Below are 113,128 nucleotides of genomic sequence, written 5' to 3'. Positions count from 1 at the left end.
GCTCACAATGTTAAGCTACAGTGCTGCCTGAAAGCATGTGAACCTTATAAGGATGGTAATTACACACACACTGTCAGAATCGCTTGTCCCATACAGGGTCACGGGGAACCGGAGCCTACCCGGTAACACAGGGCGTAAGGCCGGAGGGGGAGGGAACACACCCAGGACGGGACGCCAGTCCGTCGCAAGGCACCCCAAGCGGGACTCGAACCCCAGACCCACCGGAAAGCAGGACCGTGGTCCAACCCACTGCGCCACCGCACCCCCTGGATGGTAATTATTCTTGTGTAAAATATTAAAATAAACGTATAAAAGGTAAACCTTAAATCTTAAACTTGTAAAATGAATGAATGACAATGATGTACACGCCTGATTCTACTTACTGGGTTTTAACCAGTGCAACTTGGGCTTTACTTGTTTTTGCACCTGCAGTGTTTCTACTACACACACAATTTCCTCTAAAGCAACACATGGAACTGGTCATTACACACTTATTATGTCACGTGAGACTCGCTTCTCATTAAGTAACTATTTTGTGGTCGAACTAAAGGACACCAGGGGTTCGTAGACTTCCAAGCAGCACCGTATACACTTACTTACTTCTTTAAGCAGCCAGGTAATTTATACTGGAACAATTACATTGCTGAAGGGTACTAAAGCTAGAGGTGGGATTCAAACCAGCAACCTTTGACACAAAGGCAGCAGCACTTAGCACTACACTATCTCATCCTCTGTTGAGGTGTTGCTGGCATCACTGAAACTACTGAAGTTGTAGGAATTTCTATGGACTCTAACCGAGTACTAGCAAGACCTCCCTCTTGTGGTGAGCACTGTTTGTGTGGGAAAGACGGTGGAGGACCCGCTGCCGAGCTGCCCTTCAACTGAAACAACCGACTGCAGCCTGAGAAAACAAGTGTTTGGCAAATGGAGTGGAAGAGGAAGTGTTGTGTGGGAAACACCAGCTTCTTTAAACAGAGCTTCAGAAATACAGGCAGGAACAAGAGCAACACAGGAAAACATACCGCATGCTTGCACAAAGGAAATAAAAATTGTGCATAATTTCTACTTTGCAGAATTCACACGAGAATGAACCAGAGGGTACAGCAGCTGGATGTTCTGGATTCTTGTGATCAGTAATGCTCTCTTTGGATATGGGGCTAACAGGGAGAAGGTCACAAAGAAAGGCTCCGATCACCTCTGCTGCATGTTAACACTTTTGCTGACAGGCCTTGAAGTGTGCGAACATCGGCCGAGTATACATTTCTTACTTGGTTCATCTTTTCTCCTTTCGATCAGAGTGTAACAGCGAATATACTTTTGCTTTGCTTGTTTGGTCATTGTGCTGCACGTTGAGTTGTCCTGCATATGTTCTCTTCTCCGTCTCCTGCAGAGATGCAAACGGGGGTCCTCCACGTTGGGGATGAGTGTGTGAGACCAGGCTAGCTGCCAGAGCCCACCATGGAGCCAGGCCTCAACTGCAGTGTGGAGTGTGGCTCCAGAGGATGCCTGCTGGATCCCTGGATCAGTAGCCGGGAGGCCTGGGGGCCCCTTCAGCATCTTTGTGCCCTTGCTACTGTAAACACATACGCTCTCCCCCATCACACACACATTTCTATATAAACACAACGTTTACTGTATGTTTGTCTATAATTCCAGGGTCCCTCTTTGACTCTCATGTCTGTGTAACCTCATCACACCTGCTAACAGGTAGAGGTTGAGACAGGTGGTAGTGTAGCAGTTACAGTTGCTGCGTTTGGACCCAAAGGTTGCAGGTTCTAATTCCGCCTTCAGCTGTGCTACCCTTGAACTAGGGACTTACGCTAAAATTGCTCTAGTAATATTACCGAGCTGTATAATTGTAATAATAAGTAGCTTAACACTGTAAATCAATCTGGATTTAATATGTCAGCTCAATGAATAGATATGGTGATAACCTTTCACCACTGTAATTTTTTAAGGGGATGTACCTGGAAAGTAAAATTTTCAGATTTTACCATCCTTGCGTGGGCCTTTTTCTCAGCCCCTCCAGGCTGTCCCCAGATGATGCACACACATAATTTCTCAGTCAGCCGCAGAGGTTATTGATTGTGTGCACATTCCCCCAGCCAAAAGACAAACATTACCAGCAGTTAGCAGTGAAACTTTTCTAAACATCAGCAGTGTTTAGACAGAGGAAAAACATGTAAACAAATTTACTTGAATCCTGAAGCATGTTTTGTTTATTTTGAAAACCTCCCTTTTCAGCATCCAGTTTCTAAAACTGTCTTCATGCTTACCCTCCTTTATTAGTCTGTGGTTACAATATAGAATTACCAGTGTTCCTTACAAATACTGAATCTTATTGGAGAGGAGGCCTCAGAGTGAAAGCAGACAACATAGTTTGCAGTAACTGGGTTGTTTTAATGTGAAATCTCTGATGTGGAGACAATATTGAAACTATAGTTAGCTCAGAGTCTCTTTGTTCTTGTAAACTACCGGGACATTAAATGTGCAATACAAGGGACAATGGGATATCCTGGTCCTCTAGGATATGTAGGGGTAGAGGCAGTAACAGAAACACTGAACAGTATATTAATATCAAGAACTCATAAGAAGTAAAGGAACCTTTACCTTCGGAAGAGCTTCAGTCTTTCTAGGAATGCCGTCATACAAGTACTGAACTTCATTCTTCAGAATGAGAAGCCTTCAGTTGCATACAGACGGTTTCCGAATGGCAACCCTTCCATAAACTCCGGCTTTGTAAAACTGACAATGCACGGTTTTTTTTTTTAGACTGGGTCACAGAATGATTCAGATTCAGTTCTGCGGTAATTTTTGAGTCTGGACTTTTGTGACATGTAGCGGCTGTTTGTGTGCTGATTGGCAGACCTCTTATATAGCCGACGCTTACTGCTAACTGTCAAGCATCCTAATATGACTCGCCTCTGCAGCTGTGTTTATAATTGTGATGCTGTGACTTCAGTGTCAAACTCCTTTTTCATGTGGTGTTTCCGTTATTTTTCCCTCCTCCCATATATTGGGGTCAGGGCCCACAGACATGGCTGTGGTCTATGTTTTGGGTGACCGTGATTCACCAGCAGCTGTGTGTTCCTCTGTCTTGTGGTGCAGGGCAATCTGGAGACCCCGCCGAGGCCCCTGTCCCCTGTGTTGCGAGCCATTACGTGGACGCTGCTCTCCTCCGGCATCCTGCTGGCCCTGCTCTTCCTGGCCTTCACACTACGCTGCAGGAACAACAGGTGTCTCAGCTAGGCCTCTCCGCACCATCCGACAGGGCCAGAAGGCCACGTGCTGCTCATGTCACATGACTGTCATAATCCGCCTTGCTGGGAATGTAGATCTCCTTACAGAAATGAGATTTGATTGTGTATTTTACCTCTCTAGAAATAATTCTTCATTATTTGGGTTTCACAATTTGTTTATCGTAACTTTCTGTTTTATTGCATCTCTCCCTCTTTCCAGTGAATTCAGTCCCGATACTGGCAACATTAATGTTCACGCTCTGCGGGTCTTCATTCCCACTCCAACCTGTCCAGTCTGTTTGCTAATCTCTTCAGGATCGTCAAGATGTCCAGTCCCAACCTGAACATACTGACCATATGTGGAAGTATACTGACCTATAGCAGTGGCTTCCTGTTCGGCATTGAGGACAAGGCACTGCTGCCTGGTAGCGGTCCTAAGATTGTACTGCAGGTATGCACACAGACACACAGAGAGACACACACACAATCACAGACATACACACACAGAAGAAATGCACACAGACACACAGAAATCCAGACGTGCATATTTTTGTAAATTTCACATTCACTCAAAGTTGAATCACATCAATGATTCCACACTGCACCTCAGTGACACTGGAAAACACACAAAAGTTGATCAGAAATAAAATGTTTTGTGTTTTTTATTTTAAAAAAAGGCTGCTACACTTTAACAGACTGACAAACACAGAGATGTGGATGCAGTTTGAATGCTCAAGGTGCCTATGTGGCACTATGAAATGTTCTTAATAGGACACAGCACACAATTCAAGGAACACAGGTTTCCTACAGTTCTGTCCACTCACTCACAGAACTGTATATAGTATAATATACTAAGTGTTGTATATTAGCTTGTTTTGCTTTCTGCAAAGCAACTTACAGTTTTAAGCTATTTGCAGTACTTCACCCATTTATGCAGCTGGGTAGTTTTAACAGAGCAATTTAAAGTAAGTACTTTGCTCAAGGTACTACAGCTGGAAGGGGGATTTGAATCTGCATCCTCTGGGTCCAAAGGCAGCAGCTACACTACCAGTTGTACACTGCTTATACCACAAAAATTCATGCACCCTTTGGCAAATCTTGACAAATGTATAGCTCCTAAAAATATTAATTATAGCCCAGTTCCTGCGGAATGCCACATGCATGTACCCTGCTGTGACTTTTGCAGTAAGTGCCGGAGAGTTTCCCTGGAAGCCTTTTAACTGAGAATTAGCTGAAAGGAGACTGAATTGTGACATTTTAAAATGTGCATTAAATGCAGAAAGTCATCAAGTACTCTAGATTTTTCGGGCAAATAACAAGCGCAGACCATGCACACACTTTCCTGTTGGACATTTAGGTTACGAGTTTATGTTTATTTCCAGTGTATTTACTAAGTGTATGCTTATTTTTCGTTTCACTATACACAGTTGAACAGCGTACTCTCTGGGCAGATTCAGGTGTAACATTGAGGACATCAGTCTAGGGCTGCACCACACAGTAAACATAGTTTACGCTTAATGTGATCATTCAATACAGACATGATGATAAGTACAAATAAGATAACATGAGCCAGTGATGCCTGAGGGTAATTCGCATTCATTTAGCTATGTTGTGTGATGTCCCTAGGATAAGTTGCAGATATAGTGATTTAGAGATAAATAAGTATGAATGCAGTATAATTTGAGTTAAAAAGTGTCAGAGCAAGTATAACAGGGTTTATAAGAGAGTTGGAGAGCACAGGAGAGAGCAGCGTGGCTTCTTCTGAGTCCCGGAGTGGCCATCAACTTTTCAGTGCTCTAATGGCTTTAGGAAAGAGCAAGGAAAGAGGAAAGATGCTTTTTTCCAAAGTGACGTGCAAGTGAAGGTGTGACATCTGAGGGACAGAGCTGCAAGGACAAAGGCCCCTTGGCTTTAGTAGTTTCACAATTTGCAGGTTAACAGTGCATTGCTGGAGGACTGTCCAGATTAGATACTTTCACACCCTAGAGGAGGTCATGCAGTATAAAATTAATTGTTGCTCCTTAGTTTTGATCTTGGAAATCCTGGAAATGATTGAAGTATAGGAGGCAAAAATGGGAGGTTTTTGTCACAATGATAGGGTGTTTTTGTATTGTTTCAGTTCTTGAGTTATTATAAATTGTAGTTTACTGTGTCTGACTAGCTGCTGTGTGCACGCTGTGGCTATTTAGAGGAATGTTAGTCGAAGCAGCACGAATTCTGAAACCTACCTCCCTGCTGCCCCCTCGCAATACCATGTAGCGGAGATCTGGTGCCATGGTGTATGAAAGTTGGTTGCAACCACAGGCCTGTTACCAGCTGTTAGGAGGTTGGCTGCAGGTTTGGCACAGAGAGACTGCAGCTAGGAATCTGCCCTGAAGTCGTCACTCTTGTGGAGGGCACGGGACAGGGAATGCTGTAGTGTCACTGCAGCGCCACCGTGTTGATGTCAGAGGAGTATGAGCTGTGAACACACACCATCTGAAGGGTGCTTTCATGCACGTTCATTTTTTGCTCATTTAAAAGAGCCTGTCATTTTCCTCAAGTAAGTGCAGAAGTTGTCTATTCTGCTGAAAGATGCTATAGCTGAGCTCATCCTGGGATGTGATATGACATCCTTCACGTTACATATCTGGGTTCTTAAGCACGACATTACCTGCTGCCCAGCTTAATTTTTTTTTTATCAGAATCCATGTTCCCTGTTTATCAGAAGAACCTGACTCACCAAGCAAAGCCCTTAAGTCCAAGAAAAGCCCCATATCAGCACAGTGCTGCGTGTCAGATGTGGTCTCTGTACAACGCTATCGATTTGCTGTTTTCAGAAAGATGGCAATAATTTCATTTGGCCACGTTCTGCGGTCTGCTCTGAAGCCAGTACATTTCTCGCCGTTAAGAATGCCAGATCTTTGTCAGTCATTCTGAAAGGAAGCTTCTTTCACCCACCTGGCCTTTTTCTGGACTGGGTTAGTTTCCAGAAAAGCCAATAAATCATGAGCTTGTCGCATGTGACGCGATTGATTTATGAGCCGTTGAGTGGCCGCGCACAGAGCTTCTTCACGTACATGGAATGCATGGTGCCATGGGAGCGTGTCTACAATGCCAAAAAGATTACAGGTGTCACCGTGCCCACGTTCCATGTGTCAGGGCTGAACCGTGTTGACTTAATGAATTGCTTGTGCGTGGCTGTCGGTGTGTCGTCTCCCCATGTGGGTTGGGTGCCGAACGCTGGCATGTCCAGTTCCTTTCAAGAAGTCTGACCTTGAGAGTCTGGGGTCACAGTGACATTGCTGCCGTGTTTTGCAGGCCCGGATATGGACCCTGTGCATTGGTATCTCCCTGGTTTTTGGACCCATCCTGGGGAAAACATGGAGACTATACAGGGTCTTCACCCAGCGTGTTCCTGACAAGAGGGTGGTAAGTAGACCCTCATTTCTGCCTCTCTCTGTCTTCTTCAAGAGCTATACATGTGGGATTGTGTCTGATTCTTCTTATTAGCCTTTAAGGCCTTGCAAGTATCTACATTTTATATCATTTCTGTATTTAGAATTAGGCAGGATTGAGGTTCAGGTGAGGACACTTTATGTACAGTACATGGGTTAAAGCACCAGGGTTTTTTAACCATACTGTACTGCCATGAACTTAAATGACTGTGGCAGAGTTGCATTTAATATATTCACTTTTATCTGGTCAAAAATAAAAACTTTCAGCCTTTTGAGACCAAAAAATGGGATAAAATAGGTTGTGTCGTGAAAGGACATGGCTCCCCCATGGCTGTGCTGAAAATCTGAGCGAAAGCAAGCAGAACATGAAAGGCACCACAGTTTTTCATTTGAATAACAGATTCCAGGGTTCTCCACATATTCAATCAGTCAGACATTATGTAACATTATGTATATTTATTCTTCCATATACAATCTTAGGAAGCCATTATATGGCCATAATATGATGCTTTGTGCCAGATTGTCATATTGTTATGGATGCAGTCACATAAAAGCAGTTCTCTGTGTTGCATGGGTATATCCATATTTCATCCCACAACAGCCAGAAAGTGTGAGGCAGTGTCCCATGTGAGGATCCTGCAGCTCCCACTGTGCTTCGGTTCTCTCCGATTGCGTAGTTCATCTTGCCTGACAGGGGCTGCACACATGAGTAAGGAAAAATGAGAAGAGAACAGGGAAAGGTGGAACTGAAATTAAACTCATTTCCTGGAGGGCATCAATGTAATGAGTATTACAAAAGGGAAGCAGACCTTCATCTACCTGTTGAAAATGGCTATGCAATGAGGGATGTGACGTTGAGAAGTGTATGAAAGAAGCTCTTTGACTTTAAGTACTTAAGAGGGCAGAATCCTATATTGCAAAGAAGTGATTCCTGGAAATCATGTTAATTCAATAATTTTATGTGTGCAATTTCGTTGTGCTACGACACTTGGATTACACAACGCAACAGGATTTTTTGAAGTTCTTAGTTATGTTGATTTTTGATTATGATTAAACTTTATTGATTACAAAAATACAACTATTTCTTCCGGAGTGTCAGTTTTAGGTTGGTTTGGTTTAATTTGGCACCTTGCAGCCATTGCAAGATTCTAGAAGACACCAGAACATTCTAGAAAGCATCAGATAATAAAAGGTACTGGAATATTCAGTGCTTGGAACCTGGTGCAAGAATTCCCCAAAGTTTGCTAATTTCAAGAATGTGGAATATTTTTCTAAAAACTGATAAATATTACAAACTAATGCCAAAAGTATGTGTAATGTAACAAACCAGAATGGAAAATGCTAATTCTGTTACTTTGTGTTATTTGCTCTTTCATTGCCAGCGATTTTTTATTTCTTTATTTTTTTTTTCCTCCCATCATCCAGGAGCTAGCAGCACCACTGTAGGACTTCAGCTGAACAGCATTAGTTCTCAGCACTGCAAATGACAAACCGTTTGTAATTGTTGCAATGAGTACTGAGCTGACTTTTACAGATGTACAGAGTCCTGCTTCTGCCAGGAGAAGTCAGCACCTGTAGCGCGTCGTGCGCTGTGTCGAGCTCCTCATGTCCGTGTGGTGCTACGCGCTGGAAGTGTACTCATGGGTAGTTTGTCTTCCGATTGTAGATCATCAGGGACATCCAGCTGATTGGTCTTGTGGCCCTGCTCATTCTCGCTGATATTGTGGTTCTGACCACCTGGAGCCTGACTGACCCAGTCCAGTGTATAAAGTCCATCAGAGCTGCGGTCCAGGTACAGCTCAGCACCACATACTTCATAGTTAGCCAGCCTCAGGCCACTATTACTGAATGCAGCTGATCAGATTATGTGTCTTATGATAAGAGTACAAAAACATATTGAAAGTCAAAACCTTCATTAATTTTTTTCGCTTACTCATATAGCAGTGATTCATATGTTCTGGCATGTTCTGTGTTGTGTCCTAGGTGGTGGAGCATGATGTGTCCTACTCCCTGTTGCAGCATGAGTCCTGCTCCTCTCTCTACACCGACATTTGGATCGCCTTCCTTTCTGCACTTAAGGCAAATCAGAAACACACCACACAGACGCCGCACTACTAAAGACCATGTTCTGGGGCCCCTCAGTCGTTGAGAGGCGCTGGCCCTAGCTCTATGCGTGGGACATCTCTCTACCCCTCAGTCATTTACACTCTCTTTCTTTCACTTGGTCCCACACAGATCTTTTGTCATGTTTGGCACTTACATACGGTATATAATGCAGTTTGATTCAAGGGCACCTCTGTCATATAACTAAATTCAGTAGACAACAAATGTCTTGTTTGCTATTTCCTTTCGGGTTACTCTGGTAGCATAGTGGTTAGTGCTACTGCTTTTGGACCCATAGGTTACAGGTTTGAGCCTCACCTCCAGCCGTAGTACCCTTGAGCAAAGTACTTACCCTAAAATTACTCCAGTAAGATTACGCAGCTGTATAAATAGGTATCTTAACATTGTAAGGCACTCTGGAGAAAAGCATCAGCTAACTGAGTAAATGTACTCTGTAGCATACCACCCAAACACACATTTTCTCTGGTCTTCCCTCTTTCTCCCAGGGCAGTGTGCTTCTGTATGGGACATACTTAGCAGGCCTGACAAGCAACGTGAGCTGGCCTCCGGTGAACCAGTCGCTCACCATCATGGCTCCCGTTTGCCTGGTCACTCTGTCCGTGGCTCTGAGTATCCCCGTGTCCAGGCTCCTGTACTCTTGGCCCAATGTAGTGTACAGTGTGATCTCTGGGTCCATCTTCATCTGCACGCTCACCACTAACTGCCTGCTCTTTGTGCCCCAGGTGAGCTAATACGATGAACTTACAGCATTAGCTTATAGCTCGTCCAGGTTTATTTTGCAAGCTGACAGAGCAGATTTGCTGAAACAGCATAAATGAGCAGCCAGAAGCACACCAGCAGCATGTACCCTTTGTGGGTCATGTTGACATATCATTGCGGTGTTAGAGGTGCTGGGCCCAGTTATGTGTGGGTCATCTGTGAACCTGCCTCACAACCATCTTCTTCAGGCTCTTGGGCGACCTTTTCTCCTACAACGCCAGGCAGCAGCTGGCCACCACCGATGAAGCAGAGGGCCTGCGAATACAGTTTTATAAGAGTTCCAGGCTCTAGGACTTCCAAAATGCCCAGGCTCCCCTGGCTTTTCCTTTTTTGAGAAACCAGTTTAATGAAAATTGCCTATTTCCCAGGAGGAAGTGAATCTGTAAAAGTTAGCAAACTGCATTCATTTTAGATACTTCCCTTCTGAGTCAATAACAGAGAGTGGTGTAGAAAGCAAATGTGAATGTAGAGAATAGCCTTTGTTAAATGTGGTCCTGGGCACTTTATTTTTCAAAGGGCAAACAGGGACACTCAGGGACCGTTTTTTTGATTGTTTCTGTCAGGCCGGAGGAGAGAGTGGCTCACAGGGGATGGGACTGGAGACAGCCCTTGTTTGAGGGTCCCGCATAGGTCCCGCGCAGGTGTCCTAGTTCAGTGATGCCTGTGCTCTTCAGCCGTCTGACCCAGTATCGCTTAATCACCATGTAAACAAACCTCACTGTTCTGTTAAATGAAAGTCTCAAAATGTGCAGTTGTTATCTGTTGTTTCATCATCCTGACTAGTAGAAATAGGAATGTCAGGAGCGGTGACCTGTATTTAAAGTAGTTCTGCTTTAATACTGAATAAACGATGTGACTCGAGCGAGGAAAACAGCAAAAGCCCTAGTGATGTCATACAAATTATTAGATGAGATGAAGTTAGAGGACAGTTGATATTAAAATACTGTGTACAGGGTATAGGGTGTGGTGTTTGTGTGTCAGAGTTTCTGGGCTGTGCATTCAGACATGGGTTCAAATCCAACTCACTCTTTGTGGAGTTTGCATGTTCTCATTGTGTTCATGTCGGTTTCTTTTTGTGGCTGGTCTAGTTTCCTCCCATAGACAAGTGTTTTAGGTGAACTGGTGACCCTAAATGACTTGTACTGTGTGCATGTGGGAGAGTGAATGCATGTGTGTGATTTCTGTGCAACAGACTGGTGCCCTGATTAGGGTATACCCTGCTTTACACTCTGTGTTTTGGGGATAGGCTACAGACCATTGCAACCCAGCAATGGACAAGCGGTTATTGATAATGGATGGATGGAGTAATGGATTGATGGATTTAATATGCAGTATATAGCATTAACTATATTTTTGTTGTTAAACTGTTTTTTTAACAAAACAGTTCAAAGAACAGAGGGTGTGGTGGCACAGTGGTTTTGGCTGGGTCCTGGTCTCTGGTGGGTCTGGGGTTTGAGTCCCTCTTGGGGTGCCTTGGGACAGACTGGTGTCCCATCCTGGGTGTATTCTCTCCCCCTCCAGCCTTGCCTCCTGTGTTGCTGGGTTAGGCTCCGGTTCACTGCAACCCTGCTCAGAACAAGCGGTTTCAGACTGTGGGTGTGTGGGTTCAAAGAACTAAAGGCAAGATTTGACACTGGTAGAAGTGCCAGGAACAGCTATTGAAATGTATATTCCCTAAGCCTGAAACTTACTGAAAAGTGGGTGCTTTTTGCTGCTTCTATCCACCATGGTCAGCTGACCCAGTGGAAGCAGTTTGAGGATGAGTCGAACCCGAGCTCCAGTCAGATGGCTAAGTTCTTCAGCAGCCCTAGCAAGAGCCTGCAGTCCATGTACAGTGAGGATGAGATCTTCTACCTCCGGGGGGAGAACGACTCCATGAAGAGACTTCTCATGGAGGTAAAGCCCATGGGACACCTGGCAGGTGTTAACTCAAGAGTGTCATAGAATGTGTCCACACAACATTACAGTAGTAATGTTCCTCTTCACTCCTTCTTCTGTAATTGCTTTGTTAAAGCACTGCATCCTTTTCTATTTAGATTTACAATCTGTGGTTTTATTGAATGATGAAACAAACTTGTTGGCCTTCTATAGGCTAACACAACACACCGGAATAAAAGCCCCGAGTCAGCACACAGTAGATTATTTCAGACCAGGTTTTTAGGTAATAGGGGTGACCCTGCATGATGATTTCATTTCTAATCAATGCAGTGGATCATAAAATAATGTGGAAATACCACAGTGATGTGAAATAAGATTAAACAGCATGTAGATGTGTGTGTGTGTGTGTGTGTGTGTGTAGAGATTACCTAGTAAATCACAGGAAAACATTGATAGAGTTCAAACAAAGAAAGCTAAGCATTTACACTTGTCATTGTCTGATTACTACATTAATTTTTAGTCAAGAATTTCTTAGATCTTAGGTCTATAAAAATTGAGTGACTGCCAGACAAATAAGAAGTGGGTGGCAAGACAGACCAAATTACTATTTTTGAAAATTCTATTTTTCTTTTACCCATTTTTGTCCACATAAGTAATGAAGCACTGAAATTCATTCCAACACATAGGTCAGCTGGAAACACTGTGCATATCTCAGTGTAGATATCTTACAGGCCTCAGGCTGAGGAATTTGTGCACAAGGGAAAAGTTTGTTCAGCAAATGGCAATCAGCTGTAATTCCTTTGGTTGACTTAAAACAGTCCCTTTCCCCAAAAAAAAGAGAAAAAAACTGCATTATGTTATTTCTGTATGGGACTAATAATCACAACTGATGTGGCCATGAAGTTGAGTCCAGTATTACTACATTCAGCATTGTCTATGGAGAGATTATCCAGCACTACATCAACTGTGTGAAACAGAGATCTGTATTTAAAAATGTATAAATAGGATATTCTTCTAACTTTAGTAGAAACTACTGACTTACCTCATTAACACTCTAGTACACACATTGGTTAGAATTGCGAGGATATGTCTAAAGCGCTCTTTTTCTTCTGCTTTGAAGAAGAATGCTGTGATTGACAGCTTACAGGAGCAAGTCAACAGTGCTAAAGACAAACTGCTAAAGCTCATGTCAGCTAGCAGCTCCTTGGAACACCAAGAAGTAGGCACCTCTTCTACAAACCTCAATTCCTCCTTCATGCAGAAGGTGGGACAACAACCAGATCCCTCTGCTCATTTGCTGGAAACAGTCAGCACATGTTCGCCATTCCCTCCTTCATCTCCTTCTCTCACGGCAGAGAGAGACAGACAGAGTGCGCACAGTCATGTTTCACAGGACTCTGAATATATAGACAGGAAATCAGGCTTTCGTCTTGACGACGAGAACTACAAGAGTGACACTGAGGAGATGGAATGTAACGTCCAAACTGCGCCTGACTCCACACAGCTTTCGGTGTCTGGAGAGGCCTTAATGGATGTTACGCTGCGGGGGGCTGGTGGCTGTCCCCCTGACAATCCCACAGACTTATTGCCCCAAGTAACAACCGGTATCAGTCCCTCTGTACAGGTGACTGCAACACTGGGAGGCAAATGCAACTTTGTCAGCAGTGAGAAGCTGCAAGAGATCATCCTGGATCTCAGTGTGGATGCGGTCTCCCTCAGGTCCCCCAAGTGGGAGGAAGAGCATAGCAGTGCCAGCCTGGAGGAGCCTTCACCCAAGTTGTCCTACCGCTTCTACTATCCTAGCATCTCCCCATATGTTATGAGAAGACGGAGGCCCCCCTTTCGTGCCACCAGAGCTGGGCTTCCTGCATATTGCTATTCACTATCCCTGCCCCACACGGGATGCAAAGGTGCTGGTGACAGTAAAGCAGAGCCTGATGCCATTGTGTCTCAGCCTCAGCAACATAACTGTTGCAGAGAACAAGTGGCAGCAGCTACACCTGCGAAACTAGACCACCGTGGAGCACCTCGTCGTTGCACCGTCACGCCTTTCTCAGGCTGCGACTCCAGGAGCTCACCCATCAGGAGAAAGTGCCTTCTAGAAGGCTGGAAACCAGAAGGTGATATGTACTACTACTCAGACTCAGAGTCCAGCAGCTCTGATGATGACTATTGCTTTTACCACAGGCCTTACTGCAATGCCTGCTCCCACGGACAGTACGAGTCCATGGAAAGTACCTCCTCAGAAACCTCTGACAGTGAGCTTGGTCCTTTAAAAAACTACCGTCACGTCACTCATCCAGTGGTGAATTTCAAAGAGGACCTCAAGCCTACATTTGTCTGAGCTTGCCCCAGCAGTATTCTATGCGTCAGTTATCAAATACAAAAATGAAGTACATTTCAGATGTATTGTAAGTGGCGGAGGCATTTCTTAACCACACCTGACATTAGTGCAGTCACTTCATAGCTTTTGGGAGGGATCAGAAACACTCCTTTAGTTTGGACCTAATTATTGGTGGTAAGACAGTGCGCATTTTACTGCACTTACTCATCAATTGCCTTTTAATGTTCCTTGGCGGATTGCAAATCTACGCTTTACTGAAGCAGGGCCACTTCTCTCCTTGAGAGAGATGTCTGAAAGGAGTAACTAGATTCCTTGTATGTGGTGCCATATACATCCTGAATCCAGCCCAAGCCATCCGAAGGGCTTCGTCAGCTATCCGTTGTGATGGTGTCTTATTAATGAAGTGGCTGCACATTGTTAATGCTGTTTTGCATAGCCAGGTATTCTCTTTTTTTATTGAAACTCCTTCACAAAGCACTAAGAAATGTTTTGGTGCTAGTTAATTATTTTTAATTAAATATAGTTCACACTTTGTATTATGGAATTTACATGAATATTTACAAACTGACTGCACTGTACTGTTTTTAATACTGTTGATTGCACTGCTACTGTTTTTGTGAGTATTTGTTTATTTCCAAGAAGGCACCTAATAGACAGCCTCGCTATGTTTAAGGTTCTGTCTGTTCCCGTTTTCATAATTTAAAATTTAGCATTGGCAATCCTGTTGCATAGATTTTTTTCCTTTATTTTGAAGACCCTCCCTGTATATAAATTTTACTTTAATTTATTTTAACTCCTTATCTTAATTTATTACATCCACAATATGTGAATTTCAGCCATTTATATCACTAAGTTATGACTTTTGAGAGCAAATGCTACAATACACATGGTCATTGTCCTGGATGGCTGCAATCCAGCTTGCCAGAAAACTAATTTTATTCAGCAGCTTATGTGTACCTGAAACCCTCAGAGAGGTGATTTACAACCAAAACAGTTACATTGATAAAGCAATTATGAGATGCTGTAAAGCATAATCCAGCATACAGAGCAGCTCTTCAGGACCAGGGTTTCATAGCTCTGTCCTACATTTAAAAAAAAATAAGATTGGTTTGAATTTTATTGGGAAACGTTTGATCATGTGCTGTAAATACCGTGAATAAATTACATATGTACATTGTTATTTATTTTCACCACTGTGATATTTTTGGCTGGTTATGCGTATTTTTGTACATTTCTCCTCTGGTCAGGAATGATTCTAATTCCTACAATCAGGTCTTTTGTAGTGGACAGAAAAAGACATAGATAATGTAATTTCATCATTTCATGTCATAACAGTATATGTAAAATATTTCAGAAAATGTTAGATTTTAAAATCACTTTGCTTAAGCTCCATTTACTTAAGAAGTATATATTTATTGTCTTTCAAACATGAAAAACTATTCTGAAAATCAGTTTAAGCCTATACAATACATCGTATGCAATATCCCGAAAAGCATAAAACATAATGTGATTATTCCTGCTGAATTTCAGTTCTTCTTCCTCACCATTTAAAATATTTTCATAATTACATATATATTATGATGTGTGGAATGTATTAAAAATTCTGCCTCTCTCTGAAGCAGCCGTTTCACAGAATCAGAATGACCTCTTTTAGACACCGATCTGCACATCTCCTCCTGTGCATCCATTAAACTTTCAAAGGTGGCCTACATCTGCCATCCATATTCCTTGGCACTTCTCCGTGGACTTAATGTGAGCTCAGCTGCTCACACGGAGGACCAAGACGGCCACGTCCCTCCCTCCTCCTCCTCCTCCTCAGCGCAGCACCACGGCACAAACAGGACACTTTGCCTGCGCCCCTGACACTCACAGCCCAGATGAAAATGAAGCCAAGCACCTAATGCCTACATTAAAAAAAAGATTCCTCGTGAAGGCATTAAAGAGCTTTCAAGTGCGCTTAAATTTTAAAAGAGCAAAAACTAACAACTGGCGTCATTTCACTAAGGAACAAGGCGGCTACAGTCGGGCGCACTATGTCATCGGCAAAATGACAGGAAACGACTAGCAACAGCGTTACTCAGCCACCGGGACTCGAGTTCTGCACCGGACAACTTCTATTGGCGCGCTACCGGCTACTTGTCTACCGCGATTGGTCGGCTTTCTACATGTCCCCGCCTCCTTGAAGGCGTCACTGTATGTTGCGCCAAAACGAGTGGCAGCCTTTGGCAATTTCGCCGAAGCATGACGCAGAAGTCGGAAGCTCATTGGCCCTGCACCTCTGCGGTGTCTCCGCCTATCACAAATACGCTCGTTTTTGATTGGCTTGATCCGTCCTCCCCGTCCCTTCCTCCACGTCCGCTCGCGCGTGCACAATTTCCGATTCTCGCCCAAGTAAAGCGGCGTAGCTCTCCGCCTCGTCCGTCCGCCTGCGCAGCCTTTGTACGTAGTTTACGCAGCGGGGTTCGGAGTGACAAAGGGAGCGAGCGGAGACAGGCGGAGAAGGAACAGAAAAAGGAATTTTAGAATCCGTGCAGCGGCGTTAGCCAGGCTCGTTAGCTATTCTCCACGGAAAGGGGGCTGGAGGTGGGCTTTCCGAGCCGCTGTCTGCTGCTGTGGGGCTCCTTTTGACTTCCGTATTTAGACGAGTCGAATTGCGCGGCGTGAGCTGTTGGAATAATTTGATTTTAAATCTGGAAATTAGCGAGAAAGAAACTGAATTGTGAATCCCTGGTTTCGCTGAGGCAGGGGAGTGACTGAGGGAGCCGCCATGGCCGGTGCTGTCGGATCGCCGAGTCTCCGTCTCAGTATATGAAGAATTACGCCGGTATTGTGCCGTATATCTCGAGCTCAGTTAGTTAGCTAGCTGCACCACGCCACGGTACTATTGCAAATGCCTTTTCTTTTGCCGCGGCATTAGAAATCGCACATTTCGTTTGGTATTAATTCCGTGCAAACTAGTCACTGACGGCGGTGACTGAGAGGGCCGGCGTTGTTGTATGAGACGCTCAGCTGGCGGCTGTGTGATCGCTCCTCCGGCGAAGGCCCTTCTTCGACCCCCCTCCCCTCCTCCTCCTTCTCCTCCTCCTCCTCTCCTGCCGGTCCGTCCGTGTGTCGTTAATCCGGCCGGGCCGTGCGATGATCTGAGGACGGTCACGGTGCGCAGCCCCGCTGATCGACTGGCATCGGGGACGAGCCCGCGGACGGACCTTCGCCTCCTCCTCGGCCTCCTCCTCCTCCTCCTCCTCCGGGGTTCTTAATTTTAATTTAATTCGAATTGAATGCATCGGCGCTGAGGTTGAGCGCTTCTCCTCGTCAGACTGCCGACAGTCCACACACACAGCCTGGGAGACCGAGACAGCGTTCGGACGGATCCGCGGCGCGGAGAAGATCATCATCATGTCGGGCCGGCCCAGGACCACCTCCTTTGCGGAGAGCTGCAAACCCGCCCCGCAGCCCGCAGCCTTCGGCAGCATGAAAGTCAGCAGTGAGTGCGCGCGCCTGCCGACGCCGTCCTCCTCAGCAGCAGCACCACCACCTCCACACATCGTCGTCATCATCATCATCATCATCACTACTACTGACAATGTTCACCGCGACCGCGCGCGGCCCCTCGAGAGCTCGTGGTTCCGAAGCCGCTCCTCCACAGCGCGGGTTTCGAGCAGCAGCGTCTCTCCTGCCTGTCATTTCCTGCTGCAACACGGATTCTGGAGTTGGAGTTGGGCTCCAGTGGCCGGGTTATTGGAGCACAACCGGCGTGGGCTGTGGGCTGCTGTCAATCGGCCCCTTGGCTTTACTACACCAGTACCCTGCTCCTGATGTGTTTACACCCTTATCATGGGGTGCAGTGTCGGGTTTACACCCAGTTACTTACTGGGGTGCAGTAGTGTCTTCTCTCCGAGATGTAGGTGGCTTTGGAGATAAGCGTCTGCTAATGAATGAATGTGAATAGATTTAAAGAAATTTACAGTGCTACAGTGTACGGTTGACACTTTATAGGGAGCGCTTGTGCGTTTAGCTGTAGGTAAAAATTCCAGAAGTGACTGACAGGGTTAAGTGGAAATGCTTAGCAGTTTATACAGCTGGGTAGCTTTTACTATCTGAACTCAAGGTAAATGTGTCGATTAAGGCTACACGAGGTGGGATTTGAACCTGGGTCCTTTGAGTGCAAGGTAGTAGCTCGCCGATAAGGCATCTACTGTTTCGACATGAGTCAGTGTACATGTCACAGGTACCTTTACCGTATTCTTTCGCTGTGTGTGTGTGTGTGTGTGTGTGTGTGTGTGTGTGTGTGTGTGTATATATCTATTTATCTGATGGTAGTTCAGTCATTTGTTTAGCACAAGGCTTGCATGCCATTTCCTGTGATGTAACACCCCTGGGATGTCCAGCTCAGTGCAGCGTTCACGGTGCACATCACGTTGAATGTAAGACTGAGGCTGGTAATGCCTTCGTTTGTGTCCTGCAGACAAGGCTTTCGCTCTCGGGGATGTGTCCAGCGGCGGCTTGCTTTGAAAGAGAGGTAGACGTTAACAGCCGTGGTCCGAAAGTAGGGTGGTGTGTGTGTCTGCCAGTGACACACGTGCGTTGCTGATGTGTCTAAGCATTAGATACACAGGTCAAGATCTGTGACCTCAGTGGGCAGTTGGGGGAATTGGGCTGCTGTCTGGTGCTGGTAGGTTATTGGTTTGTGTTGCACGGTCCTTTGGACGAGCGATTGTCGTTTTGTGCATCGACCGTCATTTTGAGCATCTGTTGCCTTCCTGTAATGAGCGGCAAAGCCTGATCTTGTAAAATTATACTCTCTTGACTGTTAACCACTACACTCCCTGCTGACTCTTTATGTAGTGGTTAAGGACCTGGATTTGTAATCTTGAAGGTTGCCAGTTTAAGCCCGCTCCCTGCTACTGGTGTTGACCCCGAAGTGCTCTAAAACAAAGTACTCAGCTGAATAGATGGGACAAATACCATATGTTGCTTTGGATGGAAGTGCCAGCTAAGCAAGGCATGAATAATTTTGCCATGTTCAGTGTACTTTGTTTCAGCATTATTTGGCAGGAGCATTTGAGGATGTGACGAAAGTCCTCTTGACACTGTGCAGCATTTTGTTTCTGCACTGCCTGATGTATTGAGGTAACACTGACTCGCTCCCACACTTGTTCAGCCCCCCGCGCATGGCCAGAATAAGTGGATCACAATATATTTGGCGACGTGGAAACGAGCGTGGCCCGACTTGCTCACTTTGGTGCCGTCTATGGCCTCCTGCTCAGTGGGCTGCTCCTCGAGCGCCTTGGCCATCCGCCGCTCATGCCTTCGCCTTGATGTGTAAATGAAGCGGACACAACAAACAGCAGACAGCTGTAAGTCCAGGGCTACCTCCCAGCGCTCAATGGACTCCATGTGAGTGGGTATGTTCGCAGCACCTGTGGAGACCTAGTTGTATGCAATTCCATCCTTCCCGTCAATTGTATGGCATTATATGCCGTTACAACGATGGGCATAGCACCATTTGAACTGGTCACATGTGGATACGAAGGCATCTGTTGCGCTGTTGCACCTGGGTATGTTGTGGGTGGGATGTTGTTAATGCACAACTTAACCTTTGTCCATTTTCATTCTCTGAACGTGTACTGCAAAGATTGTGTGAGCAGTTAAGATGTTATACACAAAACAGGTCTTTTGCACCTCAAAGTTAGTGTCGCTGCATTTAATAATTTCTTATTGGGCACAGTTAAGGGTACCATTATCTAAGGGGTACAATTTGTCACCAAATTGTAGTAAGACTGCCTTACTAAGAGCTGCACGGAGGTCAGTGTACAGGGCACATCTCCCACATACTCTGCTGCTGTAAGTCCATTACAGTAATGGCAGAATATGTGAGCCAGTTTGGGCAAAATGTCAGCAAAATAAGTGGTGTTGATGATGGTGAGCAAAAATAGAAATTTAAATGTCCCTGTGGCTTACGCTTGCATACATGTCACTAACCATGTTGCTTAGAATTTAAAATGTACTTTTTGGCAGTTTTTGATACACTCTACTATAACAGTGATTTGCCATATTAAATTCCAATATCCTTTACTGTGGCTAAAATGCATTCAAAACACCCCATTATTGCAGTGTTGCCAGCGCCTCAAATGAGCGCTGAGTGCAGCCTGTGTATGCACAGTTGGCTGTGGAGGCCCAGGAGCTGGGAGTGTGTTTGACCTGCTGATTGACCTACCGATTGACCCATATTGTGACAGCGGGGGGTTTTGGGGGGTTCGGCTAATTAAAGCTGTGACGGTGCTTGCTGTTATGCCCCAGCCAGCAGCCCTGGAGGCATGCAGGTCAGACATACTTTCAAGTGGGTTCCCTGCTGTCCTTTCTTGAGCGCTCTCCTCTGCTGTCACCTTGGCCTTTCTCGGTTCTGGGTTGTAAACCTCCATTTTGGCGAGCCTTTGGCCCAGTAGTTAGAGCCTGGCTTTGATGCTACGCCAGTGCTTTAGCATGCCTGGAAATCAAGTAGATGTAATGAGAGTTTGAACAGTGTATTTTTCAGATAAATATGTTCGTGTCTGTCTTTGACATACCTGTCAGTACTGGGGATTACAACCTTATTTACAGGTACTGGCAGCCTTTAAAATTGTATGTATAGAAATGTTCATATTCTTTAGGCCCCATCAGCACTCATTATTTATGTTTTCATAAGTCAAATTCTGACATATAACAATAAACTTGGATACCGCAGAGTTGTGAGCTGTTGGCTATATTTTAGGAAACTCTGTCTAGCAAGCATACTACATAATGCTGCACAAATGTATTAAATTTAGTGATGCAATAACCTATAACTAAACAACCACATAAATGAGACTTAAGTGTTCTAAAACAAATGCTCAATAAGATAATGTAAGTAGGAAATGATGGCAACAATGCTTGCAGCAGATGAATGCCATTTATATGCTAGCCAGTTACAGCAAATTTCTTTCTTCCAGTACAGTTAGCCCAGAAGTGATTCCTATATAATCCAGTGATTGCTGATTTCTTATGTTGGATGTAATGATCTTTTTCCAGATACGGTTGTTATGGTAAATTATAATGAAGTAATGTGGTTCTAATTTGTCTGTAGTGAAATCCCAACAAATAAATCATAGGAATACTTTGCATGCAAACCTATCACTGATCATATCTTGCATATTTCCAGGCAAATCTCACTCTTATAGCTCTTCACCATGCCTTTCTTATTTTTCTGTATTTGACCCATGTCATCTTTGACAGTCATAACTCCCAATAAAGCTTTTTTAAATCTCCTGTCCCAGAACAGAAACAGCATATGAACAGTAATTTTGACCAATTTTGAGCTTCACTAACATCTCTTCTGAATAAGTAGAATAAGTCAACGCTGCCTTACTTTCCCTGTTTCTCATTCAAACTTCACACTGTTTGCTATAGGTAGCAGAATCTCCACTGCTTACAACTCAACCAATATCCAGTTTTTGGCTTGGATCCTGATATTAGAGTCTCTTGGATCATTGATTGCTGATTTATCATAAGTTTTAATGAAAATATTACTGAATTATAAATGCTGACAGCAGTTTTAACATTTTACAAAATGAACATCACAAACCTGAAAATGTAAGCACTGTAAAAGCATTAAAAGTAAGCAGAGAAAATCAAGTATTTGATCCCATTTTGAGGTTACTTCAAGTAGATGTTGAGTAATTTCAGAAGGACGGTGTCTCTACACTGCAGATGAGAGAAATAAGTGCTGCTGTCTGCAGAAAAAAGCCCTTTTGGTTATAAACAGACATTTTGGCCACCTATGTAGAGGTAGGGTTAGGGTTGTTCTTGTTGGTGAATTCTAGAGGATAGATTGTGGTCAGCATGTTTATTAAATCAATTTATGCAAGAAACTGATCAGTATAGTTTATTTGACAGTGGTTTGGAGACCAGGGGCACATCCCATTATAGTTTTCATTGACAGTATCAGAATATGTGTAGTACAAATGACATAACTTAAAAGAAATTGGGGGAAAAAATTCAGTCAGATGGTATCAACAGGCAGTGTTCCACAGTGTATAATCCATGTCATAAAATGAAAAGCAATTTTGTATAATTTGGATTTTAATGCCTCTTTTGATTTCAAAGAGGAACGACCACAAAAAAAAAAAATGTGTGAAACTGAGATGGCAAGGCTCTGACATAGTAAGAGCCAAGATGCCATAAGGAAGGCTTGGGTCTGATGAAGATTTGCTTGTGCCTCTCAGTATCACTGCATCACCCGGACCCACATCAGACTCTTTGACTTTGCAAACCTTGACCGGGCCGTGATGGAAAATGCCGTCCGCTATGGGTAGAAGCCTCTTGTCTTCCGGGGCTGCTACAAGCAGGGGAGACACTTGAGTTCAGCCTTAGGCGAAAACACGGCCCAAGTGCTCAGAGGAGTTTCACCTTAGCCAGAAGTTTGCCAGGGAAGCTTGTGCAACTTTTTTTTTCTGTTTCTACTGCTGTTTTTCAGATGTCCCTTGCATGACTGTTGTGGGAGAAACAAGAGATGCTTATACCATTTCTATGCTTTTACTTGGTCTTGTACTGTACCTTCGTGTCCCATTTGGAGCAAGACTCTTAAGAATATAAAGAGATGGCTTTATTTGTCTTTCTGTTGCATTTATTCCTACATTATGGTATATCCTCCATGCATGTTTGGCAGCATTCTTCCCTTCTGAAGATTTTGCCATTTACAAAACATATAGAATTCAGGTTTTTCATCTGTACGTAATGCAATGAAATTCTTACTTGCATCTCTCCCAAAGACTAATAAAAATGTGAATGAATAAATATGCCACCACCATTAAATACATCATCAGACAATATATGTATACATGAACTGGTCATCTGCTTACTGGTACCTGTCAACCAGTCCAGTGTGCCTTGGATATTTTGCAAGGTGTCTTTCTGAACTGTAAAGCAGTCCATTGAGACAGAGCTGAGTTATGATCTGCTGCATTCATGTATATGTGTGTTTTAGTGCAATGCCAGCAAGGCCTCCCACCCCCCATGCTCCTGCACCCCGCTCTATAAATAGTATCTAGGTTAGTGGTCCGAGCATAGAACCGAACAGGTGTTCCGGAAGATGTGGTGCTTCCCTCCCCCCCTTTCTGTGAACCTGTCATTTATCAGTGGGAATCACTGGCTGAATCACAGTGCCATAGCTGAAGTGCATGAGCTGCACGGGTTGATGGGTGTGACCAACCATCAGGGGTCACATAAAGGATGTGGCTGGCCGCTTGTCCCCAGTGCCCGGTAGCTCTGGGTCCTTCCCACCGTTTGCAAGTGCCATATATGAACTCTAGACACGCTGCATCGTGCTCTGCTGACGCTCTTGTAATAAATGTTACGTCACTCTTCAGACTGACTTGTCTAGTATTGTGTTAACCAGACTCCATTTATCGGTAAGTCTTGACTTGATTGGCCAAGGATTGTCGGTATTTGTGAAGTGTATATGATGGCTGCTCTCAATCTTCTGTCAATGGGACATTGTCCAAACTTGCTCCTGATTGCTGACAGTGTGTCGTGTTGGTAGTAGTCAGCGTCACATGGTGTCTCAAAGTTCAGTGGTCACCGAGACACCTGACCAAGTGGCTGTGTTTACAGTCGCTCAGTGCCTTGAGTTCTGAGTCATTGCAGAGTGAAGGCAAATAAGCCACGTGTAGTGAGGTGTTCCATCCAGGGTGTACCTCCATCTGCCTTACACTCAATACTTCTGGGATAGGCTCTGGGTCACCGTGACCCTGCTCAGGACAGGTGGTTATTGAAATTGAATGGATGGATGCTGGTCAAAATTCTGAAATCCTGTTTTTCACTTGTGTTTTTTTTTAAGGCAAGACATGCCACTCTTTATTTTCGTAAAGCTGCTAAAATGAACCAGCTGCCATTCCTCACAGGCATATGTACCCGTTATGTGAATTGTGCTGTAGCCTTTGAGAAACTTTGCTCTCTGGTTTGCACTGCCTTAGTCACCTGCTCGTTGCTGGTCGCTGTCATCGGTACATCAGAACATAACGGGTCACTCTTACCCTGTAGCCTCGATCAGATGCTACGGATACATTCTGATCACACAGACTCCTTAACTTATGAACACAGCTGGGACTGGAAGGCTGTTTGAATTTTACTGCACAATCACAATCCAAAACACTTTTTACAGATGACCCTTGGACTGTTAGCTTGAGTAGGTTCCCTAAAATCCTCGGATATACCTAAAAATAAAGAAAGCAATGCTCAAACAGTTTTGTCAACTTTAAGCAACATTAAAATGAGATCTGCACAAACTTCAGTTCTTATTACTGACCTTCATCCTACAAGCACGTGCAGTGTTTACCACCTTGGCGTTTATCTCCAGTTTTGTCTCCATCCTAAGTTATTAACAGTTCACTTTGTTGCCAGGAATCAGGAATACCAAACTCAAGCTCTAAGAACTGTGTAAGCGAGTTGAATTAAAGGACTCCCACACTCCTGTTTTTCTCGGATGCTGTTTCCTCCAGTCTATCAGATTGGTAGGTAAATACTGTTGTAGTTTTTTGTTGCAGATTGAAACTTAAAAAAGGGGAACAAATGTTTGATTTTCAAAAAATGAGTGCCTTAACTATGTGGAACTTGAGGAGGAGCAAGTGTACATCCTTAATGGTATTCCACTTGTAATATACAGCACAGTTGGTTTGGGGTCCTCCTGCTGTGAATGCCTCTGCAACATGACCTACATCCGTACTGCATCTACAGTTTGTTAATGATGTTAAGCGGGTTGCTGAAGGACTTGACTGCTATGCTGACAGATTGTGCATCGATGTTTTTAAAAAAAAAAGAAAAAAAAAAAGTCCTACCACAATGACCAGCTGTAGCGAGATGAAACAACTAAGGTTCATGTTTTACTGGCAATTAGACATGTCTGATTCATTTTAAATTTAAGCCGTGTTGTAAATTCATTCTCGACTATTCCCTTTTTCATCCTACACGTGCATATGGAAAAGTGGCAAGGAGAGGTCCATTAGTGCTAAGTTATTTCATTTATTTAAATTTTATTAGCATATCAGCACTTTTATACAGAGCATAAAAGTGATACATTTTCCATAGAATGTGGCTCAAAATAAACAAATCTCCCAATACATATTTGGTATAACTGCTGAACACAGATTTCTTGCTGCCTGAAACAATTCTTGAAACAAATTCTGCTGCAGGGTTTACCTATGTTTGGCTCAGTCTATCTTGCCCATAGTGGCAAGAAGCTTCCCAGTCCCTCCTGCTGAAAACTGCTGCAGAGCAGGATGCTGCCACCGCCATGACTGATGGAAGGGATGATGTTACCTGGGTGATGGCTTGTGTTTGGATTGTGATAAGTATAGTAGTTCTGTCACATGAAAGGACACCATTTAGCCTCAGGCCATAGCATCTACTTCCTGAAGGTGCTGAGATCTATTGTCTGACTTCCAACAAACTCCAGGCACCCTGTCATAATGGCCTTTGACAGAAGGGGCTTCCATTCAATTAATTTCACAAAGGATAGCGCTCACTAGTGCTGAAGAGACTGTTGAACTCTGAGCAGTGCTCCCCCTTTCAGCCAGTGAGCTCTGCAGCACTATCATTGTTCTATTTCCCGCTTGGTCACTTCACTGGCCATTCTCCTCCTTGTCCCATCGCGCAGTTTCGGTAGCGCTCCTTCATATTGGTAGTCTCCTGTTGGATAAACTTCCCCTTCCTGTGAACTTAATTACACTCCTGGGAAACTGCAGAGCTTCCACCATCTTTTTCTCATTTTTTTTCTTGCAAAAACTTAGTGTTGTCAAACAGTCAGTTTGGTAGCCTTCACCTATACGAGATCTCGCAAAGTTACTTTTGTATATTCCGCACCTGTGCAACCGAAGAGTTTCCAGATCAGCACAGCTGGACCTATGTAGGATATGAGTGCTTATCAGTTTTTTTTTTTTTTTTTTATACAGTCCTTATTAGTCTTCAGACTTCAGTTTTTAATATGTATAAAGACTAATTACTTTTGAGCTTTTTTAAAATTAAAACACCATTAAAATCGAAATAAATTGAAAATTTAAAAAGTACTTAATCTCTGAAATGTCCATTTGTCAGCTTCTGACCAAGATCAACTTTCATTTGAGCATTTTTATTAATGTCACGCAATGCCTGCGTGGAACTGTAAACACTGCTGATGAGTTGAAAGTGGTCTCACATTCCTGTTCTGATTGGCTGTATTTTACTGCTCTTTAATGGTTGCATTTGGAAATGGAGGTTGTATTTACTCAACAAATGTTTTTTGAAAATATTTCTATTAAATTTAAAAAATTTCCCTTCCCTTTGGCTGCAATAGGGTGGGGTTTTTTTGTTTTCCTCTCTAATGTTGCCAGCTGGCTTACTCAATCATATAATGGTAACTTAATATTTTTGGTGACCTTCACAACATGAGGAGCTTGTGTATATGAGTAGAATTTACATTTCCTGAAAAGTATTGTGTGAACTGTCACTGGGTGCCCTGTTGAGCTGCAGTCCTCAAGGACCACAGTTGGCAACTCTGTTTTACAGTGAATGAATGTTTGCGAATACAGTATTTTTGACTGTCTTCCGTAGTTTGAAAACTAAATCTGATTTTAATACATTCTAATTAAATCTCAGGTTGTGCAGCTTCATTGAGGCAGTTCCTCAAACAAAATATGGCCAACTAGGATGGCTAGCCCATATGTACAGTACTTTTGTATCCCAGGTACATTTCCCATCAAAGTCAGTGTTCTTCTCTATGAGTAAAACAGGAAACGGTGCTCTTCTTACATGTGAATATATGAGCTGCCTAATCTTACTTGGGAATAATTTATGCACCTCAGAACTGTCAGTCTATTATAACGCAGTTAAAATCATTATTTGGTTACGTTTTGAATAAGATAAGGCTACACAATTTCAGTCGGTTGTTCCATAGCAACAGATAACAATGAACGCTCGCGACAATCAAAACTTCATAGTGCTGCTGTGCTGATAGACTTTGGTGCATTTTGTGATGTGCTGAGGAAACAAGGGACCAATGTACAACAAGTCATTATGTGCAGCGTTCGTGTCATTATTTGCTGGGAGTAATCAATCTGGTAACTATACACTCTTCCCCCTAACAATGTCTTGCAGCAAAACTGGAGATAAATGTTGTGAATATCAGTGATGGCATTTTGGCTGAGGTGACAGCTTTGCTACGGAGTTTTAGATTGCACTTTAAGGACACTGAAGTGCTGATAAGCACCAGATGTCTACCTACGGTCATCTCCTGTCTTCTGTGCGTCTGGTGGGAACAAGACGAGTTTAGGTACTGGGTGCGTATGTAAGGAACATATGAAATTGTAACGCTTTACAGGGTTGTACTTATTTATACCCGCGCGTGACAAATGCCATGATCCATACATAGGCAAAACACATGGGTTTGTCTGTAGGTCTTTCCATAGATGATGCTGTTTAAATTTATTCCGTTGCTCGCTCTTTACTGACATGATTTTGCAGGAACAATACAGCATCTCCTGTCCTCTGTCATTTGTATGAGAGTAATCTGCTTTCCTGCACAGCAGCGGTGACTCTTTCAGAGTCAACTTTCCTCAAGCAAGTTCCAGCTTCTATATTTCTGTGGCTCCTCAACTTAGCAACAGTAATTGGACTGGAAGTCTTTTTTAATACCAAGTTACAATCTGTAAAAGCTGGATATTACTGGTGTCACTCAAATCTTCCTGATTGAGGGTCTATAAAAACTTCAGTTATAGCTTTAATAAATAAAACAGTACTCTGTAAAAACTTAACTCTGGAAATAGTTTAAAATGATGCATATATATTATTCAAGCTGGTTTGATGATTTATGCACAATGTGAAACATTAGTCATTGTAACTTTGTTTATTATCGCCATGGTTACGGTCTTTTCCTCATTTGTTCTGTTAGAATCACCACTACTCTCGAACACCAGACACAAGCTGTAAACTTTGAAATTAGTGATTTCTGACCTGTTCTCTTTTGGGTAAGTTTTACTGAGATCTGTGGGTACAACAATTAAACAAGAGTTGTGTTCACTCCATTGCAACAAATTCTGAAATATGGAGACCTGAAGAAATGAATTGCAGGGACGAACGTTTGAATCTCCGAAAATTCCCAAGACTTTCTAAAACAAGCAGCTTGTATTTTTTTTTTCGTTTCCCCCTTTGCAGGTACGTTAAAATTAGTTTTTAACAAATTGATCTTGATTTCCATTTATCAGTTAAAATCCTTTTCTGGCTGTGTCAGTACATTTAATAGTTTAATGGCTGAGAGAATTACAAGATTCAACATTTGTGTTGAAAGCAAAAGATGCTGCTTTATTTCCTCTTTGTTGATCTGCGGTATTGTCTGGTATGGACAGAAGTACTGTGGTGTGCAGGAGCGGGGCAAGGCACAGACAGGGATCTGGCTCGACTGACCGTGCTTGTCCTGCGGAGCTTACATCTCTGTTTACCCATCCTGTGTCCTGTGCTCCGAGTCCTCTTTGTGAGCCCAGTTCAGCTTTTCAGTTCTTATCTCCAAGCCTAAAACATCTGAACAACAGAGAGGCTGTCTGCCTACTTCCCGGTCTTGGCTTGGATGTGCTTGGGCTACTCGGGACGGCAGGAATTGACGTTTGAATACTCGGTTTTAGCGCTCTGTTGCAGTTTTGGAGAAGGCTGATGTACGTTTATTTAGCTGACACTTTTCTCCGAAGCGACTCGGTGTGAAGCTACCTACAATTATTTACCCATTTGTACAGCTGGGTAATTTTACCGGAGCAATTTAGGGTAAGTACCTCACTCGAGGGTATTACAGGTGGAGGTGGGAATTGATCCTGTGACCTTTGGGTCCGAAGGCGCAGCAGCTCTTACCGCTACTCTACCAACTGGTCTGTAGTGCATCTGAACAGGCAAAGCCAGAGAATGTCTGACTCTGTACTGACTAGTCTCCACTGTGGATTTATTGTAATTTGAAAAATATGTTTGTACATTCCCCACATTCTTTCTCTGCACTCACTTTCCTGTGTTCCTCTCGCCTGTAGACCCCCAACTGCCCCCATGGGGCTGGGGCTCGTCAAACCTTTACGTTAGGTTTTGGAACGACTTCTACTGGATGGCAAAACTCTGAAGTCTTAAAAGCTTTAACCAGCTCAAAACTCCGTTTGAATAAAAGCAGTGATTGCGTAGAAGAAATTAAGAATTTTTATAAGTAATGAGCATTACCTTGAAATTGATGTTTTTTCATGGAGCTTTTGTCCAAGAGTGCTTATAGTGTGAGGTTGGTAAAGTCCTCATGTTCATCTTCACATTCCATGTGTACAGCTCACATTCCTGCTAGCGTGCTGATAGTTTATGTATGTTTATTACGTAACAGCTAGTTAACTATTTACGTGCTTCTTGTCGAATGGCTCTGGCAGGATCACAAAGCCCTTATAACAAAGCTGGAATTTGTTGCTGGTAAAGCCTGGTAGATATAAGTGGATTTGTGTGGGGCTTTTGGGGAACTTGGAAAAACCTGCACTTGTTTGAGCACTACTCTGAGTGTTAAACTTATGTTTCCTAGCATCAGCGCCGTGGTTGGATGGCTCCCGGTGACTATCGCTTGAAACCTGATGGGTTTGTTTTTCTCCGCTATAGAAATGGTTCCAGAGACGAGGCAGGGGAGGAGGGGTTGTTTGTTTCCGGCAAAGACGGCTGTTTAACGGGCCACGTAGCTCAGTGCTGTGGGCCACGGTCACTGCGGGGAGCGTGCTCTGAGTTTGCGGAGGTAGGAAGGTGGCTTCCACAGTTCCGCTCACTCCAAAATATACCCCCAGACCACTGCAAAAGCTAGGAATTAAAGAGTAGAGGGTTTTTTTTTTTTTTTTTTTTCCTCCCCCGGATTATTTCCATTGACATAATTTGTCACTTCATAATGATCCTATTTCTTCACTTTCATTTATTCGTTTAGCAGATGCTTTTCTCCAGAGCGACTTGCAATGTTAAGCTACTTCCAATTTTTTACCCATTTATACAGCTGGGTAATTTTTTTTACTGCAACAATTTTAGTTAGGGTAAGTACAGTGCTCAAGGGTACTACAGCTGGAGATGAGATTTAAACCTGCAACCGTTGGGTCCAAAGGCAGCAGCTCTAACCACTACACTACCAGCTGTCTGCTATATTTAAAAAAAAAAGAAAAAAAAAAAAGAAAAAATCTGTGATTTCAGCACTGATGTTTCCAGCAAGAGTTGTATTAGGGCAAGTGGTGTGTTCTAGTCGATGAGAGATGATATGTAATGAGTCTTCCTGTCTGTTACAAGAGGGTGTCTCTAGGTACTGTATTTGATGGGGTGAAGAGTGCGTGCGTGCGCACACACAAGGGTTCAGCCCTTTTTGTGGCAGAAAGTTGCTCTTTTCTCTTACAAATGTGTTTGTGGGCAAGCTATCCTTACATGGTGATCCTTGTTTCCAAAGGGAGGATGTTTCAGACATGGGAGAAATCCCAGGACGCACACCTCGCATGTAGGGGTTTCTCTGGAGGTGTTCTCTTTGGGTGTTCACCCTCCTTGTGAACGGATGTCATTCTTCCCCCCCCTTTTTTTTTTTTTTTTGGCCCTTCAGCCTCACTCGGGCGTAGAGGCTTTACACCAGAGTCCCCTGGGCTTCGGTAATTATCACCTGGAAGAGCTTAGGCTGCAGGCTCAGCTTGCTGTCACTTCTGTTGCTAATGACCTTGAATAGCTTGTCTGACACCAGCAAGAGCAAAACAGACAGTGGTTTGGGCTGAATGTTTCTTTTTAATTGCTTTCTGGATTTTACACCCACCCACATTTGTTTTGTCCTGCTTTTAAACCTCAGAGGGAGTCTTTCCGTTTGTGCCGTTTACTCCCTTGTCTTGCCACAGGTATTCTGAAAAAAATGTCAGGATAACCAGACCTTATGTTCACATGTTTGTCTATGATTTTTACAGTGTTTCAGTGCTGAATCCTGACTGTATGAATAGACACGAGGGTAGTGTTTGGCAACCAGGTTCTCAAATAGTGTGGGCTGCCCTGATATGATCTGGGTGCTACTTTACTCTGGTTTTTATGCCCCATCCCCCAGGTGGCAGCCATGCAGTGCAGGTGCAGTTACTGCTACACAGGTTAACACTGAGTATTTGATTTGTGGCTACTGTTTCCTCCCCCACTCCCAAGTCATCGTGTGAATATCTAATGCTGCTCGCTGTCATCTGACAGCTCCGTGCTCTTTCAATGAATTCCTTGTCAGTACTGACAGCGTGCGGCTTGAAAAGTGGTTCGGCCAAGGCTGGAAGTGCAACATCAGCATTAATTTCGCAATCTTAAGTCATTGGTAACGTCATCTACCTGAAGAGCACTAGTCTTGAGTGAAACAGTTTGTAAGGGCTATGTAGTCATGAGCAACATCCACAGCCATCTGGGTATGTGTCCAGTGTCTGCGTCCTCCGTCTCCTCTACGTCCTCCTGCGTTGCTCACAAAATGAACCCTGCTGGAAGGATGTGAGCTTCCAGGGACGGAAATAGTGGGGGCAGCGAGCCCGGGGAACGGGAAACCGGTGCGTTGTGTAATATGGATCAAAGTGCTTCTGTCAGCTGGCAGCAGAAAGCAAGTTAATGTGTGATGGCACCTGTAGCTGTGCAACACTGCTGTTCCAATCTGAACTCGCTTAACATGTCCTTAAGGTTAGCTCAGTGGAAGCGCTTCTACGTTTTTAAACCTGTGTACTGCATTACAAAGCATTTAATTTTTACAGTTGTGCCTTCTATGTCCACGAACTTGTCTTGCATCGAGTGGACTCGTGAATATTTAAATGATTTGTACATTCATGTGTGCATAGCAAACGTTTCTCGTTTCTGTTCGTTGCTTATAGTGTGAATTTTCTAAATAATTCCAGGTATGTTTCCTAAAGGTCTAGCTGACATCTTCCACCAAGGGTTTAACCCGAACCTTTTAGACAAAAAGTACCACTCATGAAGCATTAAGCCCTCTTAGTGCCCTGTTTACATGGCATCTCAAAGTGCTTTATTGATATGGTCAAAAAAAGGGTTAGGGATACATCTTAGAGGAATTCAGAAAAGAAAAAAAAGTCATCCAAGATTCTGACGGTAATAACCACTGAGAAATGGTTACCTCTAGCTATGGATTATGGGTGCATTTGTGTGTGCGAGAGTTTTTAGTGTCTATAGTTTTAACATGAACTTAATTGTGTTCATGCATAATGGAGAGGAATTGAGAGGCAGAAGATAAAAAGGCATTTTTTTTGGAGACGGTTTCTTTGATTGGCCATTTGCTCTGCCTCTCTCCTTTTGTGTCTGCTGTAATGTGCATCCAGTTGGGAAGCGTAGTGTAAACAGAAGCGTTCTGTTTGATGCCTTTGTGTGTTCCAGCCACTGTTAATGAACGGAGAAGCTGAGTCCTTTGTAGTGTCACGTCCCTGATTTGAATTGATCGCCCAAGCATAATGCTCTTCCTTGTTTGTGGATGGATTCCATAATTGTTTTTGATCTTTAATTCCACCTTATAAATGGTTTGTTGTGGTGTTTGGCAGCGAAATTGAATGTAGTTAGCTGTGTTAGGGTTGCTTTTCGAAGGGAGCCATGGCTGTGATTGCATGTCGGAAACAGGTTTTTCTGCACCGTGTTCCTCGCCGCCATCGTGTCTTTACATGGGCGTTCAAGTCCGGATACGTGGATTTCTCCGTGATGGGATAGGTATTGGGAGTTTTCTGCTCTCGGGATGAAGCAGAAGATTGTCTAGATTTCTCCAAAATCTGAAATTCGCACAGTCTTGAGTTATTCCAGAGTGCGTGCAGGTTACTTTGCCATTACATCAGAGCTAATATGAATACTTTTACATTTGGCATTGGCAAGGTCTGTGGATGTAAATTTAGAGTTTTGGTGCCCAGAAACCGAAAGTCGCATGTTCGAATCCCGCCTCTGGGTACAGTGCCCTTGAGCAAGGTCCTTATCCTAAAATTGCTCCAGTAAAGTTACCCAGCTGTATAAATGGGTAAATAATTCTAGGTTACTTATCATTGTAAGTCGCTTTGGAGAAAAGCATCAGCTAAACGAGTAAATGTGAGAAGCACAAAAATGGACTTGATGGTCTCGAGTAATGGCTAGATGTGAGCGATTTGGAGGAGTAGAAGAATATGCTTGCACACAACCTGAGGGCTGAGAGCTGGAAAGTTAGGCTCACTCAGATTTCATCTATGAGGCCCCAGAGTATGTTTGCGAAGGCATTTCGATTCCACACCATATCCGCCTACCACAGGATAGATTCTGCTTCCAGGCTAAGGATGTGGCTGATGACAATGAAGGCAGCAGTTCGCTGGGGATCTGAACCTGAAACCCTCTGCCCCCGCAGTGCCAGAGGCCTGGTCGCGGGTGCGACTTCCCATCCGGTGTTATCGGTTGGCGTTCCACCGGCAGGGCTGCGCTCCGCTCCTGTGTGGGCCGGCTTTAATTAACCATCGTATCGGCACAATGCAGTGCCGCATCCTGCATGAGGCAATAGGTGTGGGAGGCTCGCAGAGAGAGGAGCGCAGAATAAGGTTTTTATTTATAGAGCAGGATTAAATCGGAATGCTGTGAGTAATGTCGTCTTGCTGCTGCACGCAGAGGATCTTACTCGTTCACGTTTCATTGGGGATTGACACGGGCACCTGTGGACCCTAAGGGGCATTTTCCCCACCTCTGTGCCCTGGCCTCGCCATCCAGGGAGGAAGCATTGAGTCAGCGCGCAGCTGGGCCACGTGCAGGGCTTTCATTTCCAGAGAAGTCCGCAGGTTAAAGTTACTGATAAATGCAATTAACATTTGTGTCTCTTCTCTTCTGTGCTATATGCATCAAACTTTTTTTTTTTTTTTTTTTAAAAAAAAAAAATCCGTTTTAAAAGTGCTGCATCTCGCGGCACAGCAGGTAGGGAAACGTGTTGTTCGAGTTACGCTTTTAGTTTGCGTACTCCAAAAATAAATGGATCCTTAACGGATTGAAACCAGGTGTAACTGAATGAATCATTTACATAAAACCGTACGTTTTTATAAGAACTGGCCCGCTGCAGCCCTGCCGTCGCTCCGTCTCGCTCACACTGCAGCAGTACGCAGGCCAGTAGGATCGATGCAGCTCTTACCTCGGGAATGCATGTGCACACTGCAGTACGCTGCTCGCTTGGGGCTTTGTGCCAGAGGCTGCCGGTGACCTCTTCTCCACATCCGCTGCCCTCTGCCTGCTCATACTTTTTGAAAATGTAAGAATTGATGACTCTTAGGCTTCTGCATTATGTTTTTGATGTAACCTTTCAAGTATTTCTGTTGCTTTTCATTGCTGCCTTCTGCCCTGACCTACTAATCTTATTTTCCAATAAATAAATGAGCAAACACATTTCCCTTTCTGCAAATATTTTTCATTATCCTTTTCCTGTTGTGGTAACAGTGCTCCGGAGTCCTCGTGCAGTTAAGGCTGTTAGGATCGGGGTGTGAGAGAGAGCGTCGGAGATACCTGGCATGGTGAAGTGACACGCTTTGCTGTTTGTGAGCCTGTGGATGTTTCAGACTTGAGAGCACCCTGTATTTTGAGTGTGGACAGTCAGTGTCCATGTGAGTGAGCCTGAGGACCTTGCGTGTGTGGAGGTCTCCCGCTGTTGTACCTGCTTGAGCTCCGTTTCTGTAGGGTAAGCTGAGAAGTCACCGTTCCGTTGTGAGTTGCACAGAGGATCGGAGGACACCGGCACATTTCGGCCAGCATTTCGATAGACTTTTAAGGTCTTTCTGCCTTTGGTAAGAAAGCTTGTTAACGTCTTTAAAACTGAATATTTACCACCACCACGACACGTGAAAGACGACCGTAATCTGGTGACCATCAGTTTGAAAAGCATAGGCGACCAAACGGAAGGAGCGGGAACATCCCAAACGCATATTCCAAGGGTTCTAATGAAGGTGTGATACATAAGCGCTGGTCAGTATCCGCAGTTCAGCACCAGATCACCTTCCAATAGGCATGTTTTTAACAGTGGCACAAAAAAAACGGGGGATTTTTGGCTTCTCGCAAGCTACAGCAATCTTCAGCAAATGACAGGCTTATTAAGCACTAATGTTAGGTATTGATAAAGTATGAAGTACTTTAAAGTTTAATAACTTCTATACACAAGTGTGTGAACAAAAGCTTGAGGCCAAGGAAACAGCCACACACTAGTGAAGCTGATAGTAGGAAGCTGTAGGAGGAGATGATGATGATGGGGTTCACATTGACAAGTAAAGCATGTTTTCTCCATATGTTCGGACTCAAGATGATGTAAAATGGCTCTGGGAGGACCATTTCCTGCAAAACGGCTTTTAATTGCTTTTAAATACTGCTTGCATCTAGTAGTCTCAGTGGCTCCCCACCTTTGGGTTGTGCTTCGTACCTGAGAGCGTTAACTCGAGGTTAATATCGCCGAGAATCTTTGGGAATTGCGCATGGCATTTGCTATACATCTGTAGTGTTTTGCTCCAAAACTCTTATGAGTATCATTGCAGTGACTCACTTCTTTAGATCACTTCCAGTCTAGTCTGAGGCCGTGGTGTCACATCCTGATACATGTTACTTATGACCCGTAGCTGGATTCTGGATAAAAGCAGGTGGAAAGGGGGTCCTTTCCCATTAGTGGAAGGTCAATCAATAGCTTTACTGCTGCTTGTAACCATTAACAGATTCCTGAGTAAAAAGGTACCATTCGGCATCTCCTCTCCTATTAGCATATGAATAAGAATAATGCTGCAGCGCTACAAGGAGACTTCTTTTTCAGCCAGGCTTTTGATATTATTATTGTTTTTTTTTAAACAAACCTTGATTTACCTTGCTTGATTTCCCTCAAAGTGCAGCCTTCCCAAAGATTAAGGCTTTGTGACAGGTTATGTGCATTCAAATATGGCAGAGTTTTGTTTCGATCCTTTCTCTTTATAACTCAGTTGCGTGACTGGAGTAAGTGATTTATGCTGGGAAATGCATGGCCTCTCTAGTAAATTATCAGTCAGTTGGGCCAAGGTTAAATTCCTTGTTCCTGTGCATCAGAAAAGTGTCGTATGAGCAGATGACCACACTGGAAAAAAAGCTTTCTTTCACCATAATGCTTACATAACAACAGCCACTGTATGTGCTGTAGGTGAAATGAAACATGCTGCTGTCTTGTAGTTTTTTTGCAATATTAATTTCTTTTGCGATATGATCAGTGGTATAACCATATGAAGACTAGGTCACGTAAGTAGGGAATGATTCGGGCTAAGTCGCTCTTCATAACCAGTTGAATAAGAGCAGTGTAAAAGTAAGCCGCCTCTACATCCGTATTCATCTGGTGTGTGTAATTGAGTTCTAACTTGGTACTGTGTGAAATGATCGTAAGGGTTGGTGTCAAACAGTTTATTCTGGTTGCTCATTTTCTCACGTCTTATGCTGTGTTCACCTGAGGGTTTAGCCCACGCAGAGCGCATAAGACCCTGGCTATGCCTTAATCGTGTTTTAAGACTAGAAACTTGATTAGTATATGTCTGGTGTGTGTATATTTTATTTATATATATATATATATATATATATATAATATTATATTGCTCACGTCCAGGAGAGTCTAATTGCTCAGGGGATTTACTCTTGTGAAATATAACCCGTTTTACTTGATCATTGAGCATTTTAAAAGTGTAATTTTGTTATTTCTGCTACGTCTCTAAACTTTAGCACATGCGGAGGCAAATGTGATTAATGCAGATCCTGGAGCTCTCTAGTTTTCCAGCGATCAATGTTTGCTCTCAATGGCTATGATGTCTCTTGAAGAGCTCTGTGTTTCAGGCACTCCCTCAGCTCAGCCCCCCCCCCCCCCCCCCCCGGGCCAGTGGTCCACAGAGCTCTGTGGTTGTGGAGAAGCAGGGCTGGTAACACGCCGGGGACCTTCCAACAGGACCTTAGCCCTCCTGCCATGCAGCAGAAGTATAGCTATGATCCTGTGTGCAGTGTGGTTTCACTTTAGTTTTTTTTTACAGCAGATCCGTGGGACAGAAATTGGTCCCTTGGATGGGTGAAGGCTGTGGTTCCCCCCCTGTTGTTACAGTGACAGTTGCGGTTTCCTGGGTTCCTGCAGTGCTGTGGGTGGGATTGGTAAAGTGCCCTCCAAGCATTGCACCTTTCTCTATGAAGTGTAGCCCGCAGAGTGAAAAAGAAACAGGTGGCTCTCAGCATGCGCATCGGAGGAGGCGTCCGTCTGTTCGCCCCCCTCAAGTTGGCAAGGGTGATGCTTCGAGGGGGAGACGCAAGACTTGCGGAGATCCTCCTAATGCAGCAAGAAAAGATATGCAGAAAAGAGCTCCTCGGGTCATCGTTGTGCATAATGACGAAGCAGGAAGAAAAGGGTTTTTTCTTTTCTTTTTTTTTTTTTTTTCTTGAAGGAATAGTTTTCTAAGAATGTTTAATCACATCTGTACAGCTCCAGGCCACCCTGGTCATCAGTGTTTCACTATGCTGTCAAGTTTCAACAAATTTCACTATTTGTGCCAGTTTTCTTGACCACTATGCAGGAACTATTTCGGTGAGAAGGGCAGCAGGTAGCATGGTAGTTACATGCTGCTGCCTTTGGGTCTGAGGGTCACAAGTTGAAATCCCACTTCTTGCTGTTAGTGCCTTTGTGCAACGTACCTAATGTAAAGTGGCTCCAGTAAAAATTACCCAGTTGTGCAAATGGGTGAATCATTCTAAGTAGCTTTAGAGTGTAAGCTGCTTTGGAGAAAAGTGTCAAGAGGCACGTGTCAGGTGGAGTGGGGGATATGAATTTCCCGTAGTGTGTTTTACATTGTTCTATAAATGGATGCGATTTGTAGGTAAGTTTAATGTAGTGTATCTAGAACTGTGTGACACCTTGGCCGGAGGCGTGATGTAAATGTTTTGCATTGCTCGTGAGAAACTTCTACTAAGTGATTGAATGTAATTTTAGTCCTCCACTGTCATTTTTATTCAGGGACTGTCCTCACAGGTGCTGCAGAGCCCAGAAACTGCCCACATATCCTTCTCCCAGCCCATAGCGTACTGTTGAAAGATGGATTCCAGTGTGTTTAAAGATGTACGCTCCTAGGCTTTCCAATCCAGTTAAAGCCTTCCTGCTACACACAAATTGTGAAGCCAGACTTTAGGGTGCATCCTGCAAGATTATCCCACCATTGGCAGCATATTGCCTTTTAACTTCTGTAAGACAAATGTCTTAATTCTTCAAGCTGGTCAGCCTTCACTGGAGTGCCAGGACTTATAGCACTGTGATGTATCCTTGAGTAACTCCAACGATTTCCCATACTTTTACTGAGTCTCAACAGAGCTGGGTTTTCAGCGCTAACAACTAGGGGCATGGCCTAGCTGAGGTCTAGGGTGCGTGTTGGTGCAAATTATTTTATTTATTTATTTGTTTTCTCTCCTGTTTTTCTGAGTTCCTCGCTCTGAACAGTCTCACTTGTGCAGTCATTACTTGAAATGAGGTATTGGGCTTCGTAATAACACTCTCCAGGCTGCCATTCTCTCACTATGCTTCCTGTCTTTTCTCTGACTTTCTCTGCTGGTCGCCTGTCACACCTTTCTTTTTCTTCCTTGCACTGTTTTCCAGGAGACAAGGACGGCAGTAAGGTGACCACCGTCGTGGCGACGCCGGGTCAGGGGCCTGACCGGCCGCAAGAGGTCAGCTACACGGACACCAAGGTGATCGGCAATGGGTCATTCGGCGTGGTCTACCAGGCCAAGCTTTGCGACTCGGGCGAGCTGGTGGCCATCAAGAAGGTGCTGCAGGACAAGAGGTTCAAGGTGAGACTAATGATGTCTGTCACCATGTGCTTGCACAAAGGACTGTGTCGCCCTCATAACACTGGGGAGTGCTTTAATTGGGAAGGGGTGTTTTTGCTGGATTGCCTTGACTTTAAGTCATTTTCCATGAGAAAGCTTAAACGTTAATAAAGGGACAGTTTCCCTAAGACATGACTGCTTCCTGCTTGTTCCATTTATAGCCTTTTGGCTGCGGTCAGTAAGATGTTGACAGTGCAGGGTTCTTAGTTGTTTGTAAGAATTCAAGTAAAGATAATGTAAGGAAGTGAAAAAAGAATATTCTTGTGCCCTGCCCAATGTAAAGTGTTTTGGGTTTGCAACAAAGTGTAACTGAATTTGTACTCCCGATTTGTAGCGTTTTCTCCCTTTTACTAGGTTTTCTTTATATCGTCCCCAAACAGCTGGATGCACTTTCACTTGAATGTGGTTAAAAAAAAGAAGTGTCCCCTCCTGGAGTTTTTGTGTGTGTTGTGTACCTTTCTTTTGTGGTATTTCCTGTTTTGCCCCTAGAGCATGCGTCTTAACTGACAGCATGTGTGTGTGTTTCATTTGTTTAATTGACAGTGACTTGCCAGTCACAAGTTTACAGTTGGTGCTGTGTTGGGTAGAACTGTCTCCGCTCCCCACCCCCCCTTCCTCCAGTATTCAACAGGGTGCTTGATAATTTGACATGCTTTGGCACGGGACTGTGGGGGGCTTGGGTGTTTCGCAGCAGGTGTGATATGGAGCTAGTGGCAGTGTCCTCTTTGGGGTGTGTTCTGCTATCCAGCAGCAAACCCAAATGGTACCACAGTTGTTTTGCCATCGTGGGACATCTGACCCCCCTCTACCTCTGTGGTTAAAGTGCCTTGTAACGGCACCAGAGCTTGTACCACCGTAGCCTTGCGATAGTGTTGATGTCTGAATTTAGCGAGTTCCCTGCAAGGTGGTGATATTTTGGCGAGTAGTTTTCGAGTCACTGAAACAGGTTGATGCACCCACCTCTCTACATCGTTTCATACGCGAGGAGGCGTGAGGGCGAATCTGCAGTGAGCAGCTGTCTGAGAAGTGCCAGGGCTTCGTTGTTGACGCTCCGGGTGAGGAGCACGCGTGACGCCTCCTGTTCCGTACACGAGTGAATGAATATCCCACCCTATCTGATGTCTCTCTTCGTATCCTGTCGCTGTTACCACCTGTGGTGCTGGAGAATTAGCATATGAAGAGGAATGCAGAGAGCAGCTCAGCAGGGACACCGTACGTGCTGATTTTACAACGTCCTCTGGTGCCAGCTGTCCGGGTGCTTAAGTGCTCCGCCTGGTTGGAGCTGCAAGACCTCTGGCATGCAGGAATTCCCTGCATTCTACATGGGCTGTCTGTTCTCAAGATCACAGTGGCAAGTCGCAATCTGGGTGAAGGTCACAGCAGGGCTGCTCCTCACTTAGTATGCAGATCGTTGTTTCTTTGGTCAACGTTAATGCAGGTATCACAGGCTTTAGTCTATGAAGGTAGATTTCCCTTTGGAATTTTTAAGTACAGGTTGTATTTCCAAATTTTTTTTTTTTTTTTTTTTTTTTTTTTTTTTAATTGTTCGAAAGTTGTATGAGCGTGTTTTCTAAGAAGCCATAGAAAACACATAAGTGTTATTTATGTTGCTTCATTTAGCAGATGGTTTTCTCAAAGCGACTTCCAGGTACGGATGTTCCAAGAAAGTGTCCTCGTTGCGAAACGCCTGTTCGCTGACCAGTGAAGTCAAAGCCCCTTCCTCAGCGCCACAGCATGTCTGTGCTTCTCCTGAATCGGCTCGTGACGCGATACCGGTTCTGAGCCGCGGCGCCTGTTTGCAGCTGTTGTTACTGCAAAATGTGTCTGTGTCTCTAGTTGTCATTTTGGTGAGATTCATGCGTGACCAGGTTCTTTTCAGATGAGCGTGTGACAGAATTGGAAGAAAGTCTTACGGTGAAATAGTGTCTTTTTGGTGTAAATTTGAATCAAAACGCATTGGATGGGTTCTTGCATTTATTGTGTGTACAAATACTATGTTTTTTTTTCTTTTTCTTCAAGGAAAGCAGCTCTCCTTTCAGCTTTGGCTACAGTTGAACGTGTGTGTGTGTGTGTGTGTGTGTGTGTGTGTGTGTTACGCACACACGCGTATCCATGTCTTCTCTTTGCCGAGCAGTTTGTCCAGCTGTCTTAGCCATTTGACGCATGTGCAACTTCAAGTGTCATATAGGAGTACTGCACCAAAGGATGTGTAATTGCCTGTACGTATCGAAACTGGCAATGAACTCACAAGCGTGTGTTTGTGTTTATTGTATATGTGTAGTAATTGCAACATGCAGTAATATATTGTGAAAAACATGAACCTGCCGTTTGAATGAGATGCAGACAAATGGAGATGTTACTTTCCCCACCCTACTTAATCTTTGCTTTGGACAAAGCAGACACATTCAAGCGTACACACACGCGCACGCACCTTCCCCTCTTCAAAAGAAGAAATCAGGCTCAGAGGTGGAACTATGTGGCCAAAATAATTTATGCTTTTTGTTGAACTCTAGAAATGTCCTTCCCATATATTCCAGTTCCTCTTCCGGCATTTGTCATGTTCATTAGAGATGTTCTGTCATGACAGTCAGCTGTGGATAGCAGTTCAATACCCTGGCACGGTGGTCTGTCTATGATTTAATGACCTCTTCCTGTTCCTCCTTGGTGACTGTCTGTTGGCTGGACCTTTTGGTTTGACCTCTACCACTATCTACGTGCGTCTGTAGCCGCACCAAAGTGTGGCTTTTGTCACTGTTTTCAAGCAGCGCTTTTCCTCAATGTCATACTCTAGGTGTAAGGGCCAACTTTGAACAGTCTGTCATCACTGCATGAAGTCTGTAGGGTTGCAGTGAAGGCTCCCATATTACATTACAGAAGATCCCCTGCCAAGGGCCTCACCCTTTCTAGCTGGCAGGTCCTGCCATGTGCAAGACTCGGCCAGAGGAAACCACACTGGCTGATGTCACTGTGAACTCTGGGAACTCTGGAACGCCTTCAACCAGCCTGGACTCAGCCATGGCTCGACTGCGTGCAGAGATGCTCAACAGACCCCATTCAGTCCTTCTGACTAAATACTCTGATGTAGAACATCGGTCTGTCTTTTACCACTGAGTGCTGGTTTGCAAAGAGTACGCTGTTTCAAAAGTTGAGAAGTCCATATGGAACATATAAAAACAGGAAAGTGTGTGTATGTGACCCATTATCACTCTGCCTTCTCGTCAGATGACTGGAACGCTAGTTGGACGGTCTCATTTGCGGACCACCATGTCAGTGTAAATTCCACAGATAACTAGGCAGGGAAAGTGCAGCCATTAGTTGCTAAGCCGTAGTTTCTGCCCTCGTTCCGCTCATTTATCTATTGATTTCCCTCGCACTGGGACAGCTTCAGTGACCACGGATGCCTGAGCTGTAATGATGAGGGGTTTCTTTCCAGATCTGTCTCCAGTCTCCCCAAACTCTTGCGGAGACATCAGTATCGCAGCTCCAGGATGCCCTAACCACGGCCGCACAAGGTATAAGTCCCAGTGTTCACACATCACCTCAGCTGGAGGTAAACTGCCAGAAAAGGACATTTCTTTTGGACAGACTCAGGTTCTAACAGTGTGGTCCTACGAGTAATACCTTAGCGCCAGCTCATACGTCAGTGAAGATCATGAGCTGCATTTAAATAATTTCCCCCTCATTTTTGCTTCCGCGAGTGGGTAATTGGAGACGGCAACACGACCAAATGTGCCCAGATTAATGTCACTTTTCATAATCCTATCTTTTGACTTTCTCTTTGTTTCCATGTGTTTTTAAACCAGTTACTTCTAATGGCTTCACAAACACTCAAAGCATGTCTAAAGATGTGTTTCGAGGGGCAAGAAGAAGAAGAAAAAACATGGTTTTAATTAGTGCCAGTGGTATGGGGTGGACAGAATGCCTGGAGGCGGGTTTCAGAGAGCAGCCTACTGATCTCAGGTTCTTATACAACACCTGTGATTCCCTGCATGTCTTTGGACTGGGAACCTCGCTCACTTGCAGTTCCAGTTACATGTAAAAAATTTTTTTTTTTTCTGTAATTCAGCTAAGTGCGTATCTGTTTAGATCTGTTTGCTGAAGTGATTATTCAGGTCATGTGTTCTGTAAAGTAAGATATCAAACTTCTTGGCCTTTGACGGCACGATATTTGTAGAGTGGAGAAATAGAGTGATACGGTGCAGCTTAAAAGGATAAGGAAATGTAATGGTTTGTTAAAGGTTTACACATCGCTTGAATTGCTTGGAGGGAAAATAAACATGTGCACATATCCTCCCCCTCCTGCCGTGAGGAGAACTTAAATTTCCATCCCCATAGCTCATGTGCTGCAGTGTTTTAAGTGGAAAAACATGGATGGGTGGTATTCTGAGACTGGGTGTGTGGAGTTGTGTACAGCCTGGAGCTCAGCGTTAGAACTGTGGCATCTGTGCAGTATCTGGGTGGAAGAATTCATGTGCAGGGTCCTGTGTGCAAAGTTCTGGCGCCGAGACCCCTGTTCTCACTGCCTCTTCCCTTCCTCCTTCTCCCCCCCCCCCCCCCCCCATCTCTTGCAGAACCGTGAACTCCAGATCATGAGGAAACTGGACCACTGCAACATTGTGCGCTTGCGGTATTTCTTCTACTCCAGTGGAGACAAGGTGAGTCCAGGGCCAAGAACCAGGTTCCCAGGAGAGAGAAGGACCTGCTAACATCTAGTCCTCTGCCTGCCCTCCTCTTTCACTGTGCTTCCGGTCAAAGTATTTATGAAAACCCCAGCAACCGAAGACAAGATGAGAAACACCCAATTTCATTGAATTCTGTTCACCTGTGAACAGGCTTTACTACGTCCCCTAATTTATTCATTTATTTATTGATTGCAAGCTAGCCACCCCCCATCCCTAACTGATTTATTCTGTTTTTCCTGTTACTCCGGTGACCTTTCTGTCACTCTTGTGTGTTTGCTGCTGTAGCCCTGTGCAGCTTCCCCTCACAATAAGTAAGGTATCTGTCTATATATGGCTTTATTCAGCTTGACCTGTAGTTGGATTTTTTTTTTTTTTTCCTTTTCTTTAAGCAGAATGTTCCTTGGGATGGATACCTTCTTGGAGCTTCAGATGAAGTGCTGAAATAATTTTTGATTGTTCAATTTTACAGAAAGCAATTGCACAATGCATAACTGAGTTTCAGCTCTTATGTCAGTATCATAGTCCTGGTCCGACGTTATGGTGTTAAAACTGGGGTTTCCCTGTTGACCCATTTCTGGTTTTTCCATTGGCAAACTTTGCTAGTGTGTTAACGCAGGATTGGGGTAGATTCCTGTCCCACACCGCTTCTTCCCACCCAGGCCGGCCTAGACTTCCTGCAGACCCCGCTAGTCAACCACAATGTTTTCCATATGCACAGCTTTGGTTCGCTTCCGTGGCAAAAGGTTCCATATGGGAACAAGTCAGGAGTCACGAGCAGAGATCATAAGACTCTTTCAGGCACTGTGACTCGTGGGCTCTTTCACTGCTGTGTGTCACTGCTGATTGGGATTTCAGCAGTGAACTTGGAATCATGTGCCTGTGTGCTGCTCTTCTTGTTTGTTGCTTTGAAAGGGCTTAAACACTTGGCTGATCAGCGAACCAGAGGAAAACACTTGGGTGAAAATGCAAGTATTTGCCATTACCCATTTGTGCATTTTACTCAAGGGAAGCATAGAGTACATAGCCAGTCTTGTCAGATTGGTAAAACACAATACATTTGGTGCATGTGAAACTGACACTGGCAGAACAGCACATATTTGTTAGTCAACAGCACAGCTTATATTTGTTAATTTGGTAGGAGTCCAGTTTGCTTTAGATCAGGACAAGTGGCTCAGTAACTCCAACTGGTACAGCGGTCTTGATCCACTTCTTGGGAGCGGCATTATAGGTAGGGGTAGGTAGGTCTCTGAGATGTACGTCACTTTGGAGAAAAGCGTCTGTTAAATGAATAAATGTAAGTGCCAGTGAGTCAAAAGATGACTCTCGGTAACCACCACTTGTGGTTTTCAGGGTCTCATAAGTGTATTGCCATTGCCGCCTTCCATGCGTCTTTGGCCCTTGGGAGGAAATTCACACAAACAGGGAGAACATGTAAACTCAGTACAGACAGCTACATCTGAACCCACATCTCAGGAGCTGTGAGGCTGCGGAGTTATAGAGCCAGCAGTCTCTAGGATTCTGGCTCTGGTTGGCGAGGCCTCTTATGTTCCCAGCTATTGGGGACAGGGTACGTAATGAGATCCCGAGCCTTTTAAGTATAGATAGGCAAAAATTGGATATTTAACTTGACAGGGAGCCTCTATCTTGGCATTCATCTATCTGTGTTGTGTATCTGTTGGACCCAACAATAATTTGGCACAGCTAGTAGTGTAGTGGTTAGAGCTGCTGCTGTTGGACCCAAAGGTTGTATGTTTAAATTCCACCTCCAACTGCTGAACCCTTGAGCCAAAGTACTTAGCTTTATTTGTATAAATGGGTAAATAACTGTCGGTAGCTTAACACTGTATGTTGCTTTGGAGAAAAGCATCGGCTAGATAAGTTTAATACGTTTATGACCCAGTTAAAAATCCATTTAATACACACATGGTTGATTGTTTGCATCACGTAATGTTTTACAGCCTTTTCCAGCTGTCATTACTCCTGTGCTGGTGGTCTGAGTTGCCCACCTGAGCCTGCAAATCCATGAAACCACAAAGCTTTCCACATTGTTAGTGTTTTGCAAGTCACCTCTCTTGCTTCACAACACTGTTTTCTTGACCTGGTCAAACTGTTCATTAGGAGCTTTACTTACCTGTGAAGTCAGAGGTCACTGCGGGCTGTTGGCAATTTCATTGACTAAATATTCTTACCTTGAATTATGGGAGGCTGTTTGTCAGCGAGTTGCCCTCTGCCATGTCATTATCAGGATCTGCACTACATATGCCACAGCAGCAAAGCTTGGTGCAGGTTGCTCCGGCTGAGGGTCTTTTCTGGGGAACGTGTCATGACGGCCTTGGCCTTGCTATAGCGTCGCTCCCACACTGCCCGATCTGATAGCCCCCGTCATTCACATGTCCAGACCGCAGCTTCAGCTATTTTTATCCAGCTCTCGTCTGACACAGCAGCGTAAGCCTTGGCTCCAACTTTTCACCCTGAAGATTCACTCTCACGCTGGTGTGTCTTAATCTGAATGAAGCTCCTGCAGTTATTCAGTAACGTGTCATGCTTTGTTTCAATCAAAGCATGAATGGGAAGGGTTTTTTTTTTTTTTTTTTTCCCCCCCTTTTTTCCCCACAGAACATGTTAGATGTGAATATGGAGACTATATATAAATGCTACATCTGCCCTTCAGGGGTAATAATGTTGCTCTGATTGCTCCTGCTAATCGATTTGGGTTTTGTGTGGGTCTGCAAGGCGCCTGGTACCAATCTCAGGCGGCCGCTATCAGAAGACAAACAAGCAGGCGGGTGACGTTGCCTGCCGAATGGGGGCGGGTGACGCAGCTGGCCCTTGATGGCCCAGCTTGGGTGCAGAGCCTGGCACTATGTGGTGGGCACAGTGACTCACAAATACTTGCTGGGACACTGGAGATGGAAGGGAACGTGACCCTGCTTCTGAAGCCAGTGGGGAAGGTGGGGTGGGGCAGCGTTGCAGTGAGGTCATGTCTGCTTCCTGCTTCCTGGCTCTCCAGCTGACCTCAGGGGCATGTTCTGGGGACTTTTGTGTTTTTTCTTTCAACTGAAAGATAGACTTTGTGCTGTGTGTGAAACACATTCTTGTCCTTCTGCTAATAGAATAAGCTTCACTTGTGTTGGAATGCAGTGGAAAATAAATCAAGGGATATCCATGTTACTAGCGTTTCGTACATGTATTTTCTACATTCACAATCAAATAACATCTGAATAAAGTTGAGTGGAGTGAATTTCTCTTTCGTTCACATGTATTCATTTAGCAGACTATTTTCTCCAAAGCACCGTACATCTCATAGAAAGTACAACGTGTGCTTTACATTAGCAGGAAGAGAGAGATTTTGGTGCAGACGCATGATTCTTAAGTGGTTTCCTTCACCATATACACCGATGTTCATCCCACAAGTAGCTGCATAAAAAACTTTACCAAAATATCGCTGATTCCTAATTACCTTCCTAGTAGTGTTGTGTTTTTTTTGGGGGGGGGGAATACATATAAACATCTACGTTACGTTGCAGGAGTAGCTGTGTAAAGGATTGATCCAAACATGATCGTGTACATTTATACCTTACGGGCACGAACATTTTGTCCTTTTTACAGTTTGATCAATTAGTGCTACTTTCAGTTTAAACTGTTTCATATGGTTTGTGTTGCTCTGGATGCGTGTATTTTATATACCGGTTTAAGGCTCTTCTGTCTTACTTTTGTCTGGCTATTACCTCGTCTCAGTTATAATGCGCAGCTGTGTCCGAAGCAGCGTTGTTCTATATGGGGTGTGGGATTTCTTACTATTCTTTCCCTGAAGACTTCAAAGCTGTCTTTATGCTACATGGGGACCCATTGGTGTCTTATTATGAGATGGGACAATTTAGGTTCGTTCTGGGCTCTCGTCGCCTTCATACGAACTTGTGTGGGCTAGCCTCAAACTCCATTTTAGTATCCATTGATCAATTATATGCTTTTCATTAACCAGACCTTTAAATTCTACATTGATTTTTTTTTCCCCTTTTGTTTTTACAGTTGGCCAGAGAAAAGGAACATGTAGTACAATCACATGCAGTAGATTTTAGTTTTAGTTTAGTTTTATTTTTTATTCTGTATAACTTGTATTTCTCAGTGCAGATTCCACCTAACTTGTTCATCCATCGTTCATCATGATTGGGGTTTCAGTGAGGAACTGGGGCGAGTCGGGAGCAGTCCAGCTGTCCACCTCTGTCCCGTCTGCGCCAATACACGAGTCTCAGGTGGTGAGGCTGTGAAAGGGGCTCAGGTACCACTGATGGTTCCACAGAGGTCTTGTCAGCTTTTTGGCTCTGGTTATACATGCAAGGACATGCTAGGGACATTTTGAGGATGGCACTGAAGGGGGCTCCCCTCTCACCTTGTGCTTGTGGTAAGTAGTGGTCTGTGTGCTTTCTGATGCCACAGGTCATAGATGTGCAGGCACCAGTTTGCATTGTGCTGCAAACGGAAAGTGTTGACAGGGCTGAATCCCCATTACTGAGCGCTGGCAGGGTCTACTACTTCGAGGTTGTTCCCAAGAGTGGAGACCCTGGCACAAGGAAAAGTGCTGCTTTGCAGTAAAGCAGAGTGCAGCACGAGCTGCCGCATCAGCAGAGGCACGAGCGCGGCGAGAGGCCAGTTGTCCAGTGCACCAGTGAAAGGTGTAGTCACTTTGCAGGGCAGTCACTTTGTTAGACAGCATCCGCTGCACGTGAAGGTTATTTTGGATGATGGATGATGCCGACATGTCACTGCGAGGGTTAGTGCGCACGTGCGGAAGCCAGAGACGCACACGTTACGTGATATTTCAGGCGGTTCTTTCTGTTCAGGGACTACCGTGCGGCGACACTGACACACCACCTGCCTGGAAAGTAAACAGGTTTTACATTTATTCATTTAATTGATGATCTTCTTGAGTGACAATGTTGAGATGACTTCAAATTATTTCATTTCATTTAATTTATACAGCTGTACCTCGCTCAAGGGTGCTACTGCTGGGATGAGTCCAAAGGCAGCAGTTCTAAACACTACACTACCAGCTGTCCCAGTTTTACTGATGATTTGTGTGTATCAGGATTTGTCTTAAGTTCTTGGAGTCAAAGTTGAGGGAGGGAGGGAGCCTGAGTTTTGGAGCATCAGACCCACAATTTGGGAGGGCAGAGTTTACCATTGTACAGCGTTTGAAGATAAACGCTGTTCTTCCCCGACACCTCCAGAAGTGTCTTATTTGAAGCCTGGCTCATGCACACTTGAAGATGTTGGAAAATGAGTTGAAGATCCAAATGCAATGCTGTGCATGGTTAATACGAATGATGGACGGGATATTTGTGGTTCAGGCATCTGTTTGTGTGTATGTATGCATGCATATGTCTTGTGCTGGAGCAGAGCCGTTTCCTTCGTGGCCAGTGTAGGCGGTGCTCTCCTTTTCTTGCAGTCGAGTTTATTTCTTGGCCACGGGCGTACCTGAAGTTTCTTACCCCGTATAATACGGAAACACCAGTGTTCATGGCTGCCATTTTCATTATGTGAACAATGTTGTGTTCTCTTGTCTCATCAGGAATTACACATTTTGTAAAGATTAATTTTTAACTTGTTTGGACAATGAGTGTCGTTGGCTCTTATTCAGCTCTTACTAGTAAAAATCCAGGAGTGTGTGTTTTTTTTTTTTTAAAGTTTTTTTAATAGGTGATGGTCATCTAAACATTAAGATAGATGGGGTTCTTCGGTCTGTTTTTCAACCCTGGTAACTTCATATTTGTTCTTGGATTTAACTTAAGTAAAATATTGTGTTTTACTAATTGGCACTCCCTTTGGTTTTTAAAAAAAACAGGAATTTTGCCAATAGTTGAGTAGTCATATTGCTAGGTTGTGCAAACATTTAAGCGTGGAACAGGGATCTGGCAAGGGTCCCCCCCCCCCCCCCCCACTTTGTTGTAAAATTCAAGATGGCAAATAAGCAAAGCCCAAGTGTTTTTAATCAGCTGTAACACAACCCAGGGTGAGGAAATTGAAGTTGCAAGGTGCATCTAGTCCAGCCAGTGAAAATGTCCACCACAGGTATGAAACGTGTTGTGTCCAGTGTATCCGGGGGATGAGTCCAGGTCCACTGCAGGGTCCAGTGATGCTTAGGCAGCGACGGTACATTCCCTGGCCCTGTGCCGCTGTGATTCGTTTCTCAAACCTTTTAAACTAACGTGACTCCAGCCCTGTCACAGAGTAGCAGAGAGGGAAGATGCACCGCACAGACGGGTGCTTCGCAGACGGAGCTCAGCTCCCCCGGGCATAGCCCCGCCCCCTCCCATGCACGAGCCAATCGGCGGCCTGCGCCATCAGCCGAGCGCCGCTCGGCAGCCAATGGGTTCGCCGCGATCGCCTGCCTCAACCGAGGGACTGCCGTTGCCGTAGTGAGGCGGAAGGGTGAATCATCATTAGCAAGCTATTTTTAGAACCTCAACTGTGTCAGGAGGGACTTAGCTGCTCCTGTCAATGAGAGCCAGTAGCTCACCCCCACTGGGCAGTGTGGCCAAAAAAAGAGCCCAAGTAGAGATGATTATTTGAGAAAGAAGGGGAAAAAAAAAAAAAAGCCGCTAAGGTGTCAGTCTCTGCCTTTGAAGGTGGTGGGGTGTGGAGGGGCATAAATGCTTATGTAAATGAGTTGGACTTCTCCAGGTCGGTCTTTCTAGTCCTCGGGAGAAAACAAAATTCTTCACAGGTGTGTCATTGCTCATAAAGATATTAATATACGTTAGTTGTCAGGCAAGTGGTTCTTCTCCGTGGTGCAGTTTTGTGGCAAACAGTATTTATTCTGTATTTGTCTCCTACCTGTGGTTTGTTCAGTGTGTGTGACGTGTGTGTGGCGTGTCCACAGATTTAGAAACTGGCTTTAGGGAACCCACAGTCGGCTCTATCGTTTCATCAGTCCTCCTTTCGTCACTGGATTGTGAAAAATGTCTTCGTCCGTCTCCTAGCAAGTTGGGAGATGGCAGGGCGGGTGTGGGAATGGTCACTCTGAAAAGCCCTTTTTTTCCTGGCCTGTGGAGGGCGCACGTGAGCATGTGTCCCAATAAGGGTGTGACCTCACTGGTTCACAGATATTCAGTGGCCTGCTGGTATGGTGCGATCGCCTAAGTGTCCTGTCTTGTCGATACGCAAGACCCGGGGTGGCCAGAACGCCCGATGCACAGTTGCATGTCACCTCTCTGTTCCATGCCCCCACGTGTGCAGATTCACATTAGTGCGGGAAGATATTTTTGGCCCCGAGTCTCGTGGATTGCCTTATGTGCACTCTCTTTCACCAGCCTGCTTCAACCCTCATCCTGCCCCACCGCCACCTCCCCTTCTGTTATGTGTCTCACGTTGCTTTTCATCTGCCTTTAGCTGGCTCTGGTCCCAGGCTTGTCCGAAACTCTCATCCTTCACTATAATCATCTGGCCATTTTCCTCCTTAAAAACATTTTAAATTTGAAACAGAGCTGTTCCAGGGGGTGCAGGAGTCTGGGCCCTTGTGGAAGACGGACCCCAAGGGAAGGGGTCTGCTTGTGTACGTACAGAGGGGGCAGGGCTCATTGCCGCCCTGCCCCCCGTCCCCCCCGTCCGCTGTAACGTTTGAAGTTCCTCACATTTTATTTTTGGCTCTCTTAAAAGACTGGATTTCCTGTATTTAATGGAACTGGGGGCTGTTCGTGCTGATGTGCAGTGTACCAGTGGGGCCTCTGCCTCCTCTCTGCAGCTTCCTGGAACCTTGGGCGAGTATCTGTAGAGAACCTTCTTTGTGAAACACTGGCTTCTCCATAAGGGGCTACAGCATCTTCCACGTTTGGGTTAACATACGACATCCACGAGGATGGTACCATGACTCATCCTGACACAGTCCCCATTCACCCACTTTTCAGTCTTATTTTCATTTATTCATTTAGTGGATGCATTTCCCCAAAGTGACTCACAATGCTAAGCTACATAGTGTCGTTCACGTTTATAAAGCCAAAAAATTTAGCCAACTGTCATGCACATTCATACCTGAAATACTTGTCTTTGGACTGTGGAGGGAAATCAGAGAACTGAAAGGAAAGCCACACAACCTGAGTTGGATTTGAACCCATGTCCTATCCCACAGCCCAGGAGCTGTGAGGTACCATTGCTACTTGTTGGACCCCAGTACTACCCATTTGCCATCCGTATTAGGACTAACATGGATTTCCGGGACTGCGTTTGGGGAATTGACAGGCTGGAAGTCGAAGGGATCTGACAGATAAGTCTAGGAAATCTCTCCTGTGTAGGAAATTGGGCTGAGAAGCTTAGATGTGCTGCTGGCTCCCAGCTGAGGTGTCATCCTCTGTCCAGCCATGGAAGAGGAGGAGAGCGGTACGGAAAGCGAGTCTGTTGGGGTCCACGAGGTATTGGCTCATCTCCATCCCTGACTTCACCCTGAAGTAACGTAACAAACTTGACCCGGGTGCATTGCTCAGCATTCAAATCACTTTTTTTTTTTTTTTTTTTTTGTCCACCCTTTCAAATGAAGAAAAAATGCTTCCATATGGAGAAGTGGGCAGGTGGCTTCCATTACTTACAATGCCATCTTGTGTTACATGGTTTTCTCATTCCTCTTCTCTCTTTGAAATCATCGGCTGACCTCCAGGGCAGTACTTTGAACGACTGTTAAGATGCACTGACTGCAGTGTGTGTACATATATATATATAAAAATTACTCTTTTCAATTACAAGTGGGGTTTATGAAAACCAGCACGATGCCTCGTTACAGCTGCAGCCTGTTTTTTCTTTCTTTTTTTAAATATTAATACAAAATTACATGCAGTGTGAAGAAGCCAGCGGCCAATGGTTGTTTAGTGGGTGTGCTCACACTTTGCTGAAGATGCAGTAGGTAATTCCATAGTGCTGCCTCACAGCTACCACCCTACTGTGTGGGACACGTGTCCACGTCCAGACCGACAAAAACACAATTCTAGATACTCTGGTTTCGTTCCAATTACTTCATGTAATTTCAGCTTTAGACTGTGTAATAGTTTCAGTAATTTAATGTAATGTGCTGGTGAAAAACTAAGAAGTGTTGACGGTTTGAACTAAATGTAACCCCGTTGTTTTTAGTATTGGTGTACTACCACTTGAAGTTCTTTATTATGAAATGTAGTATAATACACTGGTGTTTCAGCTTGCAGAAATGCAGGTTACTTTCCTTGTACAGCATCCTGCAATGTTTGGGGAAAAAGAAGGAAAATTTAAAAAAATTGGAAAATGTTTGCATCTTAAAATTTGTAACAAAGAGCCAGTGCAGTTCAGTCGAACGAGATGCGGATGGCTTTTCTCAGAAAGAATCGTACTTAGCGATCTTCCACTCACATTCACAAGCAAGCTTATGTTCTTAAGAATTCTCAAGAAGCATGTGTGAAAACTCTAGCTGGCAGCTTCGCTGAAAATTTGTTGTGGAAGCTCTGGCAAAAGCACGTGAAGCCTGTGCGTGTTTTGGACGCACGTTTTCCTCTCGCTCAGGCATTGCTCACTGTTACGTCCCATCGCAATTACTGCAGTAATCTCTTTTGCTGGGCTTGAGGAAATTATGCAGTTTCCACAGGGATTTGTGGCTCTTGAATCTGTCAGCCTGTTGGGTCTGTCTGGTCAGGTTGCATAATCGACACAAAGAGGCCCACGTTTGACACACCATTTTTAAGAGACTTCCTGTTCAACAGATTGAGCAGTCCCTCTAAATTTCCCCAAACTGTGCTGAATGTTTCCTTTTCTGAAGTTCTGGCTCTTGTTTAGCTGTGTGTAGCATCTGTTCTCCTACCCACAACTCTTGAATTAGTGCTCTTCTTTTAATTAGGTTATAGATCCCAGAAAGTCTCCTTAATGCTTTGACACTGCTCTCCTCAATACCACATCTGTTCTGCTGCTTCTTGCATTTTTTAACTAGACAAACAGTTCTTACAAATTGACATTGTACCTGCCAACACTTCCTCCCTCCTTCCACTGCTTGTCACTCTTTCTAACTCCTGTCATCTTGTCTCCTACAGAAGGATGAGGTCTATCTCAATCTGGTGCTGGACTATGTTCCCGAGACGGTGTACCGAGTGGCCAGACACTACAGCCGAGCCAAGCAGACTCTCCCCATAGTCTACGTGAAGGTATCTGTGCGTAGTTGTTTACTGAACGCAGGCCCAGTGACAGTGTTTATTTGAGATGTGGATCTCTCATCTTGTGGTCCAGGTGTCTCTAAGGAAGCCCACTGAACCACACAAGTGTTTGGGAAGGCGTATGCTGACAGGTCGAGTTGGCCTTTCAGTAGGAACACGGAGCATATGGCATCACTTCTTTGGGTTTAGGACCGGCTGAACAGTTTTAGGCAGCCTTGTTTTCCGAGTACGTGAGGTTGCCCTCCCAAGGCTTACTACTGCTGGCCTTCTGAGTCAACATCCAGCCAGGTGTGTAGCTCACACCTCAAGTGTAGGCTGTTTCTCTTAGCCAGGCTACGAGAGCTGACGGGAAGATCGTGCTCTTGTCATAGTGGTGTCGCATGAGTTGCACCCAGGCCGAGGATTCAGTCCTCTAGAGGAGGACACGACTAATTACACATACAGGGGCAGTTATACTTTAGAAGTTAAGCATCTATGTGTTACTGCTGAAATGTAGTAATTTGGGGCTTTCTCAGAGATTTAATGGAAGTAAGTTTGAACATGATCCCTCAGAACAGTGCTAGATAAGTGAGGAGTTTGAATGGTGCTTTAGAACCACTCAGTTCACGAGCTGAAACATGCACTCATACAGGGAATCACACTAGTGGTGTCTTTTACCTCACCTGTTTTTGGTCCTCTTCCAGTTGTACATGTACCAGCTATTCAGGAGTCTAGCGTACATCCATTCCTTTGGGATCTGCCATCGGGACATTAAGCCCCAGAACCTGCTGTTGGACCCTGAAACAGCTGTGCTCAAGCTGTGTGACTTCGGGAGGTGAGAGGGAATGAGATCATGTCTGAGATGGGTTTCGTGGTAGCAGAGTTTGAATTAGACTCGTCAACCAGCTGGTGTAGACCACAGTCAAGTGGCTGAGCTGTTAGTTCTGACCCACTGGGACAAAGTCATCTCAAATCCTCAATTTGAACTTCTTTTGCACCTGAATATGAGCCTGAGTCTGAGAAGCTGCAGTAGGACAGGGACAATGCATTGAGTATTCCATGCTTATCATGATGTGTCTCCTTCACAGTGCTAAACAACTGGTTCGAGGTGAGCCAAACGTGTCCTACATCTGCTCCCGCTACTACAGAGCCCCTGAGCTCATCTTCGGAGCCACAGACTACACAGCCAGCATTGGTACGCTACCTTCATTGCATGTGCTTCCAGCCAGAGCCCACACATGTCCTGTTTCCTAACAGAGCATGGAGAAAGGTTCATGCTTTGAAGACCAGTGTGTTTTTCACCTACAAAGATCTGCAAGAAGCAGCTAATGGGTTGTAAAAGACCCATTTAGTTTTGCCCTAACTTTGCTGCTGAATGCATTTAGACCACTCTTTGTGACTGTTTATAACCCCTGTTAGACTTGTCTGTATATACAGCAAAGTTTCTCTGACCCTCTCTGTATGGTTACATGTTTCAGCCTTGATGAAGTATATTGTACCAACACAATGCAGGTGAAATGCACTGGTATTAAAATTGTTAGAGCATAATTGCCAAGCCTTTGGAAGTGTTTTTAAAAGCAGCTGGTAGTGTAGTGGTTAGAGCTGCTGTCTTTGGACCCAGTGGTTGTAGGTTCCAAATCTCACCTCCATCTGTAATAGAATACCATTGAGCAAGGTGCTTACCTTAAAAATTGCTACAGAAAATTAACCAAATGGGTAAATGATTGTAAGTGGCTTAACATTGTAAGTCATTTTGAAGAAAAGTGTTAGCTAAATGAGTGAATGTAAAAGTAGCCGAGTTATTCAGGCTGGTATGTACAGCTGAGAATGTGTGAATAATGGTTTTTATTTTTTCATGTAGTTAATTCCATTCCATGACTACCTGATTCTTTTTTGTGTGTAGGTCCACTCAACATGTTTCTGTACCTATCTTCCTGTTTTGTCTGCAGATGTCTGGTCGGCTGGCTGCGTGCTAGCAGAACTGTTACTCGGGCAACCAATCTTCCCTGGAGACAGCGGGGTGGATCAGCTGGTGGAGATCATCAAGGTACGACAGCATGTGTGCGGCTGGGTGGGGTCGTCTGCTTGCACGCTGGATTTCCAGCTTGCGGGTGTGATTGTGCCCGTCAGGATGGTAATGACCTCTCCGAGTGGAGTAACCGGCTGAGTCATATCTGGTGTTGGCAGCTAAGTGGAGAGGCCCCTATGTAGAAAATGGCCATGGTGTTGATAGCTCCAGAATTCCATTTACATTTGTTGGGTTCTAGAATTGGATTGACTCTAAATTGCATTAGAAACATTGATGGTGCTATAAATTTCTATAATAGATATCTTTTAATTCAAAGTTTCTCTATCACCTTTTGGGTTATTCTGTATATGCAATCTTCACCATTCTATATCCAGTTTATATAGCAGCCGTTAAGTCATTTATCTATCCTATTGGGTATAATTAGTATTTTCCAGAACTGCTGTCAGCTGTAACTAATAAAGGAAATGTTGGGGTGGCATGGTGACGCAGCTAGTAATGCCGCTGTTTCACAGCACCTGGGTGGGATGAGAGGACATGAGTTCGATCCCTGCTCAGTCTGGGTGGTGTTTGCATGTTCTCCTTGTGTCCCAGTGGCTTTCCTCTGGGTTTTCTGGTTTCCTCCCACAGTCCAAAGATGTGCTGTTCAGGTGGATTGCTGACTCTGTCACCCATAGTGTGTGAGTGACAGAGAAAGTGTGTTTCACTGATGTATGGATGAGTAACTCAATGTAAGTAGTGTATCTGCCAGTGTAAGTCACCTCGGGTGAATAAAGTGTGGGCTGATACTACATCATAGTGGTTATTGGAAGTCGCTTTGGAGAAAAGCATCTGCTAAATGAAGTAACTTAAATGTAAACATTTAAAAACCTTTTCTTAACACCAGTGGCACTTGTACATGGAGCAGTATTAATTTTTTCCAATCTGTTTTTCCCTCTCTTGCATTCCTTTTCCTCTCCTGCTCTCTGCCCCATCCCTGTCTCTGTCTTTCTGTCTTGCTTAGGTCTTGGGGACACCCACAAGGGAACAGATCCGTGAGATGAACCCAAACTACACGGAGTTCAAGTTCCCCCAGATCAAGGCACACCCATGGACTAAGGTGAGTCAGCAGGTACAGGAAATATTTTTACTATTTTCATTTTCCTCACTTGACTGCAGCCTTTCCTAGCTTTCATCAGTCCTCTCATCTGCCACAGTCATCTCAATGGATTGGGACACGGGAAGACTACAGTGCTCTGACCTGTTAGCGCAGTCTGAAAAGCTATCATGGTTAAGGTTCTGGATGTTTATACCATGTGGATCATGTTGCTAAATGAATATAGTGAATATATTTCTAAGCTGCTGAGTAATTATTCTTCTGCCTTTAGTCAACTCTTCAGTTAGGCTTGTTAATACTTCTTCTCTTGGTCAATATGGCAGTGTGTTTTCTATTTTGTTTACTAGCACAGTTCACTTGGACCTGATGCTGCTGGGGAAATATTCACCGTCATTCTTCAGCTGACAGTGCTTTAAGTGACCGCGGCATGTGTTCAGATCTCACCGATTGCCACGTGGCATTGGATGGGATTACCCTTATAGCGAAGCAATTCGTCACGCGGTTGTGAATATCTGCTGACTGAGCTTGTGTTAAGCATCCTTGTCGAGACTTGTTCCTCTGCAGAGGCCTGGGCCTTCCATGTGTGTGGATCGGGTTTTATAGCTGTTTGCCACTCTCTCAGCTTTCACACGTTACCAACTGTGGTGACGTCAGCAACGACGATCTACCAGCATTACTCTCTTCCACCTGCTTGTTAAACTCCCTGGAGATGCTCTTTCTCCTCCTGTGCACCTCTCTGGGGACGCCTTTGTGAAACCAAAGAGTGAATGTTTGGTCTGTGGGCTTCGTATTAGGCAGCTACATGCAGGGATTTTAACGGAACACAACATCCTAGAATCCATCAGCGTAACAACGTCTGAGGTGCCCTCTTGTGGTGCAATGCTGGTCCTGTATAAATCAGCCGAGGTCCAGCTGTTTGCATTTATACTTTCAGTTGACACCCTTCTCCAAAATGACTCAATTATTTATCCAGTTATACAACTGGGTAAGTTTTTTTCTGGAGTAATTCAGGCTAAGTACCTTACTCAAGGGTACTACGGCAGAAGGTGGGATTTAAACGCCTGACCTCCAAGTCCAAAGGGAGGAGTTCTAACCAGTTCAGTACTTGCTTCCCATTTGGGCTGCTGATTTAATGTTTCTCGCTCAAGTTCTTCTCAGCTAATTGGATCCTGCAGACTAAGGCGACTGGTGCAGCAGGTGTCCGTGTCACGTGTTCATCCGTAGAGGAGTATCACCCAGGTGCTGACATGTAGTTAGGTGCAGATGCTCACTGTGCACTTCCTGTGCCTACGAACTCGGTGAGCATCTGCTCAAGATCACGCCAGTCTGAGCGAATGTCGGCCTCACTCTGCATCCCTCGTGCCAAGCTTGCTTCCATTCTTGAATGACCGTCACTTTGGAACAGCTATGCCACCCGTGGCTCCAAGCTAAATATGTGACTTGGAGCAGTGAATTAGCATACGATTTGCGGGCTCGGTTTGTGTGCCATGTCCCTTTGAGAGGAGCTGCTTCAGAGAATCCGTGATGTCGTCGCGCCGTCCATTAACAGCAGCTCCTGCAGCATTCGGTTCTAATTATAGCTCCGATTCAGAATAGTGGGACACTTCGGGGCTGCGTGACCAGTTACTGTCAATCGGCGGCGCGCCTGTGGCATCATGAGTGCCAGAGAGGGAGCTGTAAAGAAGTGGCTCAAGCAAACAAAGATCCAGAGGTTTTGTAATGAAAGCACCTTGCTGCAACCTCTACCATGGAGGATAGGAACACAGAGCAGGAGCATCCCTGAGAGCACGGTGGTCTGCTGTTGTCGCACTTTTCCACAAGATCACATTTTAGGAACCATAAATGCAGAAATCAAGATAATTCCAGAGGGTTCACAAACGTTTCTCGCGAGCGTACGTGCAGGAAACCAAAATATGAGCTTTTTATGAAATCTGGTGTCTTCGGGCTGTGTGGGTTAAGGTCTAAAACGATTCATTTACCAAAGCAGTCAGGAAGAGTTTCAGCAGTAGGTTTTATCACACACTAGCCCATGTGGTTCTGTAGAACTTTCAGGCTATCAAACCACAGTTTACAGAAGTTACATTTCCTGTCTCAAGCTTTGGCTGATGTTGATAGGACTGCGTTGAAACTGGTATTACTCAGTTATTGCCACGCCTGCTGGTGCTCGTGCAATATGCTTGTTGGCAACAGGTCATCCAACTCATTAGTATGAATCATTCCAGCTTACGTTCATAAAATGCTTACCAATCATTGCTCACAATACTCATCTGTCAGGGTCCGGTGATTCTAGAGTTCAATTTTTGGTCACGTTAAACAAGCCTTTAATTCACTCAAACGGACATCATCACATGCTTCATGGTTTCATGTGTTTTGGAGATGCTGTGTTCTCTCTATCTCCCTCACCATATGACTCTCTTCTCTCCAATTATATGTACATTGAAGGCACTGCAGGACAGCACTGCATGTCAGCGAGTGACGTTAGCCCTGTGTTAATGGCTTGCAGGTTTTCCGGCCGCGTACTCCCCCCGAGGCCATTGCGTTGTGCTCACGGCTGTTGGAGTACACGCCCACAGCCCGCCTCACGCCTCTGGAGGCCTGCGCCCACTCCTTCTTCGATGAGCTGCGGGACCCTAACGTCAAGCTGCCCAACGGGCGCGAGAAGCCCTCCCTCTTCAATTTCACAACCCAGGGTATGGATAGAGCAGCCACTTACATTTATTCATTTAGCTGATGCTTTTTACGATGTTAAGGTTACAATTATTTACCCATTTATTCAGCTGGGTAATTTTTACTGGAGCAATTCAGGGTAAGTACCTTGCTCAAGGGTACTACAGCTAGAGGGGAGGCTCGAACCTGCGACCTTTGGGTCTAAAGGCAGTCGCTCTAACTACTGCACTGCCGGCTGTCCACTTGCCTCCTCTTACCCCTTCATCTTTTGCTCTACTTGTGCACATATAGTACTGATGCGTGTGGGTTTTTTTTTTTTTTTTTGTCCCTGTTAGAGCTGTCGAGTAACCCTTCACTGGCCTCCATCCTTATCCCAGCACATGCCAGGAATCAGGCAGGTGCCTCCACGCCCACCAACGCCTCTGCTGCTTCAGGTCGGAGACATTCAGCCATTCTCATCCTGTGCTTTCATCTTTACGAAGGCAAGCTGCTCCACCGTTAAAATGATATTCAACCAGCCTGTGTTCTACTAATTTCAGATGCCAATAGTGGAGACCGCAGTCAGACCACTAATGCAGCTTCTGCTTCTGCGTCCAACTCCACCTGAGGTCTGGCCCTCCTGGGAGCCCGTCCCACTGATCGGGCCCGACCCACCATCCGAACCCGCCTCCTGGGGAGGTGGATGTGGGGATGGGCGGAGTCACACTAAACAAAAACACAAAAAAGGAGACGAACACAAGGAAACCAATCTGACTGTCACCCCCATCTGTTTGTTTGTGTGCTTTTATTTGTACAAATGATAATGAATATGTAGACTGCTCTTCATTGTATGTGCTCGCTGAGACAGAACAGGGGGTTAGCTGGGCTTGTTGAATAAGTAAATATATAAATATATAAATATACAGTAAATACAAAGTGTATTCATGTTTCTCCCTTGACAATCTTTGTGTTGAAGCAGTATTGTAGCTACATCTTTCACATCTCCCTGTATGAGTATGGGAGAGAGATTCTGCAGCCCACTTTTGCCTGTCCCTGTGCCCCCTGCTCTGTGACCTCTGACCCTGGCCTGTACCCGGAGCTCCCTGCCTGAGCTCTCCTTGCGCATGGCTTTGATTCGGTTGGGTGATTCTGAGCCAGCATATAAAGGGCTCACTAAAAAGTGACATTTTACCCCCTACAAAAGGAAGAATTAAACCAGTAGTTAGTAAGTTGACTTTTTTGTGCTTAACAAAAAAACCTCATAAAAAAGCCAAACATACTGAAGGAATACAGTTTTTATGAGGTTTTTATCAATAATGAGCAACTAAAAAAGATTTAATTATTTTAATGGTGGGTTTGTGGAGAGGATGTTGGGACCTTTAAAGTGAATGATGTCTGCATCTGTGTGCTTGTGTTGTATTTATACATACAGTTTATGTATTACTTTGCATTGTGTACAATATTTACAGATGTATCAAATGAGAATTAAGGACTCGCAAAGGTCAGGTGTTGAAATGGCACAGCTGCGGTGTTTGCTGGTGTGTCAGTTTAAAAATGGGGAAAGTCAGCATCCTAGAAAGTGCATTTCTTCCAGTTTCTGTTGGTTTTGTTGGACTTGTATAGAGTTGAATCCCGCCCCCTGTGCACGCGCGCACACAAAAACGCCTAACCTTTATTTATTATTGCATGTAACGTACATAGGCTACAGTTATATGCATCTGCCATGGAGTTGGTGGTAGTGAGTGGGTGGGATTTGAGCGAACTAAAGAGTTCCACTTGAACTGTGTGGCCATTCCTCAGCAGGTCCATGATGAAATGTTAGTACCACATAAATGTGACAATTTATATGCAATTTCTGCAGACAGGTTGCTCTGTGGTCTTTGTGAAAGTACCCATTTCAAGCCCTATTCTGTGTTCATTGATTCAGGTTATGTGTTTGTCTCTTTCCACTTTATTTAGAACTGTCTCTGTTCTAAATATTTCCCAACTTCCCGAGTGCCACGCTACGGAGCGGCGTGAGTCAGTTCCTCTGGACCCCGTATGCAGAGGAGGCCGTGCGCTCAAGCTCTCAGGCTGACCCTCGCAGGTCTTCGTTGTGGTCGCTGCAAAATGTGAATCTTCACTGACGGGTCACAGCAGTTTTTGGTGCCGCGTGGGAGCGTGTTTGTGCCCCCGACGCAGTTTCACATGGGGTTTGTGGGTAATGGAAGGCAGACTGCATCAGTGTGGCCCCAGGACTGTTCGAGTGAAACTGGCCCCAAAGTGAATGGGCTCCTGAGTCTTAGCCTCCCAGCCATGCGCTCTGCTCTCGCGGGTTTGTTCAAAGTGTTTCGTGCTTAAACTTGAATGACTCCACCCATCGGTTCCCCAGCGTCCTTTGCCTTTTCCTTGGGGAGTGAAGTAAAGGAACTACACTGAAGGAACTGTCGCCTGGAGGGAGGGAGCCTGCAGCTCCTTCTGATGACCTTCCTTTCACCCTAACCCACCTTGGGATTTTTTTTTTTTTTTTTTTTTTTTACTTTTTTAATTTTTTTTTATTTTTTTTTCTTTTTTAATATAAACACTGCTGAAGCAGTGTTTTTAAATTGTCTCCGTTTTCTTCCTTTTCCCCCCTTCCGAGTGTCCGGGTCATCTGTACACGTCTGTCCTCAATGCAGTCCTTCAGAGAAAGTCTTACTTAGGGTTGTAACAAAATGTGTGTGTATATATAGTTGCTTCTCACCAAATTTTGGCTTGTACTTTATTTTCATGTGTATGGTATGTAAATATGTGGACCCAAGAACTGTTAATTAGGAGAAAAAAAAAAAGAAAAAGGCGAAAGAATGGGGGGGGGGGAATTCAGGGCAAAAATTTATTCAGAAATGTAGAGCATTTTCCAGCCATATAGTTCAATCTCAACTGTACAGTAGGTTCCAGCTATATTATTGTAACTAACTAGTCATGTATAGTGTATCTATAGTTTGGAGTGCCTTGCTTCCATTAGTGCCCCCGATTTTCCTTCCCTTGGAAACAACCCACGAGTGCTGTTGAATGACCACTGCTCTTCGTCTCGTCAGATTGTCCACAGAAAGACATCCACTTCGCTCACTGGTTCCTCCTGCCTTTTGAACATGGTACATATAGACGTACCCTCTCCAGGAGGATATAGCATCAGATTTATCTTTTATGCAGATTTTTTTTTTTTTTTTTTTTTATGCACATTGAGTGGCATCTGTTTCATGTGGGAGATTGACTGTTTTATGTTTTCCTCTGGGGTGCTCTCCTCTGTTTTTGTGGTCCCCAGGACATCTGAGGAACAGCCTACGGGGTGTTGCGTTACTTTGTATGCACGGTTTGGGTGTGCGGCCCGAGGATGGGAAAACGGTTCGGTTCTTCTTCCTTCCCGCTCTCCTGGCCCCGCGCCAAACGCAAAAGCGCACTGACGCTGCGGACCAGTGAAGGACGAGGCAATAAACGGTTCCTTCACTAGGACGCTCTGTTGTGTGTGACCCGTAACACACGTTCAGCAGCACTCAATGGGAGCAATATCATGTAGCCTCTTCCCAAAAAAAAAAAAAAAAAGCTTGCTTGTAATATCTGCGTTCATAGACGTGTTGCTATCCAGTCACCTGGCCTGTAAAACGAACCGTGTGACCACTTCTTGTGACTAAAGTTAAATAAGAGTAAAATGTTATAAAAACACAAAGTTTTAAATACTTTAAAAAGGACTGTGGGTTATATACAGACTATCACATACACTTGTGAAAATTTGTCATTTAAAAGAAAAACTATAACAAAAACAACCTGTATAACATTACTACTTGAATGCCTGTTTGTGACTGAAATTTTTATTTCATTTTAAATATAAACTTTTTTCTGTGAAAGTATGCTAAATGTTTCCCCTCCCTGTAAATACTTCCATTTTGTCCCTCTCTGTGACTTGGTTCAAAGAAATAGTTACCTGGTACTGTAATTTGCATTAAATAAAGAGTAGGATAGCCTGGAAACGGTCACATGCCTCACTTTGTTCGGCAGCCCCGGGACGGGGCCGCATTTCCGCCGCGACGCCAGCTGCCGTAGAAGACGCGACCATCTCCATCTGGAGTGATGATCTGTGTGGCGGTCGCACGTTGTGCGTGTGGTTCTGCTCACACCTACTGCTGCGCGGTCGGACAGGACTCCGGATCCGCCATCGGAACATGCGGACATTTCAAATGGCTGCAGCGTGGTACATAAGGGTGTATCGGGGTTGTGTACCACAGGTCGGGGAGCGCAGAGCTGTTGCGATGATGGGCTGACCGCAGCGCAGTCCCGATGTAGATGCGCCTGTGGGCTGTTGCGCTCTGGTGTTCTTCACCTTGTTCTCCACAAAGACCCTAGTCACCCACTACACCGTCTTGCCACTTCTACATACCCCGGGGTGTAGAAATATTGCCTTTTGGAAGCCAGAGTACACCTGGGCAGTAGTTGTGTGCGATCAACTGGACGGAAGAGCGAACGCAAAACAACCCCAAAGTGTCCTCCTACATCTGTAGAAGAGCTGGAAGATGAGGCAGCTCAGACCCATTTAAATCCTTAATGGGGGGGGGGGGACTTTGTAGCAAGCAGACACACTTGGTTGTGCTCATCCTCTACCCCATTACTGTTGCCTTGAACACCTTAGGAGTGACGTGGATGTAACTTGCAAGGAATGTTTTTAAGGAGTATCGTGAAAAATAGCACTGAAAGCAATTCTTTCAGTAATTCTAGTGCCTGAAAGTTACGGGTGTGGAGAAGACCTCCGCGGTGATGTGTGGTTTGAATGACACACACACACACCATCAGTGTGCTGCAGCTGCTCAGCTGTCTGGAGGCTGTGGAATTTAATGAATGTCCACCAGGGGGCACTAGAGGCCTACAGCAGCAGGGGGATGGGGGTTGAGGTCTGGGGGTTGGGGGTTGGGGATGGGGTTCTCTTGCTTGACTGTAATTGAAGTAAGATCCAGGTACCAATTTCCTGCAGAGCTGCTTCATATTTCACACCTGTAAGGAAACGTTCAAGACATAACTAACGTAGAGGTGCGCGGAGATGCAAAGTCTCGCAAGTCGAGTTTGGTCACGGAAGAAAATGAGTGGCTGTTCCCACCGTTTGGGGAGGCCTTGAAAAACGGAACAGGCGGAAGGTCGCTGTAGCGGAGACGCGGCGAACGATGGTGACGTTCTGTTAAGTGCGGCTCAATGCTACTCTGCCTGTTATTTCGGTGTCGGAAATGATACAAAGTAAAAGACCACTCTCGCTAGCGGCTTGTAGCCTCTGCATCTGGGTGTGTGGTGTGCTGAGTCATAGGCAGACCACACTGATGACAATTTTTTTTTTTTTTTTTAGAAAGCCCTCAGCTGTTATTCCACTGTAAATGGTGGTCTCCATCACTTTCTCCGGTGACGTCACAGCCTCGCATTACCAGTCGCCCTCAATGCGGGTGTTATTAAAACAGTAACTCGCGCTTGTTGCCTCATTTGTGTGAACTTGCCTTTGGCATTTTGTTCAGTCAGGGTTACTCTAGATGTATCCATTTGTATTAAATTTGATCTAAGTACAAGTAAAAAAAAAAAAAAATAAATGAAAATAAATAAATAAATCAGTGCTGTGGAGTGAACCTCTTTCCCATGTCTCAGTTCCACACATAAATGTCCACATAGATTTATCTTCTCTATTTCATGTGTTTAGTTTTCAAGAAACATATTAATGTTGTTAATGCTTCTTTTTACTTCAGGAATTAGGAGATACAGTAGGGTCTGAATGAAGCTGCCTTGTCTGGTTGTGATAATCGTCATTTTATCAGTAAAGTAGCACATTTGGTGAAAATCTGTAAACTGCTGAGCTCAAGGCTGCACTGTAATTGTTTATAATTTAGGCTCTTATTCTTCAGAATTCAATGCATGCCTTCTTAAAAGTGAACGAATGCCTTTTAGCGTTTTATACAGTCATGTTGATATTAGGCAAATGACAGAGAGTGTTCCACTGATGTATGGATGAGTGACCCATTGAAAGTAGTGTATCTAGCAGTGTAAATCACTGCGGTGAATAAGGTGTGTGGGCTCATAATGCTACATAAAGTTCATTGGAAGTCGCTTTGGAGAAAAGCGTCTGCTAAATAAATAAATGTAAATGTAATGCAGCTCATAAATCAGGGCAGAGGCATATGCCGAAAAAAAAACGTTGCTACCCAAATTTAATTTCCTGAGTGATGTTTTTCCCCCAGGCTGCTGGATATGAATCTTTTTAATTCCACAAGTTATCCTTTCCAATTAGTCTTCATTCTCTTATCATCGCCGATGATGAACTAGTTTGGATGGATCATTTGAAAAGGAAGAAAAGAATCACTGCTGACAGTTGTTGCTCATGTAACTATAAGATGTTTTGTGCCAACAGGCCTGAATGGTCGCCCTCAGGGCTGGTTTTCGCACACACGTTGAACTTATTATTGGATTAAATTACATTTTCGGTGGGCATCTTCCAGCAAACAGCCTTTTTATTTGTGAGGCTACACTTCGTCGGTGTTCAGAAAACAGGCGCTCAGTCATGTACTCATTTTCGCGTTTAACACATTAAATTATAGTGAAATTCCTCACTCTTTCGGTCTATTTTACACTTTGACATTTCATTAAACGGCTGCCAGCCTCGTGCTGTAGTTTCAGCGTCGGTGGAAAGCGCCCCGAACTTGGGGCTCCTGGCACGATGGCCACACACGTCAAAGCGCACCAACGGTACCATCTTATGGATCTTGGTATCAGAGGAAACTGCTCTGAGAAGGGATGGTGTCTTCGCAAAGATTCGAGTAACATCATTTATGGAAGGGTACGTTTCAGGTCATATCCAAGTAAACTTGTGTCACTCCAGACATGGATTATAGTTTATAGATTTTTTTTCTAAGGAAATCTGTGGGAATAGAATCTTAATTATCTGGGCCCCCTCAGGAATGAGTTAGATTTGGACAGCAGGGAAAGTGTCTATTTCTCTGCTCCTTATGCAATATGTAGTGATAAACTGTAGGTGGCGGTGCTCCGTGTGCTCGACAAATCGAGTGGAGTAACGTTCAGCATCGCATTTCCTGCAGTTTACAAGGGTCAGTTACTTGCGTTGCACTTTCAGCTACTTTTCATATGAATTCAATCCTTTACAACATTTCATTCAAAGGTGATTCTACATGTACCGAATAAAAGTGGTGTCATGCAAAGGAAGCGTCTTAGAATGAATTTGTTAAAGAAGGTTTGCTCTCAGCCTTCTGTTGTATGAATGTTGGAGTCATCTTTGGAAAGTGGGCTTTGCACACAGTGGTAGTTAATCATCAATCCAATTTGAATAACCACTTCTCCTGAGCAGGGTCACGGTGAGTCGGCGCCTATTTCAGAATTGCTGGCTACAAGGTCGAGGGGGGATGCACCCTGGATGGGACGCCAATCCACCGCAGGGCAGCCACACACACCCATTCGCACACTGCAGGCAATTTGGCATCATCAGCCCGTCTGAACTGCATGTCTTTGAACTGTGGGAGGCAACCAGAGCACCCGGAGAAAACCCACGCAGATACCTCAGAAACATGCAAACGCCATACATACTGAGTGGTGATCGAACCCATATTCTCTCGCACCACCCAGGCATTGGGGAGGCAATTTATACACTGTATTACAAACCCTAAATATATAATATAAACACTTATTGCATCTGTTTTTGAACTTGGGTTATGCTTGTGGATGTTTTCATAATGTGCTGCTATCGGGGAAAAAAAAAAAGTGTATGTACAGAAAATACAGCATATGTTTATTTCTTGCGCACTCCACATCGTTACCTTCTTTAATTCAGATTTTAAACTCCATTATTTAATGGAATTATCTGGTAATTTTTCTTATTAATGCCGTAGCCTTGGGCCTTGGATGTATTTACAGACGTGACGATTTTTACGATCGCTGTAGAGCTATGCTTTACAAAAGCATCAAGAATGCGTGCCTTGCTGCTCAGTTGTTGTAAAACGTAGGCCAGAAATATGAGGGACTTGCGCTGAGACACATTATAAGGAAAATGTGACAGCGGACATTTCGAAGCCTTCTCGTTCTCGGTGAGGTGCATATTTCCACGCTGATCGGATCTGTGACCAATCATTTCTGCGTTTCTGCACGTGGGCTTCGGTGAATTTAGGTTTCCTTTTGTAGCCAGGGCTGAAGCTGTAAGAAATGCCAACCGCCATCCAGGAGCAAAACCGCGGAGTGGCACCTGCTGAGCTTGTGGTGGAAACAATGTGTTAGCAGCGCAGAGCCCACAGCGTGCTGAAAGAGCGCCCCACGCGTGCAGGCCGATATCGCTCTCACACGCCGCTTCTCATAACACTACGCTCTCGCTGTCATTCGTTTCCCCGCCGAGAGCGGCGCGTCGCTGAAGCCAGGGTCACCGCCAGAACAAAACGTTTATTTGAGCGGAAGCTCGAGTCACGTGATGCGCCACACAAACACCTACGCGCTCTCGGAATCGTGGTCGCACCTGTGACGCTGAAAAATCGCGGCGGTGTCCTATGGCTGGTTTTTAATGGATTAATTCATGTACATTTAACACACACACATTTTCTGAACCACTTGTCCCATACAGGGTCACAGGGAGCCAGAGTCTAACCCGGCAGCACAGGGCGCAAGGCCGGAGGGGGAGGGGACGCCAGTCCGTCGCAAGGCACCCCAAGCGGGACTCGAACCCCGTACCCACCGGAGCGCCACCGCACCCCCCTGTACATTTAACATCGATCGCAAATATTGCATTAGAACACCACGCTGTCCTGCGTGTCCTCTGCGATACTGAAGGTCACCGAGTGACGCAGAGCGATCCACGTGCTGTAAGGATGTACGAGGACGACGTGACGCAAGCTGTGCTGCGGGTTTGCCGTCCGGTTTCCGTGCGTTCTCCTCGAACACGTACAGTTAAAACGAGCGACACCGGGCTTCTGCGACACTCGCGGTCCTATAAGATGAGTAGGTCTTGCGGCGACTGCCGAGATCAGCCAGCCCAGCGCAGCCTGAGGCGGCGGGGGTGGATCAGTGATTGACAGGATGGGAAAAGTGTCTCATGACTTTTTGTCAAAAGCTCCACTGCAAGACCCATAAATACAAGTAGTGAGAACTGACCTTGTTTTTCTTCGTAGCTAATAGGAGCCCACACGCCTCCTTTCGTGTTGACTTTGCCGACGCTACGCTTTCAGTTAACCCGTTGTTAGTCATCCCTCGTCCCGCAGTAGAAACTGCAGCAAAGTGTGAACTGCGCTTAGAGTTTGCGCTCGGGCTGGTGGTTGTTTGCGGAGAAAAGACAAAAACTCTGAAAATATAAGCACGATTTACCACAACCAGTGTGAATCTGGGCTGAAGCGATGTTTTACCGTGCGCCTGGCCTAGAGGAGCATGGAAATTCACTGTGCGGCATCAAGCGGGATGACCTAAAGGGTCACCTTGCTGAGCTCGCGACACTAAATCCTGAGCACGGGTCCAAAAGAGTCTTTCCGCGAAACGTGGACGGTCCTTATTGTCGCGTACTGGCGTTTAAGTTAAATAAAGCGAAATAATGCTCACGAGATATAAAAAGCCAGCTACACTCCTACAGTGTCTTGTACAATTAAGTTACTCTTTGTACTTAGTACCAGTTACATTAAGTTACTACGTTAATAAGCACAGGTGCTCCTAACAAGCTGCTCTTCTGCTGGGTGCACGCTTTTCTTTTCCCCACATCTTTTTCTCGGAGCGCCGGCAAGAAGCCGAGGAAGAAATAGCCGAGGTCCGAGGAACGGGGGTGTCGCGCGGAACGAGGCCGCGGCGAAAACGCCGAAACGCCGCAACGCCGCGCTCTTCGCCCGGAGTGTCGCGGCCGTTTCTGCGCCTCTTTTTCCGAGACTTTCATTTCAAAAAGGCTGGAATCAGCTGCTCGTGTACAATCTCTTTGTTTTCTCTGTTTTTGTTTCACTTTTACACACGGCAGTACTCCTTGTGCCATTTCCCTTTTCTCTGGAGCGTGTACCACAGTAAATAGCGGTTATATATATATATATTTTTTTTTTTTCCACATTTATGAGTTGTGAGGTAGAACAAGGAAAGCACACAAATCCAGCATGTAATGGCAGTAACCCAGTCGCCAGTCTCTCTTCAGCCAAAAGAGAAGCAGGCCGCTTCGGAGGGTGAGAAAATGACAGCGGCAGGAAACCGTGTTGCTCTTAAGAGTGCTGAAGCAAGGATGCGTCACTTGTACGCTTTATAGAGGGAGCGCATGTTTGGCCGCGCGAGGCAGGAGCGGCACGAGGCCCAGGCGCCGGGCGGGCGCGTACGGCCAGGGGCCCCCCTCTCAGGAAATGTGACCGCGCGTGCATTGTCAGTGTACGGAAACCGCCGCGTGTGGGCACCTCCAGGAGCTCCCGCGGCGCCGGCCCGCTGTCACTTCCGAGAAGAGGTGAGGGGCGCGAGCACGAGCGCGAGCGAGCTCTCAGGCAGCCCCGTGGGTTTCTCCCTTGATGTCTGCCTCTCCGCTTTCGGTTCACATCATGGCATAAATGTGGGCCGTGCTGCAGTTCGCACCTCACACGTCCCACCCCCACCTCGGTTCGCCTCCCCGGCGCGCCCCCCTCCCGGCCCACGCTGCCTTCTTTCACACACCAGAGACCCCCGGGGGGGTTCCCAGAGCGCGGTGACGTAGAGCCTCTGCACTTTGTGCTACAGTGCCACACCGTAGCTCTTGTGTCCAGTTACTTTATTTTACACCTTGTACGCACATCACGCATCTATGACGTGCGCACGCTTTCTTTCTTGCACGTTTTCAGAAATCACAAGTAATAAAATGGTAACTGTAAAATGCAGAAATCTGCACCCATTAAGCATCACTTTCCCACCGTTGCGAAAGGAGCGGGAGATACTTCTTTCGCTGGGGTGAACGGCGTCGCGCGTTGGACAACGTTCAGGTGGAAACCTCCTGGGAGTTCTGGTGATGTTGTGAACCTCATTTTCTTTTGGTTCCAGGTTCATTTTGCAGCACAGCCCAGCCCTGCTGGGGAACTGAAGGTGGTTTCCCCCCTCTTATACTAACTCCTTTCTGAACTTAGTCTTAGGTGTTTCACAAAAATATTTGTTTTAGATGGTTATTTAATGTCTTCTGCATTGGCGTCAATGAGAAAGAGCATATTTTAGATTTCCAAGTATCCCTTTTGCAAAAAGTTACAGTATTACAGTAAGGATTTTGTATGTCGTTAAAGAAAGAAAGTATATATGTAGACATAATGAAAGCACTTGTCCCAAGCGGGATCACAGCGAACCGGAGCCTATCCCAGCAACACAGGGCACAAGGCTGGAGGGGGAGGGTTCACACCCAGGACGGGACGCCAGTCCATCTCAAGGCGCCCCAAGCAAGGCTCGAACCCCAGACCTGCTGCGCCAAGCAGTTGTTGACGATGGATGGTTACTAAGCTTTGTAGGAAGTTCATTAATTAAGAGCATTGTTTTTGGAAGCATTCTCACTTTACAGCTTTTTTCCCCAAGTGCCTGTTCTTGAGAAGCCGGTTCCTGCTCAAGATGTATCTGCATCAAAATACCAATTTGTAAGTTTTTAGTACAAATATCTGTCTTAGTTATTTTGTGAGCAACTTGTGCTCAATGGCTCGGACATTTAACAAATTTCTGATGCACTCATTGACGGTGTTGTACCAGTGTAAAGACAGAAATGTGTGTATTGCACAAAAATATATAGATTATTTTGATTTTTGAGATAATTTCAGGCCCTCTGCCTTTAGTGAATTGTCAACTAAGAAATTTTGCTCTGGTGAAGTGGTTCTGTTCTACAGTTATATCTTTTCAGGGGGGTTGCACTGCAGACTTGTTCAAGATCAACACTTGCAATGCAGGCTGGATGGGTTCATGAAGGACTGTCTTATTTCTTATAATTGCTATTTTAAAGCTGACAGGAAATCCATCCACAAGCACAGCATACTTTCCTGCTGTGATTATGACATTTCCATCAAGAGCACCTGTTCACAAACAACAACGTTACAGACCACTGCCCCCTCATTTATTTCCATAACAGAGGTGTGACCCAGAACCAGAGATGCGTGTGTGGTCTCTTGGCCTGTGCAACAGTCACCAGTGGGGGCTGCATGTGGAAGAAATCAGCATTGCTGTGGTTCATTGGTATTGCCATGAATGTGAATTGGCCTTAAAGGTCTGTTACAGAAACCACAACCTGACAGCCTTCTGCAGCCACTTACTGTAGATGTACTGTATGGATCCCAGCCGTGTTACGAGACGTTTCACTATTCTCCTCATATTGCTGCTGACACTCTTATAATAATACATTTTATGGTTCATACCTTAAAATCAGTTGTACTGTGATGACGATTCAACTCCAAGCAGGGCGAGTGAGGTTAGAGTAATTTCAAAACAGCTGGATATGCTGGAGAATTTACTGGGTTTCTCAGCGAACGGCGGCTGAAATGTCACCGAGGCTCCAGATGCATCAAGAATAGGTCATGTTTTTAGAAACTGGCTCCATCCCTCAGTACCTTCCTCAGGTAGAGATTGCCAGCCCATGGTCACCAGGCTGCCATTAACACCATCCATTTTTAGAGCTCTGTTACTACACCCCCAGTGGCTTTGCAGTTCCATTTACGGTACATTTGTTCCTTTAGCTGATGCTTTTCTCTAAAAGGACTTGCAGTGTTAAGCTACCTACAGTTATTTACCCATTTACACAGTTGGGTTATTTCACTGGAGCAATTTTTCTGTAAGTACCTTTCTGAAGGGTAGCACATCTGGAGGTGGGATTTGGTGAGAAGAACTCAGCCCCAGTGGTGCAGTACCCCTTCACATTCTTATGTTGTGCAGTGCTCCACTTTACTGAGTTTATTTCTTATGTCACATACAATCTGGTGATCTTGAAATTACATACCACGCGTGGCTCTTCAGCCAGTGCGTTAAATGAAAATCATTAATTGTCTAGGAGCCTATTCTTATTAGCTCCTCAGCATAAGGTTCAGACAACTATTTGCTTGAATTGCAAACACATTCTGCAGTCAACCAGCTGGCTAAGCAATATTTGCAAGATGCTTGATAAGGTGACTATTTGATGAGTTACGGGTAGTTAAACCACATCCCTTGAAGAAACATCTCTGCATGGAAACCACAGAAGCATTAGAACCTTTTCTTATGCAAAAGCCTGAAATCAGAAATGAAAAGGTAGATGCTATATGTCTGCTTTCTTTTGAAGGGAAAGAGCTGTAATCTTTCTTTCAGTTGTTATAATGTCTGTATTTAGTTGACGCTTTTCTCCAAAGCGACTTACAATAGTTTACCCATTTATACAGGTGGGCAACTTTTTACTGGAGCAATTTAGGGTAAGTACCATGTTCAAGGGTACCACAGCTCGAGGTGAGGCTTGAACCTGTGGGTCCAAAGACAACAGCTCTGACCACTGCGACACCAGCTATTCTCATAAATGTAGAATTCGCAACTAGACCCATCATTAAAAACACACGACTAAATTATCAGTTTGTTTATTGGATTTGCATAATAAAAGCCAACGAACCAACGTCAAGAACCGCTTTTCCCAAGCGGCATCGCGACAAACTGAAGCCTAACCCAACAACACAAGTGCACAAGGCCAAAGCAGGAGGGAACGCCAGTCCACCACAAGGCACCCCAAGCAGGACTCGAACCCCAGACCCTCCACACAGCAGGCACCGCATAATAAAACCTTATATCACAAATTTCCAAGCAAAATATTGTCCTCCCGGTGTTTGGAAAGAACTCCACTAAGTTACAGTTTGTTAGGTATTAGGGGGACCCAAAAAAATATTCTCATTATAGTTGGCTTATTTAAGCAGCTGAGTTAAACACAAATACTGGGGGCGCATTAGACTTGTACTTGTAATGCCGACACGCTGTACCTCAGACATATTTCGTGCCACTTTTGTCATCAGAAAAAGGCAGAGCGTAGCAGGCAAAGCAATATGTGAAACAATGTGAGCTGACAAACCATCCATGTGGTTAATATATTTGTCTGATAAGATACTTGTGGTTAAATTTATGTTTTGCGTCTGACCACTACAACGCAAGACGTTTCACGCATCCTGACTCAGATTGCTGACAAGATGTTTATTTTAAATGTCAAATATTCTTTGGTTTGTTTTTTGTCTTAATGTGCTTAGTGTAACTGAGAGGACAAACCCTGTTCAGATGAGTTGTTGTAACGTGTTAAGATTTTTAGTGAGACAAATCACACGACAACACCACACCAGTGTAACATCACCCACTTGCAGGAGTGTAGAGCTGCTACTTTTTGTCGTAAAATTGCTTTTTAACTGCGATTATACTGTATCTGTGTATTAACAAATGATATAAAAGTTTGTTACATATTTATGATAGTCTAGTGATCTTTTACAAGAATTACGAGAGCAAATTCAGTTCTAAAAAATACCACAATTAAGCACTATCACGTTGATGACTTTTTACACATTGAAAGGTATTTTTCTGCAAGCATGAATTTGGGAGGGAATTAAACACAACTGTAAATGTAACTAGCACCACATTAATGTTTTATTTGTTCGAACATGTGCACATTTGTGTCTGTCGATACTCTGTTGCAGTTTCACATTTGAAATAAATACAGGGATGTACGTAATGTTGAACTAGTGCTTAATAAATGTAAGTGAATTATTGACCATTGCTGAGTGTTTACTCTGTGCGCGTGTGGCTGCCCTGCAATGGAGTGGCATCCCATCCAGGGTGTACCCCACCCAGCCTCGTGCCCAGTGATTTCGGGAAAGGCTCCGTGCCACCGCAACCCAACAAAGACAAGCGCTTACCGTAACTGAGTGAGTGAGTGATATGTGGATGAATATGTAATTGTAAGTGTGCCTCGTGATCTGCAGTGTGGTGATTAACAATGGCAATAGAGAGATATTTTGACTGGGAGATTTATTTATTTGAACTTTACTTCTCCTTATCGATTTCCCTTTGCCTACAGTCACACCCCGTGCAGTGACAGCTGTTCACTGATGATGACATTACAGTAAAAGCTTGGGCATTAATTATATTAACTTTTATGACATTCGTTGTAAAGCTGATTGTAACTTGTGATGCAACCTAAAAAGTGTACCAAAAGGTGTACTAGCTACACATCCTCCCTAACTGGAAAGTGTATAGATGTGGCAAATCCATCCAAACTGTGAAGGGTATGTTCTCAACACATCCTCCCACACTTCACACATTGCGTTGTCATCTTTGTCTTCCAGAGGATGTCAGTTTCAGTGTTCATGAGCTCTACATCAACTCTACAAAGTTTTGCTGTCAGTTGTTGCTCTTCTGCTGTTGTGTAGCTACCTTGCTAATTATTCACCGATTTACATTTTTTCATTTCCTGCAAAGGAGCGTACAGTTATCGTGAACTGGTACTCAGCTGACACCTTGGTTCAGTGCAGCGTACAGTGCTGGATACACTGTGCCAAACTCACTGCAGTAATTCACCCACCTGTAGAGCAGAGCAATGCAGCACACACATACACACGGATACACACACACACACACACACACACACACACACACACACACACACACACACTATGGGAAATTCTGATTCACCAGTTCACCAGAAACACGCATCTTTGGACTGCGGGAGGAAATGCACATGAACACAGGGAGAACATGCAGACTCCGCACGGCCCCTGAACCCGATTCAAACCCATGTCCGAAGGTGCATCCCAAGGTGTCGCCCAAAATGTGTTACAAATCGTGTGCTTTCAAACCGGAGTGTCGATGTTAGCACGAGCAACGGAATGTCCCACAGATACTCCACCTATTAGACACCCTTTGACTAGCTGCAATAAACTAGTTATAAAACTTGTAACCAGCGCTTTGTACTGCGTAATTCTTATGGTCTAAATGAACCATTGCCCAAGTAGGTAACTCTCTAATCCGCTTCACTGACAAAGCACAGCAAGTTCAGAGAATGTGACTCCTACTATAGGATTTTACCTTTTTTTTTTTTTTTTTTTTTTTTTGGATTTAAGAATCTAAAAACACTGGCATCTTTCATTTGCTGGGTATTTCAAAGATGCTGCCTGGTGTGTAGTCTTTCCTGTTGTGGCCAGGCGATCGCATTATGGTTATGCACGCTGACCTTGTTTGAATTCTGCTCCTATCATAACCTTTGTGAAAAGTGTTTACCATGAACTGCTGCAGTATAGATGCCCTCATGTGTAAATGGATCAACCGGTGTAATCTGGATAAACGACATGCAAGTGATATGTTTGAGCTTGAATCCCCGCTGCTGTTGTAGTCCACATGAAAACAATAAAATAGTCATGATCCTGAATTGCTCTAGTAAAAAGGACAAAGCACTCTGAATGGGCAAATAATTTACCCTTATAATTTATATAGTGCTTTATTATACTATGAAAGTAAGACACTTAGTGTACAAAGTTGACGTTGCAAGTCAAACTGGACAAAAGTTTCAGATAAAAACTATTAATAATAACACCTAACAGACTCTGGTCGTTTGTTCAGTTTAGTTGAAAGTATTTAATTCTATTGGCACGGCAAATTTAATTTTTTGGAAAGGTGTGTAGAAATGTTTCCATGAGTTAAAACTCGCCACTGAAGCTGTTAACATGGCTAGTGTTTCAAAAAATGAAGAAGCATAGTTTTATGAAACAAGGTGTCTTGGTACACCACACCCTGCTCAGTACACGGTAATTATAATAGCGATGACGGTTATTGAAATACACTGGTTGAGTGCTGTCTTAGTACCTGACTACTGCTGTGTGCTAATAGTTTACTTTTACTGAAGCAGATTTTTGGAATGCTTTTTTGGAGTACTTGAGTAAAGTTTAACAGTAAAGTTTAATAGTACTTTTTACTACGGTACATTTGCTTGAGTATTGTTCTTCATAACTTTACTCTTACACGCCACCTCTGTTAGAAGTAATGGTGTCCTGCAGTTTTTGCTGTTGAATGTATGATCAACATACAAAATTTTCATTGCTTTTTTTTGCGTTTAAAATGGCTGAAGTTTTTAAGACCCAAATAATTTCATTTCTCTCTTCTTACAACAGCACAGTGGCTCGGTGGGTTATGAGTATTTCTGTAAGCTGAAGATTTCAGTTACTTTCCAGATTTTTTTGTTTTACCACTAACTGTTCTCTTTTTCACATCGTAATAAGGTTGACACCGCGTTTCATGCGACGCCAACAACCCTATCCTGCACCACAACAGAACACAAGAGAATTCTGACAACCGCTAACACAGGCAGTTAAAAAAACTCGTGTAACATCTACAAATACTTCTACAATCATCCACCAGAATGATCCTTGAGAAAATGTTTAAAATGACCCCTAAAAGGTGAACACATCTTCTGTCGTGTGATGGAAAAAGTTTGCTGTGCTCCTGCCACCGAAAGGGCCAGAACCTTTGAAGTACCAAGCGACTGAGACATGTGACTGGGGCGGTAGACAGCCTCAGGAAGCCACTCTTAGCTCTTGTAAGACAAAAAGGGGTGACACTCTGTCAAACAGAAGAGGAAGGACTCAAGAGTCACAAACCCTGTGAGAGAAGGAGGTACGGAGATGGAACTCTGCATCTGGATTTATGTGACTTTTTCTGTTACCACTGGTCTCGCTCAAGGTGAGTGCCTTTCTGTGCAGTTCAGCGTGTGTTTTTTTTCAACTTCACTTCGTATTTGTTGTTTGAAGCCGTTCAGAATGACTTGCCTACATGTTTCGGGTTAGGGAACTTTCCCGTGAAATGTCCTCATGTTTAGCGGGCTGTATGTTTGATGCTCTGCGTACAAGTGAACGAACAAGCGATCTCATACATTCACATACAACATCATCAACAACATCAGCGATGCTTAAAAGTGAACACATTACTAACCTGTGGAAGAGAATTGTTTGCTCTCAAAATGTCTTTTAAACGTGTGTATTTAGTCTGTTTTTTGGTCGGAATAATTGTAAGAGCAACTATTTCTAAATACATTCGTAGAACAGTAAATATTCAAAAATGAAAGAGCTGGTCCTGATAAGTCTTCAGTCTACATCACGAGGTATGTTCTGCAGAGCTGATCCTGGGTCAGCCAAGATTCAGAGCAAAACCTATTGTTCATTCATTCATTCATTCATTCATTCATAGTACATAACCCCTTGTCCAGTCCATGGTCATGGTGTCTATCCTGGGGAGTACGTGGAGTGAGGCAGGGGATACCCTGGAGAGAATACCAGTGAACAATGACACGCTCTTTTAGTCACACATGTACACATTTAAAGCAGTTTAGAATAACTAGGTAATGGATGTTTTTGGACTGTGGGAGGAAGCCAGAGCACTCTGAGGACACCCATATGAATTCCAGGAGAACAGGCAAACTCTGCAGACTGATCCAGATTCAAACCCACACCTAGACCTACATCTTGGGAGCTGTGGACCACCAGCGATACCTTCTGGTGCCTGATGTTGCATACTGTACTGACTGGGTGGAAAGTGGACAAGGGACAGAGGCTGAGCAGTGGTTTCAGACCATTAATAACAGAGTTTCTGTTTTTCAGTTAGTGATGCGTTATACGTGTAGATCTTTGTCCTTGGCAAACATTGTGCTGAACGCTAATAAAATATATGAATCGCTAAACTGTTGTTTCTCAAAGAACTTTGGATTTGTAAGATCTTAACAAAGGTCCAACTAATTCTGTTATTAAGACCCAGTACAGCCTTGTTCAAAGGTACCAAAATACAGGTGTAATATATGAAACTGACACCAGTACGTCAGCTTGACAGTTTAAATACAACAGGTGCAAACAAGAGATTGTGAATTTTTACAAACTTCTTTCAAACCAAAACAAAATCATTCTACTCATGTGGTTTCGACTTATTTTCCCAGTAACTTGAACTTTAATTCCCCAGTGACAGGACACCATTCTGGAATTTCTCTGTATACTGATGTGACTTCGCTCTCTCCAAAACAAGATTCCGCAGTGCAAATAATAAATGGTAACTAATATTTATCGTTGTCACAGATATTTATGTTTCTTTAATGCCTATGTCAATAACACACACACAGATACACTTGTAGTGTAGTTAATTATTACAATAGTCAGTTTTAATGCCAAATTGTAATTTTTATGTATTTTGTTTCCTTTCCATGATCATGATCTATTCTGCTACACTTCTAGAGAAAAGGGAGGAGTATTTTGACTTGAACAGCACTGTGAATTTGTCCTGCACCAATAAGAAGTTGTCAGTTGTGTACGTAATGTGGAACATTAACATCAATAATTCCAAATGCATAATAGCATCTAATACTGCAAAAGAAGAAGACACTTGTAACGATGGAAAAGTTCTTCACAACATTACTAATGGTGAAGTCTACCTTCACATTCCTCGCTTTACAAAAAAAGATGAAGGACTTTATCACTGTGAAATAGCATCCAAAGAAGGAAGTCACTCCACAGAAATCAAAGTGTACGCTAGAGGTAAGAATTATTTCCTCAGTGAAAAATTTCACCTTTGAAAAGACAACTAATTTTTTGATGATGGAAAACATATACACATTGATTAATTTCAGCAATATGTTGATACAGCCATAATGTCTTTGTATATTTCAAGTATACTAAGTTCAGTATCACATCTCATGATTATTAATATGTTCTTTCGGTGGGTTTCAGCCTCCCTAAACATATCCACCAGGCTGGATGCAGACCACAGGGTCGCTGTGTGTTCAGCCACAGGAGCTCCTCCAGGTGTCTCCATCTCATGGAGGACATCATGGAACTCAACCGGTAACCAGAACTGCACACCAAACCCAGATGGCACCTTCGACATGGAGAGCCGTGTCAGCCTGCCTGATGGTGTCAATGAAACTGACCTGGAGTGTATCGTCACACATCCTGACTGGAACAAGAACCACACTGAGATACTTCATGTTCCTTCTTTGCTCAGTACGTGTCAGTGGTTTTGTGAAACTTTTAAACTCTTTGACTAATTTTGCTACATTTGGGACAAAGGTGACTTCTCTAGGACATCTTACAGTGTGAAGTTACTTACAGTAACTTACCCATTATTATAGCTGCGGAATTTCTAAATTGAGCAATAAAGAGAAAGTACCTTGTACAAGGGCAGTATAACAGGAGGTCAGATCTGAACCTGCAACCTCCGCACCACCTGCAAATCCACATTTTACAACAAACTCGTTTAGTCTTTGAAGTAATCCAACTGCCATGCGTTTTGTCTTTCATTTTAATAATAATTGTTCCGCTTTCTCTAGAGCACCAACACTCACCCATACTGCTCTGTTGAATAGATGGGTAAATGATTGTTGGTAGCTTGGCATAGTGCATCCAGCGCTGTGAGCTGTCTGTGGCAAAGTATCCTCTTAGCACTAGCTAAAAATAACTGATTGTTACATAGAAGGCCTTGAAAAAAGTCTGAAACATTCATTTTCTATTAATACTTGATGAGTTTGTATGATGCTGATATTAAGGTATATCACTGACGAGCAAAAAATTTTTAATTTTGAATTTCCCAAATGTTTGCTTCAATCAGTGTCTGAGTCTTGTAATGTTTAATGGCGAATACTCTTTTCAGGACCATACCAACATCTCTGGCAGTGGATAATAATATCTGTGTGCTCCATCTGCTTTTTAACGGGAGTACTGACTGGACTCTACATCATAAGGAAGCATCTCAGTAAAATAAGGTATGACAGATGACGAGCACATTATTGCTGCGCTTACACTGTGCTAGCTATTGACATTCTACATTTTTACAAAAAATGTTATTTCTAAAAAATAAATACATGATGTTTTATTAATAAAATATTGCAAGTTGCACTCAGTTTACCTTAACATTTCCATGTTCTGTCTACCAGGAACTGTTGTAAATTCAGGTTTTCCCCTCCTCCTCCTCCTCCTTCTCCTCATGCTACAATGAAGGTTTGTTAAGTGTTTGAATACTTTCAAATTTATAATGGCTGTTTGCCTGGTGCACAAATACATTTTTAGTTGTTACTGTTATAGTTTACTGTCATTGCATTAATTTACAAAATCTTTTCTAGAAATCAAATGATTAGTAATTTTTAGTGGAAAAGAGTAAACATGAATCATGTTGAATACTTTTATTTATATCTAAAAAAGTCACAATACTTCAGGTGCAATAAGTAGAACGAGTAGACGTGTCATTTATTAGATAGGGTTGCTTGTTTTGAGTCAGTATTGAGAAAAACACTGACAAATTCTAGAGTGTATATACTAATATATAAATGGACGATAGTTCTCCTAAAGACTATTTGTTGGTTTAATGTCAAGCGCTAACCCAAAGTTTCACATTTACTTATTGCAAACAGCAGTGGCCCTGTGCTGATTTGTGGAAACCATAGAAAACTTTTTCTCCAAGTACATATTGTCTCTCTAGTACATCCACTTAACCCATTTCATGGAAGTGATGAGTCTTGTATTTTTTAAATTAAATTATCAGATTTATCACAACAAATCCCAGATGAGAACAGATATCTGGAGCTGGATGTGTCACACAATGTGTCACAAACATCTGGATTGCTGACCTCTGCTTCTGATGTTGTGTTGATGGGGACAGCTGGTAGTGCAGTGGTTGGAGTTGCTGCCTTCGGGCACAAAGAATGTAGGCTGGAATCCCATCTCTAAATATAGTACATTTGAGCAAGGTACTTACCTTAAAATTGCTCCAGTAAAATTACCAAGCTGTATAAAGAGGTAGATTAACATTGTACTGTAGGTCACGTTTGAGAAAAGCGCTCGCTAACCGAATAAATGTAAATTTAAATGTTCATCCACAGGACGTGGAAGAACTGGAACCCTACGCCAGCTACGTGCAGCGAATCAACTCCATCTACAACTCCTCTGCTGAGCTCTGCAACGTGTAGCTCCACTTGGAGAAGCACAATCGCAGTGGTACGGAGGATGGACGAGCGGAGGACACCTTGTCGCCTCTGAGACAAACACTCAGGAAGCCTGAATCTGAAGTGAGTGGGTCTGCTGTTCCCAGGACTCTCCTCACTTCTGTAGCATCATCTTGTTTCAGCCTGAGCTGGAAAACCCTCGCAGTGAGCACAAAGTTGACATTTCTCTGCTGAAATCATCGAAAGGACCCGATGTCCAAGAGCAAGTGGAGAGATTACAAACATCAAAACTGAAGCAACTGCAGCTGGAGGTGAAAGCGTCACCATGCTCTTGACAGTACTGGGTGGCACAGGGATTTTCACCTCAGGTCGGAAGAACGGTAACAGAAAGCATGAAGACATACATTGCAGAAGATTTATCATCACTGGAGCAAAGTGTAGACATGAGACAACACTCATTTCCACTCATTTCTGCAGGAACAATTACCTACACACTCATGGACATCCTGTTACTCATGTATTTTTTTCACAAGAAGTATTATTTGAGCACCTGTATCACTTGCTTTCTTTTTAAGTTCATTTAGCAATGATGTCTTCAGTATTGGGCAAAAGTGCAATTATTGATGTGGTTTTAACACATTATTTATAATATAATGCTTTATTAACTGCTAGAAACATATAATCTATGCTTTTAAATGTAGATCTTGAGTCATAGTGGATTACACTTTATGTGTAGAATAATAAAATGAATTCAGCACTCGGCCTTATTGCGTATGAAGCAATGAGTCAGACTCTCTAACTGTGCAGATAAACCAGATGTTATCACTGAGGGCCCTCAGACACGTGGCAGTTTCTCCTACAGAGAGACACTTTACCTGATGTCAGACTCCATCTAGTGGAAGACAGCAGAGCCATCTGAGAACCTTATAAACTGTGTAATACAGTACATATCGTAAAACTTTGTAGTGCCAGATTAAAGTAGAGGAAACAGTGTAATATGGTATGTAATTGCGTTGGTTGACAAATGACAAATAATAACGTTATCCATCCATCCATCCATCTTCTTCCGCTATCCGGGGCCGGGTCGCGGGGGCAGGAGTCCGAGCAGAGTCCTCCAGACTTCCCTCTCCCCGCACACCTCCTCCAGTTCCCCTGGGGAAACCCCAAGGCGTTCCCAGGCCAGCCGGGAGACGTAGTCTCTCCAACGTATCCTGGGTCTGCCCCGAGGCCTCCTCCCAGTGGGACATGCCTGGAACAACTCACCAGGGAGGCGTCCAGGAGGCATCCGGAACAGATGCCCGAGCCACCTCAACTGGCTCCTCTCGATGCGGAGGAGCAGCGGCTCTACTCCGAGCTCCTCCCGGGTGACTGAGCTCCTCACCCTGTCCCTAAGGGTGCGCCCAGCCACTCTGCGGAGGAAACTCATTTCTGCCACTTGTATCCGCGATCTCATTCTTTAGCTCATGACCATAGGTGAGGGTAGGAATGTAGATTGACCGGTAAATTGAGAGCTTAGCCTTACGGCTCAGCTCCCTCTTCACCACAACAGACCGGTACAATGACCACATTACTGCGGACGCCGCACCGATCCGTCCGTCAACCTGCCGCTCCATTTTTCCCTCACTCGTGAACAAGACCCCGAGATACTTAAACTCCTCCACTTGAGGGAGTGGCTCCCCCCTAACCCGGAGGGGGCAATCCACCTTTTTCCGACTGAGAACCATGGCCTCGGATTTGGAGGTGCTGATTCTCATCCCTGCCGCTTTGCACTCAGCTGCAAACCTCCCCAGTGCACGCTGCAAGTCTTGATTTGATGAAGCCAACAGGACCACATCGTCCGCAAAAAGCAGAGATGAGATCCTGCGGCCACCAAAACAGACACCCTCCGTTCCCTGGCTGTGCCTAGAAATTCTGTCCATAAAGATAATGAACAGAATCGGTGACAAAGGGCAGCCCTGGCGGAGTCCAACATGCACCGGGAACAGGTCTGACTTACTGCCGGCAATGCGAACCAAGCTCCTGCTCCGGTCATACAGGGAACGAACAGCTCGTAGCAGCGAGCCCCGAACCCCATAATCCCGAAGTACCTCCCACAGGATGCCACGAGGGACACGGTCGAATGCCTTCTCCAGGTCCACAAAACACATATGGACTGGTTGGGCAAACTCCCACGAACCCTCCAACACCCTAGTGAGGGTATAGAGCTGGTCCAGTGTTCCATGGCCGGGGCGAAAACCGCATTGCTCCTCCTGAATCCGAGGTTCGACTATCGGTCGGATTCTCCTTTCCAGTACCCTGGCATAGACTTTCCCAGGGAGGCTAAGGAGTGTGATCCCCCTATAGTTGGAACACAATCTCTGGTCCCCCTTCTTAAAAAGAGGGACCACCACCCTGGTCTGCCAGTCCAGAGGCACCGTTCCCGAGCTCCACGCGATGCTGCAGAGGCGTGTCAGCCAAGACAGCCCCACGACATCCAGAGACTTGAGAAACTCGGGGCGGATCTCATCCACCCCCGGAGCCTTGCCACCGAGGAGTTTTTTGACTACCTCAGCAACTTCAGCCAGGGTAATGGACGAGTCCCCCTCCAAGTCCCCAGCCTCAGCTTCCTCTATGGAAGGCGTGTCGGAGGGATTAAGGAGATCCTCAAAGTACTCCTTCCACCGCCCGAGGACATCCTCAGCTGAGGTCAGCAACACACCACTTCCACTGTAAACAGTGTTTGTGGAACACCGCTTCCCCCCTCTGAGTCGCCGGACGGTTTGCCAGAATCTCTTTGAGGCCGACCGAAAGTCTTCTTCCATGGCCTCACCGAACTCCTCCCAAGCCCGAGTTTTTGCCGTGGAGCCGCGTTCCGTTTGACCCGTCGGTACCCGTCAGCTGTTTCAGGGGTCCCATGAGCCAGTCAGGCCCGATAGAACTCCTTCTTCAGCTTGACGGCATCCCTTACCTCCGGTGTCCACCACCGTGTTCGGGGATTGCCGCCGTGACAGGCGCCGAAGACCTTATGGCCGCAGCTCCGAACCGCCGCCCCGACAATGGAGGCGTGGAACATAGTCCATTCAGACTCAATGTCCCCCACCTCCCTCGGGACCTGGCTGAAGCTCTGTCGGAGGTGGGAGTTGAAGACCTCTCTGACAGGGGCCTCCGCCAAACGTTCCCAACAGACCCTCACTATGCGTTTGGGCCTGCCAGGTCTGTCCAGCTTTTTCTCCCGCCATCGAATCCAACTCACCACCAGGTGGTGATCAGTTGACAACTCAGCCCCTCTTTTCACCCGAGTGTCCAAGACATATGGCCGAAGATCAGAAGAAACGACTACAAAGTCGATCATCGACCTCCGACCTAGGGTGTCTTGGTGCCAAGTGCACTGATGGACACCCTTATGCATGAACATGGTGTTTGTTATGGATAAACCGTGACTAGCACAGAAATCCAATAACAACTCACCGCTCGGGTTCAGATCAGGGAGGCCGTTCCTCCCAATCACACCCCTCCAGGTGTCACTGTCACTGCCCACGTGGGTGTTAAAGTCCCCCAGTAGAACGACAGAGTCCCCAGTGGGAGCGCTTTCCAGCACGCCCTCCAGGGACTCCAAAAAGGCTGGGTACTCTACACTGCCACTAGGCGCATAAGCACAAACGACAGTGAGAGACCGTTCCCTGACCCGAAGGCGCAGGGAGATGACCCTCTCATTCACCGGGGTAGACTCCAACACATGGTGGCTAAACTGGGGGGCTATTAATAAGCCCACACCTGCCCGCTGCCTCTCACCCTGGGCAACGCCAGAATAGTGGAGAGTCCACCCTTGGTCGAGAAGAGTGGTTCCAGAACCCAAGCCGTGAGTGGAAGTGAGCCTGACTATATCTAGACGGTATCTCTCAACCTCCCGCACCAGCTCAGGCTCCTTCCCCGCCAGTGAGGTGACATTCCAAGTCCCAAAAACCAGAGTTGGCGCCCGAGGTTTGGGTCGGCCAGGCACTCGGCCCCGACCACCGCCCAAATCTCAATGCACCTGCCCCTTACGGTCTCTCCGGCAGGTGGTGAGCCCACCGAAGAGCGGCTCCACGTCATGGCTTCGGGCTGAGCCCGGCCAGGCCCCGTGGGCATAGACCTGGCCACCAGGCGCTCGCATGTGAGCCCCCTCCCCCCAGGCCTGGCTCCAGGGTGGGGCCCCGGTGACCCCATACCGGGCGGGGTAAACGAAAGCCTTGGTTTTAGTTTTTTCATAAGGGGCTTTTGAACTGCAGTTTGGCTCGTCTGTCATCCAGGACCTGTTTGCCATGGGAGACCCTACCAGGGGCATATAGCCCCAGGCAACATAGCTCCTGGAGTCATTCAGGCACTCAAACCCCTCCACCATGGTAAGGTGGCGGTTCACAGAGGGGTAATAACTTTATTCCCTTACTAATTCAATTTATTTTATATAGAGAACTCTTCTAACAGTGACATCGAGCACTGAACAAAGGCATAAGACAAATACACAAATAGTTAGTTAGCTGTATATTAAATTATTACAGTATCTATGCAGTAATTAAAGCTATAAGTATACGTATTGGCCATGGAGGAAAGGAACAAAAAACTCCCAACCAAAAGGCAAGGGGGAAAAAAAAGCCAAGTTCCAGTGGCTGCCCATACCTGCTGGGCATTCTAGATGAAAAAAGACTTAAGACAATTTACAACTAATAACACTGTAGCTGATGTAATGTGTGGCATGTCAGAGGATATTTTTGCAGGGGGTGTAGATTGGCATTCAACACACTGATGTGCAATTTAAAATGAAGGGCTGGATTACATTAAGAGATAAAATTAAAAAATTAGATTAATTCATTCATGCTTGTTTTTCATAAGGGCCACCCCTTATACATGGCAGCTTACAATATAAAGTTTGGACAATACACAACTTCTTACAGGGTTACAGGGTAACGGTTATATGATGGTGATAACAAATGAAACTGTGGAAAAATAAACTTATGACTAGACAGTTACAAGATCACAAAATCAAACCAGAATAAGATGAGGTCAGGAACAACAAAAATAAGTGCAAATATTCCAAATATACAGGTTACAAAGCCAGTTTGATCCTGTAAGCAAGATCAATGTATAACACAGAAGAGCAGAGGTCTGGGTAGTTCCAACACGGTGTGTGAAGAGGTTTGTCTTCCAAGGGTGGTGGGCGCTAATAAAAATTGTAGCAGATGGCACGTGGAGCAGAAACGTATTCCACCACATAGCAGCCATAGGAAAAAATAGGCAGTACTTTCATGTGCTCAGGGAGAGGAGCCGCAGACAGGGGATGTACTCTGTAAAAGAGGAAATAAACCTTGTAGGGATCTGTAAGTTGGAACGAACAACTTAAACCTGATCCCAGCTATATTGGAGAGTTGGTGGAGAGACCGGAGCAGAGTCGTTGTGTGTGTAGTGAAGAATGTCACACACTGGACCAGCAATGACATTTAGGATGACCTGGAGGCGACAAGTAGCAGGCTGAAAACTGTCAGCAGGAACTCCAGAAGTCCAACAATTTGCGAACAAGAATTTAGACAAGAAGTTGATCTGAGCTGGTGACTAGCAAGGGGTACTTTTGTGGATGTAGTAAACGAGAACATGACAATGTATATGTGTATGTGTGTGTTACTTTGCTGTATTGCACAAGAAGTGAATGACGTAGGGACTTTAGAGTAGTGAGTCAGCTAAATAACAGTTAATAATCATGGTACGGTGCTCTGGAGAGAAGCGTCTAAAATGAAAAAAATACAAATGCAGCTAGAAGTACAAGTATTAAATAAAAATCCATAAAACTGAATTTTTGTAATTCGACTGGGCATTTTTCAGGATGACTCTAGTTTTTATTTATTATTTCGACACTTTTTGCTTGAACTCCCCCAGATTAGCATACACACCTGGACATGGATCACCGAATAAACAAGCACCAGGTGTGGCCAATGTTGAGTAATGCTGAGAGTGTAGAAAGCGAGAGTAGCGTTGTTAATAGCATTGTCAGAAAAGACAGGGTTTCAGTTTGTGTTTCTGTATCTCATTGAGGATATTAGTGTTTCTTCTGCAGCAAGTTATCTCGCTGTTTATTAGAGCTGAACAAAGAGTTTTGTGTTTGGATTTTTTGAACATGAGCAGTGGGACTGAAAACTACTGGAAGTCCAGCCACAAATGCTCCTCGCCTGCTTACTCCTTCAACCGGACATGAGCTGGCATGACACGACTTCCCTAAATGCGACATTTATTTTTTCCAGAGATATTCCAGTGTCTTCTCTCGCTGCTATGGTGCGTGCGTGTGCTGCTGTAGCCTTGTGTGGTTTCCTTTGGCATTAAAAAGTTCCTATCTAATACTAAACCACACATATCAGGTCGGGACTCGCTGCTGTTACTTAAGACAAACTATTTCAGCTACTGAAGATTCCCAGCAGCGGCATTTTTTGACAGGAAGCCTTATTGCTACGTTAGTTCTCAGAGTTCCCCTTTGTGTGCATATCTGTGGTTTGGTGGATACAGAAATGCGCCTGGAGCAGCTTTTCTGAGGATATATTTCCAAACTCTGTGTGATGCTTCACTTCCTGGTTTCCCAGTCAAGCTATTCCTGTTCTATAAACTCATCAGCGATATCAATGTAGTACATAAAAACATTTATTTATACATGTATTAACCATATCACATTAACGCATACTTAACATGTCTCAGCCTTTCAAAAATATTTGGAAAAGTTTGTGAAATTGTCATCTGAATTCATTTTTTGCACGAGGTCACCCAAAATTGTAGTCTTTTGAAAAAATCGCCAACCCCTGAAAGATGTTTGGAAAGGAAAAATGGTAAAGTTCACTCTGCTCCTGCCACATATGAAGGGCCAGAACCTTTGAAGTACCAAGCAAGTGAGACATGTGACTTGGGCACGAGGCATTGCTGAGTCTGCCGGAATCCACTTTCAGTCATCATGGAAGGGTGACACCGTGTCACACTTCTGAGTGATGTGAATAACAGCAGAGGAAGCACTGAAGCACTGAAGACACAAAAAAAGCCCTTTGTGAGAAGGAGATATGGAGAACCTCTGCATCTGGACTTGTGTTTATATGACTCTTTGCATTACATGCAGTCTGACTCAAGGTAAGTGCCTTCATTCCTCTTATGGTTTTTTCTCTTTGCATTGTTGGTATTTGTGATTGGAGGCCCTAGAAACATGACTTGTTGACATATCCAGTATAAGCAACATTCCCAACATTTGAAAATGAAGCTATAAGACTGAATATGAACTTCAAATTGAAGAAGGGGAACAGTCCATGATTTAAGCAGTTCTTTACATGTATTCATTTAGCTGGTGCTTTTCTCCAAAGTGACACACAACTATTGATCCATTTATACAGCTGGATAATTTCAGGGGGGAATTTAGGAAAAAGGGGGGGTGCGGTGGCGCAGTGGGTTGGACCGCAGTCCTGCTGTCCGGTGGGTCTGGGGTTCGAGTCCCGCTTGGGGTGCCTTGCGACGGACTGGCGTCCCGTCCTGGGTGTGTCCCCTTCCCCCTCCGGCCTTACGCCCTGTGTTGCCGGGTAGGCTCCGTGACCCTGTATGGGACTAGCGGTTCTGAAAATGTGTGTGTGTGTGTGTGTGAATTTAGGAAAAATACCTTATTCTAGGGTATTATAGCTGGAGGTGGGATTCAAATCTGTGACCTTTGGGTCCAAAGGTGGCAGCTGTACCCACTTTGCTACCAAGTGTACTTCCCTGTGAGGTACACACGAGCTACTAATAAAAGAGTAACAGCTGTTGCTTGAAAAATCCTGTAAAGTATTATACATCCTGATACAGCCAAGCCTCAAAGCAAGAGGAAAATTTGCTGTATTTGCCAATAAAAGCTGAAATTGTTTTTTCTAACCTGTTTCCTTGGACAAGGTGAATGTGTCTGACCATATGTCATGTGCTGAAATTGTGGAAAGGGTGCAACATATGCAGAATATGGATGAGGATGATTACATGTATGCCGACTCAATCGTTATAACTGCTTCAACCTAAAATCAAGAATAAAGCACTTGCGTTAAGTTTTTTATCAATACATTATTCACAAGTTGCCCAAAATACTGTGTGTGTCACAGATGGCATATTTCACTCTGATTCCTTCATTACTATTTTAACCTTAATGGAACCAAGATATCCATTTATTTACAAATGATAGTTTTACAAATGATTCTGTTGACTAAATGAAATTTCTGTAACAAATGTTACCATTTACAAAATTTTAAATGCTATTCAATACCTGTTTTCAGTTTGCAATAAATGATAACCAATATCATTAATAACTTTCTGAGAATATGTAACAGATCCAGATTTCTTTTCTCAGCCAAACTTTTCAGTGAAAGCTAATAAAATCTTCTATCTATAAATCCTTAATCTACAGTATCTCCAAGAGCACTGGATTGCCAACAAATTAATGAAGAAACAACTATTGCTAACATTCAGCCCACATGCATAGCCCCAGTCCTGTCTAGTTAAAATATGAGTGGTTTTTAATACGGATGTTTGTGCCTGATGCTAATATAATGCATGGATTTACCACTGATATGTCAACTCAAAAGATAAAATGTAACAGGTAAAAGCAGGACAAAGAAAACAGGAAAAACCAAAATTCTAATTTCTTTCAAATGATCATGAAAATCATTGTACTCACATTTCTAACTTAATGTCCTACTAAGAAACTTTAATTCAGAGGTCAGCAATCTGAAGTCTCTTTGACCCATATACAGTAACTACACTGGCACAAAAAGCAAGATTCGACCATGATTTTGACATATGGTAACTAATATTTATTTTTAATATGACTGACAGCTATGTTCCCTTAATGTTTGTGCTAATAATAGATCCTCTATATTTATATAGTAACTCGATTTGGGGAGAAAAAAGAAGGAAGTAGAGCATGTATTGTCTGTTTCCCTTTAGTTTCTTTCCCTATCTGCCACACAGAGATAAGTTGGAGTTTACATCAGAGAGCTTCAGCTGCCTGTTTCACTAACATGCATATTTCTGTTCAACATAATAAAAAAGCAGAATAGGAAAATATCTGCTAGACATGTATTTTAATGAATAAGTTACAGTTGTAAAGGGTCCATGCTGAATCAGAGTATGCTGACTCCTTAAGTTAACACAACTGAGATCAGAAGTCTGTTTGTAAATCTAAAATCCCTTTCACTACCAAATCAGAATCACTCAAAGTTTAGTCACAGTATCATACACAAAAGGGCAGGAGACAGGAGGTAGGACAGGAGTGTGGGATGTTTAAGTAATTGTTCTAAAGACAAGGCAAGAATCATGGTCTGGGACAGGTGTGACTTGAAAAGTGGAGGCACGAATGTCATTCTGTGGAATGCTCTGATGTTAAAGCCAAAGTACAAAGCAAAAGTCGTGGACGAGGGAATCAGGATGTGCGGAGGAGGAGTCGGGGATGGAGAAACGGGCAGGAACACAGGGCAAGGGACAAGCAAGGTGAAGTGGCTGGTTGCGAACACAAGAGGCGGCTGTCTCAATGAGATTCCGAAACCTGGGAATGGTGGTGTGGCCCACTGATTCCTGCCAGGTGCGCTTGACTGGGGTGCGGTCTGGGGCGTGACACAGTCCCTCCCCCACAGGTGGCTCTTGCTGCCCCCTTGCCAGCGCTTAGAGTCCAGGAGGGAACGGATGGTGTAGGCCAAAGCTCCATCCACCTGCAACAGAGGTGGGGCATGGTCGTGGTAGGTGCATGGAGGAGACAGGTCTTAAAGGGCCCTACATACTTGGGACTAAGTGTTTGGGATGGCGGTGTCAGCTTTATGTCCCTGGTAGAAAACCCGGGTTGGAACAATACAGCACGGCATATCTTATCCGTCTGTGGTTTGTATTGCTGACTGCTCTGTCGCAGGTGTTCTTGCACCACCTGCCAGACCTGCCTGCTTTGCTGAGGCCAGGCATCCACTGCTGGCACCTTGAAGGGGCCTGGGTGCTAGGAAAACAGAGATGGTTGGTACCCTAAGAGACACTGTAATGAAGACAATCCTGTGGAAGAATGGGAGAGTGAATTATGGGTGTATTCGGCCCATGTCAGGAAGCGTGACCATTTGGTCTGGTCATTGCTGCATAACTTCATAGGAATCATGGCAGGTCCTGGTTCAGGAATTCTACCTGACCGTTAGCTTGTGGATGGTACCCAGAGGACAGACTGAAGGACACTCCAAGTCTCTGCCAAAATGCTCTCCACATGCGCGACGTGAACTAAAGAACTCGATCTGATATCCTCGGGTGTTTACGATCGCAAAGGGGACAGTTGTCTCAAAGAGATTCTGCAACCTGGAAGCAGTGGTGTGGCTATCTGTATACTCTGTCCCGCTGATTCCTGCCAGATGCGTTCAATTAGGGTGTGATCCGGGGTGTGAGACAGAGACGTCATGGTTTTGCAAAACCTTTGGACAAATAAAAATAGTGGATTGGTGTTTTTCAGAGATCCTTTCAAGTTTGTGAAGGCTCTGTTTGATAAGGAGAAGTCCGGGACGTTAAGGATAGAAAATCATGAGCTGAATGGTTATCTGCGTGAGGTGTACTCTAGTGAAGAGCATGATGGTGGACTAGAGTTGCCTGCGGACATCCCCCTTGTAGGGGAGATAGGGTGGGAAATGGATGTGTGGATGTGTTCCCCCTGAGGTGGGGAGAGATGCAAGATGTGGTGCAGCAGGCAAAGGCCTCTTCGGCACCTGGCCCAAACGGAGTACCATACGGAGTGTTTAAATGTGCTCCGGGTGTACTAAAATTTTTGTGGATATTGATGGCTGTTGTGTGGAAGAAGTGGCAAGGAAGTTGGTAGCATACTTGAAAGCCAACAGGCTGATTTACATTTATTCATTTAGCAGATGCTTTTGTCCAAAGCGACATACATCTCAACAAAAGTACAATTTATGCATGACATTAAGATTAAGAGACATAGTTGCAGACGTGATTCTTAAGTAAACCTACATTTGTTACTTACCACTTGCTGCACCGAGGTTCATCGTTCAAGTAGGTGCATAAAACACAGGATAGACAAATCCTGATACCCTCCACCCATTTTTTTTAATAATATCAAGATACACAAGCAAGCAAATACAATGCCGGAGTAGTGGCCAATAAAAGGCTTTATCTGGTGATGCTCATGAAGTTACGGTGCATTGAACATTTACACCGTACATAAGCTGGAGAAATCTTGGGCGAAATGGGTCCAGAAAAGGTAAGTTTTCAGATCCTTCTTGAATGTAGACAGAGTTTCTATAGTTCTGAGTGAGAGGGGAAGGTCGTTCCACCACAACGGAGCCAGAACTGAGAACCTCCGTGCTTTACCTTTCATGCACGGGACCACCAAGCAAGCAGAAGTAGATGAGAGAAGGGGTCTAGCTGGGGTGTAGCGGTTGATCAAGACCTGTAAATAGCTGGGAGCAGTTCTATTGATGCATTTGTAGACAATAACCAGAGTCCTGAATTTGCTTCGGGCAGCTATAGGAAGCCAGTGCAGAGAAATGAGAAGAGGAGATACGTGGAAACGCTTTGGCAAATCAAACACAACTTGTGCAGTAGCATTTTGTAGAAACTGCAGAGGTTTGATGGCAGTAGCAGGAAGGCCACACAGAAGAGAGTTGCAATAATCCAGGAGGGAAGTCACCATGGCCTGGACAAGTAGTTGAGCAGAATCAATTGTGAGGTAGGGATGGATCTACGAATATTATGCAGGATGTATCTGCAGGACTGCGTTGTGGCTTCGATGTGCTGAGAGAAAGACAGACTTGCGTCAATCATTACTCCCAGACTCTTAGCCAAGGAGGTAGGTGAGGTGAGTGAGTTGTCCAGTTTGATCGATAGATTGTGACAGGGGGATGGGCCAGCTGGGAGGTAAAGAATCTCTGATTTGGAGAAGTTGAGTTGGAGGTGGTGATCAGACATCCATGAAGAGATATCTGACAAGCAGGCAGCAATACATGCGGAAATGTCTGATGCACCAGGTGGAAAGGAGAGGAATAGTTGAGTATGATCAGCATAGCAATCATGGGAGGCTATGACCGGACCGAGAGAGGAGGTGTAGATCGAGAAAAGAAGAGGACCAATACCGAGCCCTGCGGGACACCGGTTGAGAGAGGCAGACGAGAAGAACGAGAGCTCCGCCAGACCACTTGATATGATCTGTCTCTTAAGTAGGACTCAAACCATCTTAGTGCCACACCTTTGATCCAAAGCTGGTTAAGAGAGGAGAGTAGAATCCGTTGGTTGACTGTGTCGAACATCGCAGACAGTTCGAGGAGGATGAGAACTGAGGAGAGGGAGGTGGCTCTGGCAGCTTGGAGAGCATCAGACACCACCAGAAGAGCCGTCTCAGTGGAGTTGAAACCCGACTGATAACCATTGAGGAGACTGTTCCGGGTAAGGAAATCAGACAGTTGATCTCATGCTGCCCCCTCTAGGGTTTTAGACAGGAAGGAGAGGAGAGAGACCGGTCTGTAATTTCCAACTAGATTGGGATCCAGGGAGGGTGTTTTTTTTAACAGAGGTGAAATTAGAGTGCTTTTGAAGGCAGCTGGGAAACAGCCAGAGGAGAGCAAGGAGTTGATGATCTCAGAGATGAAGGTGGAGAGTTGCAGGGAAATGTTCTGTAGGAGTGACGATGGGATTGGGTCAAGCGAGCAGGTGGTGGCTCTGCGCAGTATCATGAGGTCAGAGATTTCTGATTCGGAGAGCTGCTTGAATTTGGAGAGGATAGCTTCACAGTGCAGTCCAGCGTGAACCGAGGAGGTTGATGCTAAGAACTTGTCGGGAATTGCTTTGACTTTGCCTCGGAAAAACAAGCAAAGTCGTCAGCAATTAGAGAAGAGGGAGGAGGAGATGGTGGGGGACACAAAAGGGAGGAGAAGGTCGCAACGAGTCTGTGTGGCTTTTTTTAGATGCAGACTGTATTTTTTTGTGGAAGAAGGGGATTTTAGCTGAAGAGACAGCAGATTGAAAAGCAGCTAAGAGTGATTGGTAGGCATCCAGGTCCAATGGAGTTTTGGATTTACGCCATCTTCGCTCTGCAACCCGCAGTTTGGTCCTGTTAGCACGTAATGTATCAGACAGCCATGGGGTAGCGATGGGACGTGCTGGTCTAGAAGACAGAGGACAGAGAATTGAGGGAGGAGGATAGGGCAGAGAGGAAAGTGTTAGTGGCATCATCTGTAGATAGATCCGAGAATTGCGCAGCAGAAGGGAGAGTGGTCAGAGTAGCAGAAGCAAAGCATTAATATGAGAGAGATTTTAAGTTGCGGCAAAAGGTGACAAAGGGAGCAGAAAGAGGCAAGGAGTTAATGGTGAGGTAGGGTTGAAAGGAAATGAAAAAGTGGTCAGAGATATGCAGCAGAGTGACAGAGAGGGCAGGACAGCCACAGTTGCGGGAAAATGCAAGGTCAGGACAGTTGCCTGCTTTGTGAGTAGGAGGGGACTGGGACAGGGAGAGATCAAAGGACTGCAGGAGTAACAGAAGGCTGCTTGCATGAATGTCATCAACATGCAGATTGAAGTCACCCAGGAGAATCAACGGAACGTTGTCCCCTGGCAGGGAGCTCAACAAGATGTCAAGGTCATCCAAGAAGCAGCCAAGAGGGCTAGGAGAGCGATAAAGAACAACTACAACAAGAGTGATTGGGGCAGTGATAGAGACAGCATGCCATTCAAATGAGGACAGATCATGCAAATGAAGAGGAAGAATAGAGTATTCCCTTCGGGGAGAGATTAGCAGGCCTGTGCCTCCACCTCTGCCGGAGGAACGAGAGGTGTGAGAGAAGAAATAGTTAGTGGAGAGTCCTGCAGGTGTGGCTGAGTTGTCTGGGGTGATCCACGTTTCATTTAGGGCCAGGAGGTCCAGTGAGAGATGGGAGATGTAGGCTTATATGAAGTCAGCCTTTCTCACAGCAGACTGGCAGTTCCAGAACGCCATGGAGAAAGTAAAGTAAGATGGAAGGTTTGACAAGTGAGGATAGACCAGATTACTGTAGCAACGAGAGCGCCCAGGTCTCCGGCTGTGGTGAAGTTGCACGGCTCGCTTACCGTAGAAGACTTTGATGGTCAACATGTTGGGCGCATGTGCCAGTGGCCTTCCTCGATGGCCTTTCACAGGTAGACTCCCTTGTCTTTTCACCCTGAGTCTTCGCACCAAGAAGCTACGCTACAGATCACCAGCCGCTATTTAAACTGGGCTACTGCCTATCAACTGAGATTCCTAATTAAAACCGAAACTACTCCAACAATGGCGACCAAAACAAACAATCAAATAGACATAATTAATCGAACCACCGAGTCATGCCCACTCCCCACTACGGGACACAGAAAAGATCCGGAGAACATTCGTCCGACAAACCATTAAATATTACTTAACAATATTTAACAAACAAATTAACTACAATACCACGCAACACTACACAGACACACAACCGATTGTGTCTATCCGCACAGCTACACAACACGAATGCGCGTCGGGAAAAGAGGTAGCAAAACAATTACACTTACCTGAAACACCACGACAGCACCTCCAACGCAAAATATAGTGCACAATAAATGCACAAAATACACACACACACACACACACACACACACACGTCCCAAACAGGGTCACGGGGAACCGGAGCCTAACCCGGCAACACAGGGCGTAAGGCCAGAGGGGGAAGGGGACAGACCCAGGACGGGACGCCAGTCCGCCGCAAAGCACCCCAAGTGGGATTCGAACCCCAGACCCACCGGAGAGCAGGACTGCGGTCCAACCCACTGCGCCACCACACCTCCGTATTGCGCAAAATATAATGCACAAATTAATGATTGATACCTCAGTGCAGAAAGCGGGGCTTCCAGGATGCTCAGAGTGCTTGGAGCACACCAGTATGATTTGGAATCAGATTCAGTCTGCCAAGAAGGAGAAAAGTGATCTCTGTGTGGTGTTCCTGGATTTAGCTAATGCTTATGGGTCAGTTCCGCACAGTTTGCTGTAGGAGGCGTTCAGGTTTTTTAAGGTTCCTGGAAGTGTTAAAAGGCTGGTGAAAGCTTACTTTGCAGATGTTCAGTTTTGTTTTAGTACAGAAAGCTATACAATGTCTTGGCATCGTTTGCATGTTAGAATCATAGTTGAATGTACAGTTTCGCCATTGGCTTTCAAAGTGGCAATAGAAGTTATTATAAGGGCTTCCAAATGGGTTGTTGGTGGTGAGGGGCTGCGGGATAGGACACGCCTACCCCCTATTAGAGCATATATGGATGACATGACAACCGTTACGGCTCCGGCTCCTTGTACGCGTCGTTTGTTATCTAAGCTCAATGAGAATTTGAAGTGGGCTAAGTTGAAAATTAAGCCAAGTAAATTGAGGAGTCTCTCAATTGTTGGTGGGAAAGTGGTACAGGAGAACTTTTTTATCAATGGGAAAGTAATTCCTTCTATTCTGGAGAAGCCAGTGAAGAGTTTGGGTAGATGGTATAGTTCTGTATTAAGTGATAAGGAGCAGGTTGTGGCACTAAGGGAGGTGGTTGTGGAAGGCATAAAGAGCATTGATGCATCCCTCCTCCCTGGGAAGTTAAAGTTGTGGTGTCTGCAGTTCGGGCTCTTGCCACATATTAGGTGGCCACTTACGGTATATGAGCTTTCTGTCCGGGAGGTGGAAAAGCTCGAGCGGGTTATTAGTATGGCAATAAGAAGATGGCTGGGAATGCCACGCTGTTTAAGTAGTATAGGGTTATATGGTAAGGGCATGTTGGAGCTGCCGGTATCAAGTTTGGTGGAGGAGTACAAGTGTGCAAAGGTGGGTTTGGCGCTGACTCAAACGGAGTCAAAAGATGAGATTGTGAGGAAAGTGGTGCCCTCAGTGAGGACAGGTAGGGGGTGGAATCCCAGAGATGCAGTCCAGGGCGCAAAAGGGGCACTGATGCTATTGGATGTGGTTGGGCAAGTGCAGAGAGGGAAGGCAGGGTTTGGCTCTGGCCATTTGCGGCGGTTGTGGAGTGCTGCCCTGGAGGCAGACAGACGGCGGCTGGTTGTTGAGCAGGTCTGGGGGCAGGAGGAGGAGGTGAGGGGTGGAAAGGCGGTCGCATTAGTTAAGCAGGGTCAGTGGGTCAACTGGAAAGGCGTGGAGAGGAGGAAGCTACGCTGGCAAGATGTGTGGGCGATGGAGGCGAGTTGCCTTAATTTTATTGTTGGAGCAACTTATGACGTGCTATCAATGCCACAGAATGTTAAGCAATGTGCAGGTGGCAACTGTTCTTGTAAATTGTGTAGCAGTGTGTTGATGCTGAGGCACATTTTGTCAGGGTGTAAGATTAGTTTGGGGCAGGGGTGCTATACTTGGCACCATAATAAAGTTGTTAGATGTTTAGCAGGTGTGTTTGAGAGCAAGTAGCAAGTTGTGAATTCTCTGCCTGTTGGCAGTTTAGCTAAAGCAATCGGTTTTGTGCAGGCAGGAGAGAGTAGCACTATGCAACAGCAGACGTGCCTTGGTAGGTGGGGTAACGGACTGGACTGGAAGCTGTTGGCTGATGTGGGCAAGCAGCTCCAGGTTCCGCAGGTCATTGCTGTTACTTCACTGCATCCAGACATGGTGTTATATTTGGAAGGTGAGCGTATTTTGTACTTTGTAGAGTTAACAGTACCATTCGAGGATGCTATGGGGGAAGCATACGAGTGGAAACTGTTAAGGTATACGGATCTGGTGGCAGAGGCAAGGGACTGTGGATGACAGGCTCATTTGAGGCCAGTAGAAGTAGGTGTAAGAGGGTTTATGGCTAAATCAGCTACGGCATTGTTGGGGAAGTTCGATGTTAAAGGCAGGGGTGAAGGAGCTGTCTGAGGCAGCAGAGAAGGCAAATCAGTGGTTGTGGTTGAAAAGAGAGCAGGGTAGTTAAGGTAATAGGTTGGAAGGAGGTGTGTAGTAGTGGAAAATTGGTGGCAGGTGGTGAGGAATGGGAGGCAGCTGGTGTTAATTAAGGAGGTGTGGCCTTGTTAAGTAGGATAGTTTAAATTTGTGGAGTGGCACATTGGCAGTTGGTTTGGCAGCAGGTATGGAGGAAAGGTTAGAAGGTATACATTGAGCTGTGGTTTAACTGGTTTGGTTAGTGGGGTTGGAGTATTTGTTGAGCCTTCCGGGGGTGTCGTGGGCGTCGTGGGCCTAATTCACTGAGACACTGATGAAGGGAGGTGCCCATTTGATAACCTCAATGAAATACTCATGTTGGTACCCAGCTGGTCTCGTTTGTTTGTGTGGTTGGTGAGTTAGGCTTGGTCTATTGGTTTGGCTTTGTTGGGGTTGGTTGGGTTTTTTTTTTTTTTTTTCCCCTGTTGGTGGGTTAGCCTTGATTTGGTTCTTTGTTGGTGGGTTAGACTTGGTTTGTTGGTTTGGTTTTCTTGGTGGTGTGGTTTGATGGGTTTTATGTTGGTGAATTAGACTTGATCTCTTTTTTTTTTTTTTTTTTTTTGTCGGTGGGGTTTGATGGGTTGGTGTGATGGTTGGGTTTTTTGTGTTAGCCGTTTAGGCTGGCTTTTTGGTTTGGCTTTGGTGGGATTGACTTGTTGGCTTGCATTTTTGTTGATTGTATAGTTTGATGGTTTTAAGTTGGTGTGTTAGACTTGATTTGTTGGTTTGGTTTTATGGTTGGTTTTTTTTTTTGTGTTGTTGGGAGTAGGCTTGATTGGTTTCTGTTGGTGGTTGAGACTTGGTCTGTTGGTTTGGCTTTGGTGGGTATGGATTGATAATTGGTTTTTTTGTTAGTGGGATGGCTGGATCTTATTTTGAAGGCTTTTTTTTTTTTTTTTTTTTTTTTTTTTTCTTGGGTTAGGCTTGGTTTAAGTGTTTTATTGGTAGGTGTGGTTCGGTTTTTTTTTTTTTTTTTTTGGTGGGTTAGGCTTGGTTTGTTGGTTTGGTTGGTGGCACCAATTTTGGTTTGGTGGGTGGGTTGGAGAAGCCAATTAAGCTTCTTGTTCTCACATCATAAAGATGTTTGTTGGCTATGCTGGGTGTTCTCTGTGGCTTCAGGTTGGTGGTTGGACTGGGTCCTTGTGTACAGCCATTGAAAAATACGCACAGGGTATAACATCTTTTCCTGTGTATCTTGAATGATTTAAAAATCCTCTCTAAGACTTAACTATTTTTATGAGCTCCAAACGACAGTACATTTTAAACTAATTTAAAATGAGGAAGGCAGCACGATAGTACAACATGTAGTGCTGTTATTTCACAGCACCTGGGCTCTTTGGACATAGGTTCAACTCCAGCTCAGTCTGTGTGGAGTTGACAAGGTTTTTCCTTTTTTTGTGTAACTTTCCTCCAGGTGCTCTGTTTACTCCCACATTCTTTGGACATGTCTTGTGTCCCATCCAGGATGTACCCTTCCTAGCCTAGAGCACAATGATTCCAAGATAGGCTCCGGACTACCAAGACTCTGACATGAAGAAGCTGTTAACGAAAGCAAGCAAGTGAATTAAAATTAAAGATAAACCATTTCCACAACATACTAATCAGTCTGCAAAGTTAACTGACTGGTCTCATAAGCATGTTATGTTCTTTAGTCACCTTTAACTTTATTGTGTACCCAATCAATAAAATATGACATTCCTCTTTATTTATGGGTCAGGTTGTGAAAAAGTCTTTGATAGTGCTATAATACATAAAAAGATGTTTTAAGCCTTCATATTTTTACATTTTATTATTATTGCTGTGTTTTATTTTTACATTTTCACTAACTTCAAATACATTAAAACTTAAAACTTTTTAATTGCCATTTTAATTGTTTATCTGTAAACATGCACAACACTCACCGACTGGTTATAATTTTGGGACACTCAAACACCAGCCATGCGTTACTTCATCTATTGCACACCACACTACATACTGTTATGTTCAGGCATTTTTCCTGAACCACAGGAATCAAAAACAGTTTTTGGACCACAACAAACAAAAACTTCAGAAAATGGATCAGCGAAGAAAATCCAATTAAAATAAATACACTAGAAAAAAATGTTTATTCAGCAATTTATTTGTAATTCAAACATACATAACATGGGGAGCCATGTTTCCTTTCCTTGATCATGATCTATTCTGCTACATTTCTAGAACAGAGGAAGGAGTATTTCGACTTGAACAGCAGTGTGAATTTGACCTGCATCAGTAAAAACTTGTCATCGATTCTGCACAATATATGGAAGATTCACATCAATAATTTCAAGTGTGTAATAGCATCTGCTATTGATGAAGATGAAAAAGATACTTGTAAGGATGGAAAAGTACTTCACAGCATGAATAATGGAGAATCCTACCTTCACATTCCTCGCTTTACAAAAAAAGATGAAGGACTTTATCACTGTGAGACAGTGTACAGAGGGGGACGTCACTCCGCAGAAATCAAAGTGTACGCTAGAGGTAAGAATTATTTCCTCAGTGAAAAATTTCACCTTTGAAAAGACAACTAATTTTTTGATGATGGAAAACATATACACATTGATTAATTTCAGCAATATGTTGATACAGCCATAATGTCTTTGTATATTTCAAGTATACTAAGTTCAGTATCACATCTCATGATTATTAATATGTTCTTTTGGTGGGTTTCAGCCTCCCTAAGCATATCCACCAGGCTGGATGCAGACCACAGGGTCGCTGTGTGTTCAGCCACAGGAGCTCCTCCAGGTGTCTCCATCTCATGGAGGACATCATGGAACTCAACCGGTAACCAGAACTGCACACCAAACCCAGATGGCACCTTCGACATGGAGAGCCGTGTCAGCCTGCCTGATGGTGTCAATAAAACTGACCTGGAGTGTATCGTCACACATCCTGACTGGAACAAGAACCACACTGAGATACTTCATGTTCCTTCTTTGCTCAGTACGTGTCAGTGGTTTTGTGAAACTTTTAAACTCTTTGACTAATTTTGGTACATTTGGGACAAAAGTGACTTCTCTAGGACACCTTATAGCGTGAAGTTACTTACAGTAACTTACCCATTATTATAGCTGCGGAATTTCTAAATTGAGCAATAAAGAGTAAGTACCTTGTACAAGGGCAGTATAACAGGAGGTAAGATTTGAACCTGCAACCTCCGCACCACCTGCAAATCCACATTTTACAACAAACTCGTTTAGTCTTTGAAGTAATCAGACTGCCATTCTTTTCCTCTTTCATTTTAATAAAAATTGTTCCGCTTTCGCTATCATTTTGTGTTCATCTTCTGAACAGGCCGGTCAGGTCAAATCCAGCTCTGGTATGGCCTCTAATGACATACTATGTTTGTCAGGAACCAGGTGTCAGCTGGACATGCTTTCCTCAGATTTTTACCCAGTCGTCTTTCCATGTTGCTGAGAAACTGAGCTCCATTGGTGTGAGACCACAGCCTTCCCACACAGGCACCTAGCAAGCAGCCTTACTGGGCTTCTCCATCCCTGGGGGTCTGCATTCTGTTATTTAAAAAACACACATGAACTGTAGGATTAGCCCCCTGTAGTGGTTTAATATGACCCCACTTGATCTGTTTGCATGATGCTGAAACTGAGAATTTTTTTGCTCATCAGCAACATGCTTTTTTTTAAAATTTCAGTTTTTCCAAATGTTTGGCTCGATCTGTGTCTGAGTATTGTAATGTTTAACGGCGAATACTCTTTTCAGGATCGTCCCAGCATCTCTGGCAGTGGATAATAATATCTGTGTGCTCTGTCTGCTTTTTAACGGGAGTACTGACTGGACTCTACGTCACAAGGAAGAATCTCAGTAAAATAAGGTATTTACCTTATGGTGAAATAGAGGCTTGGTACATTTTATTGTGCTCGCTGTGCAAAAAAAATCCGAGTTGCTTTCTAAAATTTTACAAAAATGTAAAATCTGAAAAAATGAATCGATCATGAGTGATTCATAAATTAAGCAGTAGATGCTTCATAAAACATACATCAACCTTTCTGGTTTCTGTGTTAACCAGGAGCTGTAAATTCAGCTTTCCCCGCCCTCCACCTCCTCACACTATGGTAAAGGTGCGTAATGTGTGATAATAATTTCAAATGTATGGTTGCTCTATATATGGCACAAACACATTTTAGTTATTACCATTTATTTTCATTGTTACTTTTAAAAAAATATTTCCCAAAAGAGAAATAACTGGTCATGTTTTTGCATAATGTGTCAACAGCAGTAAGTAAAGCAACCACACAAATGTAATTCCATGATAACTTGCTGGTTTTAAGTCAGAGTGGGCAAATGTATTTGTATTTTTATGTGTGTCCATACTGATGTAATACTGGATGTACAAATGTCTTATAGTGGTATTCTTTTTGGAAATGATTTGTTTAATGAACAATGCTCAAAGTTTCACATTTACTTAGCAGAAACAGCAGTGGCCCTGTGCTGATTTATGGAAACCACAGAAAACTTTTTCACCAAGTACACTATGTCTCTCCATTACATCCAATTACTCATTCAGTTGATGTTTTTCTCCAGAAGCAACTTACAATGTCAGTCTAACTACAATTATTAACCCATTTATACATGTGGGTAATGATACTACAGCTGTTATGGGGTAGGTACCTTGCTCAATGGTTGTATAGCTAGAGGTGGGGATCAAACCAGCAACCTTTGGGTCTAAAGGCAGCAGCTCTAGCTACTACACTACCAGCTACCACTTATCTCATTTCATGGCACTGATGAGTCTTCTCTTTTTTTTTAATTAAATTATGAGATTTATCACAGCAAATCCCAGATGAGAACTGATATCTGGAGCAGGAGCTGTCACACAATATGTCACAAGCGCCTGGATTGCTGACCTCTGCTTATGATGTTGTGTTGATATTGACACCTTGTAGTGCAGTGGTTGGAGTTTCTGCCTTTGGATACAAAGGATGTAGGTTGGAATCACACCTCTAGATCTAGTACCCTTGAGCAAGGTACTAACCCTAAAATTTCTCCAGTATAAATACCCAGCTGTATGAAGAGGTAGGTTAACATAGGTCATGTTGGAGAAAAGTGCTCGCTAACCAAATAAATGTAAATTTAAATGTTCAGCCACAGGACGTGGAAGAACTGGAACCCTACGCCAGCTATGTGCAGCGAGTCAACACCATCTACAACTCCTCTGCTGAGCTCTGCAATGTGTAGCTCCACTTGGAGAAGCACAATTGCAGTGGTATGGAGGATGGACGAGCGGAGGACGGACGAGCGGAGGACACTCACAAACACTCAGGAAGCCTGAATCTGAAGTGAGTGGGTCTGCTGTTCCCAGGACTCTCCTCACTTCTGTAGCATCATCTTGTTTCAGCCTGAGGTGGAAAACCCTCGCAGTGAGCACAAAGTTGACATTTCTCTGCTGAAATCATTGAAATGACCCAAGATCAAGTGAAGTGCTTTCAGATATGAGTGAGATTGACCATGCTCTCTAGTATTGGTTAGGGCAAAATCATGTGAAAAGAACAAAAACCTGAAAATTTTGGGTTAAACTGTTCTTCAGCACTCAGAACATGACTAGAATATATGCCGTGTTTCCACTCATTTCTCCAGAAAAAAATGTTTCTCTGCTCTTTTTTTAAGTATAATTTTCACTATTATTGATAATTATTGGTGGCACAGCAGTACACCATACCTTCTTCTTCAGGTTTAGTTCAAGTGCTGCAATCATTGGCTCTTGGGCAAAAGTGCAATTCCACTTTGTTTTCTTTAAACACGTTAAGTACAACACTGTGTTAAAAAAAACCACTAGAAACATTCAAAATAGGGTGGGTGCTTTTGGATTACATATTTTGTTTTGGACAATAAAATGCATTTATTTGTCTTATTGTGTATGAAGCACTGACTCAGACTGTAAAAAATTTAGATAAAACAGATCATGTTTATGGAGACTCTCAGACACATGGTCATTTATCCCACAGAGACACTTTACTTGATGTCAGACTCCATCTAGTGGAAGGCAGGAGTGTATGTAAACGCACGCGCACACGCACGCACACTCTTAAACCGCTTGCAGGGTCGGGGTGAACCACAGCCTAACCTGGCAACATAGGACGCAAGTCTGGAGGGGGAGTGGACACACCGAGGACAGGATGCCAGTCCATCGCAAGGCACCCCAAGCAGGGCTCAAACCCCAGACCCACCAGAGAGCAGGCCCCAGTCAAACCTGCTGCACCACCACACCCCCCTACAAAATACTGTCCTTAAAATTGTTGTACTTTGCTTTGGCAATACACATGCATACAACTTGAGCAAATAATAGTGCATTGATTTATAAACTTGTCTTAATGAAATTAACTCCCCAATAAACACAGTGGGACCCTAGAGTGCGAGACTCTCACTCTGATCTCTCTCAGTTTGAGATGTAGGTTGCTTTGGGGAGAAACATCTGCTAAATAAATTTAATGTAAATTTTCTTTAAAGTACCATGCCCCCTGCTGTTAGGAAGATATATTAACATCTGAGTAGCCCAGAGTAAAAATACAGTTTCACTATGTTCATATACTTCTGTATTTGCAGATGAGCAGCTTGTGCAATTTTTTTTCCACACTACTGAGCTACAAGAACACAGAGAATGATTCTCTCATTCATTTGTTGTGTCTTTAGATTTATTTACTTAGTAGATGCTTTTCTCCAAAGCAACTTCCAACAAGCTCTATGTAGTGATATCAGCCCACACACCTTATTCACCACAGTGACTTACACTGCTAGATACATTACTTACAATGGGTCACTCATCCATACATCATTGGAACACACTCTCTCTCACACACTATGGAGGGAACCTGAACAGCATGTTTTTGGACTGTGGGAGGAAACCAGAGCACCCAAAGGAAGCCCACACAGAGACAGGGAGAACATACAGACTCTACACAGACTGAGTGGGGATCAACCCCACATCCTCTCTCACACCACCCCAGTGCTGTAAGACAGCTGCACTACTTGCTGTGCCACCATGTCTTTAACTTTCATGTGAAGCAAAGTTCACTTTCTGATGTACCAGTATCTGATGCTTTCTCCCCCCCCCCCCCCCCCCCAGAGTGCCTTGTAATGTTACAGTTATCACAAACTTACAATTATTTACCCATTTATGCAGCTGGGCAATTCTTATTGGCACAATTTTAGGAGAAGCACCTTGCTCAATGGTACTACAGCCAGAGGCAGGGATCAAACCTGCAACCTTGAGATCCAAAGGCAGCAGCACTAACCACTACCAGGTGTCCCTGATTGTGTCTTTTGCTTGATTCATTCATTCATTTATTTTTGTTCTATGAATCAGCATCATCATATTATGTCTGTACCCTATTCTCTGTGCCCCTTTTCTGGCTTACATTCAGCCACCCCTGAACTCGCCACACTAGTGCCTACAACACGAGATTACACCACAGAGCCATTGAACACATACTGACTCATATAGAATCAATATCTCTTTAGCTTTTTTTTATCTTGAAAATGGACTTTGAGTTGAGATAAGACCCTTCAATGTACAGTTACAGTTGTGTTATGAATGTCAGTCATGTGTTCCCCATAGTGGCTTTCTGAGCACTGAAAGCACCTGAACTTCAAACTTCTTCTTCTTGATGTGTACTTCCTGTTCTTAGTTTTCATTCATTTGTAAGGATTACAGTATTGTGGATTTTCGCTGTTACATGATGCATTTTTTAAATGGTACATTTTCTTCCTTTTTTTACCTGAAAACATGTAAAAATTAGTGCTTGAGGCTGCTGTAGTGATCGCCACAATTAGTACTTGTGCTATGGTGCAAACCTGTATGTATTTGAACAAGGTAAATCTCCATTGCAGTCATTTGGAAACCCTGAAACAGAATGCAGTTCTGTGTATTTTGCTTGGTCTCAGCCCCTTCATTGCTCTAGGCAAGTGCTTTGCTCAACACGATGTCCCCGACCTGGGCTTTCAAGTCTCAGCCAAGCATTCATTAAATAATAGTGTGTGAAACCTGCAAACGCCTGGCCTCTGACTGCTGCTTTTGTGCAGCCCTACCTTGCAGAGACAGAGACTGTTACGCTTTTACTTCTAACAGAACCACAGCTTCCTTTCTGGCCACCAGCTCTGTCTTCATCATCTCTGGCATTAGCGTCATTTTCAAAATAACCTAATTCGGAGACACTTTTACAGCTCCTTTGCTACAGCAAGCTGTGTTCCAGCTCAAACACTCTTACGGCCGCTCTACAACACGTGCAGATGAACATTCTGTGGTTTGCATTATCCCTGCTGCTCAGAAGTGTGTGCTCAGTACCTGAGGGTAAGGACATCTACCACCTTTCATTTATACTCACAAATTTTGACATGCAATGCAGGAATGTGCAACGTATACATTATTCATCGAGTGGATACGTTTAACTGGATTAGACATTAGTAGTAGCTGTAGTGGTTTAATATGAGCCTGATGCTGCATTGCTGATGTGATTTTGGGGAAAAGAAGATCAAAGTGGTTGTTAACAGTCTTAAAAATAATTCTGAGGTTGCAGGTTCTAACAAGAGAGAAATTCGGTGGTTGCACTTATACTTACATATAAACGTGATAGCTGTATTTATCAAGGTGTTACCTCTACTTCCACCCACCCACCCAATTTCAATAAGGACTTGTCCCGAGCAGGATCGCAGTGAATATGAGCTTGTCCTGGAAAAACTGGCCGGGTACATGGGGGGTAAACTGTGCAAGGAGCTCCAGTCCATAGCAAGGTAGCCACACATGTACACACACCAACTCACTCATTCACACACTAAGGGAAATTCTGCATCACGAAGCGTTAGCTGTACTTCTCACCACTAACGGATTCCTTCACTTCAATATCAAAAACTTCTCTGAACATAAACGTGTCCTCTTCTGGGGGGTACCTTGAGGTACTGTGCGACTTTCTGCAGCATTCTTCTGTGTAGTGCTTTGGCTGAATCTCAGTAGTATTCATTTAATATTTTACTTTATTAATTGCAAGAGTCCTTGCTATTCGCCCACAACTCCAAAGTACACTAGCATGTGTGAATCTGCAATAGACACAAAGACATGATATCCATATACAAATACAGCACAGCGAAAAAGAGGAGTAATGCCAAAGAGTATAAAAAAGTATATAAAAACAGCTCTTCTATATGTTCGGTGACGCTAGGAGAATAACTGATTTTTTTTGCATGTCCATATTTTGATTGACCTTTAAAAAGCAGTGATGTGTTATTTTATGATCTGTATGAGAGAATTTTGACTCTGTCATGAAAAAACAGAAGGGAAAATCAGAATCAGAATCAGAATCAGAACGAGCTTTATTGCCAAGTATGTTCGCACATACAAGGAATTTGTCTTGGTGACAGGAACTTCCACAGCACAGACAGAATGACAGTGACAAGACACAGATGAGAAGATAGAGTATGTGAGCAAGGGATAAAAAATATTTAAAAAATATAAAGTACCCAATATACAAAAATAGTACAAAAATAGTCGCTAGATACAAATGCAAGGGAGTGTAAGAGAAATGTGATAAATAGAATAAATATGATAGATAATGATAGATAGATAAAAATATGGAAAATACTACAATGATGGAAATCTCAGAAACATTTATTGGCACACAAATGGTCAGTTAGGTTTCTATTCTCCAAGCTAATAATCTTAATGTTTTTACAAGGCCTTAAAGGATTTTTATTTAAATACCTCATTTTACTTAGTGTATTTTCTAGAAATCTAGATTACTTTTCACCTGTTTGCTTTGCATACTTGCGGTACAGAGTTTCTGTGTTACATAACACATGATTTACATAAATTCAAACTTCAGAAAAAGAAGAAGGGTTAATAGCAAAAATCCCAAGCTACGAAAAAGTTGTGTTACTGTTTATGTTAATACTGCCACCTCCTTGCGGTGCTGTGAGGAAGACGCAAAAGGGTGTCGTGCTGGCCGTCACGCCTGCCCTCGGCCCTCAGTCACGCTTTGTTCTCACTACCAGTTAGTCACGGAAATAGTCACTTACATCACAATACTTTCGTGTGCTTTCTGTTGTGGTCAAGTTAAAACATGGGTGGAAAGATGAGAGAGGCCACCAGTTGCTGCTAGTGCACAGCCCATGCCCAAGCGCTCCAGAGCTGTTATGAACATTAAAATAAATATAACTGAGAAATACGAGCTTGGATGAAGCTTATCAGCTATAGCACATGAACATGGTGTCTATTTCGGCAGTGACCACCACTGTGAACAATGCCTCCCGCATAAAACATAAACATGAGAAAGGATCTACTTTACTGAAGTCTGCAGTAATAAGTGTTCTGTTTTTTTGTTTACAGTTTACACTACAGTACTGCATACCATTAATACTGTAATTATTAAATGTAATTTTATTTGTGTATTTTATATGAAAGAACCTGACTGAAACAGCATTTCAAACATGGTGTCAATTCCGATGAATCATACATGAGTGTTTCGAGTTGTAAACTGTCTCTACTTTAAAATATTTTAATTATATACACCTTTGAAAGAAGGGTGGTGCAGTGGTGCAGCGGGTTGGACTGGGTCCTGCTCTCCCGTGGGTCTGGGGTTTGAGTCCTGTTTGGGGTACCTTGTGATAGACTGGCATCCCGTCCTGGGCGTGTCCCCTCCCCTTACGCCCTGTGTTGCCGGGTTAGGCTTCGGCTCCCCCCGACCCCGTATGGGACAAGCGGTTCAGATGGACAGACCTTTGACAGAGGTTCTTAACGTATGTAAATCATAATCCAGTTCACTATGAACCTCTAACAAAGTTTTACAGAAATTTATTATTGCTTTATTTGGGTTTTTTGCAGAAGTAGAAGCATGGATAAAATAAGCGGCCTCTCTATTATCACGCTTTTATTGATAGACATGTGGTTGTTGAATTTACAAAAGAGAGAGAGCTTTCTTTATTTTGTTAGACAAGGTTATTTTCAAAGTGAGCCTCCAATTCACAGACACCCTGAAGCCCATCCACAAGTCTCCATAGAACCCTGGCAAAAACCCCAATTTATCACCATTTAACTCAAAACTGTAAGTTAAATGAAACTCATTTTCATCTTTTTGAAACAGGACCCGAAATGCAATGTTTGGAAGTAGGACAAAACATCTTTCTCATGTGTCCAGACACAGTATTTAATGAATCAGTGCTTGTGACCTGGAAGATAAATAGAACCAGTGGAGAACAGTGCAGTGCGGCTGTTCGGTTTGACCAAAATCAATCTCAACTGAACAGCACCTGTAAGTCCAGAGTAACAGTGCAGATAGAGGGGGACAGAGCTGTGCTCTACATCAGTGTCTTACACCAGTCCGATGAAGGCAGTTACACCTGTGAGCATGTTTACCATGGAGGAATGAATACCACACACTTCAACATCTGTACAATGGGTAAGTACCTTCTGTCTCAACACAAAATTCACAAACTGTGTGCTTCTGACACAGATGAAGGACATAGATGTATAAGAGAATTTGAAAATATCCCCAGTTTTGGAGTCATTTTAAAAATGGCAAATATTTTGCACTGCGAAATAAAGCAAAACCGCAGCACCGTAGCTCCTTACACTGTCCTAGGTTGTCGATTTGAACTCGGCTCAGTTTGCGTTGAGTTTGCGCTGATATAGATCTGTGTGTGTTTCATCCCACAGCCTAAAGACGTGCATTCCATGTGGGCTGGTTGCTCTAAATTGCTCGTAGTGTGAATGTGACACTGCCATTTACGTTCATCTAGCAGGTGCTTTTTTCCAGAGTGACATACAGTTACAGAATTTACCCATTTATACAACTGGTCAGTTCTGAAATGAACACTTGAACACATGTCCCTTGCTCAAGGGTAGTACTGCAGGAGGTGGGTTTGGGTTAAAAGATTAGACCTATACTATACACAAGTGTATATCTGTAAATACATACACTGTACCATAGTGATAATATTCTTAATACATTCATTTTTCAGTCAAACAGCTAACCCAGCATGACTCCCTATGCTACAACCTGCCTACAGTTCACAGCCCATGTCCGCATCCACGTCCTGTCCCGTGTATTTATTTACTGTCTTGTACTCTATTCTGTGTTACACCATGGTCTCTGGAGAACTGACATTTTGTTCCACCCTATACAAGCTATATAGAGGAATGACAATAGAAACTGCTGCAGATATTAAACAAATAAATTACAAAAAGATTATTTTTACATGAAACTTTGTGTTATTGTGCCCATAATAATATGAAAATGATCTTCTGGCTTGACCTGATGCCCTGGCAGGGTTTTGTGTATGTAGAGCACATCTTACCTCGCTTACCTTTGCAAACTCAGACTTCCCCCATATAGTAACTGTAATTTACCTTCTTCTTGCTCGCTCAAGTGGTAGCACAATGTTCAGTGCTCCTGTCTTTGGACCCAAAGGTGGCAGGTTCAGATATGAGCCACTGCTGTAATATCCTTGAGCAATGTACTAACCCTAAACTGCTCCAGTACAAATTACCCAACTGTTTAAATGAGTAAATAATTGTAAGTTGCTTTGGAAAAAAGTATATCAGCTGAGTGGACAAATTTAGGAGGATATTTAAAAAAAAGAGAGGAAAAAAAGGTTTTTTGGAAAGAAAGAAGGTTGTTGAAAAAGCACTGGAAGCAAAGTCACAGAAGTCTGCACACTTCTCCTGTTGTCTGAAACTGTCATCCAACCTTTTCCTAAAATACCTTCTAGATTCTTGCATGCTGTAAAATATATTTTTTCCTTTAGGGTCCAACAGACATAATCCAAGTGAAAATTCTCATGTGATACCAGTGATCTGCATCGCATCCACAGCGGTGCTTATAGTTATAAGTTTAATTCTGAGAAAAAGACTGACAGACCGTTGCAGGTAACACATTCTCTCAGTCGCTGCCTTGATTTTTTTTGGGGGGGGGTCTGTAATTTATGAAAAAAATAATGTCTGGATAAACGGAACATGAAAATACTTTTACATAATGCCAACAGGACACAAAGACAATCAGCAGAATCCTCTTCTGAGCAGGTAATTTTCTCCAGTCCCAAATATAATTATATATTTTTTCTATAACATGTTATGCTAAAACAATATAAAGTAGTAATATATTATAGCACTTATGTTAACACAATACAGTACTACACACTGAATGGTGTCTCACCAAAATTTATTGTGAAAGCTAAACCTAATTAGTTTGACTTGTATTGATTTATTTATGAATAAACTGTGATGTAGTTTAACATCCTGTTACAGTTTCCTGTCTACTGTAGGGATATCTTCTTACTTTTCTAGCTTGTTTTCATTCTTTTGGTGTTTAAATATTGACATAATAATATTTTAATGTCTTTAAAATATATTGCATTGCAGGAGCTGAACGATGTTGAACCATACAGCATGTTCATACAGAAGAGTATTGGACTCTATTCAACCCGGACTTTCGTAAACACCTGAAACATAGACCGGTTCTCTAAGGTTCTAAGTCTATACATTTCAATGAATTTAAATTCACTTAACCACGTGACACAGTTCTGTTTTACAAAACTGAAAGAGAAAGTTTCACATATTTCATGAACAAGATCTTTTTTAGGTACAGAACCACCTGGGAACTTTTTGTTGATGAACTGCTGCAAGGTGTAACAAGTAATGTTCATAAATAACAATCCACCCATAACAGCGATATCTAACTTACTCAAAGCAGCCTCTGAGCAGACCCTTTGACATTTACTCTGTGTCCTCCAACACCAGGCAGTTCTTCACTTCGGTATCTTCTGCTTCTGAGATCACGCTTGCATGTAGGTGGCTGTTCAGGTACTATGTATTGAACGGTTAAATTGTTTCTGAACACAGCATCGTGGTGCAATTAGTAGCTGTGCCACCTCACAGCACCTGAGTGGTGTGAGAGGATGTGAGTTTGATCCCCACTCAGTCTGTGTGGAGTTTGCAGGTTCTCCTTGTGTGTGTGTAGGGGTTTCCTCCCACAGTCCATGCAGTTCAGGTGAAATGGTGGTGCTACATTGCCTTTAGACTCGGAATGAGGGAGACACTGCGTGAGGCTGTGTCACTACTGTGTGATGGACTGGTGTCCCAACCAGGGTGTGACCCCCTCAGCCTTTGCCCAGTGCCTCCTGGATGGCCTCTGGTTCACCACAAACCCTGATCAGGACAAGCAGTAATTGACACTGGATGGACGGATGGATAAACACAGCCACTGCAGTTAAAAATTTGCTAACCCAAAGTAACTGGACCCTAAAGATATACAAATGTTTATTACACACACAACACGCAATACAAAAATGTGTATAACACATACAGCTGTGGATTATGAAAGAGACACGACCTGTAAATATGAACTCTTGCAACACATATGAAGCATGTGAGATGAAAATATTACGCAAGTATTTGTTTAAATCAAAATAAAAACAGTCAAGCTATGTGTTTGTTTTTTGTGTCACCTGTATTAAAAGAGTGCTTGAATTTGAAAGAAACAACACATTTGAATGTGACTCTTTACTGAATGTAAAACACTCATGTAATAGAGATGAAGTATACAGTGCTGCTGTTGAGTACACTGAGTGCGCACTATGCTACATTTACGCTTACATTTATTCATTTAGCAGACGCTTTTCTCCAAATCGCCGTACATCTCATGGAAAATACAACGTGTGCATTACATTAGCAGGAAGAGAGATATAGTTGCAGACGTGTGATCCTTAAGTGAGTTTCTTTCCACCATATGAACCAATGTTCATCACGCGAGTACTTGCATAAAACTTTATCCGAATATCCACGATTCCAAATCATCTAGCATTTTTTTTTTTGAGCTATACGTAAACACACACACACACACATTTTCAGAACCGCTTGTCCCTTACGGGGTCACGGGGAACCGGAGCCTACCCGGTAACACAGGGCGTAAGGCCGGAGGGGGAAGGGGACACACCCAGGACGGGACGCCAGTCCGCCACAAGGCGCCCCAAGCGGGACTTGAACCCCAGACCCACCGGAGAGCAGGACTGCGGTCCAACCCACTGCGCCACCACACCCCCATTATATGTAAACATCTACACTATATTACAGGAGTAGCTTTGTAAAGGTTTATCTGGGC

At 44.2% G+C, this 113,128-nt stretch overlaps 4 protein-coding genes across 5 annotated transcripts; all 4 read left to right on the top strand.

Moving 5' to 3' along the window:
• Positions 1-234: 234 nt before the first annotated feature.
• On the top strand, positions 235-14,171 carry LOC108920064 (probable G-protein coupled receptor 156). The gene is made up of 10 exons (XM_018728535.2): positions 235-273; positions 1,391-1,575; positions 3,109-3,236; positions 3,555-3,690; positions 6,540-6,650; positions 8,343-8,468; positions 8,660-8,755; positions 9,286-9,522; positions 11,294-11,455; positions 12,558-14,171. Exons 2-10 carry the CDS (start codon positions 1,459-1,461, stop codon positions 13,779-13,781), a joined length of 2,337 nt encoding a protein of 778 aa, XP_018584051.1. The 5' UTR covers positions 235-273; positions 1,391-1,458; the 3' UTR covers positions 13,782-14,171.
• Positions 14,172-16,163: 1,992 nt separating this feature from the next.
• On the top strand, positions 16,164-61,752 carry LOC108920063 (glycogen synthase kinase-3 beta). Of its 2 annotated transcripts, none has more exons than XM_029257863.1 (11): positions 16,164-17,265; positions 38,404-38,597; positions 43,208-43,291; positions 53,356-53,466; positions 54,159-54,289; positions 54,543-54,649; positions 55,404-55,501; positions 56,484-56,579; positions 59,080-59,266; positions 59,579-59,677; positions 59,783-61,752. In XM_029257863.1, the coding sequence occupies exons 1-11, from the start codon at positions 17,178-17,180 to the stop codon at positions 59,848-59,850; spliced, it is 1,263 nt and encodes a 420-aa protein (XP_029113696.1). In that variant the 5' UTR covers positions 16,164-17,177; the 3' UTR covers positions 59,851-61,752. The 2 variants fall into 2 exon arrangements, with proteins under 2 accessions (XP_029113696.1, XP_029113695.1); XM_029257862.1 differs by having other exon boundaries at positions 56,484-56,591.
• Positions 61,753-78,375: 16,623 nt separating this feature from the next.
• LOC108920004 (cell surface glycoprotein CD200 receptor 1-A-like) lies at positions 78,376-81,207 on the top strand. Its single transcript, XM_029258152.1, has 5 exons — positions 78,376-78,700; positions 78,893-79,165; positions 79,797-79,923; positions 80,095-80,158; positions 81,037-81,207. Exons 1-5 carry the CDS (start codon positions 78,376-78,378, stop codon positions 81,121-81,123), a joined length of 876 nt encoding a protein of 291 aa, XP_029113985.1. The 3' UTR covers positions 81,124-81,207.
• Positions 81,208-88,116: 6,909 nt separating this feature from the next.
• Positions 88,117-103,449, top strand: LOC108920046 (cell surface glycoprotein CD200 receptor 1-A-like). The gene is made up of 6 exons (XM_018728501.2): positions 88,117-88,212; positions 100,200-100,505; positions 100,698-100,970; positions 101,748-101,859; positions 102,055-102,106; positions 103,131-103,449. Exons 1-6 carry the CDS (start codon positions 88,146-88,148, stop codon positions 103,221-103,223), a joined length of 903 nt encoding a protein of 300 aa, XP_018584017.2. The 5' UTR covers positions 88,117-88,145; the 3' UTR covers positions 103,224-103,449.
• Positions 103,450-113,128: the final 9,679 nt, after the last annotated feature.

This window comes from Scleropages formosus, chromosome 14 (genome assembly GCF_900964775.1).
Source record: "Scleropages formosus chromosome 14, fSclFor1.1, whole genome shotgun sequence".
NCBI classification, from domain to species: domain Eukaryota; kingdom Metazoa; phylum Chordata; class Actinopteri; order Osteoglossiformes; family Osteoglossidae; genus Scleropages; species Scleropages formosus.
Note: the sequence above shows the minus strand (reverse complement) of the source record. Positions and strands in the feature narration are given on the sequence as shown.

Coding starts and splice junctions, on each gene's coding strand:
- LOC108920063 (XM_029257862.1), top strand. CDS start 17,178: ATGTCGGGCCGGCCCAGGACCACCTCCTTTGCGGAGAGCTGCAAACCC. Junction 55,502..56,483: donor AGCTGGTGGAGATCATCAAG/GTACGACAGCAT, acceptor TGTCTTGCTTAG/GTCTTGGGGACACCCACAAG. Junction 59,267..59,578: donor CTTCAATTTCACAACCCAGG/GTATGGATAGAG, acceptor TGTCCCTGTTAG/AGCTGTCGAGTAACCCTTCA.
- LOC108920004 (XM_029258152.1), top strand. CDS start 78,376: ATGATCTATTCTGCTACACTTCTAGAGAAAAGGGAGGAGTATTTTGAC. Junction 78,701..78,892: donor AATCAAAGTGTACGCTAGAG/GTAAGAATTATT, acceptor GGTGGGTTTCAG/CCTCCCTAAACATATCCACC. Junction 80,159..81,036: donor CTCCTCATGCTACAATGAAG/GTTTGTTAAGTG, acceptor GTTCATCCACAG/GACGTGGAAGAACTGGAACC.
- LOC108920046 (XM_018728501.2), top strand. CDS start 88,146: ATGGAGAACCTCTGCATCTGGACTTGTGTTTATATGACTCTTTGCATT. Junction 88,213..100,199: donor TACATGCAGTCTGACTCAAG/GTAAGTGCCTTC, acceptor CTACATTTCTAG/AACAGAGGAAGGAGTATTTC. Junction 100,971..101,747: donor TCATGTTCCTTCTTTGCTCA/GTACGTGTCAGT, acceptor TACTCTTTTCAG/GATCGTCCCAGCATCTCTGG.
- LOC108920064 (XM_018728535.2), top strand. CDS start 1,459: ATGGAGCCAGGCCTCAACTGCAGTGTGGAGTGTGGCTCCAGAGGATGC. Junction 6,651..8,342: donor GTGTTCCTGACAAGAGGGTG/GTAAGTAGACCC, acceptor TTCCGATTGTAG/ATCATCAGGGACATCCAGCT. Junction 9,523..11,293: donor GCCTGCTCTTTGTGCCCCAG/GTGAGCTAATAC, acceptor CACCATGGTCAG/CTGACCCAGTGGAAGCAGTT.